A 123,915-nucleotide genomic window follows, 5' to 3' on the forward strand; every position below is an offset into this window, starting at 1 on the left:
AAATTTTCACTCAAATTTTATAAAACTAGAATCTAATTAAAGTGTGTTGATGATTGTAGCTATTGTAGAAGGAGGACACATCTATCACCATCTCCATCTCTTTTGTGTATGAGTAAGTTTTCTTTATGTGTTCTTGAATTCATACTTGTATATTAATTTAATGGCTAATAGGGCCTTAAATTGATATTTGAATGTTTTAAAGTAGTTTAGTATTTGTGGATTCAATTTGGGTCTTTGATTCAAATTTAAGCAACTTAAATTTAAGATGAGTATATGAATTCAATTAGTTATTGGGTTGTCTCTGGTGTTGATTAATATTGGTTGTTTGGGGTATTTGGGTTATAGTATAAATTTAGTATTTTGGATATTGACAAAAATTAAGCGTTCTGTTTTGGCCATTTTCGAGTTAGTTGTGATTGTTTTCATTTGTCTCCTATATTATTTTAGGTTTTCTATTAAATTTTCCATATTACTATATTTGGATATGACTATATGACTATTGATTTCACTTATATTACCCTATTAAAACCTAAGAGTATAATTTATTTCTTATTTCTACATTAAAACCTATAACTATATTCTATTAGAGGGCATGACTCTACCTACAAGGCTACAATACACCACTAAAATAGTAAAATACCATTTTTTGTATTTTTCTTAAACTTTGTGTCATGTTTAAGAAGAGCAATCCAAGGGGATATAGAAGTAGTTTATAAGGATTAACAACTTTTCTAACGCAAACAAGTATATGCATAGTACACATAAGTTTTGGAAAAATTGATGAAAATAATATCTTATTGTTTGCGTGCTCAAAATTAATCTATTTATTAGTTAACTCAAAATAAACCCGTTAATTTGTTATGGGAGTATTCTCAAAGTAGAACTAACCTACCATTAACCGGTATAACCGGTTAACTTTTTATTTCCACCCATTTATTCCCTCACCCACTTAAATTTTTCTCAAACAAAATACTCTCTCCTATTAAGCTTATGTGTCTTATTTTTTTTTATAGTCAAGTCATCTTAATTATCTCATTTCTATTTTTGGTATGGGTTTTTGACCTTTATGCTCTTAGTAGCTTTATCCTATTTTCAATTATACCCTCTATTACCCATACTAATTTTTCTATCTTTACATTAAAAACTCATAATCACTTTCTTTCCTACCCTTAGGGTCTCATTTTAACTCGTCTTAAAATACGTAAAAAGTCAAATGAGACTCCTAATCTGCATTGGAGGGAGTATTAAAAAACATTAAAAAAAAAAAATATATATTAAAGAGCAAACATTCAGAAAGTTGCAGACTTTATCATAATTGCCAATTTTTCAAAGTAGTTGGAAGAGAAGACGAAGCCCGAACCGTCGTAAATGCAAGCTACAGTCTCCATCTTGAAGATTTAACATGGTATGTGCTTAATTGATTTGTAATTATAATTTTCCATAGTTAATTTAATGAAATTTATTCATTTGAAATTTATTGAGTTGGTATTTATTCAAACCCAAAAATTGATGTGGGTTCATTGTCGTGAATGCAAGCAGTTGGTATTTGTAAATATAATTGTCCATGTTAAAGCAAGTGTCAATAATCTTAATGACGACGTTAACTTTAAACATATAATCGAACATGCTTTGTCTTGTACTTTAGAGAGGTCGATAAAGATGTGTCGAATATGGGTGGTTTAAGGTTTGGAACGGTTGATTAAAGTTGTTAGATCAAAGCAACAAGAAAAAAAACAGACTGTGAGTGGCTCGACCAGGCGCTCGATCGAGCCGTGCCTGGCTCGACCGGTCGAGCAATGTTGGCTCGGTCGTGCAAGATGTCCAGAACAAGTCAGTAGCTTCACTGGAAGCTTGCTCGACCGAGCGAGGTAGTGGCTCGGTCGAGCAGAAGTCTAGCAGACTACATTGGATCCTGTTTTTGGTCAGAATTTGTAGTGACTATGCAATAATGTGGTGCATTACTCTATTGTTTATTGTCATAGTTAATTAGGGTGTTAATTAGGATGTTACATGTGAGCTTATGGTGATTTATGAGGGAATACTAAGAGTGATGAATACTTTGCCTATAAATAGGATTCATCACTCATAGTAACATTCACCACAAGACACACATATTGTTGAGAGGGCTATTGCATTGTTAGAAACTTGAGAGTGTTCTTACTTTACTTTAGTATTTGTGATCTTGAGATATTGTTCTCATGATAAGGGAGGTTTATTATACTTGTAATTGTTGAATTCATTATAAAAAACTATATTTGAGGGGGAGGTATTCAAGATACCTCATAAACACTTGTGTTCATCTTTTGCATTATATTGTTCATTTGTTTTTCATTGTTAAATTTCTTTGAGGCTTTCGTTTTCAGTCCATACTTAATTTATTTGTAATTATTCAATTGTATCATTTTATTAGTTAAATGAATTTGATGAATTTGAAGGTCCCAAATAATTAATTTATAAATATTGTAATCTCTTAGGTTAATTTTTAACCATATTGGGGTCAGTCATTAGATCACGATTGGTATGATATGATTATAGGAGCTATCCGGATTGTGAAATGTATTCACTCACAATATTTTGGATCGTAACTATCTTTTGGATGTTATATCTCTTACGGTCTGTTTGGTAGGTAGTATTAAACGGTGGTTATGGGAATAAAAATTAGTGTAATTTTGATTGAAAAATATATTGCTACCTTGATGCCCATGCTTGTCCAACTTTAATCATCTCATTTTTCTTCATAAATTTTATTCCAATGCATTACTATTAGGAGAAGTGGTATTAGGTGGTAATGAAAATTTATGAACAAAAATGTGATTAAAGTTTCATTACTATGGGAATGACTTGAAACTTTTGATAAAATTTTTACACTATAAATCATTTCCATTACCACCATTTACTACCATAACCAAACGGGCCGTTAATGTATTAGGTTATGTTATTTTGCCAAATGTATTCGGATTGTGAAATGTATTCACTCATAATAGTTTAAGACAATTAAATATTATGTTATTATGAAGTATTATGTAGTGTAGCAGATAACTAAGTTTTACGAATCTTTTATTTTAACCAAATTATAATCTATCTAAAAACTATAGTTTATTGTACACTTTTGAGTTTTGACGTAGATGCGTATAATAAAAGTAATGGGAGTATGAGTAAAGCTTGCAAATGAGATATTCAAATTAAGATATAATTAGATTCAACTTAACATCCAAGGTTGAATAACAATGAAGATGAATGATAGAGGAAGAAGGTTACTAGTTTTATAAGGTTGACAAAGCTTCACCTACTAATACCGGGTAGTATTAATATAATGCTAGGTCTACTTTGAGAATACTCCCATAATAAATTGGTTTTTTTTTGAGTTAGCTTATAAGATGGTTTATTTTGAGCAGACAAGCAATAAAATGAATTATTTTCATCAATTTTTCCTTAAGTTTTTGATTGACTTAGTCCACACTACAAAAAGTCCACACTACAAAAAGTGTGTATCTTTCTATTTAATTAATGTAACTAAACACTTTATATATTGTAATTAGTTACAAAAATTATATATGGTACAATGCATTTAATATTAATTATATACATATTTATCGTTTAATTATGTTTAATCAGTATTCAAATGCATTAGTCAATTATGTTGTCATTGTATTTTTATTTCACTATTGATAATTGAAAAAAAATTAAATAAATATTTAACATACTTAAAAATATTAGTTATAGAAATTATTGAGCTAACTCGTGCATTAATAGAAACTTATAAAGTTATACTAGTTTATGTAAGTCATGATTTTGAATTACGGGAGCCAAATTGTCGACATACTAGTAGATTATTTACTAAATAAAAACTAGTTAAACTACGAAAATTTTTGAATCATGTAGACTGAAATGAACTTGAATCATAGCAAAAATTATATCTAGCAAATGAAGTTAAAGGTTTCCCTATAAATATCCTTTTTGAAAAAAAAAAAAAAAAACTAAGTGTTTTGGACTCTATATATTTGCCTAATAAGTCTCCAGAAAAAACATTATTAAAATTAAGATAACAAATATATAAATACACACTGAAAACTATAGATGTGAAATTATGAAAGATAAAGAGTAATGACATTATATATAAATTTATTAGTCGATAAAAAATAATATTGTTTAAATCATGGTTTGATCCTAAACTTTAGATTACAAATGTTATTTCAACTATTGAGTTGTAGTAAATTTTGTTATATTTTTGCACTCTTTAATCTATATATCATATTAATAAGGGTGTCAATGTCAAAAATACAAAAGATTACATTTTCGACAAGAGAAGCTTCGACTATGGTACTAGTTATGGACTTGTGGTCACCATATTTTTTTCATGTTTATGATCCTCACTTTTCTTCATTTAAATTTATTATTTAGTAAAATAATATATCTTTTATTTAAAGAAAAATTATTTTTCTTAATTTTCATAAGCATTTCTTGTAGAAATTTCTTTAAAAAATAAATCGAATAGTTTACGTTATGACGTTATCTGCTCTAGAATTTAACCACGTATTTAAAATGTTGGATAAGGCCTTTACGTTATTGATTCAGTCTTTAGTGTTCACTTTTCAATTTTTGTCATTCTCAATCTTGATTTTTTACTCTATATATATTGTTTGAGATATTAAATTAACTCGTCCTAAGTGATTGATTTAGTCTTCAGTCTTAAAAACTTTAGTTTGATTCAGTCTTCAGTCTTAAAAACTTTAGTTTGATTCAGTCTTCAGTCTTAAAAATACTATATGTCGGTTTATTAGTATGTGCAGAATAGTATATAATACATGTCCTATTATCATAAGGGTCTTAAAAATTTATTTTTATACTTATATATTATATTTTAATAAAGAAAAAAATTACCGTGAATAATATAATTTTTTGTTAATTTCTCTATAATAATACCAATTATTGATTAATCAAACTATAGGTGATTATAAGACATAAAAAATTGGTAAATTAGTTACTACACTAAAGTTGTTATTATTCTAGGAAAATACTCCTTAAGTTGGTATTATTCATGGTTAATCAATAGTTGATATTATTGTAGGAAAATTAACAAAAAATTGTATTATTCACGGTAATTTTTCCTTTAATAAATAAAGAAATTTATACTATTTTACGTGAGAATATATATACTATTTTATACGAGAGTAATCAAGTAATAAAGACTCGAATATAAATATTTTAATAAATGAAGAAATTTTATCATATACTAGTATTTTGTTTTGTCTTATTTTAGATTCTAAGGGTTTTTTTTAGAAAAAAATAACACAAGGATCCCAAAATTTATAAAACGGCTCTGATGAAAACTATATTTCTATTTAGTGCCAATTAAAATGGACCAAAAAATATCTTGTATCAACGACAAGCAGAGACACGGACACCATAACATATACTCCTTTGACACACCCATTTAGCCCCATTAATTTTTAATACGTAAATTAGAAATTGAATATATTAGATTAAAACAGTAGAGTATTTAGAAATGAGAGTTAGATTATAGAGAGTAAACTAATTTTCTTGACTTCAGGCTCTTGCCATGATACACTAACATCTTCGTCACTTAAAATCAAGCTAAGCATAAATCCAATAACTTAGGTTCAATCGTTAATTTTTTTAGTTTTCAGTCTTTTTTTTTTTTTTTAATTTAAAACTAACAATAGTAAATTTAATAAGTGAATTTTACTTTTTACTTCTCACTTTTCAAAATGATCAAATTTGATGTTCCAATAATCTTGAAAATTTTAGAAAAGTTATTTATATTTGTGAAATAAGTTACATACATACCTCTTTTTTTTTTAAGTTGCTCTCAGATAACTATTTGTGCAGTTCAATGCTTTTATTGGATGGTTTATATCTGAAAGTTATAAAACAAAAAATTATAAAGTTTAATAGTATCAAAATATGTGGTGAGACGAGTAAAACAAGATCATACATGACTATGTTTTTTCCCTGTGTGTATTAATCGTAATAATGTATTAATCGTAATAATGTGTAAAATATCATAAAATGATGAATAAGCATAGCTATGTTGACATCATCAATGGATTTGTTGAGTTATGACTCAATAATATACCTTTTGTATGTTGTAATAGATGCAATGGTGGTGATAGAGCTGTCTTGTTTATTTTTGGGCTTCAAAGCAAAAAATAAAAAAGACTCCTAAAACTTAAGGCATAATAAATTGATATTCGTACTACTCTATTAAGAAAAACACTAATAAGTCATATTACAAAATTAGAAATAAGTTGAAACAGCCCGACCCAACTTAAATAGTATAATATTACTATCTATAAAGCACAGCGGAAGACTTATAGAAGTCTGGGCTGAATCCTACTTGTGGCTCGATAGCCACAACAACCAATATCAGAGTATTTAAAAACTTTACATATCTGTAATACAATTAATTACAAACCAGTTATAAGCTAGGTTAATACATTATAAAATATCTAAACTCTTTTAAATTTTTACAACACATGATTTGTCAAAACATCATTATAAGTTAACTTTCAAAAACGATGTCCTCGCTATCGCAACACATGACACATAAAGGAGCAGCACATCCATCCGCACTAAAGTTGGCAACCTGAAAGTGGATCTATCCCCCGTAAGGAATAGGCCCCATCAAAAACTTTTAACAATTGAATTGTTAAGTAATCCAACAAACTATTACATTTATATACAAGCCATTAACAAACATCTCCAATCAAATTCCTTGTTCACTTGGTAACCATTTATAAACATTATTTTATCCAAATCCAAACTCTTTTAAAAGACCGTTTAGTATAGACATAAATAGGGCTATGAACCTTTAGTTCATAACGAATCAAAATACGACTATGAACCTTTAGTTCATAACGAATCAAAATACGGCTATAACTTTACAAGTTAATAGCGAAATAATACGGCAAATGAAACATATGCTTTCATTGCGAAACTAACAAAACTTTATATACCAAACATATTTATTCAAAACTCATTAAAAACAATAATGTAATAAAGATTTAAAACATGGGAATATATGGACCGTCAGGAAGTAGGCTTGATCTAAATCCTGAGAACACGGGTGATCGTCATCACCAAAAATACGGTTCTTGCAAGAATGAAACGGGATCGGGGGCTCGAGACCGATCCGAATAACCATTACCTATTATCAAGCTATAGGATTTCACAATAATCCAGATATAAATATCCGTTGCCGATTCCCAAAAAAGGATATTTTTCAATGTCGAATATTTTATTATAAAACAAAACAATTCAATTGTTTTTCTTTGAAATCAACAATCATCATTTAAAATACCAATCAATTCATATGTTCCCAAATTTATACTTGAACCAAACACCCATATTACTCAAATAATAACCGTAACCCAACAATACCAATCAATAAAGGGAGAATAATAACCCTAAATTAATCTCAAATACCCAATAAATAACCCTAACATCCAATTTATTTTATAGTTTCTAATCCCACTTAATAAATTCCATTTTAATACCATATCAGGACACCTGTTAGTAATTTGGTCATAACTTCCTCATCGTATAGAGGCGATTCAAGTGGCTACGCGACCATGACTCAGAGCTCTACTATTCTTATGGGACACTAAAACCCAGAAATAATCAGAACGACCCCGAAAATGGCAAAACAGAAAACTTATTATTGATTTTCATGACAGCCTGTTGGTATTTCACTATTTTGAACATAACTCTCTCATACGAACTCATTTTGGAGCGATTCAAGTGCCCACGCGACCGCGACTCGAAGCTCTACAAATCTCATGAAGATACTAGAACCTTGAATGTAACACCCCTGAATTTCAGACCCTTCAAGGGTGTCACTTGTAGAAATAAATAACTAATTAAATAGGAAAAAGAAAGAGATGACGTTTGATTAAAGTGACGTTTGAAAACTTCCAAACAATCCTACGGAAATTTCGGCAGCATCTGCCTTGAAATTTGACGCACCGAAGATTTAGACAAACGATAAAACATCATAATGAAGAGGCATCAATGGCCTCATAACAGAATCACGGCGGAAAGGTCATCGCCAAAACCTCTGTCGACATGCTAAGCATGGATCGTGGTTCCCATGTAAACACTTGGGTTTTCCAAACAAAAAGATAATCAACTGTACAAGCCATTCAAGATACTATGACAAAATATAAAACGATATAAAACTTTGCAGCGGAACGAATTACATCAAAAGGAGGACTCGTGCCTCAACCAAAACATACACACTTTCAATTCGAAATCACATGTAGCGTCAAAAATAGTTCGAACAGGGCACGCGTCAAGGTTCTCACTCGATGCCCCCCCCCATATGCAATGCAAGGAAACTCCAAAACCTGCAAGACCTATCTACGATACCCCTGCTGCTCAACGTAAAGTCATAGACCAACGTGTCATAGCAGGGCCATCAGAGACAAGCCGTCAACAAGGACACAAGCAGTACACGTCAGTATCTAGCGACAAGTTACATATGCAACCAACAATCAATTCAATAAAACGAGGGAGGAAAGACACTCCAATGTATAAGAATCTACTCCAACCATTCCCACTTCTGTGCACTTCTCAATGCCTTCAACATTTTCTATCTCTTCCTTAATTCCATGTATCTTCTTATGTGACTAGAGGCCACCATATTGGGGTTTGCAAGACCCACATGGCAACACCTCAGCCAAGGGCGGTGACGGCCATGCCGGCGCCCAATGGCAAAGTATGATCATACCCCCGTACAGCGACCATATATATATGATCCATGCCTCCGGGAACTAAACCAACTGGGGTACCAATCCAGTGGAGTCACAGTAACATCCAACTTAATATCTCATCAATAAGGGACTCATTCCCATTCCATCTCAAATAATCCAACATTCTACTCTCGCGATATCAGAACCCAATCTCTACCATCTCTACAACTGATTTTCACTTGTAACACTAATTTAACAGTATTTAAATAGCAAATTATATTCAACATAGCTCGTATAATATTATCTCACAAGGAAAATATATTGAAGATGCATGCAAGAATCAGTTACTGCGTGTACTTACCTGCACTGCAAGATAACAAGCCACAAAAATCGCTTCGAAGGGGTTCTTACGCCCCTCTTATGAACCGGGCACCTATACACATTTAAAGTAAGACTAATAAGCCTACTTCACATCATTTACGAAGCACCGACTCCATACAAGCTACGTTATTAGCCAATTAAGTTTCGATTCAAGCTAATACGCATTCTACGCATACTCATGCAATAAATTCAACCCATGTTCACACATGAACTACGCCATCAATTCCAATCAAACCATAACATTAGATTCTAGTCAAGTTTATATCAAGATATGTTCAAGTGAAAGGGCACAACCATACGCTTGTGCGTGATAGTCAAACTATTCACTGGAAAGTTCAAGAACACGTAATACGTGATGCTACACTTAATAACAATCATATCGCCTATGGTAGTAGTGGTTTATTATTTTTCCAAGGTTTTTAGAGTGAAACGATTAAGAATGAATTAGATTTGTAGCTTGGCGAATCAATAACGATTCGTATAACTTGGGTCAAAGTCACACAACTTAGCAACACAATTGCACATATCAGTATAGCAACCGAGCTCAAAACCAACCACCTCATCAACCGACTATGACCACGATAATACTTTCATTAATGACAATCGCTACTTTAATCCGTCTTAGTAATTATTATTATCGTTTACTCTACAACAATGGATATTAACAATACTAGCCACCATTCATCCAAAGTGTCACATACACAAGCTTATACAAGATTTTCAATAACAAAACATCATCCAAGCCTCAAAAATAGTATATACTACTTTTAATTCATCTACCCCTAACTTATTCAAGTTCAATTCACACTTTCAAATGCTTGCCCACTTTAAATTCTATTAGGATATAACTTAATCTAAGCTAAGATTCATGAATTTACCCAAATTACTACCTTTACATTCATCATAATATAAACCCTAACTTATCTAATTTCAAATCACCATAATAATCAAACCCATAACAAAATTAAGATATTCATACTCAAATTTAACAAATATGAACCCTAAATAATAAGAAATCAAATATCAACACATACAAACTTAATTTGGGTAAGAGATTGCTCACAAGGGGAACTAGAAATGGGTGAGGGTATAAGTGGTTGTTGTAGTGGTGTGGAGCACGAAAATGGTGGAGGAACCACCTCTTGCGGCTGCTGTACCGGCTGGTGGCTCACGAAACAGCCGCTGCTGTGGTCGTTCGTGGTGAGGCTGCTGCTTGTAGTGCGTGGGGGAGGGAAAACGCGGCTGTGCTGCTGCGGGTTGCTCACGGTGGTCTGCTGGTGGTCTGGTGTGCCGGCAGCTGCTGTGGGCCGTGAGGGAGAGGGAAGAGAGAAGAGAAGGAGGGGAGGGAGGGAGTGAGTGACGGCTCAAGCAAGAAAAAAAATAAGGGTTTCATGCCTTTTATCCTTGTTATTATTATTATCATGTTTATTTATTTATTTATTTAGATTCATTTTTCTTGCGAGGCCTAACTAAGAGACTCACCTTCGAGGGCTTAGACATTTTAATAAAATAATCATTTTGATTCGAACCTCTTTATTTTTGAATCGTAATTATATTTTTAATATATATATATATATATATATATATATATATATATATATATATATATATATATATATATATATATATATATATATATATATATATATATATATATATATATATATATATATAAGTTAACATTTAAATTCGTATACGAAAGAAATTTATTAAAACAAACTCATAAATAATTGTAAAGTCTTTAAAAACTATTAAAATATTAAATAATTACGTCATTAAAATCTCGGGGTGTTACATTGAAACGACTCTAACTATCTCAAAAATAGAAACACAGGTTCGGATAGAACTTGCTCACTTGAGCTGAAATTTACTCTCAACTTTGTACATGAATCAACAACCATTTAACTTAAAACTACTTCAAAACATTCAATTTATGCTTAAATAGATTAATTTGTGAGTTACCTTTGAGCAAGTTAAATTTCCGCACAATTACATAAAACTTCAAAACCAAAGATTCACTTCAATTGCTAGTTCTTCAATGGCTACCTCAAAAGGGCACCTTCTTGATACTACAATTATTCCAAAAAAAGACCTTCTAAAAACCTAGCATATAACAATTTAAAAGTCGATTTAAGGTCCTATTGACCATTAAATAAACTTGCAAGTAAAATCAAGAACACATAAAAAAAAACTTACTTCTAATCCAAAAAGAGATGGAGATGGTGATAATTAGATGTGTCCTCCTTCTTCTACAATAGCTACAATCATCAAAACACTTTAATTAAAATCTAGCTTTATAAAATTTGAGTGAAAATTTTCTGAAATTGAGATTAGGGTTTTTCAATTAAAAACCTTTTATTTAGATTTACCCACACCAATACTTTGAGAAGATGAAGGTAGGTAAAATTTCAGATTTTTGTTCTACTTTCTGAAGAGATAAAGGTAGAAATTGATCTCAGATTTGTGTTTCTTTAAGATGTTATGAAGAAGATGATAATGATATAAAGGAAGAGTAGTAAAAAAAATAATCTTACAGATATAACTTAGGGGAAGGGGTTTATTATGATGAGTAATGGATTGAGAGGGGAGTCATAGCCCATAGTGGCCATACGTGGGTATTAATTTCCTACCCATACGTGGGTATTAATTTCCTACTCATACTTATCATAGTATGAGGTGGATAATATATCTATATTTTTCGTCGTATAATTTATTTTGTCTCCAAAAATAATAAAACTGTTATCTAAAATTCGTAGTAAAATTTTATTTTTAAAATGACAAACTCATTTTACTTATTAAAAATAGTAATTTTTAACAAAGATGTTTTTAATAACTGTTTCATAAGTACTAATAACTCATATTAATTATTAGCAAAAAATACAAATTATATCTAAATTTAATTCATATTAATATCAATATTTTATATTAATATCAATATTGTGCATGAAAATATCTCTCTTCGCACTGTCTTATACTTGGTCGAGTGTACTACTCTGTAGTCTCTACACACATGTTTGAATTAAACGTCTTTTTAATTCACTTGCTTTATTTAGCATCAAGAGAGAGGTTCACATGAAGTTTGGAGAGCATTTGTATTTGAGGTTGTGAAAGTCACAAAGGGTGACTTTGAGTGTAAGATCTACTGAACTATGAAAGTTGTGTCGTGTTGGGCTACTCATATGTCATACTTATTGTGCCTCGTAATAAGTTATGTTGTGAATAGTATCGTGCCTTGCTTGTACACCTCAAACGAGGTCTAACATGAAAAATGCGTCATGTAAGGCCACCCATATGACGTGCCTATCGTACCTCGTGTCAAATCGTGTAGAGTCAAGTCGTGCTCTGAACAATATTGTGTTGTGTTGTATCATGTCAATTTTGGGAGGCCCGGGTGTCAACCTGATCCACTTCCATTTTCAATTTAATTGGTTTCCCCTTATTTATCACCTCTCATGCTTCTCTTTATTCTTCAATACCTTGCTTTCTTGTTCATGTAACTTATCAATTGTTCATGCTTGTGTGGGCAACCAAAATCTTTTTACTAGCCACTTAGGCCAAACAGGAATACAGGTTTGATTATTAAAATATTAAAAGTAACCACCTAATTTTTTTTTGTAATTTTTAAATAATTTAGACTAAAACCCTTCCATCAATGCAAAATGTTATAGTTTAGAATAGAGTTAGATTCCTTATCTTTTAAATTTGTTATAAAACCACAACTTTATAACGGTGAGCAGTGATTTAATTTTTCAAATGAGTCTTGTTTAATTTTTTTTTTATAAATCTATCTAAATATGCCATTAATGATTTTCTTTGAAAATCCTTTTTATGAGTAGTGATGTAAGTACGTAAACAATATTGTATGAGATGATCTTATCTTGAGAAGCATTTTAATTTTGAATATAATAATCTAATTTTAATATTTTTAAAAAAAGAACACAAATTGTTAAATGACATTGTATTATGGTTAAACCATCTCTATTAGATTGACCAATGAATACTTAGAGAAATAATCTAATTATATATATATATATGAGTCTATCTTATAGTGACACGATCTCTTACATGAAGAACCCAAAAAAATATACTTCTCTTTTTGTAGCTATCAAAATTTCAAAGAAAAAAGTAGAATACAATAAAACAATTCCCTCCTCAAAGCATACATGCATGTACTTTTTTTTTTTTTTTTTTTCTATTCGTAGTTTAGAAAATTTATAAAAACAAAAAGAGACATAATTAAAATTGATGTCATTATGTTGCGCGAAAAAGCTCTTTGTTCCGGAAAATTTCATTATTGTGATAAAATAATGGATTTTTGGGTTTGATTACCGACTACCGACCTTTTAAAGGCATCCTTATTTCTTTATACTTTGCTTCACAGCATAGGAAATCCAGAGTTACTGACACGACACAAGATGGTAGCTCGGAAGTTCATCGTCCGCCATGAAAACTCTACTTTCGACCTTGACTATGACACCGATGATGGCCATGAAGTATTTTCATTCATCTTTCTTTTTTATTGCTTTTACTTCATTTTTAAAATAATCATTTTTTTTTTAACTTTTTCACTTTACAGGTTTTCAAATTCCAGTTGTTTTCTCTTACTTCAATTCCACCTGATGAACAGAAGGTATCCTTCACTCACTCTTGCTTGAATCACTTTGAATTTGGCTATTTCATGACCGAATTTTCTACCACTTATTGATCTTATGTTACAGATTGTCAGCGGTGATGATAGCAGAATCATTTCTGATGATTCTGACTTAATTTCGGTTTCGAATAAACTGTGTTTGCTTTCCATCAACGATGATACTGTTGCAGAGTCTTCTACTGGTAACTCGCAGTTTGATGAAGAGTTACTTAAGGCTGATGAAGAATTCGCTCGATTGCTTCAGGTGATCGATGTTAGATTTGGTTCCAAGTTGGTGCAAAATTGCAATTTTGAAATATTGCGTCACAATTATAGCATTTAGCTGGTGAAAGGTTCATGTCATGACTATTGTGATGGCTATCGTCAATCAAACATTTGAAGAAATTATGGTGACTAATTGTGATATAAAATCTGTTATTGTCTTTGATTAGTCTGCGTTTGAGAATACGTTGTTAATTTTTCAAGATTCTCAATCTCCTCTCACATAAGTTGCTGCTGGGCATAATTTAGGGGTTTTGTTTAGCCATTTACTGTTCTTGTTAGAGGAGAATGATGGTCTTACATATTGATAGAGTAGCTCATGCTAGTGATGTTAATATTAATGACAATTAGTTTCAGATGTGTATCTTAGTTGCTAAATACAGAGATATATAGAGGCTTTTTGGTGAACTTTTATTTTAGCTGATAAAGTTGCCATTTAGGCTGAGGAGGAAGCATTGCTTCTTCAACAGTATGCTGCTGCTGAGGATAATGGACAGATGGAGGAACGACTAAGGGGGTATATTGATCAAGTTTTGATGGTAATTAAGTGCTAGATTTTGTTTCTCTTCTCCTTGTTTCAGGGTTGTTTAGTAATCATACCGTTTGTGCTCTGTTGTTCAATGTTACAGTATGAGGACCCAACACGCCAAGAGGCTGCTCGTAAGACGGTACCTGTTGATGAGCTGGAGGAGAAAGCTTTGGTGGCTATCGCAAAACAGGTGGGGATGTTCGTCATTTTCATTTTGCTTCTATTGCTTGATTTTGTATTACAAGCACTTATATTTGTTCCGTTGTCACTTCACATTTGGGGTACTCTGATGGTAAAATATATTTAGTTGTTGCCTTTAGGAAAGTGGTGTTTTTATGGTTGGATGAGTTCAGGTTTTGTTTTTATAGAAAAGCTAAGAATTGACAATTCTTTCTACTTCATAAGCGAAAATGTTGGATGATAAGTTAATATAACTATTCTCATTTTATCTTGATTAGATATTTAAATACATAATGGATAAACAAGGCTGCATCACAGTATCGTGACCATATCTTAAAAGAATTTTAGCTTACTACGCGACCGTTACCACGTCCGTGACCGAAATCCTATTTTTGCACTATGATTAAACATCAAATGCTGACCTAATCAGATACTTGACGTGAAATGTATTGATAATACCTGTTACTCGGTGGCCGTCGTACCTATGTCGACATGACATGGACACAAATACATGACACGTGTAGGACCCATGCTTTTCCCATGGCTTACAAGTTTACATGTTAGGCCGTAACAATTCGTCACATAATCACCCCGTGAGCCCAGTCATGTGGACACACCCACGGGGCACCCATGGGTGCAAGCCCACAAACCCACGGGTCATGAACATTGACTTGCATACAACACATGATGTATTTCACTCTTCTTCACATGTGAAGTATTTCCACTGAGTTTTATATCTAAGAACCACCATCGGCTCTAATACCATGATAAATTTGTTATCAAGCTCGTACACAACACGACCCGCATAAGGGGAGAGATGACTGCATATAAACCCGATGAGTTTCCATTCTAAAACCAATTGGTATTAGGAGGATTACACACCAAGCATTATATACAAGTCTACAACCCACTATTTTAGTGATGTGAGATCTTCCTTACATGTGAAGTATTTCCAACATTACAACATTACAACAACATTACAACAACCTCAGATTTTGATATGAAATTTTTAAGCTTCATTTTTTCAAAGTAGCAACTATAAAATAAAATATCAAAATTAAAATTTCATTTCTTTAGTTTTCTGTAAAAAATAGTTCATATTATCGATAAATTTGACTCTTGGACACGTTTGGGACTCATACTTGGACGTGTCTTGTTAACAGACAATATTGTGTTTCCAACAAAGTTTTCATACTCAATACCCGTTATTATATGAACCTGAATGACCCATGAATAGAGGGTGAAAGCCCACTAAATGATCCAATAATCGTTACATTTATTGCAAAAAGCACAAGATTATGAGAATTTGTCTGCCTAAAGTACCTTTAGCTATTAGTATCATTACATTTAATACTACATTTTTGTTGGACTTTAATGTCATTTATATAGTTAAATGTAGTCATAAATCAACAAGTTTGTATAACTTGGTATTTGAACAAGATATTTTCTATAATTCTATCATTACATTTGATACAACTTTTTCCTGACGCAAATGTCACTTATATGGTTTAATTTGATCATAATTTGTTATAACTTGGTGTTAGGGAAGAATATTTGTGCATCTGAAGAGATGTTCTACGTACTGCACTAAACAACGAAAATAAGATACAAAAAACAATTTTCATAACCCATTGGGATGACCTAAACTCTAGATTCCAGTTCTTGAACAATCATTATTTAACCTGAAAGTATCTGATACTGAAATTAATTTACTATAACCGGACACTGACCCGCTTTTCTAATCTTGATAGTGTTGCACCTCCCATTCATTGAATTAAGGAACATAGGCCTATAAAATTTGAACTCTTGAGAAAGTTCTCATCTTCTGTGGGTGCCAGGTATCTGTTTCACATGCATTTTAGTGTTTATCCGTTTACAGTATGCTGCTGACCATATTTGTGGCTGGTTGAGACATTAGAACTTAAGGCCTGTAAGTAGGCACGTGCGTGGCTTTTGTTAAGCTACAAATCTATAAGTGATATTCATGAATTCTGGCCTCCTAGGATCTAGTTAATTTTTTTTCGCACCTCACATAATGTTAAGTTCATTTGATTTAGACAAGCGAGAAAATTTGTGTTTGCAAATTGGACCTTTTGGTTTTACCCCCAGGCATAATTGCATTTCCTTTTTCAGTTTCTAAAATATAAGATGTTAACGTTTTTCTTTTTGGTCTTCTTCCAAATGATGTTTACACTTTACTTTATTCCTCTTTTAGCAATGCCTTTCTTTCACATTCTTTCTACCGTTTATGTGGTTATAACGTTCTTGCTCCACCCACTTTCCTCGTCCTCGCACTTCCGTGATACTGTAAACATTATTTTGGAAATGTAAGCAGCATTTGGGAACAGTGGGCTTACATCTTAAGCTTTTTTTATATATGAGCCTCAAGAATCATGACATTATCTTTTGTTTTCCAGGAGGGCAACTTTGAACCAACTAAACCTGAAAAAGATCTTGCTTTTTTGCTGGAGTTGCTGATTTGGTTCAAACAATCATTCAGGTGTTGTAGTTAAATAACTATTGTGTCACCTGCTTATTTCAAAGCTTTCGCTTTTGTTTACTCTTTTCAACATGAGGATCCATAACTTGTCGTTAACCCAAATGTCAACTGCTTTCCATCAGGATTTGGAAGGTTGGATGTATGCAACCTTACCCTTGTAAATTGTAATAACAAGAATGTTGTTGGCAAACATTATCCTCAGATAAATAAGTAGCACAAATGATTTGATAAGCTTAGAGTTCATTATAATTAAACTAAAGAACTATAAACTTGACTCCATCGAGAATAGACACTGCACGGATCTCATAAATATATTAAATCTACAAGGTACTACTCCAACTTGCAATTCAACAACAGAATGATAAAGCCAAAGCCTAATCCTAACAAACGGGGCCGACTACATGAACCAAAACAATCAACTTGCAATTAGAAATGAATTATCTACATAGTAATCTTGAGTTCTATGTTTGAGTTTGAGCAACATTCTTTTCAAGAGGTATTAATGTGAATATGGAAGTGTATTTCTAAAAAGTATAAATGTGAATATGAAAGTGTATTCTAGAGAAGTATATACGTGAAATGAAAGTTCATTACAAGAGGAACCAAACTATTGGAAGGAAAAAGCGAACCAAAAGTAAATATAGTCATGGATAAGAAGAAATAATATACAAAAGGAAGTCGGAATATCATAAAGGAGCTTGAAATAAGGAATATGTGGTTTAGTTTTTTCCCATCAAAATTATGTCAGTTAGTGATAATGGAAGGAGTGAAATACGAAGGCATGTTTTTCTTATTAGAATATATTACCCAACTGAATTCATTCTGCATAGCTCACAGAATGAATATCTTTCTTGATCTGAGCATGTGTGAAATTGGTGATTCTTGATTTACCTAAAGAATTAAGGTAGCCAAGGGAGGATTCACAAGTGATAATTGATTTCTGTACCATCTAATGTATGCTCACTCATTCTAATGTCATATCCATATTTCAAACTGGTGTTTCTTTTATGCATGTTTTGAATGGATTATTACTCTCTGCAGTTGGGTCAATGCACCTGCTTGTGATAACTGCGGAACTGCAATATGGAGCCTCACGCTTGGAGCTATATCGGTATGAAATGCATAATTTTGGTTGTGTTCAGTTTGGTGCTTTCACATGTTGTGGGTGAAGCCTTTCTCCTCTTTGCACATGTTATGGGGAGTAGGAATATGCACCTCTAATGAATTTCCAATTTGTATTTAATTAACAGTTAATACTCTTGCTATCTACTGAAATCTGTAAGTATCCTAATATAATGCCCACTTATGTTGAAGTGCTTGCATGGGAGCTCTGGACAGCTGTCTGTTTTCTTTTGTATATGCAACAATCAGATTTTGATATATTGTAAAAGTGCTGTGCTTTGCACTTGTTAATCACTAAATATTAATTTCATAGTGGGTAATTAATTTGCAAATTGTTATGGTTTTGTAATAAGGAATGTAATAGGGGAAATATGGTTTGGAACTTGATTCAGTGTACCATGTGGTTGGTTTAACCTTGGATGGAATTTGACCGTCATTCTAAGTTTACTTTTTTCTTTCAAGAAAATATTGGTTCATGAAGACTAAATATTTTGACCTATGAAATATACACGAAGTCGCGAATCTCCTTTTTAATTGCATCGGTCATCTTATTACTGTTTCCAAATGAAAGATTAGACTTAAAAGATTGCAATGATCCACCACCCCCTAAAAGTGATTTATTAGTTTTTTCTTGACAAGAGTATAAGTATTGAAAGTTTTGATATGCTATGTGCCTATGTATCATGAACATTAGAGGATTTGAATATAATGAATAGATAAAGGTTATCTGCAGAGCTGTTTACTTCCCATGAGTATTTGTTTAATATGTCAAAATACCTGCAAGCATTTATACAAGATTCCAAATTTCATCGATTCAAATAAGGAATATACAAAAGAACATATAAAAATTAATGAGAGAGAACTGATGTCAGAAGAAACAGAGATGTCTGCTTGTCCACACAAACTAGTTGGCAACCAGAGTTGCTGCTACTACATAACTCTCTTCTCTCTACCAATGTTTCTAAACCTAATACCTTAGGGTTTTGAGGCATGGGTTTAAAAGTTGATATTGTATAAAACAAATACTAGGTCTACGGTTTAGTCATTCCAAACCCATACCTAGTACTTGGATTTAGAAATTGATATTATATATAACAAACATTAGGTCTAGTTATGTCATTTGGACTTGTATACCCAAGTTGGACAATGTTATGTGTCCGAGTGGCCTATTTTATTAAATAATTTTATTTTTTGTACCAAACTGAAGTGTCCAAGTGCCCTATCCATGTTTGAGTGTCAAGGGTCTAATAGAGTGCTTGAGGTAAAGTGAAGAGTAGAAGCAGAGGTCTAATATGTGCAGAAGCTATAAAAGTTTATTTCGCAAAAGATTTTGTTATTTGATTAATTTATGTTGAGAATATACAGAACCTCTAAATATGTACATTCATATCATTATTTGTCAATAGCAAATTCTCCTTTCATAATTCACCCACCTTTAGATGTAGATGATTCATTTATGAAGATAGATAGAAATAGATGGTAGTTATTAGGATTGTAATATTTTTCCTTGCTCAATATCAAATTGTAGATGCAAATTCATATATGTTCTGATTCTTTTAAGCTCATATATGTTTTAATTAGTACCAAAAGAAAGTAGGCGAGGGATCAGAATAGCAAAAGCTATATAGTTCCGACTTAGAAGCCCTCGATTCCTTTTTTGTTTTATTATGCATAAAAGTGCTCCTAATACATGTTGTATTGCGTTCTATATTACTCAGAATTTTTTCTATCAACCTGCAGCTGTAGGGTTTGCTCAAGGATTACTCGTTTCCCACGCTATAATGACCCGATCAAAGTACTTTTTCTGCTGGCTTTGTTTTTTCGTCACATTTTCTTTTGCTGGAAGTATCTGTATGAACAATGTGAATCCTTTGTCCATCCAGCTCTTGGAAACTAGAAAAGGGCGGTGTGGGGAGTGGGCCAACTGCTTTACTCTGTATTGCCGGGCATTTGGCTATGAAGCACATCTTGTAAGTATCTTATCATCTGTCTGTTATTTAACTTACTGATTATCAAATTTCTGCCAATTATTACTTTCCCAGAGCTTGATTTCTAATGTTGTTACAATTGAAGTCACTACTTGTGAACGTATGCTTCAAGTTTCCCGTAGCTTCATATTCCTGCAGTGAACTTTTTTTAATACTATATTTGGATAAAAATTCAGGAGATGGAAGGTGAGGGAAGAGGAAGAAAGGGGAAGGAATTATAAGGAGAGTCTCCTTGTTTGTTTAGGTTGGAGAGAAGGTCAAGGGAAAGGAAACCTGGGAATGAAATGATGGTCAACATAACATTTTCCTTCCAAATCTTCCTCTTGTGTATTGATTGGATTCAATCAGTGCATCCCTTTTCTTGCATCCTAAGATGTTTCTTGGTTGAGAGGGTAGGGGCTGTTTTACTCAAAGAAATTCTTACAGGTTTGATCCTTACCCCATGCAACTTTACTGTAGTCAAACCATTTGATGCTATGGATAAAATTGAAATTTATCTTTCATTGAAACTTATATATCAAAGCTAAATTGGAAATTTGGAAATACATTAAAGTCGAAATATTACGATGAGGAATGTCCAAAGCTACTTTTCTCGGTTCAAATAGTGTTTCAATCAATCCAAATTTACAACTAAACGAAAATTATCTGATCATCAACAGCAGCAATGCCAAAATCTTATTCCCAATAGATTATGTCACAGCATGAACAAATTAATTCGTTGTAGTGGTCGTCCACATGAATTTTCCTTCTTCAATCATCTCAATTTTCTATGAATCTATCACTCAACCTTTAAATCTAAATTCTTCATATTCTTTTCCACTCTTGTGTCATCGTCGGTTTTTCTCGCCCTCTTTTTAAATCCTCAAGTTCCAACTTTCTATCTTCGTTATCAATTTATCAATACCCTGTTATTGCATTTTCTCATTCATCTTCTCCTTAATATTGAAACTCTTAAACCCTTTTTTATATCTCCATTTCGTATTCTATTCCTCAAAGTTATCCCCTCCAACATTTAAGCATCCTCGTTTCTGGTACTCGCATATTACGATTCTTTTCTAAAGGCCCAAGATACTAATCCATAGTGTTGGTCTAATGGTCATTCGATAGAACTTTCCCTTTAGCTTAGGGGCACACTTCGATCCTAGTGCCGCTCCATTTTTTGCATCCACCCTTAATTTTGTGTGGGTCACATCACTTTTGTTAATCTACATAAAGGCTTCCATGATTCTGAGTACCTGACAGTAAACCCCTTAGTTTCTAAGCGCCATTATGTAGTAGCTGTCAAATTGAGCTTAACAACCGGAAGATGCACGTTCCCAATATACTAGGGTGTAGGAATACAATGAGATCCTGTGTGCATGTTATTGGTATTGACAATCACCTTTATCTAGGTCACATCCAAGGAGTGAACCCAATGCCATTGCTTAAAAGAAATATTGATGACACAGAAGTCTCCATGCTTCTACAGAACTTTGCTTCCTAAATTTCCTAATGTTTCTACAGAAACAGTGGCAATGCCAAAGCCTTTATTACATCAAATAAGGTTTGTTGCGTGAACGAAGAGTTGAACTCTTGTTTTTGTCCACATAAACTTCCTTTATTCACCATCTCTATACAGTGAGTCAGTGATAAATGGTCATGTAAACCCATTTACTTCGGATCACCTATAATTTCTACATCATCATAGTCATTTTGGCCTTCCTCAAATTCTTTCACAACCCACATATTCCGAAGTCCAACCTATTCACTTTTCTAGCAGTGCATATAGGGGTCTACCTCCTTTAAACAAACAAAATAAGTTCTCTCTTTTCGTATCTTCAATACATATTTCGCTTTTCACCAAGTATCTTCAGTCCAAGTTTTCTCTTAAAAATATTTCACACATCCATATGCATCTTCGCTTCCCCCATCTTATTGATATGGTCCTTCTTAAATATGTAACATATGGACCATATAATATGTAGAAATGTTGCTCTAGAAGCCATTCTATATAGAACTTTTAACAATTCCCTTTCCTGAATTTAATTTGAAGACACTCCAATTGTATGATGATTCCCCATCTTCCCCTAAAAATCCTCAATCTCTCAACTTTAGAACTGCACTATGCACTCCTCAACACAACAAACCAACCCTAGTATTTTCCACTATCTTAGGTCAGCTTTAACCTCTTATCCTCGAAAGCCAACCCTCAACACCATTTCTGCCTTTCGTTTCACCATCTCTGGCCGTTGGCATCTTGAAAAATCAGCTGCATTACTGTTTTAGTTACGTCCATCCCCAACAGAGCAATAACATAAAAAACAAAGGTAAAGAGTGAACTTCAATTCAAATGACATTTATCAAGATGCATGAAGGTTGAGCATAGTGCATCACTCCATCTAAAGAAACTGGCTTAGTTGTTTGAATTGGAACACCAAGACTTTCAATCTAGAGTTTCCATGGTCAACTTGACCTCCCAAAGGTGTTGTGCTTTCTTCCAATGGTTGTTGATTGAGTTCTGGAGATGGTTCGCAGCAATGGTAGATGAAAGAGCAAGAAGATAATGAAGGTGTATCTTTTTACAATGACGTTTATTTCCATTTTAGTGGCTAGCACTATCAAGTTCAGAACATTATTTCTGCTAGATTTTGTGCTCTCTGATTACAGCAAAATTCATGTTTATTGCAATACTCTGTACTATATATCCTTTGAAGAGCTGCAATCAAAGATATGATCACACTACTATACCAATTTCTGGCTTTTCTTTGCAACGGATGGATTTTTTTAGTAGCTCAGAATTCCAATATATGCTTACCCAAGTGGCCAATTAATTTTGATTATGCCAGCTTTGTTATAATTTATAATGATTGCATGATTACATACAATACATTTCACGTCATCAAGTTTAACTTATTCAGCTCTGATCTATTACCGTTTCCTGTTGTTGCCATTGAGCTCTTAGTATAGCTGGAATTTTGCTGCAAAGTCAGAGCATATTTGCTTTAGAAATTGCATTGAATCAGAAATGGAAATGACATCGTTTTACTTTCTCTTAGTCCTTTTCTCAGACTGTTGCTGGAGAGTCTTACATTCACTTAATGTTTTACTCTTGCTTTTGTGGTATGTTGAGAGCAATACCAATAAGCCTTATTCCCAACAATATGGGGTCGGCTACTTTAACCAAAACAAATCATGATGTCGTTAACAAAGGTTCTTCTTCATTGGCCTATATAATGCTAGCCTACAACAATGAAAATCAGCTCTAATGATTAACAGTTTGTCAACCGGAAGAAACCATTTTCCCAAAAGCGTTTACTTTCACATTTTTCACTTATTGGAACTAAAACTGAAAGCTCTATACTTGGACTCTTCACTTTAACTTAAGGTTTCGTTTGGACCCTTGACACTCGTGCATTAGTAGGACACTTGGATACTTCAATATGGTTTAAAATATTGAGATTTTAAATAAAATAGTGATACTTGGAATGTATCCGAGTTGGACATGGGTATACGAGTCTAAGTAACGGGTTGAAAAAGGAGATAAGTCAACTATTTTTTCACAGTTGATAAGTCATTTCAGTGCTAGAAAAAGTAGTGAACTATTTATTTTGTTGTATAGTAAAACTTCCATTTTTCATTTTTCATTGCTCTATAAGCTCTAATCAGTTCACTTTAATTCTAATAAACTCCAACAAAATTAGTTTAGACTTCAGTACCTATGAGGGAGAATACACTTTTGACTCCGAAGTTTGAATTCTTCCATTTCCGCAAGCACTAGGGGGGGGGGGGGGGGGGGGGGGAGAGAGAAGTGTTGACACCTTAATTGACTTCTGAATTAGCCTGGGGTGAGGCGTTAGAAAGTAGACTGAGGAAGATCTTTCTAAATTTGATGTTACATGATCAGATCCGATGATAATGATCTCTAATATGGCACATCAATGATTTAAAAACTGAGGACAACATTGAATGGTAGCAATGTCCTTTTCTTCTGGTTTACTGAAATGTCAAACTCATTGGATTTCTTGTATTTACTTTCTGGCAAAGTCAAAGGAATAATGGTCCTCTTTAGATTGGAGAAGTGAAGGATGGAGTGGATTTAGAGTTTGATGAAGTTTAAATTCCTGTTGTTTTATTTAATAGCACCTGATTTTAGTCCTTTTCATCTCCATGAAGTAAAGACAAGGAAGGAGAAGGAGGAGTGGTGGGAATACGACCACATGCCTTGAATGTCATTGCTGCCTCGATAGTGAACCAACTTCATGTTTAAGAGGAGAAATTAGCGTTTTGAGAATGTTGAACCAAACACGTTAACATAGTATGAAATACAAGTTAAATTTTTTACATTCCCTTGCCTAACCCTTTCATTTCATTTATTTTTTGGGTTTTGGATCATGCACACTTCTTATTTACGTGAAGTTGAAAATGATGCTTACTATCTAATGTCAAATGGAAACAACTTTTTTATTATCAATGACGAGTGTATAACAAGGGTAAGGTTGGTACATCCGATCCCCAACCCCACCCTAGGGAGCCACTTAATGGCATTGGAGCAATTGTATGTTGAAATCTTGTTGCATCAAACATGCTCCAAGTTGATTTAATGTAGCTATTAAGTTCAGTTTTCTGCTTGTTCTTGCATGACAGTATTGCCTAATTGAGTGTATCATGTCAATTGCTTTGTATTTAAGATGTTCTTTTGCTGTGTCAGTGACTGCTCAAAAATAAAAAGCAAAAAAAACTGAAGCAATATGATGATATAAACTATTGTTGAGCATGAATTTATTTTAAAGTTTTTGTTTCTTGGACCCTTCTCTTTCACTTATACCACACCTGATGCTTCACATTTTGATGATTACCTCCCTGATTTTCATTTTAATTTAGCTAATCCTTAGCAACATTTACCAGTTATATGACTAAAGACTTGCACTTTGCTTGCAAAAGCCGTCATGGTGATGCCGTTTTTCTTTGGTAAGTTTTAAAAAGAACATTCAGCTTACATGTGTACTATTCCAGATTTTGGATTTTACGGACCATGTCTGGACAGAATGCTTTTCACGTTATTTAGGGAGGTAAGCTTATTCATCCAACTTCGAGAATATGTATGCGTTTTGATAGTGGTCCTTATCATGTGGAAAATTTGAGCCACTGTGATTTGATTTGAGTAATAAACTTCATGCTAATTGTATCTGGCTGTTTGATTATTCTGTTTACTGGCTCTGCTTCTTTTTCAATTCAAACAAGACCTAAAGGTCCATATTGAATTATTGATATCCCCTCGAGTTAGCAGTATGTCTTTTCAAAAATCAACTAATGCTTAACTCTTACGCATTTTGGTAAAGATTGCTCAATATGCAATGCCTGTGGCACTCCCTCTGTCCACTTTATTTTGCACACTCTCTTCAAATAGTGTCTCTATTTGGTTTTCGCCTATCTCTTTTAACCTATAAACAAAACACGGTCTGCCATGCAAACCTTCTCTATCCATCCCTCTTCTGTCACTATTTTTCCTCTCTACTCAATTCAATCTAAAATTTACATTTATTATTGTTTTTAATCGTTGTTCGAGATACAAAATGCAAATATTGTGAAACATAGGGGAAACATCGAGTAATAAATTCTTGCTTTAATAGCTTAAGCTTAGTTTTTTTTTTATATATATATAAAAATCGAGTTCAGAGAATATGGTCTGAATTTCAGAACTGTGTATGATGATCTAAAAAGCATTGGTAAAACTTTAATGGATAGCTGCTTGAAATTGCTCTTCTTTTATTCTATTATTTTTCTTTTTTCCATGGTCTTACCAATGCATTTGGAGGTCTGATTTGGGATGGATTTGTATTTTTTATTTTTCAGGTGGATGCATCTTGATCCTTGTGAAGGAATTTATGACAATCCATTGTTGTATGAGAAAGGGTACACCCAGTTCTATTGTTTGCATATTTTCTTTATTATTTTTATGTTAAAGTGGATTTTTGAATGACTAGTACTTCCTCTTTGCATATTTATTGTTGTTTCATCATAATGTAGGTGGGATAAAAAACTGAACTATGTGATTGCTATTGCCAAAGATGGGGTATATGATGTCACAAAACGTTACACAAGAAAGTGGCATGAGGTAATGCAATGTAGATGTCATCTACTGGCTGCCAAATTTTGTTTTTGTTCTTGATCTTTCATTGTTCCGTCGTCGATTACGCTTTCATATCCTTAAAAATTTATTGCAGGTGCTAACCCGCCGAAATATGATTACAGAGACAGTTTTATGCACAGTTCTAGAAAGACTAACCAAACAATGCCGAAAAGATTTAAAACCAGAAGTCATTTCCATGCTTGAAGCACATCATAAACTTGAGAACGAAACTTTAGAAAGAGATCTTCACTCCAAGGCTAATACTGCTGTTTCACTTCCTGGGAGACTTAGTGGGGACAAGCAATGGCGCATCTCAAGGTCAGAATATGCTGGGAGGGATGGTTTGAGTTGCTTCTCTTGTCCGGTTCGTTTGTGTGTGGATGAGCATGTGTCTAACATTTATGATGCATTGGGCCTAACCTTGTCCAAATTTGTTGAAAGCTGTTTCTCAATCTCCAGTGTGATTGATGCCCTTAAGACCTTAAGAAGAATCTTAATAGTTTTTCAAAAGTGTCCGTTTAAGTCTAGAAAGACGATCAAATCTTCACTTGTTTTACGACCTTCTTTGCATAATCTTCTGCCTATTTCTGGTGAGCTACTAGACATCCTACAATTGAAGTGTGAGCTGGACACAAAAAATGAGGTGTTTTTACATTTGGTTGGCCATTCTGTAAAGGCTTCATTGGCTTTGCCTGTTGCATTAGATGCTCTAAATGATGTGATCCAGAGCCTTGCTAAATCAACCAGCATTGGAAAAGATTCTCTCTCTTTGCCGCTTTTGAGATTGAATAGAATACATTCAGGCTCGGTCCTTGCCAGTGGAGAAGAACTTCCTTTTGGAATTGTGAGTTGACTAATTGTTTGTTTCTTATTTGTTGTTTTATGTCTGGCATGAGGTTTATTCTCCAAGTTCTTTTATGCTGGTGTGAACATAAACTGTTTTTGCAGTCTACGTCAGCTTTTGATGGGTTACAGTTGTCAAAGTGGGAAGAACCGAATGGAGCAAAAGGTGTGCTTTACTCATTTATTAAGACATTGGTAATGATCTGATCTTTTGATCTGTTAATCTTCTGAATTGTGGCATTTCAGGTGGTTGGATTGCATATAAACTGAAAGAGGGTCAAATGTGCAAGCTTGTGGCATATGAGCTGATGTCTGCCAACGACGCTCCAGAAAGAGATCCCATGGACTGGTATGATCATTTAACAATAAGTTTTATGTAATCATTCCTCCCTCCAACCCTGTGATAAGGATTAAGTAGACTAGATCATCAATTATTAGAAAACACAAGAGAGAGCACATTCTGATTCTTTAGAACGAACGAACAGCACAGAGCTCAACTTGCACATTTAAAAGGGACTGGTATGTTTTTGAAACTCGACGGCATGGGGCCACTTAAAGTCCACTTTTTTGTGTGATGAACCAATCCCTTTTTGCACAAGTTCTTGTAAAGATGGCTAATGCAGGTCTCTTCTCAACCAATGGTACAATATTATAATATTTGTTCTTTGTTTCTGATTGATACACAAGTATGACTACCAGCTTTTGTTTTTTAGCTCCAGTACCTAGTCTATCCCAGGATTGGAGGTGCATCATGGATTCACTTTAACCTGACTTCATAACATACTGCCATATGACTAATGTCTGAGAGCTCTGAACTTAAAGAACACCTATAGAGCTACCTGCAATTTCCAATGTTCTCATATCTATTCTAGCTCTGATGATTGATCAAACATTCTGTTGTGAATAGACAAATCTTCTAAGCGGTTGAATTTCTTCTAAAGTGTTTTTTCTTATCTGCCATTCCAAGGGTTGTCCACTTACATCATTGACCAAATCTTAGTTTGCTGCTCTGTATTGTACAGGGTTAATACTCTCTTTGTGCTTTTGGTTTTGCTACATTTTTCATTTTGGATCATTCCTTTGAATTTTCACTAGATATGTATTTTCGCTTGTGGTTCCAGATTCTCTTTTAATATTGACGACATAATCATTCTCTCTCTACGTCTTGTTCACAAACACATCCACTTTAGACTGGAACATACTGGTGGGCCGGTGGCTACTATGATATTTTGTTTTTGTTTTTTTTTTTGTTTTGCTAGGGAAGTTGTCAATCTTCTGTAGGATGACCTCCTACAGTCCTAGGTTTCTTCCATTTATTAGGGCTTGATTAACAAGTTCTGTTCCTGAATTTGGATGGTGCTATCTTTTCTGAACCTTTATCAGGATTCTTGAAGGAAGCAAGGATGGAGGGTCCAGGTGGTATGTTTTGGATAGACAAACTTCTCAGAATTTTGAAAATCGTTTTCAGCGCAAACTATACAAGATAGAATTAAGCAACACCCAATCAAACGCCTTCAGGTATCTCACATCCACTTCTAATTTCCCCACTTGCTTTCGCAGAAAAGTACTATCGATAGCCTTTAAGATTGTGAACTTTGCAGGTTCACCTTTTTATCGGTCAAAGATGTTGACTCGACTTCCAGGTTACAAATTGGAAGTATCGACTTGTATGCCGAAAGAAATAAGTGTCTATGTGGGGAGAAATTACGGCATGACTAAAAAAGAGCAGGTGAATAATATAGAGGAATCAAATAAATTGAATAATCTTAGTTATTACTGATTGCAGGTACCAGTTTGATATGTGACATTTAAAACCAATCCTAGATTTTAGGATGATCTAATGTGAGGGTTGTATTTGTTTCAATTTATATTAGGTTGTGGAAGGACCCAGCAAATGTTGTGTACATCGTATTGTGAAAATTTACAATAATGTTATGTTAAATGACCGTATTGTTTAAGTGTTATAAAAATGTATATTACTACAATTCAAGACATTTTTATTAATAAAAGAACAATTGTTATGTTTTATTAAATTCATATTGATGTTATAGACAGGTATACCTGTCAAACAGATCAGGTTGGGTCGAGTTTGAGTTTGGGTTATATATGAACAAATAATAATATCCTCAACCCAAATCCAACCCGTTTAGTTAATTGGTTTGGGTCGAAAAGTACAACCTTGACCCGACCTTTAACAGATCAAATCGACCTGATTTTAACCTACTTTACCCGTTTATAATTTTTTGTTTTCATTTTAAGGTTTTTAATATTAATTAAATTTAAATTTTAGCTTTAATTTTAAACTTTGTTTTTTTTGTTTATTTGTGTCTACTATGAAATATAAGAAAATATTAAATATATTAAGTTTAGGGTATACTTATTGATTCAATCGAAATTAACATGTTTAATTGAATAAGTTTGTTTCAGGGTTAAAATTTTAACCTAAATCTAACCCATTTAATAAACTGATCAGATCAGATCGACCCATTTAATTAATTGAGTCAAAAGTTTCAACTTAAAACCCACTTATTTCAAGTTAGGTTCAAATCGAGTTAGCAGGTCGAATCAGCTTTTGACAGAGCAAATATAGAGTTCAAAATCTCCGACATGTACATGCACATGCACAATAATCTCAACTCTCAAGCCAAGGCCAAAATAATACAGGTCATTCATTAATCATACTCACCTCAAAAAATAGTGGCAACCTAAAAGATTAATTGAAATTGAAAAACTTAAAACAGAACAAAGTCTAACAGGATTAACAATAGGATTGCTACATTATTTGTGATAGAGGCACACAGCCCATATAGGGTCTTTAGGAGTAGCAAAAGTTTAGCAGAACCAAAAAAATTGCACTAATTGAACAGAAATTGGTAGGAATTTAAATTCATAAAGATCACTTGTGATTGTATGCACTCCTGTCTATCTCAAGTTGAGCAGCCCAAAAATCCAGTTGACTCGACACGCATTCTGAACCTGTTGAACCATATGAACAAAACTTCTTGATGGAATTCTCTACGCCAAGATAATCGTACACATCCTCGCTAAAAACTGGACTAATACCCCTGAGTTCATCAAGCGTTAGATCTTGAAGCTGACAACCCTTGGCGACACACAGCGCAACCGATCTTCCTACAATGTCATGACTAGTTCTGAATGGTACCCCCTAGTGAAATTGTAAAGTGAGAGATCAGGAGGGGCAAGGACATACAAAAAGAAGATAAATACTAGGTACTAACATGAGTGTATGTATTCAAGCAAATTGCAATGGAAAAGGAAATTGGAAAGATTACACAACTATGGTGCTACATGAACCCCAAACAAATTAGTGTAAAAAACGCTGCTAACAAAGATTATTTGATCCTATCGAATAATAATTATATCCAATATAATTATTATTGGTCCATAGATAACCTTACAGAAGGGAAGAATACATAGAATTCTACGAAAATGCAGTTAGTCATCCATGAAACAATATCACGATGAAGATATACTAATGAAACTGATGAATGATATGTGATGAAGATATGCTTAGAGCCTCAATGATGAAAATACCACAAGGCTAATGAAATGAAAAAACGAAAACATAAAATCAATGAGGTTGTTTATGAATATTGAATATCCTGTAAAAACTTCCGGAAAATTCTCACCTTCTTTACAAGATAATCTGCAACTGTTGTAGCGTCAAGATGACCGGCTGGCAGAGAGTTCTGGATTCTATCTTTGTTGAAGGTAACGTTTTGTGCAAACTCAGAACATACCTCTAGCATCCCTACGATAGTCTTCACGCTGTCAAATACAGGCTCCTTGTCTTCCTGTTTAGAAGAAAGATGATAGCATCAAGTCAGCCAACTACCAAAAAGAGAGAGAAAGCGAGTGCAAGTAGCCTCGAGATGTAGTTTTTCATAATGAAAAAATAATTATCAACGTGAACGGTGTACCTGAAGATCACGGTTATAAGCTTGGGGAAGACCTTTGCATAGTACAAGAAGAGTGACTAAGTCGCCTACAACTCGTGCACATTTTCCACGGACAAGTTCCATGGGATCTGGGTTTTTCTTTTGCGGCATTATACTACTTCCAGTTGAAACCGAATCATTCGGGGTCAAGAATCCAAATTCTTCAGAAGCCCATAACACCCACTCTTCACCAAGCCGAGAAAGATGAATGGCTGTGATAGAGTTTGCTGAAAGGAACTCCAGCAAGAAGTCTCTATCGGAGACAGCATCTATGCTGTAACGTAAAAAAAAAATTAAGGGCCTATCACTACATCAAAGTAGTTTACAAGTTTTACAAATTATGGATCGGAGACCTAATCGATAGTCTAGAAAAAAATATATCCTACATCATATTATACATATGCAAGGATAATATAGCCCAGCACACAATAGTTTAAACTTTAATCGTAATTCTTAGAAACCTCAAAACTCAAATAACAAAGCATGTAATGACAAACAAGCAAACAAAAGCAAGCAATAGAAAACCGTGAAACTTCTATCTAATTCTAGTACTTGTTTGTTTTATGGTCTCATCGTGAAAAAGTGATTATGCAACTAATGTTTCTCTCAACTAAACGTGAAAAAAATTTTCTCACTCAAAAAAACTATTGGCCTTTCTGAAAAAATAGCACCCATTTCACGTAGTCGAGTTCTTTAATATCATATTTTTAATAAAGACATTGTCAGCTCGTGTGATACATCTGCTAGTAAAATTTTTACATGTACCTGTTTCTCAAGGGAGCAGTGAATCCTAAGGCATCAGAAGTCATAATTCTATCAATTGGTAGGCCGGTGCCTGCCAACGCACACGCACCCAACGGACAGTAATTCAACCTAACTCTGCAATCAGTGAGACGACCAGCATCTCGATCAAGCTACAGAAGAAAGAGAAAGACCAAGGCAAGATCAGATTTGCACAAATCATGAAACAACAAACAAGACATGGATAATCATTCTATTATCACACTCCCCATATGAATTGAGGTAACGTAAAAATTAAAAACCATAACGGCCCATTTGGTTAGTGGTACTAAATGGTGGTAATGGGAATGATATAGTGTAAAATTTCATCAAAAGTTCCATGACATTCCCATGGTGATGAAACTTTGATCACAAAAAATTTTTTTTGTTTATAAATTTCCATTACCACCTAATATCACCTCCCAATAGTAATGCATTTGGAATGAATTATATGAAGAAAATGAGATGATTAAAGTTGGACAAGCATGGCCATCAAGGTAGCCAAGAGATTTTTCTACCAAGATTACTCTAGTTTTCATTTCCACTACCACTGTTTAATACCAACTACCAAATAGGCTGTAAAAGTTGTTTAAAAAGGAAAGAAACATGTGTCTATCAATTGATTCTTAGTGGAATCTTTCAAAATAATAGTTTTTAGTTAACAGTATCAAGAAACATCTAAGAGAACTAATGAGATCATTGACCATTCTAGGACCTATGTTCTCTAAAAATTAATGAACTTTACAACAATGCCAAAGTCTTAATCCCAAAAATAATGAACTTTGAGTCAAAATGAACCTGCTCAACATAAGCTAGAAGTAGATGTTCCAGCAAAATAGGTTGCGCCCTTTGCAAATGTGTGTAGCCGGGAACAATAGTACCTTCATTCTTTAAAGCCAAGGTAACCAGTGCAACCTGCATTATACATAATATAATATGTAAGTTTGATTATTTAACAACCATATGGAACAGTATAAGGTGTTATGTGCATCAGATATCAGTAAGATAAGACTTTTTACACTCTTTACAGATTGGCAAGCCATAACTAGAAGACGGGGAAGTCAATTTACATAATACTTTGACTCAAAAACAAATTTATCGGTCTAATGTACCAAGTACGACATGATTAGCAAGCTAATTTTCTTTTGAAATTTGCGATTCATTCAAATGGTCCAAATATAGCACAAAGCCAATCATAATTCGAATTTTTTCGATTTGCGATTCACGAGGATATAAGCAAATCATGATACACTAATTGTACCAACGGAGCATTGTTAATAATCGGGAAGGAAAAATCTAATTTTTTTATTAAACTATGCTTGCTCAGCTTTGCTAACATGAAACAGTATCATTTGTCTAATGTATGCCCATCCGTTAGAAAATCCACATTTGATTAAGCCATGCATGCTCAGCTTTGCATAAAACATACAAAAAACCAAAAGCCGGCAAGCTGCAATCAGAACAAAAATATGAAGTTAAATGCATTTCCTTGGCCAAATAAATTAAATGACAAGGCAAAAACCTGAAGCTTTTTGATCTTCTTGAGGATATCTTCAATGGCATCTCGACACCACAAACGAAAATCAGTAACAACTTGATCATTTCGGCTTCGTGCAGTGTGAAGCTTCTTAGCAGGCTCACCAACAAGATCAGTAAGTGTTGCTTCAATGTTCATATGAACATCCTCCCGATCACTCCTCCATACAAATTCACCTGCCTCTATACGCCTCTCTATCTCATCAAGACCTTGGAGAATACTATCTCTATCTTGTACACTGATTAATCCCTATAATCCATCAGTAGATTTAAATTCTCAATTACTCGATTTTATCAACACAAACCAAGTATAATAAGCAAGTGTATATGATCTTGTTTTGCCCGAGAACAAAGCTCAAAACGACAAAACAAAGAACCCTAATTGGAGTATTATTTACCACCCAGAAAAGATCTAAACGTTTCCAATGCATAAAAACAAAAATTAACAAGAACGAATCCAGAATCAGTCATTAAGCATTAACAAATTGTGAAACAAAAAAGAATACGCAAAATCTGAATTGAATAAAAAACAAAAAATTAATGATACCACATTGAAAAGTCCTAATCCGTTTCATTTCATATAAGTTAATAATTCAACAATTACATTAAATAAGAGATTGTAATCTCTTTCATTAACCTTAACACATAACCCACAACAGCAAAACAAACTAACCCTAATATAACCCAAAAATGAAATTGAAAATGCAGATAAATAAAAATACCCAACTCAAATTAAACTCAAATAATCAAAGCATGTATAGTGTTTTATTTCAGAATACTAAGCATGCAAAAATCCCAAATTTGGGTAATTAGGTCTTTGTATGTCACTTCTGCGATCATAAATTAAACAACTTTTATATCTACCGAAAAATGAGATTGAAAATACCCACCACAAAATAAACTAAAATAATTTCAATTAATTAAGAAAACCTAAAATGAAAACAAAAGCTACAACCTGGTCAGCAAGCATGGTAGCATGAACACGGCTACCCATAATGTCCTGTTTGTAAAGGGCTTTATCAAACGAGATCGACTCAGTAAACTTTTCAACAATCTCAGTAACACTTTCTTTAAATCTTCCTCCCCGTAATTTTGCCTCTTTATCTTTGTTCTTTTGAGAATTCGTTGTAATACCAGATGAAGAAGAGGTAGACGAACATTGAAGCATTTTTGGGGTATTGAAATTTTTAAGTATGTGTATTATTGGATTGAAATGGATAGTTTTATGAGACTGAAAGGTGTTGGTGTTTCTGAGTACTGAAGAAGAGAGTAAAAATTGATGAATAAATGAAGTGGCAGCCATGAAAAAGCAAAATAATGTCGCCGAGCAAATTCGAGTACACTGCAAATGTAAACTTTCTTTAGAAAAAACAATAAAAGGAGAATATGCAGCCAATTTTAATGTGGAAATATATAAATCAAGCTTCCCTTCACATTGAATATTTATGTTAGGGTTTTGAAGAAAAACATTAGTATACTATCTCTAATTGCGGAAAACTGGAAATAAACCTTAATTATCGACTTGTTAGTTATTAGTATTATGATATGATGAGAATAAATTCTATTTTTGGTTATTATGAAATAATTTGATATGCACGTGTTAGAGGATTCTTAATGGCGACCTATTAAAAAGGTCATTCTACTATTTCATAATATTACTCTCTTAAAAGTTTATTTTTCAACCTAATTTTATTAACAATAACCTCTTTTAAAGGGTCATTATTTTTTCTGTCATACTTTTTCTTTACTCATCATATTTTGTCTCCCATAATTTATCTAATATTTATTTTTATATTTCATAATAATATTTTCATGTACAAATTTAATATAATTTTTTATTTAATTAAAATAATTTTGATTTTTTTGATTAAAAATTTTAATCTTTTAATAAAGCTCATATTCTAGGGATGATTTTTTGTTGATTTTTAACAAAACAAGGTAGCAAAATATGAAAGAAAATAGGTAAATTTGAAATTATGTCAAAAAATCAAAATTGGTCTCATTTTTATAGATCTCGAAAAAATATAATCATTGATATAATTTTTTTTTCGTTAAAAAAATTAATTATTTAATTAAGAATATAGCTGTTAAAATAAATAAAAGGCTATTTTTTCCATCCAATGAAGATGTGCCACGTGGAAAGGAAAAGATGGGCTTCTGTCAGCGGCAGGTTTTGCTGAAATTTTTAGCCAATTAATGTGTGACACGTAGCAGAGAAGTTGAAAAAAAATAGAGTGACCGTTCTAGTGAACGGGTCACATGATAACTATTTTTCCAACATTTTCCCAACCCCCTCAAATTAGATTACCAATAAGAGTGTGTTTTCTCTAGTTTGGTCATATGACCCTTAAATAGGTCACCAAAACAGATGCTCTTAGTTGAAGTTTTCTTCGACCTAGATAATAATAATAATACATATTATATTTAACCTTATCTCGATCATTGAAGCACCTTAAATCTTTAGCAGCATTGCCTATCTAAAATACGACTCTGGTAATTTCAAACCAACAAGATTATAAAGACCTTCCACTATGGTCTTCCCCATCAAGAGCACTGAAAATGGTGTAATTGATGTTTTTCAGACTTTTACTATTTGGAATTTAGAGGTTGTGGGTAGTTATAATTGGGGTAGTGTTATATTAGCACCTATATAGGCAGTTATGTCGTGCATCACAAAAAGGAGCAAAGGAGTTAGGAGGATGCGTAGTACTGCTTGTGATATGGATAGGAGCACATTCATATTGGTTAACCAGTCTAATTAGGGGTGAGTGACGCTCTTTATCTATTTGTTTTTACTCTTTCACTTGTTTGATATTTTAGCCTAGATTAAATGAGTGCATTTGTTCACAGTTTGTCGATCATCTTCCGAGGCAGCATGATGCGGTATCCATTACTACTTATCAAAATGTACTTGATTGACAAATGGGAGAACATGTAATAAATTTTTCTACTAATTTGTATGAGAATTATTATATTTGGTTTTAATGTTAGCCATACACAGAGAGTAGCATGATTCTTTTTCCTTCCATATGCTTGGATTATCCACATAGATGGTGCCACAATGAGTTTGTTGATAATTGATATGCTACAATATCGCGGTGTTCCATCTGTCGTGCTGTGCATCAATTTGGGTTCAAGCAGTTGATTCTAGGCCCAACTGTCATCAACGTTGAGCTGCATGAGATTGATCCTCGCTGTAGAAACATAAATTATGATATGCCACATTGAATACATATGGAGGGTTGAAATGAATGGGAGCAATGTGTCGTTTAAGGTATCCCATACACATACAAACATTAGTCGAGTACTTATGTTGTACTGATGCATTACGAGGTTGCGCGTCACTGACCACCTACATCTCATTACCAGCCAACATATACAGACTTCATTCTAAATATTATTATATTTGTCTTTTGTATTTTATTAAATAAATGCAGTCGTCTAATGTTTGTTTGTTTTTCTATGTAGGTGCATTATATGGATGACGTTGTGACACATAGATGCAATTTTTTTTGTATGAGCTTCTCCATCACTAGAGATTAGGAGTTCGATGTATTCTTAGGCGATATAAAGCATGAACGCTCTAATGATAGATGCACTTCAACAAGTTGGACATGGTTATCTTATCCCACCATACACTACAGGCCCATGCATTTACTTCGTCGAAAAGTCCCATTTCTCCTTGATTACAAACTTCATATCCAAACACACATTCCCCATATACGCTATCTTCATTTATTTTGATGATGCATGTATCTCCACCACTTCATCCATTACCTATAGCACCATATTTACCCCCATATTGACGCCAAGCACCATCATGTGTTATTTGGATATTAATTTGGTTTTAATAAGGTATTTTGGCTAATTTGGAGAGTCAAAAGTATAAATTTCGTCCCTAAACCTTACTATATAAACCACAAGCTAATACATCGTTAACTTTAAATGAACTATTATGCCAGATAAAATTTACATGTAATTTTTTTAATTGTTTTAACAGTCATAAATGTCATACAATATTTTCAGTTCCAGTTGCAGATCAAACAAAGAAACGTCATCCTACGTGGACAGTGAAACATAATTATTTTCAGTCTTGTATGAGACCGTCCCACCATGAGAAGGCTCACCATTAGACAGTCTCACCATGAGGCATACCCACTTCTTTAATTGATCACGTAAAAATTGTAAGTGATCAATTTGTTAGTGTTAAAAATGATCAATTTAAGACTATAAAAAGTGATCATTTAGTCACTTTTTATCATTCTAAAAATTATAAGAATCACCTTATACTATAAGAAGTAATTATTTCAAGATTATCTATGATTATATTAAGAGGTAAGAGGTTATAGCTGTTAAATTGAAAGTTGTAACTAATCACTTTAAGAATTTGTAAATTATTTTTGGCTTGAAGGTAAAATGAGAATTAAGTTAATAAAAAAAAACTTTTATTTTGTCAAAAGGTTCATTTTTATGAAAGTAAAAAAAAAATTTTATTTTGTCAAAAGAGATTCTTTTCCCATAATATTGCCATTTTTAAAAATATTTCCCACATTGCATTAGAAGGAAAATTAATTCCCACAATACCGTCCACGTGGCAATTTTCTTTTTTTTTTTTTAATATTTCAGACAAAACCGCCACATGAGATGGCGGTTTGCCTTGAATAGTAAACTACCACATGAAGTAGCAGTTTGGTCAAGGTAAACCGCCATCTCATGTGGCGGTTTGCTCCTGGTAAACCGCCATCTCTTGTGGCGGTTTGTTCTGTGGCCCTGCAACGTTTTATTTTTTTCCTTTCAATTCCCATAAATAGTTAGCGCAACCTGCATTAAACTAGTTCATTACCATCTATTCCATAATAATCAACTACGAACCAGCTTGATACAAGATAATGCGAAGATATATTACAATGCGAATATATGTTACAAGATAATGAACTTAGAAAACATTAATTATGAAAATAATGCGAAGATATATTACAATCATGGAAAATGTTAAAAGAAGTTCAAAGTATACAAATTGATACAAAGTGTTTTAAACTATAATTCCTGTCCCCTTTTGTTGTGCGCACCAGTGGATGAGAACCTCTGCAATGACATTAAGAGCAGGAGGTCGTCATTGACTAGCACGCTGATATGTGATGATCCTTTGCGGAGGCGATGGATGTGGAGGAGTGGTCATGGAAGCTGGAGGAACGAACGACGACATAGCACCGGATGTCGATAGGGATCTGGAAGACTGACCTCGACTAGATGAACGCTCGCGACCTCTTGTGGACCGAGTGCTTGATCCTCCGGAAGAGCTACCTCGGTGGGCTGAATTCCGTGGAGAAGGAGTATGGAATGTATCATCTACCTCACCAGAGTCGGAATGAGGTACTCATACCCCGCCTGACTCAATGCATCAGACAATGATGCGTTAATGGAGCCAAGGGTCTGAGAACATAGCCGATACCCCACATCAACTGGCGATGTAGCGGCCCCGTGAATCGTGTCATTGCATTGTATGAGCACTGATCGGATGCGCTCAGCCTGTATGTTATCATTAAATTGTTAAAAGATTCACATAAAAGTATTACTATATGTTATGAGTGTTAAAAGAAGACGTACCAGTAACGTAGATGTCGGATGGTAATGTGATCCTGGCTGTGCAAATGTGGTGTTCGTGAGGCGTAGTATAGAGATACGCCTGTACCAATTCATGTACACAGCAGAGTTTTGATCGGTGTAGTTATCTCCTCGAACAATCGAGATGCTCGGTCATTCCACGCATCTACCTGGGCCCTATGTCGTACTACGTAGTTTTTGTCCCCAGTCCTCCAATCAATAGCATGTAGCTGGGGTTGGGTGTCACAGGCATGCGGGATAAGCTGCTCCAAACCGAATTGGCGCATGACACGATCCGGGACATGTAGCTCGACGATGTCAAAGCATATAAGTGGACACCCCGATCTACAAATGTGTGGCAAAGCGTCCATCTTAGCCTTTGTGTAAGGCTGCCATGTCATCTGTAATAGAAATCAATATACTCAGTAATATATACAATTTATTCATAACTAATACAAATAATAAATGGTAATAACCTGCTCGTCCCGTTGTCAATCAAGTGCGTCTCTGTAGTAGACAAGAGTATGTGGGGAATGGGACCTCGTAAGATATACGCGAAGCCAGCTGCGACCAAACGAACATTGTTTAATATTTTCATGTATCATAAAATAGTGAAATTTTGAAATTGAATAGTGAATTGAATGTTGCTACCTTACTGCTAAAGGATCCCTCCCACGACGATGTTGTGAACCTAACACCGGTTCAAAATCCTCTGCATCATCATCCTGATCCTGTTGCCCAGCACGTCGAATCGTCCGAATTATAGGCCTCCCTATATGAACATGCTCCCAGGACCATATCTGTAACAATAATAAGCAACCTCCAATGTCCTTGGCACCCTTACGAGATGCTCGACATAAGTTACGATACAGATATGCCAGGGTAGCACTTCCCTAACTATACTCATCTACGCGCTCCAAGTCCCCTAGCAGAGGGAGATAGATCAACTGCACCGAGTCCCCGCTCTTGTCTGGAAACAAGATGCATCCAAATGGGTACAGAATGTACGCTCGCGCATGTCTATCCACTGTAATATCATCCGCGTCATCCTCCAGTACGCTGAAATGCTCTCTAAGCCAAGTCAACTTCCACGAGGATCCGGTGATGATCTTCGCCTGTGTGTGGTCTTGAGGGTTTTGTGACCAAACCCCTAGTAGCTCATGAACTAATGCTGGCCAATTTCCCTCTCCATGACCTATCACTGCCCGTCCTTCGATGGGCAGTCCCATTATAACTGCCACATCTTGCAACGTGATCGTTGCCTCGCCAACCGTGAGGTGGAAGGTATGAGTCTCCAACCTCCACCCCTCCACTAATGCAGTGATAAGAGCTCGATCGAGCTCTAAACCCACGCCCAATAACCTATGAATGTAACTAAAACCAGCTAATTCAACTACCTCTAATACTTTGTCAACCAGCTCCCAATGTAACGTACTCGCCTGGTAGTGCTGACGAGTAACCAACTGAGTAGTGGAGCCCTCCCAGGCAGATAAGCTCCTGTGTGTCGCCTGAAGCGTAAGCACTGATGGATCAACTGGGCCCGGCATCGCCATTATCGCTGTTACATACATAAGTGTTATGAAATTTACAAAAATATTATCAAACTCAACAAGATATTACAAAATGTTAATAAAAAGGCATACTTTGTTAACCTTCGAGGACATGTTTTCTTATTATGGCCAGTAAATCCACAAATGCTACATGTGTTACGAGGACGTGTCAACGGTGCATCCATTTCGTTCCGTATACGAGTTGATCGCGGACGACCCTTTCCACGCTTAGTTGAGAGATCTGGAACAACTGTAGGACCATTCCAAGGATCACAGGTGAACATGTCTAGAACAGGCATAAAGGTCTTCTTATACGTGGATACGCATTATGTAGTGCGAAACGAAGAGTCCAAAAAAGCATCATACGAAATGTTACGAGCTCGACATACTGCAAGAACATGTGAGCACAGTAACTTGAACATGGTTGGTTTCTGACAAGAGCATGATGTTGCTGTGAGGTCAACCATGTAGCATTTTCCACCTTTTCTTGTTATCTTGTTCCCACGACCAGTGGTGACCTCAAATATCCCACGAACTGTGTCATTTATACTAACATCATGAAATCGTGCTTTTTCAGCATTCTTATCAATCGTATCAGTTGGCTTCTTGGCATACATGTAACACCCCGAGATTTTAATGACGTAATTATTTAATATTTTAATAGTTTTTAAAGATTTTAGAATTATATTTAATTATCTTTTTTTTGAATTAGTTTAATAAATTTCTTTCACACATGAATTTAAATGTTAACTTATATATATATATATATATATATATATATATATATATATATATATATATATATATATATATATATATTAAAAATATAATTACGATTTCTTAAATAAAGAGGTTCGAATCAAAATGATTATTTTATTAAAATGTGTGAGCCCACGAAGGTGAGTCTCTTGGTTGAGTCTCACAAGAAAACGAATCGAGATAAAAATAAATAAATAAATACACGTAATAATAATAATAATCATAATAATAATAATAATAATAATAATAATAGTAATAACAAGTATAAAACCCATGAAACCCTAAATGCTTCAAACTAGCCGTCATTCACCTTCCCTTATTCCCCTTCTCTCTTTCTCTCACTCCCTCCTCCCTCACTGAGCAGCCGACAACCTCCACGAGCACCAGCAAGCAGCTGCCGCCTACGTGACCACCACCTGCAGCTCCACGCCTTTCCCTCCTCCACAAGCAGCCACCGCAGCAGCAGCCCTGTTCCCAACGTGTTGCTGCCGCCAGCTTGCTCCTCCCCTACTGCCGTCAAGGCTGCCGCCACCAGCAGCCACGGTCCAGCCGCGTGGTATCCTCCACAACCACCTAGTCTTCTTCACCCTTCTCTTGTTTCATCTTAGTAAGCCATCTCTTTTATTCTCTAATTAATTTTCTAGTTTTAATTGGAGTTTTATTAAGTGTATTGAGTTTGATGTTGGTTCTGTGTTAATGTCATTGAATCTTTTTGTGGGTAAGAATTTGATTGATGAATTAAATATGTTTATGATTTAGGGTTTGAAGTGTGATTTGAAATTATGGATTGTGTGTTGATTTTGTATTAGTTTCTTTGAGTCTTAGTATGGGTAGTAATTAAATATGTTATCTTTGAACACGAAACGATTAGGACTTGGATTTAGAGATGAAATTACTAATGATGTGTGTTTTATACTATATTTTGGTGATGATTGATTAAATAACTTTAAAAGTTGTTTTAAGATTTGGTCGATTGGTTATTGTTGTGAATAATTAGTAATGGTGATGATGTTAGTTGATTATGAAAGTGATTTTTGATTGATTAAATTGGAAATAATAGGGGTTGATTGTTGTAAATTACAAATACCCTTATTAGGTTGTTATTGAAGTTATAGATACATGATATTAGTAAGCCAAGAGCATAATGTCAACTTATCATCGATGGTTGCTAAAGTTAATTGTCGTGTTGTTTTGACTATAGTTCTTAATAGCTTTGGAGAATGTAACAAATAATATCCCGATACGATAACTCTAAGATTTGTCTTATCGTTATATTAATGTTATATTGAAATTGTAAGATTTAGTTGTGATTAGTTATTTTTTTTTGGTAACGCGAGCCGATATGCTCAAAATTAGTTAATCTAAAGAAACGATTCGCACATACTTCTACTTTAAATTGATGGATAGACTTATGTTGTGTTGAGTTAATGATTTTGACTTGTATTGAATGAGTTGTGTGCGTGCTAGAGTAATCGGAAACTCATGTTGAATGGGTGATAGCGGTTACTTTGGTATTTAGTTTGGTATGACAAAGTAGTTAAGGGAACTTATTAGTTCTACTCATAACTTATATGGGTGCCCATTTCGTAAGAGGAAAGTAGAGCCTTAGTTGGGGGATTTTTGTAACTTTTGGTCGTGCTGTGCGCTTGCAGGTACGTACACGCAGTAATTAATTATCATATTCATTGTTTCAAAGTATTATCAATATTTCATGATTATATGTATCGTATTAGAATTATAGAGCGCTAGAAAGTAAACTATACTAGCGTAGAGTCATAATAGTGATATAGGCAAGTAGAATGAAAGCATTAGGAGACTATGAGAACAGATTTATATATAGTAGAGAACGCACCATGGTTGTGTGCAGTATTGAAGTGATTTCCTACTTATGGAGCTTTGATTTATGATTGGTTGGCGTAACTCAACTGGATTATGTCCGGTTGATTTAATAGTCCCCTAGGTGAGGTTCGACGGGACCACTGTAAGGGGGGTATGAGCATGCTTTGGTCATTGGGCGTCGGGAGGCCGATAACGCCCCTTGACCGAGATGTTACCATGCGGGCCTTGCAAACCCCAATATGGTGGCCTCTTCACTGGTTTAGTACCCCAGTGTGTTAGTTTTTCCCGAAGGTAGGATCCGAGAGGGTCAGCTGGAGGGGGAATGAGCTCATACTTTGCCACTGGACACCGGGAGGCCGATAACGTCCTTGGCCGTGTCACTATGCCATGAATAGAGAAAGGATCCACTACCTTTGAATACCCTTAGAGAGATTAGTAGTTTGAAAGAGAAATTATGAGTAAATAGAGGTGTTAGACAGATGAGTAGACTTGTTGTCGCCATACTATATCGCTGTCTATAGTTTTGTTCAATGACTCTAATTATTATAAGTTCATTATTACTGACGTGTACGTGTTTGTGTTTATGTTTGATTGTTGATGAATTTCTATAATTGTCCTGCTATGACGCATTGGCCTTGGTCTAATGTCGAGCAACAGGAGGATCATAGACAGGCGTAGCAGGTATTGGAGCTTCTTTTGCTTTGCATTGCATTGGGGGAGAGTGATGAGGGCGAAGCATAACCTGTGTCATACTGCTATCTTTCGATTTTGTAGCTCTTGTTATCCTTTGTAAACTTGGGTTGTATATGTTTTGCTATGAGGCCTTGTGTCCTCCCTTGTATGTTTGTATTTCCGCTGCGTAGTTTATAACTTTGTACGGTTTTAAGGAGTCAAGTCATTTTAAAACGCAAGCGTTGACACGGGAACCACGATCCATGCTTGGCATGTTGATTTGAGAAGTCGGCGACGAATCATTTCGCCGTGACCTAGTGTTGATAGGCCGTTGATGCCTTTACTTTATTAGATTCTAAATAATTTTTGTTTTTCTACAAAGGCGCACAGTTTTAGGGCAGATGCTGCCGAAATTTTCACTCATCTTTTTAAAGTTAATATTTAAACATTTATTAAATTCTTTTCCTTTTTCTTTTATGTAACACCCGAATTTCCTCCCGTCCTTTACGGTTTTGGTTTTGTTAAGGGGTCGGAAATTCAGGGGTGTTACAATACACATGTCCATTCTCTAATCTGTTTCTCCCTAAATCCCTCCTTGTAGCGAAGTATTCGTTAACCCGGAAGAATGTCATCCTAACCAATGAAGTGATTGGGAGACATCTTGCCCCCTTCATTACGCCGTTGAACGCTTCAAACATGTTTGTAGTTTTTACTCCATATCGATGCCCACCATCGTGAATCAAAGTCCATTTGCGCTCAGGAATAGAACACCCACTAAGTACTTGTACGCGTCCTCGTTAAGCTCTTTAAGCCGATTCATATAGAAATTATACTTCCGAATCTTTGTCTGTTCAGAAGATTTTCCAAACAAGTTTTTAACTGCTATGTTTTTGAACTTCTTATGCACGTTCGAAGCTAGATGACGTTTACAAAACCGATGGAATGCATATGGCTCTTCCCAACCTTTTCCAACTCTATTCATTGCATGCAAAATTCCCTTGTGACGATCAGATATAACACATAAGCCGTCCCTTTTAGTCACGTAATTCCTTATACAATCCAAGAACCAACTCCATGTGTCATTGCTCTCCCCCTCCACAACGGCAAAGGCAAGTGGGAACAACTGGGAATTTGCATCTATCGCCATAGCAATCATATGTGTCCCTTTGTACTTCCCGTACAAATGTGTACCATCTATAGAAATAAGGGGGTGACAGTGGGGAAAACCCTTAATGGATGGTCCAAAAGCCCAAAAAATTCTCTGAAAGATAACTTTGTTAGGATCCATTGTCGGTTGGACTTCCCATTGTACCATTGTTCCTGGATTAGATTGCATTAATGCCTGTAGGTACCTTGGAAGCTCCTTAAAGGACTTATCCCAATCCCCAAATACTTTTGTTATAGCCTTATTTTTGGCCAACCAAGCTCTCTTATAAGTTACAACAAATCCGTATTTATTTTTTACAAAATTAACGATTGACTTCACCTTGAACGCTGGATCAACTCTGATCATATCCACGATAAGATCAGCAACAAATTCAGAACTAAGGAGGGGATGGTCGTCACTGTAATGTGCTGAGCAATCTTGATTCTGATCCTTATATCGCACAATCTTAAATGATCCCGTGGCGGTCATAATAGCTCTCATCCTCCATTCACAACCTATATCCTCCGCATTAGTGCATTGGATAACGTACTTTGAAGGCTCCGACTCAATCACACGGAAGTTTCTATTGTTAGAAATCGCCCAAGCTTTAACATTCTTCTTAAGGTGGTCTAAGGAGCTAAACTCCTGCCCTATCCTAAAGTCTCCATTTTCATTCATGGAGTTGTCATCGTTCCAGGTCATCCATGCATCAATCAATCTTTGATCAACCTCATCAATTCTAAGTCAATCTTGAGATGGAGCACCATCCCTAATCGCTGCATCTAGAGCTTCTCTTCTGTCATCATCCTCCTCTGAATCAGAATCAATATGCTCATCCTCCTCATCTAAAGAGTCAACCTCGTTGGCATTATGCCTACCCAAGTGACTCGTGGAAAAGGTGTTCATTACACCACCACCAATGCCACGTGAATGAGTTGGAGAAGTAAACTCATCCAAGTGCTCATTAACGTAATTTGGGTTACTTAACATTTCTGTGAATGTATCATGGTGTACACTAGGACCTGATTCTGGAAGTTGCATGCTAGTTATAACTTTCGTCGCATTACCCAAATTTGCAACCAATTCAACATAAACCCCCATTGCCGTTCTAGGGGCTTGTGATGCCGCATAAGCAAGAGCACTTCTGCTTTCATCATTCTTAATTGGGACTAACACATTTTTTCCAGTCACCGGATATTTCATGTGTATTTTAAACATAAAAGAGTTGCGATCACAACCAATTACATTATAGATTTTGCCATGAAACACCTCAAAATTTGTATTCTCACGATGGATAAACATCACTTCATTTAATCCTCCATTATACACAACATCGGATCCAGTATAACTTACATCCCCACCCCAATACACTATAACGGGATAATGATCCATATTTTGCAAACACAAGCATGTTTTTCATGTGATTTCACATACACTTTATTGTTGATTATGAGTAAAGGAAGTGTAAATGTGAATACAAAAATTTGTGATATTAAGGTATTAGAACACTTATTAAAAGGTTTAATTAAAATATAAAGCTAAAAATACCATGAATATATACTAAAACCATTAAACTAACCATACAAAGTAATAAAATTTCATTGAAGCATTTCATCAAACACTTTATATGCATACAAACCAAATCATAAAATTCAACTACAAATGTGTAAAATGTATACTTAAATGATGAAATCAAGAGAATGTAACAAACAATCAATGTATTCATAACTTCAAATTACAACAATAATGAACAAAAAAACAATTTGCAAGTTGAAAAAAATTAGGGTTATATTCATACCTTAAATGAGGATAAAATTAAACAAGTAGAAAAGGAGAAGATGGGAATGTAGTTGATTAGTTTAGTTGAATGAGAGGAATTGTAAATAAGAAGTGAATGAGAGTGAATGTTTTTTTTTTTTAAGGTAGCAGCCGCAAGAAGAAGGAAGGAAGGAATGAAATGATAAAACAGGAAGCTGGGTGTGTTTTGTACAGGTACAAAACCACCACTTGAGATGGTGGTTTACTAAGGGCTTTTATTTTTTTTTTTAAAATAAAAATTAACTACTACAAAACCGCCACTTGAGATGGCGGTTTACTACAAAACCCAAAACAAAACCGCCACTTCAAGTAGCGATTATATTAAAAAAAAAAAAAGGAAAAAATAATTTTCTCCTGCCTATCCTACGTGGACGGTATTGTGGGAATTACTTTCCCATTTCATGCAAAGTGGGAAATAAATTTCCCTTTTGCCATATTAAGGGAAAAGATTCGTCAAAAGATTCATTTTTATGAAAGTCCTTTTGTGTTGTGCATAAGAAAGTGGCGTTAAGCTGTAACACCCCTGAATTTCCAACCACTTAACGAAACCAAAACCGTAAAGGACGGGAGGAAATTCGGGTGTTACATAAAAGAAAAGGAAAAGAATTTAGATAAACGTTAAATATTAACTTTAAAAAGGTGATGGAGATTTCGGCAGCATCTCTTCTAAAAATCGAACATGTGGTAGAACAATTAGCACAATAAAACATTAAACTAATCTAAGACATCATTGCCTTTAAAATCTCACACCAAAGCGGGATGATTCGTCGCCGGCTTCTCAAATCAACATGCCAAGCATGGATCGTGGTTCCAGTGTCGACGTTTGCGTTTTAGAAAGACCTAACTCCTTAAAACCATACAGAGTTATAAGCTACGCAGCGGAAATACAAATATACAAGGGAGGACACAAGGCCTCATAACAAAACATATACAACCAAAGTTTACAAAAGATAACCAGAGCTACAAAATCAAAAGATAGCAGTATGACAGGTTATGCTTCGCCCTCATCACTCTCCCCCAATGCAATGCAATGCAAAAGAAGCTCTAATACCTACTACGCCTGCCTATGATCCTCCTGCTGCTCGGCATTAGACCAAAGACCAATGTGTCATAACAGGACAATCATAGAAAGTCATCCACAATCAAACATAAACACAAACACGTACACGTCACTAACTAGCATCAAATATAATAAGGCCAACTACTAGATAACATTATATTATAAAACAACATAAGATGATTTCATAAGACGCAAGCACAGATAATAACCATTTATCGGCCACTTATACTTCTTAATTTCATTACGTGCTTTCCAACCCGAACCACGTGTTCTTGGGTAGAATGCAGGTCTTCACGCTCCTCTTTTCAACATAAACTCTTGCAAAACACGTGTAGTATCAACTCGACCAAGGCATCAACAGAATACCTAACACATGACCTTATAGAGCTTGTCTATCTTAAGGTAAGTGTGATCATAGTTTGTAATACCCTTGAGGTAACTTAACTTAGGCACACTTCTCACTAGCATAACTATTCTATCAATAAGTATATGTTCTATCAATGAGTAAACGTTCTATCAATGTGTAAGCTTTCTATCGAAGAATGAACCTTCTATCATTAAATAACTTTCGATCAATGAATAAACTTTCTATCACGGAATAATTTTCTATCAGTGGATCTTTCTCTACTTCCTGGCATAGTGACACGGCCAAGGGCGTTATCAGCCATCCGGCGCCCATGGCGAAGTATGAGCTCATGCCCCCTCCAGCTGACCCTCTCGGGTCCTACCTTCAGGAAAAACTAACACACTAGGGTACTAAACCAGTGAAGAGGCCACCATATTGGGGTTTGCAAGGCCCGCATGGTAACACCTCGGTCAAGGGGCGGTATCGGCCATCCGGCGCCCAATGACCCAAGCATGCTCATACCCCCCTTACGGTGGTCCCGTCGAACCTCACCTAGGGGAATACTAAATCAACCGAATATAATCCAGTTGAGTCACGCCAGCTAATCATAATCTAATACTTTATCAGATGGGAATAACTTCCACTTTCGACTATTAATGAGCGCCAAAACCCACTGAGCCACTCAATAGAATATGAAATTCACCTATAAAGGAGTCTTCTAACTCCAATTAAGGCATAATCTAATTCTTAAATAAATAAGGGGGTGGTCCCCGCCTCCGACTAACACTCTCATTCTCTATAACTATTTTAAGCGCAGGGATTTCATAGTCGATAGCTCTTCGTATAAAGTGTATTCACTAGTACCTCATAGTTTTCATACAATGTATATTATCACAATAAACAATAATATCTTAAAGCAAATTGCATATAAGGGTTAATTACTGCGTGTACGTACCTGTAAGCGTCACTGCACGATCAAAAGTCACAAAATCACCCAACTAAGGCTCTACTTTCCTCTTACAAAATGGGCACCTATATAAGTTATGAGTAGAACTAATAAGTTCCCTTAACTACTTTGCCTTACCAAACTAAATACCAAAGTAACCGCTATCACCCATTCAACATGAGTTTCCGATTACTCTAGCACGCACGCAACTCATTCAATACAAGTCAAAATCATTAACTCAACACAACATAAGTCTTTCCATCAATTTAAAGTAGAAGTATGTGTGAATCGTTTCTTTACATTAACTAACTTTGAGCATATCGGCTCGCGTTACCCAAAAATAACTAATCCCAACTAAATCTTACAATTTTAATATAACATTAAAATAACGATAAGGCAAATCTTAGAGTTATCGTATCGAGATATCATTTGTTACATTCTCCAAAGCTATTAGGAACTATAGTCAAAACAACACGACAAATAACTTTAGCAACCATCGACGATAAGTTGACATTATGCTCTTGGCTTACTAATATCATTTATCTATAACTTCAATAACAACCTAATAAGGGTATTTGTAATTTACAACAATCAAACCACAACAATTAGTAGCTATTATTCTCAATTTAATCAATCGAAATCACTTTCATAGTCAACTAACATCATCACCATTACTAATTATTCACAATAATAACCAATCGACCAAATCTTAAGACAACTTTTAAAGTTATTAATCAATCATCACCAAAATATAGTATAAAACACACATCATTAGTAATTTCATCTCTAAATCCAAGCCCTAATCGTTTCGTGTTCAAAGATAACATATTTAATTACTATCTATACTTAGATTCAAAGAAACTAATACAAAAATCAACACACAACCCATAATTTCAAATCACACTTCAAACCCTAAGTCATAGTCATAAACATGTTTAATTCATCAATCAAATTCTTACCCACAAAAGATTCAATGAAATTAACACAACACCAACATCAAATCAATACACTTAATAAAACTCCAATTAAAACTAGAAAATTAATTAGAGAATAAAAGAGATGGCTTACAATGGAGGAACTAGAAAAGGGTAAGATTGTAGGTGGTCGTTGTGGTGGTGGAGGACCAAGGTGGGGAGTTGGTGGCACTAGGGGCCGCCGGCTGCTGTGAGAGCAACACGCAGCCCTGCTCGCTGCTGGGAATAGGCGACACAGCCCACTGCTGCTCGAGATTGTTCGTGGGGAGGAAGAGCGCCTGCCTTGGTTGGTGGCTGCTCGCGGTGGAGGGAAAAAGGCAGGCGGCCTAATGGTGGTGAACTGAGGCTGGTCGTGAGCGGCTGATTGAGGCCAACTACTGGCGACACAGCAAGGGGAAAGGGAGAAGAGAAAGAGAGAAGAGAAGAGAGGGGGGAGTGACGGCGTGAATTGGGTGAGGGAGGGAGTAATATCCCCTTAAAACCCTAACTCATCCTATTTATTTAATTTATACACTTATTTATTTATTTGTTTACCTAGGTTCATCTTCTTGCGAGGCCCAACTAAGAAACTCACCTTCGTGTGCTCACACATTTCAATAAAATAAATATTTTGATTCGAACCTCTTTATTTAAAAATCGTAATTGTATTTTTAATATAAATATATGTTAATATTTAAATTCGTATATGAAAGGAATTTATTAAAACCACTTCAAAATTAATTTAATATAATTATAAAATACCCAAAAGTTATTAAAATATTAATTAATGACGTCGGAAAATCTCAGGGTGTTACAGACTACCCCCCTTAAAAGGAGTTTCGTCCCCGAAACTAGAGTAACAAGAGTACAATTTATGAAAATTTGTATTTCTAATAACTCAAGAAGATGTTTTAACTATTTTAAGCTCCAGAATTGACTCAAGGATCATGACTTTATTGACACTATTAACAAAAGGATACTCAATCTATCAGAATATTCATACATATCTCATTTCGAGTATTTATAATCACCTAAATTGGCTCAAACAACTAATCAAAAGCATGTAAATATCAGACCAATTGATTCAAACAATCAATCAAAAGCATGTAGATATCACACAAATTGGTTCAAACAATCAATCAAAAGCATGTAAGTTTGTAATAGGTTGTTGTCAGACGCGAAAATGCGTGAAAACTCAGGAGAAAGTGCGTGTAAACGGGCGAAATTCTATCGCATTCTACCCCCCCTCTAATTATTTAATATCTCTTATCTCAGTACTATACACCTTAGTATCTAGGTCTCAATATGTTCTCTTAGTAAGACAACTCTCCTCAATGTTTACAAAAGTAAGGGATCTAGCACATGTGGCTTATAAAAAGTGTATCACTTGAGCTCGTAACAACACGAATGTCTAGTTATCTAATGTAATTCTTCAAACAACTTTTCCACTTCTACGTGACCACCTAAGGTCGTACTTTATGATAATCTTGTAATGTACGAAAGGTTTAAATATTATAATTTAAACCATAAATGGGGGTAAAATATCAAAACAACAAAGTCCTAAAAAGTAAAGAGCACGAATTAGCTCAACACTTAACTCATATTACAATTAGACACCCTAGGCCTAAGGATACTTGAATCTTACAAAACTAGTTGGTTATCAACTCCCAAATCGATTCACCGCTAACTTTACTTATCATAACATAATTCTAACCTTTTACTTACATGAAATCCTCTTTTCATTAATCATATATGATCAAATCATTTTATAACATTTTAAATCATTCATCATGACTTGATTAATAAATTAACAACTCAAATTAATAACTCATAACATAATACATGTTCAAGTGTATAGTCCAATTATATATACCACATTTTAACAAGTTACTGTAGTTAATAATTATACGTTCATAGCCATGACACTAATACACATATCGTAATTGTTCAATAATAACATCCCTTATCCATCATTATATCAAATTCTAATTATGACAATATGAGGATGATTAGAACATGAAGAGCAATGTCAAAGGTTACCAACATTTTTCAGCTATTCACTTCTCATACGACTAGATATGTTGAAAGTATAGAATTTATATCAATTAACATCACGAACTCATATATTACTAAAGCAATGCATCATGTACATATGTAACGACGGTACTAATGGTACTAATAGAGTAATAATAAAAGTGATGATCAACAAAGATGACGTTTTATGTATACAAAAAAATGCAAGATGAAAAATAACCGATGAACACACCTACATCATCGCAATTTCCAATATCAATAGCAAAGCAGTTATGTATCATCCAGTTTGATAAAGTTGTGATACCAATACTAATTCACAATATCCAATCTACATCATAACATTTCCATCACAACACTACCTCTAACTATAACACCATTATCGAAACCCTATGACTGTTACATTAACGATCCTAACACTATACTAAAGTACAACAACACAAAGCTAACAAAATAAAGCAACACTTGAGATTATGCATGTAACACGGTAATCTCGATACGTAATTAACATTAATGAAATTTTTTACAAAAATAATGCGGAAGTCTCAAAATGTCGATCTGCTAAAAACTTTTAAAAATTAAAAACTATTTATAAGAAATGATAAATATTACATAAAATTAGGAAAATAAAATATATATCGTTTGTTTCAAAAATACACAATAATTAAAATTAAATACGTCAAGATCATCAAACATGAAGTATATAAATAATTTGCAGCTAAGTCCTCGATAACATAATAAATTATAGCTGTGGCCTGGATCGAAACCTGAAACTAAATCCTGCAACATGCTGCCATCCATAATACGGATGACAGCCGATTGAATCGGTCAGCGCTTAACGCCGAGCATAACTCCCTATCCAGCTCAAAATACGAAAATAATACACTACATATACAAAATAATAATTAAAGTATGAACTTATAATTAGCTGACACTACTGTATAGTTTCACGAAATTCTTTTACTGTTCCATACTTTTAAGTCATTAAGATATCATTCTCAGCCTTGGCAGAAGTACGTTACTGTCACTTATACAATTCAGTAATCTTAATACTTAAGCAAGTTCAGTTGGTTAATACTCATAACCGTACCATGCCTCATAGCATCAACAGTAGTCAAGTTTATCACTGATCAACAAGCACAACAATATGACACTTGATATATGTAAGGGTCTGGCTAGATTAGGGTCGAAACCCTACATCTAATTGTGGTGGGAGTCATCACCCCTCCAATACAATTATGCTCGAGCTTCTACAGGATAGGTAGCTAACCCCCTGTCTTACACCGCATTTTACGTGCCGGCTAACACGGGCGCCGGGATTTTACATGTCGGTCCATGGTTCGACATTACCTTACTATCAGGGTCATTCAATCAATACACAGATAATTTCACACAAGCACATCACATTTTTACTACTACAAGTTGACTTTGTCTTTGACCAACTTAGATGGTAGCTTCCTTATTTAATAAGATTCTACCTTTATGCCCTTCTAAGTTCACTACTAAAGTTTTACACATTAAACTTTATTTAAAACTTTATTTTTAATAGTTCATTTGTTAAATAAATTTACACTAATAACTTAATATTCTATTAATAGTCTTTAGATTAATATTTTTCACAAGTAGCTACTAAATATTATTTCTCTTGAAATAAGTTTTAATAATCAACATTTCTAACTTTAAAACAAATAAATATTTTAATTCTTTTCACAAAAACAAATATTCTAATTATAAATCAAGTAAAACTATATTCTATGGATAAATTTTCAAAATTCAACAAATTCACCAAAAATGAATATTCCAAGTTGAAAAACAAGTAGAACTTATCAAGTTCACAAAAATCAATATTCTAATTATAAAACAAATACAACTTATTATTTTACGAAATCAATATTTCTAGTTATAAAACAAGTAACACTTTATAAGCTCACAAGAATCAATACTTCTAGTTATAAAACAAATAAAACTTATATATTCACACAAATCCATAATTCTTGTTATAAAACATGTAAAAACTTTATTCTTTTAATATTTTCATAAAATCGAAATTTCACTCAAAATTTTAAAAGGGCAAATTTTAAAAAAATCTTCTTTACATCATTTTAAATAAATTTTGGTCAAATAGTCAACTAAAGAATATTTTGTACTAACTAGTTACTTCATATCATAAAAGTTACTTTTATAAAAAAAATCTCATATACACAAGAAAACACTTTAATATTTTATAACTTATAAAAAAAAAATTCTCAAAACTCATCTTTTCAACTTGTTATTTTATTATAAAAAAATGCTTGTAATAAATTAAAATAGTAAATAAAACCTTTTCTTTTATGATAGTTTCCAAATGACCTATAATTATTTTTAGACCTTTTTCACTAAAAAAAAAACTTAATTAGTTTATCATAATAAATTGTAAATTTAAATAATTCACATAATCACTAAAATAAAAACTTTTACACAATAAATAGAAACTTAATATAACTTTAAGGATAAAATAAATTAAAGGATAATGACAAAAAGTTTAACATAACCATACTCAGTAAAAGTATGTTCGTAAAATAGCACACAACTTTATAAACTAGTTTATGGGCTAACATAAACATATTAACAAAATTTCTAACATAAAAAAAAATCTTAAATATAATAACATTTCTAATGTAACACATAAAAAATAATACTTAATATCACTAGAATATGATATTTTTCACCAACTTTCTAAACATGTTAAAAAATTACTAATTAAAATACTAAAAATACTTTTAGCATAAACATACTTAAATAATCTTAATTATGATTTCATTAAACTAACTTCTCACTTAAAGATACTCAACATATTTAATACTTTGCATATTATAAAGTAAATATAATGTAAAAATTCCACATGGGAGTAGTAGTACTAAGTACTAATAAGTAAATATGATCCTCCATGCTAATTAAATACTCCAAGCTCCAATGCTCCTAAAGTGATGGCATTCTAAATTCCCAAAATAATTACCCAATTCCAAAAAGATGATGTTATAAGTACCCAAAATAATTATCCAACCCCAAAATACTTGGAAAATAATTATTTATGCTCCATCTTCTAGAATTAATCAACTATAAAAAATAAATAGAAATTTAGTTCTTGATTTTATAAAGTGAATTTAGGAGGAAAATAGAAGAAAAAATATGGGGCATGAACTTGTAGATGTATACATGGAAGGGTAGGAAATAAATGAGTTTTGCTTCAAATTTCCTATGTAGAATCCTTAGGTAAAAATTAGTATATAAGGGAGATATTTAAGGGACAAAATCTTAAAGAATTTGGATATAAAAATAAAAAGCATGCTCCAAATCTAAGGATATTAAATGTTGTTTTAGTTGAGATAAGCACCATTTTCTTTGGGTCTCAATGTATAAAAAATATATATAAAAAAAAATCATTTAAATTTATAATTATTAGAAAATAGTAGTATTTTGTACTCTTTATGCACTATGTATTTAATTCGTTATGTTGAGATGAGAAACACAAACATCCTTAGTGAGGTTTCATTATTCATGTAAGCAAAATGATACGTTTGTGGATGATAAACCAAAGCAAAATTAAATTAATTAGTAAATTTTTTAAAAGTAACATTTGCCAAACCATATGCATAGGGAGGGTGTTACGTAAAATACTCTTTTTTTGAGTTAGCTACTACTCCCTCCTATTTTCTTTACTTGTTCTATTTATTTTTAACACATTTGTCGATACACATTTTTAAATTTAAATATCTTTAATTGTGCTTGAGTAAAACTTATAAAAATTTAATATTAATAAAATTTACGATAAAACGAATCATATAAGATCCCACATGACTATGTTGTAACTTATAGATTAAGAACAAATCACATAATAAGAGTGATTGATAAATAGTGTTGAAAAACCAAATAGAACAAGTAAAGCAAATGGATGAGAGTATTAATTTTGAGGCATTTCTATTTGTAGTAGCTAATGATCTCGCATTTTATTTTCTAATTTCATCAGAAAATTATTTCCTCTTTATATCATTAATGTTGGGCTATGGGCTCCTTCCTATGGAAAAATCTATTTCAGAAGCCACATGTCTTTGTGTTTGATTTATGGGGAAGCCCAATGGTGGGTTTTGGAAGCTTCTTTTAAACATAAAAACTTGTATGCGGCCGTCTCATGCGTGTGACCAAAAAAATTTTATACTTGTTGAATTCAAACCTTAAAATACACTTTTTTTGACTGAAAAAGCAAAATTTAACACTGAAAATCCCTACTCCAGGTCTAAATTTTTCCTTTCTAAAGGCTTAATGTAATTTTTTAGCTATGGACTTCAATCCTTAAAACGCCCATTCCACCATTTAAAATGTCAATTCTAACATTTAAACCCCCTACTCCAACCCTTAATTTTATATTTTACTTACCTGCTCTGTGTAAAATATTCATTTCAAGACTTTAGAATGTTTATCCCAATGGTTTAAAGTTTGTCAAATTCAAGACTTAAATAGCCTATTTCAAGGTACAAAGTGTCAATTCAAGCTTTAAAATGGCAACTTCAAAATTATGGGTTGGATCTAAAAGCGATTGCACATATGCAGCCGTCTCACAAGAGATTTGTTGTCTTTTAAAACCAATTTTCAAATGAGACTGTGGTATCCATCCGAAGGTCCAACCCATAAGAAAAAATAATTATAATCAATTTTAAGCCTTAAAACACCTATTTTAAGACTTAAAATGTCAATTTTAATACTTACTACTTTGACTCTAAGCCTTAACATTTCTTTTCCAAAGGCTTAAATTTTATTTTTCAACTGATTACTCAAACTACTAAAATATCTATTTTAATACTTAAAATCCCTACTACAAGCCTTAATTTTCTTTCAACAAGGCTTAAAAAGACTATTTCAACTCTTAAAAATGCATACTTTAATGGTTTAAAGTTGTCACTTTCAAAACTTAAAATGTCCATTACAAGATTATAAATGCTTGTTACAAACTTTAATTGGCAACTATGAAAAATTATTTTAAAAATATTTTTATTTATTTGTAATTTTTTTTAGGAAAAATTACAAAAAACTACCTAATTTATAGCACATTTTGCAAAAAACTACCTAATCTTATTTTTTTTGCAAAAAAATACCTTATGTAACATAAATGTTTGTGGATAGGGATGGTCATGGGTCCAGGACCCTGTTGGACCCGCTCCGGACCCGCCCCTTTTTTAAGGGTCTGGGTCTTAATTTTTGAGACCCATCGGATCCGGGTCGGATCTGGATCCAAAAAATATCTGACGGGTCCGGGTCCGGGTCCCAAGGTGCAGACCCGGACCCGGACTCGGACCCTAGACCCGCCTTCAGACAAGTGTTTTTACTTACGCATTTAGACAAGTGTTTGGTTTTTAATTATGCATTTAGACAAGTGTTTTTACTTTTTAGTAATTATTTTGTATTTGGGACTCGAACAAGTGTTTGTAATACGATAATAACTTGCTTACAAAAATACAAAAAGACTCGCAAAAGGTTCAATTTTGACAAATCAAAGAGACTTTGCTTAAGACCGATTAAGGACCCATTAAGGACCCTAGACCCGTCAGATCCGGAGGGTCTGGGTCTGGGTCTGAAAATTTTGGACCCTTAGGGTCCGGATCCAGGTCTGGATCTATAAAAAATAAAAGGGTCCGGGTCCGGGTCTAGCCAGACCCGCCCCATGACCATCCCTATCCATATCCATCCAACATGATGGTAAGGAGGAGTTTGATTTCTTTTCAAACTTACTTTACTTATGTAAGTATACTAGCTTAAAATATTATGATAGGTTTTGACCAAATATCTTTAGGTGTTTAAAATTTAGTTTAGGTATTAACCTAGCTTAAAAACTTAGTTAAATTTATTAATAAAAAATATTATAGTTTAAAATAGTTTAATAAAAGCGTTAAAGTTTTAATAAACCGTAAACTAATTAACGATTTTGAACTTTTCGTAATATAAAGAACAAAAAATCAAAAATTTTGGGCTCATAAAAAGAATCATATTCAGAAATCATAAAAAAATAATTTTAAGTTTCATATTCATATTAGTTTAAGAAATTAGACAAGTATCAGGAATTTAAAGGAATTAAATAAGTTTAAAACTTAAAAATCGAATTGGGAATTAAACATGAAATTTAATCAAGAATAAAAAAAATATAAATAGTTGAAATATAAGATTTTAGGGATTAGATAATGTTGGAGTTTAATAATCAAGAATTAGAAATTAAATTAAATGAATTAAGAATCAATCGGAAATTATTGAGATTTGGAATTTCGTGTCTGTTACAATGCATTACAAATATTCCTTCGCAAACAAGCGGGATTCAATCACCCTTCGACCTAAGATGCGAAACTTAGAACTAACAACTATAACATAATCGTTTGTATTAAAACACGTCAAAATTTCAAAACTCTTTCCATCAAATGCTTATTATGATCCAATGATTTAGTAACATCAAATTAAAACTCTTCTTAACACAAGTGCTAATATTATTTAACACTATTTATCGCATAATAATGATTTTGTATAATAATCGTTTAAGACATAATCCATTATCTCGATTCATCTCTCAAATTATAACTATTCGCATACTCATTGTCGTTTCATTTAGGTTTAAAACACCTCTTGACTTTTATTAGGACCACATTATCTTTAGTAACTCTCCAACTTAATTTACCACGTATCACATCAATCATTATTAAAACAGTAACCTATGTAAAGTCAGCTTCATTCCGAATCTCATCTAAGCCTTATCATTTCAATACACTGGCAGGACTATTAAATTGGCGACCAAGGAGATACTCCAAAATAGTTATGCCCAAAAGATTAAACATATATCAAATTTTAACACAAGCAAATTTTAAACGAACCTCATTTCTCGCTCTATTATCGGAATCGGGCATGTAATATATCATTGGAAAGATCTTAAAGTCTAGGTATCATGTTATAAATATTAAAGTAATGTGATTTTCCTATCAAAAGTTTTGGCCAAAGGAGTGATTATGTATCAAATTTCAACACAAAACGTGTGATTAGGTTTATTTTCCGATTTTAAGTTTTTTTTTCTTTTTTAAAATTAATATTTTTTATTTTAATTTAGTGATTATTAATAAATCTAGTTTAGTAATAATAATGGTTGATTTTATAATTAAAATTAGATTTAAGGGCATTTTAGTAATTTTATTAAAAAAAGGGGGTGACGATATAATGAAAAGGGTTGCGAAATTTAAGGATTGGAATTATTTTTTGTCGAACTGCCATGGCTGCCGAATCCGCTTCTGCAATTCACAGAAACCATGTATATCTCCTTCTTTTTTCTCTCTTACAGTCGTTTTTCTTTTCCAACAAATTTTGCTTGTAATTTATTCGTTATAATTATAATTATTGCTTTTGATGTTGAAAGGTGGATTTGTTGGAGCATATATAGATTGGAGTGAAGTCGATGTTGAGTATGCTGACCTATGTCAATGAACCATCTCAAATAAAAGCTTCATGTCAGTTCCTATAGAATAGATCAGTTTCTATTTATTTGCTATTATCTTGTTATTAGTGGAATTAGTTGAGTTAGTGGAGTAGTGTTCCTATTTTCTAGCATTTTAGTTTTTTATTTCTTTTACTGTACTTCTATAAAAAGGCATTAGAACCCATGAATAAAATCAGTTTTTCGGTGCATTGCAATCTCTGAACCTTACAGTTTATGGTTGAATGTCTCAATCAGAAGACTAGTAAGTAATAACTATTGCCAATGCCCTCAAGCAGGTTCTTCTCTCAATATAATTTTTTTTTGAATTATTGCGTTGAATGAATTATTTGAGGGCTTATGTGCAAGAAATTCATACCCAATTGATAATTAGGGTTTTCAAAATTGATAATTTATCTAGGTTATCAACATTCAACAGTATATTGTCTTTGCAAAAACATCTTCTGAGTGAATGCAGGAATTTCTTGAATTGTTTTGAAGTTGTTATAGGGCAGTTGAGAATAGCATTAGCCACTTCATGCCATTTTTTTTTATAACACTACAAATTAAGAAGGTTATTTACATAACAAAAAATAAATAGTATTTTGTAAACCTTTTATGTGGCCAACAAAATGTATTGCATATTTAAAATAAGTAATTATTTGAAAATGAGTATTTCAATTTTCATATTTAGTTAAGTTTGCAATATTATATGACTATTATAGAAACCTGTACAATGCAAGGATTTCTAAAAAAAACGTTGCAACAAATAAGGCAATTACATACTATTTGTTTAATTTTTCAGATATTTTCATTAAAATTTTAAAATTTACTATAATGTTGATATAAAATTTTTAAATACACAAATAGACGTGAATAATTAAGCAAGTATACAAATTTAATATAAAAATAAAAATATTAAGCAACTTTGAATATTAAATATGTTTAAATTAAATATATAATGCCAAACAACATTTAGAGGTTTTGAAACACCTCTTTTTATACAACATTTTCAGTGCGATGACATATTTCACCATCATTATCACATATAAGAATTTTCAAACCTTTTTTGCTAGTAAATCTAGAAACTGCGACATTAAATTGTCCGTGACTAAAAAAAGGCTTAGGTAAGAACAATCCAACGTAGGATAATGACTGTCCTTGACTCTTATTAATCGTCATCACAAAACACAAAGATACAGGAAATTGTCTTTTCTTAAGAGCAACTGGGATTTTAGAGCTATCTGAAGGGGTGAGTGTAATCCTTGGAATGAAAACCTTATATTCAATGTTAGATCCGGATATAACAATTGCTTGTATAACACGATCGCCCGGGCGATCAACTAATAAGCATGTACCATTGTATAAGATGACAGACTGATCCATGTTTCTGAGCAACATTATTGGAGCACCAACCTTTAACACTAACTTATTGTTTGGAACTCTAGATGCACGTATTGTATTAAGAAACTCAATTGAAAATGGATTGTCATTACTACTATAGTTACTGAAAGATTTGTCGATAGAATCTGAACTCAAGTAGAACCTCTCTTCTCCAGGAAAAAGTGACAATACATGTTCATTAACCTTATCCACAATTTCATTTGTTGGTGCTAATACTGCCCTCTCGCTAAAATACGAACTATTAATTGAGCCCTCATGAATTCCAGAATAAGTGGAATTAACAATTGCAGGTTTTGGATCAGATGCATGCTTTATTAATAGATCTTCAGGTATATCAATAGTAGGCTCTCAATCGTTAGGTCCTCCAAGATTTTCATCCCCAACCTTTAGAATCCAATCGGCAAAATCTCGAAGTTCAGCAACATTGTTTAACCCTGGGCGTAACCTCATGTTTTTCTTAAGACGTAACACCTTGCAATCATTCCAAATCTTTGAAAAATTGAGTGACGCTAGGACATCTCCTGTCTAGTAGCCTTTGGAATTACTGGCAAAACTTGACTAAAATCTCCACCGAATACTATAACCTTGCCGCCAAAGCTTAACTCAGATGGTTTGCCGTCAGGACAACGAATGGAATCACGTACACTCCTATCCAGACTTTAAAGCAATGTTTGTGAGTCATTAAAGCTTCATACCATATGATAAGGCTAGTTCTTTTAAGGAGACCAGTCAATTGGTTGTTAGGTTCTATGCCTCTACACATCGAATCTTCAGTTGCGTTAATTGGTAACCCAAATCTTGAATGTGAAGTTCTCCCCTTAGGAAGCAACAAAGATGCTATGCCGCTTGAAGCAACATGAAGGACAAGTTCACCATTTGACCTTAGATATGCACATAAAATCTTCCACATAAATGTCTTTCCAGTGCCACCCTGTCCATACAGGAAAAATACACCTCCTTTACCTCTTTCAATTACTTGGGTAGTTTCATTGTATAACAATGTTTGCTCTTCTGTCATCAATGGAAGTAACTCATCTAGTTCAACTTTCAAACAATCCTTGTCATAATTAAGCTCCTCCAAGATTAGCTTATTATGACCATCTTTGATGAAAATATCGTTTGGGCACATCTCGGGACAAACATTCATTAGAGAACTTCCATTGTTTTTTAGCATCTCCCCAATATCAAGCAGAGCATAACACTTTTATTGATTATCCGAGAGGGTTAAATCTGTCATATAAGTGTTTGAATTTTATAAATATCTAAAATATATTTATCACATGGTAAGTTAAAATGAGCATTACAGATTGTGAAATTTTATTACCTGACATTTGTAATAAGTCTCTTTGTCTAGTTAGCAAATCTTTGAACAACAACTTCCATGTGATATCCCAAACATATTCCGGCCTTGATACACTACTGGACATCAACAACATTGCAAATAGTTTCCTCAAATAGAACGTTGATCCCCAAAAGCTTGTGTAGGTAAATCCATCAATGTATTCTTTATCATCATCTAGTAGGCCCATGAAATAGCAAGCATCTTTAAAAGTAGGATGTATGACTCCATCAACAGTTCTGATTTCTTTATATGATGTAGGACCCTTGACAAGGTTGAGTAGGGTTCTTAGGTAATAACGTTCACCACATCCCCAGAGCAACGTGATACAATCTTCCTATTGAGAATCCTCGCTTATCATACGTAACTACCAGGGAATTCGGTGTACAAAAGATTCCTAGCATCATCATAGCGTTTGTTACAATCCATCCAAGCCATGAACTGTAACATTCTGAAATTTTGAAAATAAATTATAAATATTATTTATTAGAGTTAAAGACAATTTTATAATGAGGTTGAGTAGTATTTTTGTACCATGGGAAAATAATCAAGTATTTGGGTTGAAGTAGTACTACATTTTATATTTGGGCTTAAATAACATTGTAGTTATAGGCCTCACTATAATTACCCAAATAAAAAAAATTAAACCTTAACCCTAATTACTTGGTGTATAAATAAATCATAATCATTCAATTTGTTTATTTCGTCTCTTCTACCATGAACACAAAACCTATTAAGTTTTTTTTTCCTTTTCTCCTCCTTCGTTCCTTGTTTTGTTGACTGATAGTTTACTTCAAAGATTCATTCTTTTTTTCGTCTCTATAATGTTACCGAGAACCGAATTAAGGCAACAGCCAAAGTTGTTAAAATTGGGATTCTACTTAAAATTGTTTAGAGAGGTATAATCGAATCGGTAGAATCGAATCGTAGAATCGTACGATTCTACAAATAAACTTAAATATATTAAAAATATCTAGTTTCATATCATTATTATCCATTTTAAAAGTTTAAATTTATGAATTAAAGTTTCTTTGACTTTATTTTTAAGAATATAACAAAAACTTTTTAATAATTAGTTTAATCTTCATACCGATTAAGAAATTTATTTTTTAAAAGTTTTCATGATCGAACATTTAAAATTTATGTGTATGTGTGAAAGAGATTAGTAAAAGATGGTACATAAGAAAAATTAGCAATAATTGATACTAAATTTGTAGAATCGGATCGTTAAATCGTAGGATCGTAGAATCGTGTTATGATTCTACCTCTGAAAATTTTATTCCAAACTAGAATCGTAAGATTCTACAACTTTAAGATTCTACCTACGATTCAAATCGTTCGCTTGTTTTTAGATCGTAAAATTGTAGAATCGTAGATTAGAATCACGATTTTAACAAAATGGCAGCAGCTTTCATTGTTTATTGCTATGGCTCTGGGCCCAACACAAGATCTCATTATTTTCTTCCTAATTACTCCTTATTCACTTGGTAGGGTAAGTTTTTTATTGCTTTACTTTTTGCTACTCTGTTCTTAATCAATTTGGTCATATTATTCATTTAATTATTTGACCCACCTTAGGAGTACTCACATTCCAACTCCAATTCTTTCTTCCTTACACTAATTTGGTTATTAGTATTGTACCAAGTAAAAGATTTCATATATATAATGTCATTTGTAAGTAGGCATATGGACATCAGATTAAAATATATATGTATATATACAAAGTTAGTTATGTAACCAGTAGTATGATAAATAATTGGATTGCTTAGTGTATTAGTTTATGGTACTAATTGCTTATCATGCAAATATCGTATTAGCTATTAGAATATCATTTAGTATAGTCGACCATTTTAGAGGAGATGCAATAGGATAAAATTTAATTGAGTCTAGATCTTATATGATACAATGTATATCGACCCACTTATGGTTAGTAATTGATATTATTATCTGGTCCGAGAGACGACTTCGTAGAGAAATTCTTTTGTTAATCTTAGTAGTTGTTGGTGACTGGCACCCAACAGCTACCTACAGGTGAGTGGATAGTGCCTCTCTTTTAAAAAGAGATTTGCCAGTCTGATTTTCTATTATGTGTATTAATGTTAATATTTGAAATTTTGACATCAAAATTATATCTTGACGTGGAGTGATACTTAAAAGACCATGTGTCTATCCTCCTTGATATTATATTGAGAGCATGAGGCAATTGGGCCTCTACTATATTTTGAGGCGAGTTGCCATAAGACATTGGCTAACTTCATATGAGAGAAACATAGCCCTAGAGCTATGGAGCATCCTCTCAACTAGATACTTAGTGTGCACGAAGGTCTAGGATCTTGTTTTTAATGTTATGTGCTATTCTTTTCTCCCTATTTTCGAAAGCATGTTTTATTTAAAGTTGAAAAATAGTTTGCGTGAGGTGTGTCTACTCGCTCAACCTTCCGTGGTTGACACTTTTCTGTTTTGATTTTAGATTGTACGTGACGTGCGAGAGCAGTCGATTGGCAAGTGGGGTATCGCAACAATCGTAGCGAACCCTTGACACTCGTAGATGATTAGGACACTTGGATACTTCAACATGGTTTAAAATATTGAGATTTTAAATAAAATAGTGATACTTGGAACGTATCCGAGTTGGACATAGGTATGAGTCTAAGTAAAGGTTGAAAAAGGAGATAAGTTGACTATTTTTTTACAGCTGATAAGTCATTTCAGTGCAAGAAAAAGTAGTGAACTATTTATTTTGTTGTATAGTAAAACTTCCATTTTTATTTTCACATTTTCATTTTTCGTTGCTCAATAAGCTGTAATCTGTTCACTTTAATTCTAATAAACTCCAACAAGTTTAGTTTAGACTTCACTTCCTATAAGGGAGAAAACACTTTTGACTCCAAAATTTGAATTCTTTCGTTTCCGCAAGCACTAGCATCGAGAGAGAATAAGACTCTCCAATTAGCATCATTTTCTTCATTCACAAGCACTCGGGGGAGGGGGGCAGAGAGAGAGAAGTAGACTGAGGAAGAGCTTTCTAAATTTGATGTTATATGATTAGGACACTTGGATACTTCAATATGGTTTAAAATATTGAGATTTTAAATAAAATAGTGATACTTGGAACGTATCCGAGTTGGACATAGGTATGAGTCTAAGTAAAGGTTGAAAAAGGAGATAAGTTGACTATTTTTTTACAGCTGATAAGTCATTTCAGTGCAAGAAAAAGTAGTGAACTATTTATTTTGTTGTATAGTAAAACTTCCATTTTTATTTTCACATTTTCATTTTTCGTTGCTCAATAAGCTGTAATCTGTTCACTTTAATTCTAATAAACTCCAACAAGTTTAGTTTAGACTTCACTTCCTATAAGGGAGAAAACACTTTTGACTCCAAAATTTGAATTCTTTCGTTTCCGCAAGCACTAGCATCGAGAGAGAATAAGACTCTCCAATTAGCATCATTTTCTTCATTCACAAGCACTCGGGGGAGGGGGGCAGAGAGAGAGAAGTAGACTGAGGAAGAGCTTTCTAAATTTGATGTTATATGATTAGGACACTTGGATACTTCAATATGGTTTAAAATATTGAGATTTTAAATAAAATAGTGATACTTGGAACGTATTCGAGTTGGACATGGGTGTAACAGCCACTATATTAATACAACTTATCTATAGTACTAATTAAGTTAAATTGGGATTCGAGTTAAGTTAATCCAAGTAATATTATTTTATATATGATAATTTGTCTTATTATATAATTTGACTCGTATTTAAAGTTTTTTTTAATATTAATTAAAGTGACGATTGAATAAAGTAAATTTTGAGACTATTTTGTTTTATCTACGATATTTATTTTAGTCAAACGTATTTCGTAAACTAAGACAAAAGGGTAAAGTATGGTATAAATTTTGAGTGTCTCACGTTGAGGTGTCATGAAACGAGTAACACATCTTTTGACTAGTTTGATGTTAACATGTGTCATCACCAAATCCTTTGAATTGAGTATCACATAATGATACCACTTAGTACCCATTCTAATACTTGCAAATGAAAACCATAAATAGACCTTTTCCTTCATCTTACTTTCGATCATTTTAATTCCTTCACCATTTTTTTTTCTCTGTTTGAAAAATCTCTACTAATTAAAGAGCTTTATCATACTCAAATCACTCATGTAAATCCCTTTTATGTCTCATCTCAACAGCATCTTCCTCCGCACGTTATAGAAAAATAAAAGTTCATCTTATTTAATAAGTGTTATTCTGATCTTTCTGTTTTTAATAAATTTTGAATATCTTCTGATAAGTTTTGGGTTTTAGTTTCTTCATATGATTTGTAGTGCTTCGAGTTGCGGTCGCCTGGGAACTTGAATCGCCTCAAAATGAGTTCGTATGAGAAAGTTATGCCTATTTTAGTAACGATGTGTCCTGAAATGGTACTAATACGGAATTTATAAAATGAGATTAGAGGCTATGAAATAAATTAGGTATTCTTTTAATCAATTGTTTAAGGTTATTTATTGGGTATTTAAGATCAATTTAGGGTTATTATTTTTTTTTCAATTGGGTTTTATTGATTGATATTGTTGAGTTATGAGTTCTTATTTGATTAATCTGGGTATTTGGTTCAAATATCAAATATGGGAATGTAAGTATTAATTGGGTATTTGATTAGTTGATATTATTTGAATATGATATAAGATGGGTATTGGGATTTAGATTGGTATCAAATTGGTTAAACTCCATTAATGGTAACTCAAGCTCTTATGTGATTGTTGATGATGATTTGATGGATATGTTAATTATTGATTGTTATTCATGGCATAGAGAGGTAATCTTACAAATACTACTATCTTTTAAATTTAATTTAAGTATTTCAAAGTTCAAGTTACCTTATATAAGGTGTGGTATTACTGCTATTGATATTTGAGCAAAATCGTATAATTTTTGGTGTTCGAAACTTTGGATTTTGACTTTGTTTGACTTTGCTTCTAGTTATTGATCAAAATTATATTTTGTATGTTCACAATTTTATAAATATGAGCTTTTGAATATTGTACTATGAAAATGAGTTATGATCATTCATTTTAAAGAAAATCAAGTGACTTATTGATTCATTTTATATTAAAATGTTCGACATTGAAAAACGTCCGTTTTTGGGAATTGGCAACGAATATTTATATCCAGATTATTGTGAAATCCTATAGCTTGATAATAGGTAATGGTTATTCGGATCGGTCTCGAGCCCCCAATCCCATTTCGTTCTTGCAAGAACCGTATTTTCGGTGATGACGATCACCCGTGTTCTCAGGATTTAGATCAAGCCTACTTCCTGACGGTCCATATATTCCTACGTTTTAAAGTGTTGTTATATTATTGTTTTAATATAAGTTTTGAATAAATACGTTTGGTATATAAAGTTTTTTTTTGTTTCGCAATGAAATCATATATTTTATTTGCCGTATTGTTTTGCTATTGACTTGTAAAATAATAGCCGTATTTTGATTTCGCTATTAATTCTTAAATTTAAGGTCGTATCTTTGATTCACTATGAACTAAAGGTTCTTAGTCGTATTTATGTCGATACCAAACGATCTTTTAAAAGAGTTTGGGTTTTGTTAAATTAATGTTTTACAAGGAGTTACCAAATGAGGAAAAGATTAAATTGGAGATGTTTATTAATGATTTGTTTATAAATATAATAGTTTGTTGGATTACTCAACAATTCAATTGTTGACAGTTTTTGATGGGGCCTATCCCTTACAGGGGATAGATGCACTCTCAGGTTAACTCTAATATGGATGGACTTTTGCTGCTCTTATGTGTTATGTGCTGCGATAGCGAGGACGTCATTTTAGGAAAGTTAATTTGTAATGATATTTTAAAGAATCATGTGTTGTAAAATTGATAGAATTAGATTAAGTACCAAATGTTTTGTAATCATCAGTTAGGATTATAAATGGTTTGTAACTATTTAAGTTTAAATTGTGCAAAGTTTTTAGTTACTCTTATATTGGTTTGATGTGGCTAGCGAGCTTTATAGAAAGTATTATTATACTGTTTACGCTGGTTTCGGCTGTTTCAATGGGTGTACGAGTCTAAGTAACGGGTTGAAAAAGGAGATAAACTGACTAATTTTTGTAGGTTGATAAGTCATTTCAGTGCAAGAAAAAGTAGTAAAATATTTATTTTGTTGTATAGTAAAACTTCCATTTTTATTTTCATATTTTCATTTTTCATTGCGCAATAAGCTCTAATTAGTTCGCTTTAATTCTAATAAACTCTAACAAGTTTAGTTTAGACTTCAGTTTCTATGTGGGAGAAAACACTTTTGACTCCGAAGTTTGGATTTCTTTCGTTTCTGCAAGCACTAGCCTCTAGAGAGAATAGGACTCTCCAATTAGCATTAATTTTTTCATCACAAGCACTTGGGGGAGGGGGGGGAGAGAAAGAAGTGTTGACACCATAACTGACTTCTGAATTAGCCTGGGGTGAGGCGTTAGAAAGTAGACTGACGAAGACCTTTCTAAATTTGATGTTACATGATCAGATCCGATGATAATGGTCTCTAATATGGCAAATCAATGACTTAACAACTAAGGACAACATTGAATGGTAGCAATGTTATCTTCTTCAGGTTTACTGAAATGTCAAACTCATTGGATTCTTGTATTTACTTTTTGGCGAAGTCAAAGGAACAATGGTCCTCTTCTGATTGGAGAAGTGAAGGATGGAGTGGATTTAGAGTTTGATGAAGTTTAAATTCCTGTTGTTTTATCTGATAGCACCTGATTTTAGTCCTTTTCATCTCCATGAAGTAAAGACAAGGAAGGAGAAGGAGGAGTGGTGGGAATACGACCATATCCCTTGAATGTCATTGTTGCCTCGATAGTGAACCAACTTCATGTTTAAGGGGAGAAATTAGCGTTTTGAGAATGTTGAACCAAACACGTTAACATAGTATGAAATAGAAGTTAAATTTATTACATTCCCTTGCCTAACCCTTTCATTTCATTTATTTTTTGGGTTTTGGATCATGCATACTTCTTATTTACGTGAAGTTGAAAATGGTGCTTACTATCTAGTGTCAAACGGAAACAACCTTTTTATTATCAATGAGGAGTGTATAACAAGGGTAAGGTTGGTACATCCGACCCCCAACCCCACCCTAGGGAGCCACTTAATGGCATTGGAGCAATTGTATGTTGAAATCTTGTTGCATCAAACATGCTCCAAGTTGATTTAATATAGCTATTAAGTTCAGTTTTCTGCTTGTTCTTGCATGACAGTATTGCCTAATTGAGTGTATCATGTCAATTGCTTCAAAGAAGATTTTGTATTTAAGATGTTCTTTTGTTGTGTCAGTGACTGCTCAAAAATAAAAAGCAAAAAAAACAAAAGTAATATGATGATATAAACTATTGTTGAGCATTAATTTACCCGATTCTTATTTGTCGCCACCCTTTTCATTTTATCGCCACCCCCCTCCTAATGAAATTACGAATTTGCCCCTGATCTTTAAAAATTTACAAATTTGCCATTGAGTTAATAACTTTTCAATTTCATTTTTTTTTATTTTTTTTAATTATTTTTATTTATATTATTATTGTTATTATTATTATCATAGTTATTATTATTATTATTATTATTACGGTTATTATTATTATTATTATTATTATTATAACGGTTATTATTATTACGGTTATTAATAATAATAATAATAATAATAATAATAATAATAATAAAAATAATAAAAAAATAATAAAAAAAAAATACCAGTCGCACAAAAACGTGCGACTGACAGTCGCACAAACTAGTCGCACGTTTTTGTGCGACTGGTTTGTGCGACTGTCAGTCGCACTTTTTTGTGTGACTGGTATTTTTTTTTTTTTTTTTTTTATTATTTTTATTATTATTATTATTAATATTGTGGTTGTTATTATTATTATTATTAAATTATTATTTTTGTTTCAATTATTATTGTTATAATTGATGTAAGAAAGAAAGCATAAAATTTTATTATTAGAGGAAACCCAAAATACAAATATTGGCTAGATTATAGAAATTAGGAGTTTATAAAATACTCCAATATAGAAAATCTTAGCCAAAACAAATTTTTTTGGGATGATGCAAAACTAATGCCCAAGACTCCTTTTATAAGGAGAAGAATAACAAGCCTTTGTTATTCTTCCGATGTGGGATAATGATAAACATTAATCTTCCAATGTGGGACAATGAAAAACATTAATCTTCCAATGTGGGATAATGAAAAACATTAATCTTTCAATGTGGGATAATGACAAACATCAATCTTCCAATGTGGGATTCAAGACATAACCTTACATTGGAAGATTGATGTTTGTCATTATCCCACATTGGAAGATTAATGTTTATCATTATCCCACATCGGAAGAATAACAAAGGCTTGTTATTCTTCTCCTTATAAAAGGAGTCTTGGGCATTAGTTTTGCATCATCCCAAAAAAATTTGTTTTGGCTAAGATTTTCTATATTGGAGTAATTTATAAACTCCTAATATCTATAATCTAGCCAATATTTGTATTTTGGGTTTCCTCTAATAATAAAATTTTATGCTTTCTTTCTTACATCAATTATAACAATAATAATTGAAACAAAAATAATAATTTAATAATAATAATAATAACAACCACAATATTAATAATAAAAATAATAAAAAAAAAAAAAAAAAATACCAGTCGCACAAAAACGTGCGACTGACAGTCGCACAAAAACGTGCGACTGACAGTCGCACAAAAACGTGCGACTGACAGTCGCACAAAAACGTGCGACTGGTTTGTGCGACTTTCAGTCGCACGTTTTTGTGCGACTGGTATTTTTTTTTTAATTTTTAATTTTTAATTTTTATTATTATTTTTGTTATTATTATTATTATTATTATTATTAATAACTGTAATAATAATAATCGTTATAATAATAATAATAATAACCGTAATAATAATAATAATAATAATAACTATGATAATAATAATAACAATAATAATATAAATAAGAATAATTAATAAAAATTTAAAAAAAATGAAAATGAAAAGTTATTAACTCAATGGCAAATTTGTAAATTTTTAAAAATCAAGGGCAAATTCGTAATTTCATTAGGAGGGGGGGTGGCGATAAAATGAAAAGGGTGGCGACAAATAATAATGCCCTTAATTTATTTTAAAGTTTTTGTTTCTTGGACCGTTCTCTTTCACTTATACCACACCTAATGCTTCACATTTTGATGATTACCTCCCTGATTTTCATTTTACTATATCTAATCCTTAGCAACATTTACCAGTTATATGACAAAAGACTTGCACTTTGCTTGCAAAAGTCGTCACGGTGATGCCGTTTTTCTTTGGTAAGTTTGAAAAAGAACATTTAGCTTACATGTGTACTATTTCAGATTTTTGATTTTACGGACCATGTCTGCACATAATGTTTTTCACATTGTTTAGGGAGGTAAGCTTATTCATACAGCTTCGAGAATATGTATGTGTTTTGATAGTGGTCCTTATCACGTGGAAAATTTGAACCACTGTGATTTGATTTGAGCAATAAACTTCATGCTAATTGTATCTGGCTGTTTGATTATATTGTTTACTAGCTCTGCTTCTTTTTCAATTCAAACAAGACCTAAAGGCCTATGTTAAATTATTGATATCCCCTCGAGTTAGCAGTATGTCTTTTCAAAAATCAACTAGTGCTTAACTCTTACGCATTTTGGTAAAGATTGCTCAATATGCAATGTATGTGGCACTCCGTCCACTTTGTTTTGCACTCTCTTCAAATAGTGCCTCTATTTGTTTTTTGCCTATCTCTTTTAACATATAAACAAAACACGGTCTGCCATGCAAACCTTTTCTCTATCCATCCCTCTTCTGTCACTTTTTTTTCTCTCTAGTCAATTCAATCTAAAATTTACATTTATTATAATTTTTAATCGTCATTCCAGAAACATAGGAGAAATATCGAGTAGTAAATTCTTGCTTTAATAGCTTAAGTTTAGTTTTTCTTCATAAAAATCGAGTTCAGATAATATGATCTGAATTTCAAAAAGATGATATAATAGAACTGTGTATTATAATCTCAAAAGCATTGGTGAAACTTTAATGGATAGCTGCTTGAAGTTGCTCTTCTTTCATTGTATTATTTTTCTTTTTTTCATGGTCTTATCATTGCATTTGGAGGTCTGATTTGGGATGAATTTGTATTTTTTATTTTTCAGGTGGATGCATCTTGATCCTTGTGAAGGAATTTAAACAATCCATTGTTGTATGAGAAAGGGTACATCTAGTTTTATTGTTGTCTGCATATTTTCTTCTCTATTATTTTTCGTGTTAAAGTGGATTTTTGAATGACTAGTACTTCTTGTTTGCATATTTATTGTTGTTTCATCATAATGTAGGTGGGATAAAAAAATTGAACTATGTGATTGCTATTGCCAAAGATGGGTTATATGATGTTACAAAACGTTACACAAGAAAGTGGCATGAGGTAATCTAATGTAGATGTCATCTACTGGCTTCCAAATTTTGTTTTTGTTTTTGTTCTTGATCTTTTATTGTTCTGTCGTCGATTATGCTATCATATCTTTATCGCAGGAGCTAACCCGCCAAAATATGATTACAGAGACACTTTTATGCACAGTTCTAGAAAAACTAACAAAAAAATGCCGAAAAGGTTTTAAACCCGAAGTCATTTCCATGCTTGAAGAACATCATAAACTTGAGAATGAAACTTTAGAAAGAGATCTTCACTCCAAGGCTGATGTCGCAGTTTCACTTCCTCGTAGACTTAGTGGGGATAAGCAATGGCGCATCTCAAGGTCAAAATATCCTGGGAGGGATGGTTTGAGTTGCTCCTCTTGTCCAGTTCGTTTGTGTGTGGATGAAAATGTGTCTAACATTTATGATGCATTGGGCCTAACCTTGTCCCAATTTGTTGAAAGCTCTTTCTCAATCTCTAGTGTGATTGATGCCCTAAAGACCTTAAGAAGAATCTTAATAGTTTTTCAAAAGTGTTCGTTTAAGTCTAGAAAGACGATCAATTCTTCACTTGTTTTACAACCTTCTTTGCATAATCTGCTGCCTATTTTTGGCGAGCTACTAGACATACTACAATTGAAGTGTCAGCTGGACACAAAAAATGAGGTGTTTGTACATTTGGTTGGTCATCCTGTAAAGGCTTCATTGGCTTTGCCTGTTGCATTAGATGCTCTAAATGATGTGATCTAAAGCCTTGCTAAATCAACCAGCATTGAAAAAGATTCTCTCTCTTTGCCGCTTTTGACACTGAATATAATACATTCAGGCTCGGTCCTTGCTAGTGGAAAAGAGCTTCCTTTTGGAATTGTGAGCTGACTAATTGTTTGTTTCTTATTTGTTGTTATATGTCTGGCATGAGGGTTATTCTCCAAGTTCTTTTATGCTGGTGTGAACATAAATTGTTTTTGCAGTCTACGTCAGCTTTTGATGAGTTACAGTTGTCAAAGTGGGAAGAACCGAATGGAGCAAAAGGTGTGCTTTACTCATTTATTAAGACATTGGTAATGATTTGATCTTTTGATCTGTTAATCTTCTGAGTTGTGCCGTTTAGGTGGTTGGATTGCATATAAACTGAAAGAGGGTCAAATTTGCAAGCTTGTGGCATATGAGCTGATGTCTGCCAACGATGCTCCAGAAAGAGATCCCATGGACTGGTATGATCATTTAACAATAATTTTATGTAATCATTCCTCCTTCCAACCCTGTGATAAGGATTAATTAGAATAGATCATCAATTATTAGAAAACACAAGAGATAGCACATTCTGGTTCTTTAGAATGAACAAACAGCACAGAGCTCAACTTGCACATTTATGGTGCTTTTATAATGAGTTAGTTTGTTTTCGAAACTCGACTGCATGGGGCCATTTAAAGTCCACTTTTTTGTGTGATGAACCGGTCCCTTTTTGCACAATTCTTGTAAAGATGGCCATGCGGGTCTCTTCTCAAGGAATGGTGCAGTATGATAATATTTGTTTTTTTTTTCGGAATGATACACAAGTATGACTACCAGCTTTTGGTTTTTGGCTCTAGTGACTAGTCTATCCCAAGATTGGAGGTGCATTCATGGATTCACATTAACCTGACTTCATAACATATTGCCATATGATTGATGTCTGAGAGCTCTGAACTAAAAGAACACTTATAGAGCTACCTGCAATTTCCAATGTTCTCATCTCTATTCTAGCTCTGATGAATGATCAAACATTCTGTTGTGAATAGACAAATCTTCTAAGTGGTTGAATTTCGTCTAAAGTAAGCAAATACTACACTTACAACTTTATTTCCAAGTCTATTATGAACCGATACTGTTGAGGAAAGAACAATATCACTATTATTGATAGTTGATTAAAGAGTACAAGTACTCTTTTGTTCCATTAGAACCATCATGTTGCATTGAATAATAGTATTTGTATTGTGCAATGTTTTAGCACTATTATTAATAATGTTATTGACCGTTTATTTGTTGTTTGAAAATTCATCTACGGAATGATAAAATAATATCATTTTATTAACTCTATTTTGAAATTGTGAAAACATAACCATATTTAGATAGAAATTGATCAATTTAATATCAAAATTGATTACTAATAAGTCAAAATTAAAATTTTTTATTTTAATTGATCTGACTAAGATATATTTTAAATTAAATGAAACCATCTGGATCAAATTTTTGTCTTGAGCGAAATTGAAATTTGGAGAAAAGTAGCTACGCTCATATTCTTTTTTCTCTCCGTGTTCCCTTCTTCTCTCGCTATTGTTTTTTGTCTGCCTGCCATGGCTGCCGAATCCGCTTCTGCAATTCACAGAAACCAAGTATATCTCCTTTTTTCTGTCTTACAGTCGTTTTTCTTTTCCAACAAATTTTTCTAGTAATTTATTGTTATAATTATAATTATTGCTTTTGATGTTGAAAGGTGGATTTGTTGGAGCATATAGACTGGCGTGAAGTCGAATGTCTCAATCAGAAGAGCAGTAACTCTATTGCCAATGCTCTCAAGTAGGTTCTTCTCTCAATGTGTTCACTTTTTTTGAATTATTGCGTTGAATGAATCATTTGAGAGCTTATGCGCACGAAATTCATACCCAATTGATAATTCGGGTTTTTAAAAATGATAATTTGTTCTAGGTTATCAACATTCAACAGTATATTGTGTTTGCAAATAAATCTTTTTCTGAGAGAATGCAGGAATGTCTTGAATTATTTTGAAGTTGTGGTAGAGCAGTTGAGAACAGCAGTAGCCACAGCACGCCATTATGCGGGATTTGGGGGGTCAGATGTACCAACCTTACCTTTGTAATAGCAACAAGTTTGTGACTTGTGACCTAGGGTGATTGAGAACATAGTAAAATAGTAATGGAGGGCAATTAAAATCAAATTCGACTTTTGGTTATAGCTGGGGGTTGAGACTTCATTAGTTGAACTTTGATTAATCAATTGTTGTACTACTTTGGCTATGTGGAATTCGAAACAAGCCTTGACTATAATAAAGCAAGTATAGTTGTACTAGCGTTCAAAAGATTGATGGCTATGGTTCTTCTGGTGCTATGGACAGATGTTCATAGAATTGTTGGCTATCACAACCTTAAAAGAGAAGAAGCAAGAAGCTGTTTTAAGTTTTTCAATATAGTACACAAGAAATAAGATTGTTTTGGGAATTATGATCGACCATAAACGATTTCTTGCCTAGGCACAGAGTCATAAGTGCCTTTGAGCAGATGTCATATTTTTCCTAGTTCCTAGCACTTGAGTACTTGTGTCTTGTCCACGTGGCCGACGTTGCTACATTCCAAAAAATTTCCTTGATTTTGGCCCAAAATAATATGTTTTGTACCCTAATGAGTGTCGAAGATTCAGCCTAGGTATGGCATATGTGAGTTGGAATGAAGATATCTAGTAATGTATACATTTGTCTAGACTCTAGATAATCGTTACCTCTGCCTTCGTTGTCCTTCACCTCTATTTCTTTTTTTTTTCTATGGCTTTTATGTTAAGGTGCCTATCATAGGAATTGAAGTTTGTACCCTCATTTTCATTGATTTATAATTTCTGTTGAAATTAATGTTTTGTGCAACTTTTTTTTTTGTTGATGAAATTTAGCTCAAAATGGTTTATAACAAATTAGTGGAAATTAGCTCAAGCAAAAGGCTTGTCGAAGAGGCCAAGACTTGAGTTAGAGATAGTTTGTACAAGGTTCCGAGATAGTGTAATTAATATAGGAAATTAGGGAGAAAGGATTGCCGTAATGAATTTAAAAGTTTGTTCTACTTTGTTTAGTTTTTTGGGAGTTTCAAACTTCCAGAAAATCTTGAAAATATCTTCACTATCTGCTATATTTTTTGTAATACAATTCCACACTATCTTCTTCAATTGTCTATCAACATGTTTAAGATTCTAGTTCATAGCAGATACCCAATTACATAATTGACCAACATAGGTAAGAATGGCTACCTCAACCTAATAATAAAGTAAATTACTAAGAAGCACAACTTGTTCTTAGCAAAATTTGGAAATTTTCTGTGCCCCTTCCAATTACCTTAGTCTAAGCTCTGAAGTTATTAATCACAATGACTCAAACATGTGAAATCATATTTCACACCTTTTACGATGGGGTGGATCTACCTTTAATTATGAGGTTGTAATATTTAAAATTATAACTACATGTTGTAAACAATGATACTTTAATTATGAATCAGGGATTAGCCCATCTTGAAACCTATGGGGCAACGTTGAATATGGAGGAGTAGGAAATCTTTGATTTTGACTATTAATAAGCACCATCTCATTGAATTGTTAAGAGAAGGAGGATGAATGATATCAGGAAGGATATTTGTTGCCTAGTTTAAAGAGAACTGAGTAGTATTAGGGACTACAAGGAGAATTACAGTGAGACATGAGCAATTTTTGGGCCATACAACGTGTTTCAAGGAAACAAAATCCGTGGAGTATTGGTGGTTACTGGAGTACTATGAATATTAAAGATAGCTAATTTTTTATTTTTATGTCTAACAAAGGTATTTTGTCAAAGTCGAAAATGTTGTATAAAAGTTACTTCCCCACACTTGATCAATTTTGTTATCAACAAGGACAAGTGACATTGACAATTGTTGACCTTTGCTTGCTTTTTAATTTGGCTTTTGAGTTTTTGACTATTATTATTTATTATAATGTGCCTTACAAGCTGTGTTGTTTGTGAATTAGGGTTACCTTGAAGATGAGGGTTTGAATCTACAATTGTTGACCTTTGCTTGCTTTTTAATTTGGCTTTTGAGTTTTTGACTATTATTATTTATCATAATGTGCCTTACAAGCTGTGTTGTTTGTGAATTAGGGTTACCTTGAAGATGAGGGTTTGAATCTAGAGAGTGATGCTGATGAGCAACTTTTGATCTATATACCATTTACGCAAGTCATAAAGTTGCATTGTATTGTTATCAAAGGACCAGAAGAGGAAGGTGACTATAAACTTATCAGAATTGTTTCCTCCCCCGCCCAATTTCAACTCCAACCCCAGACCCAAACTTCTGACAAAAGTAATGAAAGAAAGGGATTGAGAAGGAAAAGTTGCATGTTTTAGACCTATTAATCGTGCTCTTATCTTGTTTCCTTGAAACATATCAGTTAAGCAGGCTATTACTGGTGTGTTATCTTGTGGAAATTTTCTTCTGGTTTCACTTGTTTATAATCAGTTAATCATCATGGAACATATTTTCATTATGTATTTTGATTCTTTATCATGCCTTACGATCAATTGATGCTATTGCTACATGCTTACGTTGTTGACTTTAGGAGGTTGCATTTGTCTTGCTTATACTTGTCTAAAACACAACGTGTGCATTTTTTTCGACCTGGCAATTGAAAATTGATTATTCTAGTTTATACTATGCTTATTGAATTATACATGTATTTTTTTCCCGTGCAAGGAAAGGGCTATATTTTGAATTATCCATTGGTTATTGGTAATGGTTTTTAAAGGTTAGAAAAGCTCTAAAAATTGTAATTTAAATTCAAAGTGTAAGCTAAAAAGAAATTTAACAAAAGTGGATTTTGCTTTTGATGAATGACTTCAAGGTGAGGTGTATAGAAAGGGAGAGTATAACACTTGAATTTCTATTCGTGTAGCATTTGTTATATATAATTTCATAGATGAACATTTTTTTCTCGAATTGAATTTATTGATATGATGGTCGAAGAGAGACAATGTAGAAGAAGAAAGGCTGATTTGTAATCTATAAAAAGAAAAAAAAATGATGCAATATACTAACAAGGAGGGACAATAAAAGGAATAAGGTAAAGAGGAGTGACACGAGAAATCATAAGGGAAGATGAGGTGGGACAAAGAATATACGTTTGAATCAGTCATAGGGATTTATTCTAATTTTGTAGAGTTAAAAGTAGTAAAAGAAAAGTATGTGGTAGTAGCATCTGAGATTTGCTTTATTAATTCTTTTTTAAAAACACTTATATAGATTCCTTCGTCCATCTCTTTTCTCATGTGTTTGTTTGTGTATAATGTGAAGATTGCTTCTTCATGTCTCGTGTTGGTCACGGGCAGCATTGGTGGGAAAGAGGGAGAAAGAGTAGGTTAAGATAGCAAGAGATGTACTAAAGTTAGGATGAATCTTTGGTTTGGAATAGATTAAAGTGGATATATGCGCAAAATACAGTTTTGGATGTGTTCATAAATACTAAAGACGTATATGTAGGGGAAATTTGAAGGTTTGCACATCCATTGTGGTAGATAAAATATGTCCCGTGGCAGAATGCCTAGATTTGATGAACAATTTTTTTATATTACCATTGGCCTCATGAAAAGTTTTCTCGCTAAAGCAATTGATGTAAATTAGGCTATCATATGGTTTGATAAGTAGAAATATTTAAAGGTATAGACAAAAGATCAATGCTATTAGCTATGCATGGTTGTGTTCTGCACCTTCTACATCTGGCCTTTGATTGAAGTCTGTGAATCAATTCAGAACTGAAATGCTTGAAGCTCAACATTATTTAAGCACTTTCCGTATTATGATGGAGAAGCGTATGGCCTTTTATTGTTTTTGACTATACATTTGCTTGGGTGCAGTTAATGTGACCTCTTAACTGTGCCTTCCCCTAGAACTTTAGTATGTTGTCAGAATTCTGAAGTCTTCATTTTCAGGTCCTAAAACTGTCAAACTTTACTCAAATAGAGAGCATATGGGATTCAGGTATGTTCTTATGTTTATGTGTATCTCTCTACTGAAGAAGCTTTGATTACTTTCTCTATCTTACATCTGGCAAATGTTATGACAATAATGTTAATGACTTCCCTACAAGTGATACAGCTGTTTTATCAACTGAGAATCTTAAGGTAACAGCTCCCTGTTTCTAATTATCGAAACTTTTTAACACTTAAACCACCTTAATAGAAGTCATCATTTTCTTACCGTGGGTACTATTATCCATTGCAGGGAAAACCTGTAGTTTTGAAGTATGTCAAATTCCAAAAAATGTTCGCTGGTATGATGAATTGCCAAATTGACTTTTGTGTTTTTACTCTGTATAATAATATTATGCTGACTTTTGTTTCATTGGTTATATCAGCTTAACGATTTTTATTGAAGATAATCAGTCTGAGGCAGAGATGACCAAGATTCAAAAAAGAGCTCTCTATGGAACAACGTAAGTTATCCTCTTTCTTTGTCATTATTACATCTTGATAATTTGTTCTAGGCATGCTAGTAGTTTTGCTGCTCCAGGATTTTGTATTGTTCATTATTTGCTCCTGTAGTATTGTTTATGCAAATCTCTGATTTTATGTTCTTCCATAAGTATGATAGAGGACCGATTCTTGAGGTTCTATAGGCGATTCTTCATTTTGAGATCTAAAGGCAGGTTTAGCTTCGTGAGAGTTTTATTTTTCTTTTTCTTAAAACCTGCACATAGCAGTTCACATATTTCCAAATTGTAGCTCGTGGGTGCATATCATAGTTCACAATTGCAGTTTCGATCAAGATTGTGAATGGTCACAATGACACGGCAACGAAGATGATGTAGTTTGTAGTTTCTATACCACCAAATATTGGCAGAAACCACATGATACGATGTGGTTTTCTTTACGCTGTACCGTTGCAGTTAGTATTGATTTTAAAGTTTTACACGTGTGAGAAACAGTCAAGTTACCGTGTTATGTGGCTGCTTATGTTGAGTGATTTGAGATGTGTAGCCATAAGTCAGTTGAAGCCTTAATCATAATGCGCAAATCAGGATCTTTGATATGCATGGAGCATTCTTCAGAGTGATGGTGTTGCTGATTTCAGCTCTCAGCGCATTTAGACGTGATGATACTTCTACAGTTTTACTGCATGGGCTCTGCAGTATAAGAGCTCGTAGTGGTACAAAATGCTTATCTATAGGATTTGTAACTGATTGCAAACTTGAATCGGCCACTTGAAGAGAGAGATTGATTGGTTTTGTTGAAACTATCTATGCTTCACTTTCCTGTTGGAGCATACATCGTTAGGGTGTAACTAAAGACCAGGATTGAAATTGCTCGGGAACCCTCACTGTCTGCTCGTGACTGAGCTGGACTCTGCTTTATTTACAGTTTACACTCAAGAAAGATGTTTGGCTATTTTTTGCGGGCCGCCAGTCAGAGCGTCCCTTATCTGCTCTGTATTTCTGTTTATAGGTGACCAGTTCTGTACTGGCTAGCAGACCTAGATGATCCCCCAAGTTTTTTTATTTTTTTATTTTTTATAACTGATTCCAACCACTCCTTTCTATTCTGATTGTACAGCTACACTGTAAACAGACTTTGCTTATGAAATGTTGCGCCTCTTCTTGCTCCATGCAATCTTCCATTACTCTCTTAAAAAACTGCCCATTACTTATATGGATTAAATGAAACTTGATGGTTTGATTCAGTTTAGTGAAATAAGTTGAGCGACAGATTCCAAAAATGGTCATTGGGGTTTAATTAACAGTGTCGGTGCACTATAGGGCCGTTTATCATCATAGGTGCTTGTGTTCACATGTGATTACCGCTATGTTCTTTGTTTTTAGAGAATACTGTTGCTTCATTTGAGATTGATAAGCTGATTGTTTCTTTCCAATTCAGCGTCGAGACAACAGATATGAAGGGTCTGAAAAAGATTGAAGACCAGCATTAATCTGCTGCTATCTAGAAATTCCGAGTCTGGGATAGAAGTGAATGATTGACCTCAAGTATTTTGGCCTTCCAGTCTTATGTCTGCTTTTTTTATAATTCTTGGATTGGATTACAGTAGCCATGTATGTGGCTTATACCCCGAAGCTGTGACATATCATCTTATCTGCAATAGTACCCAGGATTTGTACCTTTTTAAACATTACAGTTCAATTTTCTGGTCCGTGGTTTAACGTTATATGGAATTTGGATCTAGGATTTGGCTACGGAAAATATTCGCTGGATCTTGAATTGCAAAATCATATGCAGTCCTTATTCTCTTCTCTTTTGTGCTACATTTTGTGTTCTTGTTGCTTTGAAAAATTATGAATGTTCGTATGTCAGAAACTGATGAAATAATTTGGCAAATAATGTAGATGTCATCTATTGGCTGCCAAATTTTGTTTTTGTTCTTGATCTTTTATTGTTCCGTCGTCGATTACGCTGTCATATCCTTAAAAATTTATTACAGGTGCTAACCCGTGGAAATATGATTACAAAGACAGTTTTATACACCATTCTAGAAAGACTAACCAAACAATGCCGAAAAGGTTTAAAACCAGAAGTCATTTCGATGCTTGAAGAACATCATAAACTTGAGAACGAAAGTTTAGAAAGAGATCTTCACTCCAAGGCTGATACTGCTATTTCACTTCCTGGGGACTGGGAGACTTAGTGGGGACAATCAATGGTGCATCTCAAGGTCAGAATATGCTGGGAGGGATGGTTTGAGTTGCTCCTCTTGTCCGGTTCGTTTGTGTGTGGATGAGCATGTGTCTAACATTTATGATGCATTGGGCCTAACCTTGTCCAAAGTTGTTGAAAGTTTTTTCTCAATCTCCAGTGTGATTGATGCCCTAAAGACCTTAAGAAGAATCTTAATAGTTTTTCAAAAGTGTTCATTTAAGTCTGGAAAGACGATCAAATCTTCACTTGTTTTACAACCTTTTTTGCATAATCTGTTGCCTATTTTGGTGAGCTACTAGACATCCTACAATTGAAGTGTGAGCTGGACACAAAAAATGAGGTGTTTTAAAATTTGGTTGGCCATCCTGTAAAGGCTTCATTGGCTTTGCCTGTTGCATTAGACGCTCTAAATGATGTGATCTAGAGCCTTGCTAAATCAACCAGCATTGGATAAGATTCTCTCTCTTTGCCGCTTTTGAGACTGAATAGAATACATTCAGGCTCGGTCCTTGCCAGTGGAGAAGAGCTTCCTTTTGGAATTGTGAGTTGACTAATTGTTTGTTTCTTGTTTGTTGTTATACGTCTGGCATGAGGATTATTCTCCAAGTTCTTTTATGCTGGTGTGAACATAAATTGTTTTTGCAGTCTACGTCAGCTTTTGATGGGTTACAGTTGTCAAAGTGGGAGAACAGAATGGAGCAAAAGGTGTGATTTACTCATTTATTAAGACATTGGCAGTGATTTGAACTTTTGATCTCTTAATCTTCTGAGTTGTGGCATTTTAGGTGGTTGGATTGCATATAAACTGAAAGAGGGTTAAATGTGCATGCTTGCGGCATATGAGCTGATGTCTGCCAACGACGCTTCAAAAAGAGATCCCATAGACTGATATGATCATTTAACAATAAGTTTATGTAATCATTCCTCCCTCTAACCCTGTGATAAGGATTAAGTAGAATAGATCATTAACTATTAGAAAACACAAGAGACAACACATTCTGGTTCTTTAGAATGAACAAACAGTACAGAGCTCAACTTGCACATTTATGGTGCTTTTACAATGAGCTGGTTTGTTTTCGAAACTCGACAGCATGGGGCCACTTAAAGTCCACTTTTTAGTGTGATGAACCAGTCCCTTTTTGCACAAGTTCTTTTAAAGATGGCCATGCAGGTCTCTTCTCAAGGAATGGTGCAGTATGATAATATTTTATTTTTTTCGGACTGATACACAAGTATGACTACCAGCTTTTGATTTTTGGCTCTAGTGACTAGTCTATCCCAAGATTGGAGGTGCATTCATGGATTCACATTAACCTGACTTCATAACATATTGCCATATGACTGATGTCTGAGAGCTCTGAACTAAAAGAACATCTATAGAGCTACCTGCAATTTCCAATGTTCTCATCTCTATTCTAGCTCTTGATGAATGATCAAACATTCTGTTGTGAATAGACAAATCTTCTAAGCGGTTGAATTTCTTCTAAAGTTTTTTTTCTTCTTATTTGTCATTCCAAGAGTCATCCTCTTACATCATTGACTAATCTTAGTTTGTTGCTATGTATTGTACATTGTTAATACTCTGTGCTTTTTGTTTTGCTATATTTTTCATTTTGGACCATTCCTTTGATTTAACTAGATATCTATTTTCGGCTGTGGACCCAAATTCTCCTTTAATATTGACCACCAAATCATTCTCTCTTGGTGTTATTCACAAATTTCCTCCATCCATTAGTAGTTTAGCCTTATTGTCGAATTATAAATTAACAGAGTAACTTTGTTAGTTTGTAGCAAAACCAAAGCCACTGAGGGAGTATTTGATAAAGTAAATTGTGTTTGACCAATGAGGTGGAGGACTTGAGTTTCTCCTCAAAATATACACTTCAGGCTCCGGGCATAAATACACACACGACACTGAATAGAAATGGAATATCAAGAAAGCTAACCCATGGTATTGCTTATAGATGTAGGTAAACTTGTGGGTGGAGAGTGGTCGCACATCCACATCAGACTGGAACATACTGGTGACTCTATGATAATTTGTTTTTTTATTTTTGTTTTGTTAGGGGAGTTGTCAATCTTCTGTGGGAGGAGTTCCTACAATCCTAGGTTCCTTACATTTATTAGGTCTTGATTAACAAGTTCTGTTCCTGAATTTTCATGGTGCTATATTTTCTGAACCTTTATCAGGATTCTTGAAGGGAGCAAGGATGGAGGGTCCAGCTGGTATGTTTTGGATAGACAAACTTCTCAGAAATTTGATAATCGTTTTCAGCGCAAACTGTACAAGATAGAATTAAGCAACACTCAATCAAACGCCTTTAGGTATCTCACAACCACTTTTAATTTCTCCTCTTGCTTTCGCAGAAAAGTAATATTGATAGCCTTTAAGATTGTGAACTTTGCAGGTTCACCTTTTTATCAGTCAAAGATGTTGACTCAACTTTCAGGTTACAAATTGGAAGTATCGACTTGTATCCCGAAAGAAATAAGTGTCCATATGGGGAGAAATTACGGCATGACTAAAAAAAGAACAGTTGAATGATATAGAGGAATCAAATAAATTTAATAATCTTAGTTATTACTGATTGCAGGTACCAGTTTGATATATGACAATTAAAACCAATTCTAGGTTTTAGGATGATCTAATGTGAGGGTTGTATTTGTTTCAAAATATATTAGGCTGCAGAAGGACCCAACAAATGTTGTGTACATCTGATAGTTTGTATTGTGGAATTTTGCAATACTGTTATGTCGAATGACCGTGTAGTTGAAGTGTTATAAAAATGGATTTCACTACAATTCAAGACATTATTACTGATAAAAGAACAATTGTTATGTTTTGTTGAATTCATATTGATGTTGTAGATAGGTAGACCTGTCAAATAGATTAGGTTGGGTCGGGTTTGAGTTCGGGTTATATTTAAAAGGTCATAATATCCTCGACCCAAACCTAACCTGTTTAGTTAATTGGTTTGGGTTGAAAATTACAACCCTGACCCCACCTGTAACAGATCAAGTCGACTTGATTTTGACCTACTTTTTCTGTTTATAATTTTTTGTTTTCATTTTAAGGTTTTTAATATTAATTAGATCTAATTTTTCAGGCTTTAATTTTAAACTTTATGTTTTTTTTTGTTGTTTATTTTGTGTTTCCTATGAATATTAAGAAAATATTAATTTCAGGTTAGGTTTAGGTTGAGTTAACAGGTCGAATCAGCTTTTACCAGGGCAAATCTAGAGTTTAAAAATGACATGTACGTGCACAATAATCTCAACTCAAGCCAAGACCAAAATATTTAGGTCATTAATCATACTCGTTAGTCGCCTCAAATAGTGGCAACCTAAAAGATTAAATTTAGTTGCTTATATTTGTGAATTTACTTTATACTTATCAACTTTCAAAATTATCATATTTGATGTTCTAGTAAACTTGAAAATTTTGGAAAAATTAATTATATTTGGGAAATTGCTACATACATATATACTTCCTCCGTTTTATTAAAGTTGCTCTCAAATAACTATTTATGCAGTCTGATGCGTTTATCGAATTATTTATATCTAAAAGTTATATATAACTAAAAATTATAAAATTTTCATATTATTAAAATATATGGCAAGACGAATAAAACAAAATTACACATGACTACAATTTTTTTTTCCTATGTATTGATCGTAATAATGTGTAAAATACCATAAAATGATAAATACGCATAGCTATGTTGACCTCATCAATTAATTTGATGAGTTATGACTCAATACTATATCACTTGTATGTTGTAATAAATGCAATGGTGATGACAAGCGACTAACGTAAATTGGGTCGTCAGAGTTTGCGATCAAATGGTTACAAATGTGGTATTTGGTCGCCATTCGCGACTAGATGGGACGACTAGATGTTGGTCCCATCTAGTCGCCAACTGGGGACCAAACACAAGTCCCCATTTAGTCGCCATGTATTCCAAAGCAAGAAAATTTAATTTTGAAACTCAAACATTTCATTTTCATCCGATTTACCCTCCAAAATTAACCTATTTCAACTTATCCTCTACCCTTCACTCTTTCTCTCTCATTCTAAACTCTAATTTTACATCTCAATCTCTTTTACTCTCATTTATTTAGATCTCATTCTCTTACTCTCTCATTTTTACTCTTTTATTTTACATCCCTTTCTCTAATTACTCTCTCATTTCAACTCTTTTTTTCCAGCTCTTTCTCTTACTTTCTCCTTTTTACCATTTTCTTCATTTTTCGGTAAGAAGGTGACAAGGAGGCGACAAGAAGAGGTGGTTGTTCGTAATTTTTGTAATTTTTATTAATTTTTTATGTAATTTTATATTATTTGATTAAATTTTGTTATGATTGTTATTTAGTTTTTTTTATGTAATTTGTTGGTTTTATGTTAAGTAATTTATGTTTTTGGTGTTAATTATGTCAGTGTTTTTTTTTTTTATTTTTATTTTTTATTTTTTATTTTTTTTATTTTTTTTTAGTGTTAGATATATTGGGTTGTTTTTTATTTTTTTTTCTTTTCATATAATTTTATATTTGTTTTGTTATTTTCGTTTATAATTTTTTTGGGATGTTTAAATAATTATTTTTGTTATTTTGTTGTCCAAGTTTTTTTATTTGATTCATAGGTTGTTTTTTTTATTTTCTTTTGATATTTTTGTTATTATATTATGTTATTTTTGGTATGTTTTTTCAAAAAGCTAGTTATATTTTTTTTATTCAAGTATTTCCAATAATTTTTTTTTGTCCAAGTTTTTTTATTGGATACAGATTTTTGTTCTTAATTTTTTTTTGACATTATTATTTTAGGTTATTTAAGTTGGATGGTTTTTATTTTTATTTTTTTAATTTTTTTTGACATTATTGTAATTTTTTTCAAATAGAAAGTTTTAAGTATTATTTTCAAAGAGCTATCTTTTTTTAATTTTTTTTTCTAATTTCTGTTTTTTTTTACTATTTTCTATTTTGTTATTTTATTTTGATTTTCTATTATCATTTTTAATTTTTTGTGTTTATATTATTACTAGCATTGTTTACTTGTGTTATTTCGTTTTTATTTTACTATTTTCTTTAATGAAATTATTATTTATGTTCTTTTTATGAAATTATATAATTATTATAATATTTATAATCTTAAAAAATAAAATCGTATATTATTTTTAATATAATAATTATACTAAAAGTAGTATACGATTTTTTTTTAATTTTTTTATTCTAGGTATTTTTCTAGAATAAACTCGGTCACCGAATGACTTGAAATAGCAAGTTTTATTTTCTCAAAAATAAAGATAAATTAAAATTAGATGTCGAATAAAATATTTAAAAATGTTAAAAAAAATTTGATTTTTTTTATTATTCAGAAATTTTTTATGTAAATTTTTTAAATTTTTCTTTAATTTTACATTAATTTTCAAATTACCTACTATAATAGGTTATTGGGATACCCAAGTTTACTCTAGGCAAATACCCTCTAAAGTTGGAATTATTCATGGTTAATCAATAGGTGGAATTATTGTAGGAAAATTATGAAAAGATTAGATTATTCAAGGTAATTTTTCCTTTTTTTTATTGAATAGTAAAAATATGTTAATTTATGTATATAGATTAATTATAGTAATGTAATTTTTGTAATATATGTAATTTAGTTAATGATTAATTTTATTTTTAAACCTCAATTTATTATTTATTATTTTATGTTTGAGTTGTGAATATTATTTAAAGAAAAAAAATGAATATTTGTTATTAATAATAACACATATTCAATTTTTTTTATAATACGAAATTCATTTAGCGACAAAGATGGCGATAATTTTTATTTAGCATTTTAGCGACAAAGGCTTTTGTGACAAAGGCTGTGTATTATTAGTATTTTATTGTTAGTTAATAAGAATTAGGAGTTTATAATTTAGATTTTAGGTTTTATTTTAATTAATATAACAATAAATATAGAAAAATATAAAACTAAATAACAAATATAATATACACGAAAAAAATAGGGATATTATCAATGGTAACCCTGTATTATAGCACTTTATCAATGGTACCCACGAGTTTTTCAATAGTACCCTCAAACTATACTGCTAATTACAATCGTGACACTTTTAAACTTTTTTCCCTTTAAGTTACCGTTAAATCTTGAATTTAACCTAATCATTATTAGTTTCTTCTTCTTCCCTTTTCCTTTTCCTCTTTCTTCCTCCTTTCCTTCTATGCCTGCTTCATCTCAAGCTCTTAGGAATACTCCCATTCAACATATTGGTATTCAAATCCAAACATAACAAGCTCTTCCAATCACCCAACTCAGGTGGGATTTCACAAAAAAAAAATAAAAAATCTTTACCATCAAACTAGCACCTAAACGATTTCAAATAATAAATTAATTCACACTCAAAACAGAAATTAAACGAAAACCCACATTAAATAACCAAATTTCATGAATATAGAATAAAAAAGATCCTAAAAATACAGGGGAAAAATAAAAAACCTCTTTGTTGACAGGCAATTCATCATCAATAACTACAGAAGCTTTATAAAGGGATACATCAGAAATGATTTCAGGAGCAGCAGAAAGAGAAAAGCTCCAATCTTTCTTCTTCAAGTGAAGAAATGAAGGAGAAGAAAAATGTTTTGGGTTTGCAAAGGTTGAAACGTTGAAGGGTTTAAAGGATAGTTTAGGAGATGGGTATGTTGAAGGTTTAGCAATGGCATTGATGTTAGGTTGAACCGCCATTGAAAGCATCTTCAAAGCTCAAAGAGGAAAAGAAGATATGAGAAACTAGTGCTCCTCACTAATATGAACTAAACTGGAAAAGGAAATTTTTTCTCTGGTTTTTTTTTTTAAATGAAATTTTTTTCTCAGCTTAGCTACAAGTTGTTTTTTTTTTATTTTATAGGTTAGTAATCAAGAGTAATTCACAAATTTCGGCCATCGTTTTCGTTTGTTGGGAAGAAGTTTGTTCGCTCTTTTATGCATATTCGGGTTGATCATTGTCGGGCTTGAGATGAAGCAGTCATGGAAGGAGAGCAGGAAGAGGAAAGGGAAAAGAGAAGAAGAAGAAACTAACCATGGTTAGGTCAAATTCGAGATTTAACGACAACTTAATGGAAAAAAGTTCAAAGATGTTACGGCTGTAATTAGCAGTATAGTACAGGGGTACCATTGGAATTAAAAAAAAAACTCGTGGGTACCATTGATAAAGTGCTATAATATAGGGGAACCATTAATAATATCCCAAAAAAATATAAAAACAATAAACTAATTATATAAATATAGAAAATAGTAACAAATATATTACAAAAGTTTTAAAATATACATAGAAATTATTTTTTAATAAAATATACAACAACCTAAATCATCTATGACCACTACCATTTCAACCACCCTGTCGCATACGAGGCCCGCTCGAGCCACCTAGAGCACATGTGTTACGAGATCCACTATGAACCTCTAAGCCACCCGCTTCACTCGCACGACTAGATTTTCCAGCAAGCTAAAATTAAAATATATGAGTTTTTCGTCGAAAACCCCCGAGAATTAGCTCTGATTTTGAAGGTCATTGAATCGTTGGAGGCTAAGTTGCCATGGTCCGAGTCAGAAGTTTAGGCGTGAAAGGCAGAAAATAAAGTAGTATCGGTATTGTTGGAGTCATTGACAAGAGAGAAGAAAGAATTAGAGATAAAGATGCAAGAAATGAAGAAAGAGAGAGATTAGATATAAGCAAATTTTGAAAAATTGGGTTATTATGAAATTAGGGTAGTTAAAGAATCAAAAATGATATTAATAGGGAAAAATATTTTCTAGATGTGGTGATTGGTGAAAGAAATGAGTTGATTAAAGAATTAGGTGTTATACTTAATGAGATTAATGAATTTAATACAAAAATTAGGGGATTAGAAATAAAAGAGAAGTATTCAAATAAGAAATTGGTTGAGTTGCAAATAGAGTATGATATGAAAGTGAGAGAGAATGGAAAAATAAGCAAGGAGAAAGGACTCAAATTAGAGGGGGAAGTATCAAAAATGTGCAACAAAATAAAGGACTTAAGTGATGATGAAAAGACTGAAGATGGAGAATCAAACAATGATGAAATGAAGAATAAGCAATGGTGTTTAGTAGACGGTGTAAAAAAGTGTTAAGGGATTATTCTAGGTCTTGCGACATTAATTCTTATAGCTGTGGCTTTTGTTTATGCCTTAAACACCGTCCATCGGATGAATGCTTGAATGTTTTTGTGCTTAATATTTTTGTAGTTTTTGTGAAGTTAAATTCATTGTGGTGCCTCTTTGGATGTTCTATTCTTAGCTTCTTTGTCCTTTTCTATTGCTGCCTAATGTGTTGTCCTGCTTCATGTGATGGTGCTTGTTATGGCTGTTGATAGGATACCGTACCCGTTTAGGGGTCGTGATGGTTGTAACAATGGCGGTGGCAAGGGGCTTACTAAGAAGTACTTTATTGATCACCTAGGGTCACGCCATTTCAGCTCTGATGAGTCCAAACGCTATCTTAAGGATCATATCGCTAGTGACCCTTGCTTGTTTTCTTCCCTTCACATAGCTCTTAAAAAAGCAGGTATTTGGTTTTGTGGTGGGTGCTTACGCACACACTCCTCCAGCAAGAGCTGTAGGCATGCCAACGGCTCTATGCTTCTTGCCCCTACCTCAGATGCTGATGCGATCCATGGTATCCCTCGTCCTTTGGCCTCGATTGGTGCTGATAGTTTGTCAGACGAGCCGACCCCCTTGGGCTCTTCTATCGGCCTCTTTTCCCCTAGTTTTGATGTTGACCTTCTTGGGCGTGTTTTTACGAAACCTTTTCGAACTAGTAAAAAGCAGCCCTCCCAAACTACGTCTGGGCTTTGCTAGGGTTTTCCTCCATGCTCTTGATACGGTTTCAGCTTGTCCGAGTGACATATCAAATTGGGTACAACTTCTTATTCTGCCTTGTTGTGTTTTACGCACTTTTCTACCTAAGACTAGAGTTGAACGAAGGCCTGATATGAGGGAGCGCTGTTAGTTGGAAAGTATTTCGAGTGCCATTTCTAGATGGGGGGATCTTGGGGAAAGGCTTTGCCTGGTCTTGGACCGTTTAGCGGAGGTACCTCCCCCTTATGCTAGTGATAAGTCTTGTAAGCTTGAAGATTTCAATCTTTATCAATGCAAACATAAGCTTGGAGATGGGCATTTTACCGTTGCTATTAAGGTGTTGTCTTCGTCTAGCGTGGCACCTTAATGGTGATATATATAAGTATATATATGTATTTGTAATAGAAAGTTGTAAGTATTATTTTCAAAGAGCTATCTTTTCTTTCTTTTTTTTTGTTTTTTTTTACTATTTTCTATTTTGTTATTTTATTTTGATTTTCTATTATCGTTTTTAATTTTTTTATGTATTATTTTGTGTTTATATTATTATTAGCTATATTTACTTGTGTTATTTCGTTTTTATGTTACTATTTTCTTTAATGAAATTATTATTTATGCTTAATTTTATTTATTTATTTATTATTTTCGTTAATTGGTTTGGGTCGAAAATCACAACCCTGATCCAGCCTGTAACAGATCAAGTCGACAAGATTTTGACCTACTAAATCCATTTATTATTTTTTGTTTTCATTTTAACGTTTTTAATATTAATTAGATTTAATCTTTTGGCTTTAATTTTAAACTTTATGTTTTTTTGTTGTTTATTTTGTGTCTACTATGAAAAATAAGAAATATTAAATGAATTAAGTTTAGGTTATATTTATTGATTTTAATCGAAATTAAGATGTTTAATTGAATGAGTTTGTTTTAGGTTTAAATTTTGAGCTGAACTTAACCCTTTTAATAATCAAATTAAGTTAGGTCGACCCATTTAATTAATTGGGTCAAAAGTCTCAACTCAAACCCACTTATTTTAAGTTAGGTTCAAGTCGAGTCAACAGGTCGGATTAGCTTTTTGCCAGCGCAAAGAGTTGAAACTCTCCAGTGACACCAAAATGACATGTACATGCACAATAATCTCAACTCTTAAGGCCATGAGTAATGGTGATCTAATTTTAGATCATATGACCAAACTAGAGTAAATTTACTCTTAATGGTGATCTAAAATTAGATTGGTCATGAAATAGGTTGGTAAATTGGGTTATTTGATGACCCGTGGCTTCAAACGGTCATCTTTTTTTTTTTTAAACATTTTTGCCACGTGTCGCAACATCATTGGCCAGCAAAAAGTAGCCAGCTCTGTCATGCATGCAGCGGCTGCCAAATGGCAGCATTTGATTGGCTCCAAAAATATACCCGTTTTTTGCCTTTAACGGCTATTTTCGTATTAAAATAATTTTTTTAAAAAAAAAAATTATACCAACGGTCATATTTTTTCGAGATCTATATAATGAGACCCATATTGATATTTTTTGACATAATTTTATATTTACATATTTTGTTCTTATTTTTTACTTTTTTTGTTAAAAAATACCAAATTAATCATTTCAAAAATCCCAAAAAAAAATATGGATTCAAATAACCCAAATTATGGAAGAAATCCATGTAAAAAAAAAACCAAGAAAAAAATCTTCTAACAATCAAAGTGCTCAAATTCAGTATCAAAATCCTCCGTTCAATCCTCCATTTTCTCAAAATACTCCAAATTCTTCTTACTATATTCCTCAAAATATCCCAAATTCATCTTATTATGTTCCTCAAAATACCCAAAATTCTCAAACTATGTTTCACCACCATCATCAATCTCACAATGTCAACTCTAATATTGATAACTATTCAACTCCGATAAGGGGTGAAAGTTTAGACGAAAATGAGATGGAGTATGATGATGATGATGATGAAGGAAATGATCAAGAGGATCAATATGGTGAAGATGGAGGAAATTCTATTCACCATGTTGATGCTAGTCTCTACACCCAACCATCATTTCAAGATCTAGTTTCACAATTTGGTTCACCACCGAGCTTCACTCAATTGGTTCAACCATCTCAACAGCATTCTAATAATAATGATGAAGCCCCTATACCTTCAAAGAAAAGTTGGGATTTGATTGAAGATATTGCTCTCATATGTTCAGTCATGAACACAAGTACAGATCCAATTGTGAGCACCAACCAAAAGATAAGAGTGAGGTGGCAGAAAGTTAAGGAAGCTTATGAAGCAGCGAGGATGGAACGACCCCATCTGATCCCACGAAGAACCGCCGACATGCTTAAATGTCGTTGGGGTAGAGTTGCTCCAGCGTGTTTGAAGTGGTCTGGAAGTTATGACGAGGCTCTTAGGAGGAAGAAGAGTGGCACGACAGACGAAGATGTGCTTAAAGAAGCGCATTTAATCCATCAAAGAAAACACGGTAACTTTAACTTGATTGAGCAATGGAAAATTTTAAGAAAGTATAACAAGTGGAAGCAAGTGGTAAAAAGTAATCAAAAAAAACAATTGGATCAACAACCAACTGGTGTTGTTAGTAGTGAAAGTAGTGGGAAAAGATCAAGGACGGAAGAAGATTCTGAAACACCAACAAGTGAACCTCAAGGAGGATCATCCACTCGCCCCGAGGGTGTGAAGAAGGCTAAGGCTCGCATGACTGGGAAAATGGTTGCAGATCAATCAATTCAAGCGTTGAGTGCATTTGGAGAGAGTCTTCGACTTAATTCAGAAATAATGAAGGAGAAAACAGAACTTCAAAAACAAAAAGAAGCCCGAAAACAAAAACAACTTCAACTGGAAGAATATCGAATGAATTGGCAGATCTATGAATCATTAAGCAAAAAGGAAACTCTTCAGTCATGGGAAGCTGATATGATGGTTCAACTTGGACAATACTTTCAGAATTACAATCGTCAGTAGATAGTTTAAATATGTAATGTCTTAATTATGTTTTAATTATGTATTCTTTTTAATGATGGTTTAATTATGTAATGTTTTAAAAAGATGTTTTAATTATGTAAGGTTTTCATGCATTAGTCTTCTCATTTCCATCACCTTTTGGCATGCATTAGTCTTTTCCTTTCCATCACCTTTTGGCATGCATTAGTCTTCTCATTTCCATCACCTTTTGGCATGCATTAGTCTTCTCATTTCCATCACCTTTTGGCATGCATAATATTATATATATGCACATCCAAATTAAATTGGATGTATAACTTCAAAATGAGTTTTGGGATGCCAGGTTCATATAATGATCTCAACGTGCTATATCGATCACCTCTTTTAGTTGACTTGTTTGAAGGAAGGGCACCATCTGTCAATTTCACGGTGAATGGAAATCAATACGGCATGGCTTACTATCTCACTGATGGCATTTATCCTAAATGGGCTACTTTTATTCAGTCTATTACCGAACCGCAAACAGCAAAAGCAAGGTTATTTGCCCAACATCAAGAAGCAGCAAGAAAGGATGTGGAGCGAGCATTTGGGGTGTTGCAAGCTCGATTTGCAATAATTAGAAAGCCCTCACTTGCTTGGGATGAAGGACGACTCTCTGATATAATTAATTCTTGTATAATTATGCATAATATGATAGTGGAAGATGAAAGAGATACATATACACACTATGCTGATGGTAGAGAGTTCATGGGAGATCGCCCAAAAGGTCAATCGAAAGGTACAAGTGGATTAAATGATGACTTTGAGTATTACACAGATAGAATTGTTGATATCAACCGATACTTGACAAATAAGGATGATGTTGAAGATCGACAAACACATTTATCCTTAAAAGATGACTTAGTTGAAAATATCTGACAAAAGTTTGGAGGGAACCGCAATTAATGTATCATTTAAAATTTTAGTTTTTTAATTTTTGTATTTATTTTATGTATGCGCATTGTAATCTTTATTTGAAGTTAACGAATTTTCCTTAATTATTATTTATTAAAAAAATATTAGTTTTATTAAAAGAATTATTTTTTTTAATTATAGAATAGTATATCTATTTTAATCAAATAAAAAATGATGTTAACTTTGTACATGAAAATATTATTATAAAAAAATAAAGATAAATGTTAGATAAATTAAGGGAGAGAAATTATAGTGGGGTAGAAAAAAAGTAAGAAAGAGAGGATAATGACCTTTTAAAAGAGGTCATTGTTAATAAAATTAGGTTGAAAGATGAACTTTTAGGAGAGAGAAAAATTGTTAAATAGTAAGATGACCTTTTTTTTAGGTCATGAGTAAGGATGGCCTAAGCCAAGGCCAAAATAGTATAGGTCATTAATCATACTCACCTCAAAATAGTGGCAAACTAAAAGATTAATTAAAATTGAAAAACATAAAACAAAACAAAGTCTAACAGGATTAACAGAACCAAAAAAAATTGGTAGGAATTTGTGATACAGGCACACAGCCCATATAGAGTCTTTAGGAGTAGCAAAAGTTTAGCAGAACCAAAAAAATTGCATAATTGAACAGAAATTGGTAGGAATTTAAATTCATAAAGATCACTTGTGATTGTATGCATTCCTGTCTATCTCAAGTTGAGCAGCCCAAAAATCCAGTTGATTCGACACGCATTCTGAACCTGTCGAACCATATGAACAGAACTTCTTGATGGAATTCTCTACCCCAAGATAATCGTACACATCCTCGCTAAAAAATGGACTAATGCCCCTGAGTTCATCAAGTGTTAGATCATGAAGCTCACAACCCTTAGCTACACACAGCGCTACCGATCTTTCTACAATGTCATGACTAGTTCTGAATGGTACCCCCTAGTGAAATTGTAAAAGTGAGAGATCAATATTATACATGAAATAGAATTTTAGGGCCCTTAAAAATTCTCACCTTCTTTACAAGATAATCTGCAACTGTTGTAGCGTCAAGATGAGCGACTCGCAGAGATTTCCGGATTCTATCTTTGTTGAAGGTAACGTTTTGTGCAAACTCAGAAAATTCCTCTAGCATCCCTACGATAGTCTTCACGCTGTCAAATACGGGCTCCTTGTCTTCCTGTTTAGAAGAAGTTAGATGATAGCATCAAGTCAGCCAACTAATACGAAGAAGGGAGAGAAAGCGAGTGCAGGTAGCTAGCTAGCCTCGAGATGTAATTTTTCATAATGAAAAAAAGAACTATCAACGTGTACGGTGTACCTGAAGATCACTGTGATTATAAGCTTGGGGAAGTCCTTCGCATCGTAAAAGAAGAGTAACTAAGCCGCCAACAACTCGTGAAAAAGTATCAGTTGAAACCGAATGATTTGGGGTCAAGAATCCAAATACTTCAGAAGCCCGTAACACCCACTCTTCACCAAGCCGAGAAAGATGAATGGCTGTGATAGAGATTGCTGAAAGGAACTCCAGCAAGAAGTCTCTATCGGAGACAGCATCTATGCTGTAACGTAAAAAAATAATTAAGGGCCTATCACTACATCAAAGTAGTTTACAAGTTTTACAAATTATGGATCGGAGACCTAATTGATAGTCTAGAAAAAAATATATCCTACATCATACTATACATATGCAAGCTAAGGATATAATATAAGTCTATAGCCCAGCACACAATAATTTAATCGCAATTCTTAGAGCACAAATGAAACTTCTCTGGTACTTGTTTGTTTTGTGACCGACGAATCATTGTGAAAAAGTGATTATGCAACTAATGTTTCTCTCAACTAAACAACATGGAGAATTTTCTAGCTCACTCAAAAATAAAATTATTGGTTTTTATCAAAAAAATAGCACCCATTTCATGCATGTACCTGTTTCTCAAGGGAGCAGTGAATCCTAAGGCATTAGAATAAGTCGTAAATCTATCAATTGGTTGGTCGATGCCCGCACCCAAAGGACAGTAATTCAACCTAGCTTTGCAATCAGTGAAACGACCAGCATCTCGATCAAGCTACAGAAGAAAGAGAAACATCAATGGATCATGAAACAACACACAAGACATGAATAATCGCATTCTATTGCATTGTATGTCACATTCCCCATATGAATTGAGGTAGCATAAAAATTGTTTAAAAGGAAGGAAACATATATATATATATATATATATATATATATATATATATATATATATATATATATATATATATATATATATATATATATATATATATATATATATATATATATATATATATATATATATATATATATATATATATATATATATATATATATATATATATATGAACTTTAAAACAATGCCAAAATATTAATATCAAAAATGAACCTGCTCAACATAAGCTAAAAGTAGGTGTTCCAGCAAAACAGGTTGCACCCTTTGCAAATCATGTGGATAGCCGATAACAATTTTAGTACCTTCATTCTTTAGAGCCAAGGTAACCAGTGCAACCTGCATTATACATAACATAATATGTAATTTTGGTTATATTTAACAATAACCATATGCATTTCCCTGGTCATTTAATTAAAAGGACAAGGCAATGCAAAAACCTGAAGCTTTTTGATCTTCTTGAGGATATCATCAAGGGCATCTCGACACCACAAACGAAAATCAGTAGCAACTTGATCATTTCCGCTTCGTGCAGTGTGAAGCATCTTAGCAGGCTCACCAATAAGATCAGTAAGTGTTTCTTCAATTTTCGTACGAACATCCTCCCTATCACTCCTCCATACAAATTCACCTGCCTCTATACGCCTCTCTATCTCATCAAGACCTTGTAGAATACTATTTCTATCTTGTACACTGATTAGTCCCTATAACCCATCAGTAGATTTAGATTCTCAATTACTCCATTTTATCAACACAAACCAAGTATAATAAGCAAGTGTATATGATCTTGTTTTGCCCGAAAATGAAAATGAAAATGCATGTAAATCAAAATACCCAACTCAAGAAAACCCAAAATGGAAACAAAAACTCTTACCTCATAAGCAAGCACGTCAGCATAAGCACGGCTATTCATAATGATAGCCTCAGTTGAAGGGGATGAAGACGAACAACGTTGAAGCGGTTTTGGGGAAATGGAATTTGTATGTATTTGTAATATTGGTGGATTACACTGGAAAGCTTTTTGATATTGATGAGAGTTTTTGTTTCTTAGTGAAGAAGAAAAGGAAAAACAAAGTTGATTCAGGATGAGATAGGCAGCCATGAATTCTGGGTAATTGAAGATAGGAAAAGAACGAAGTTGGTAAAGGAATAAAAAATAGCTTGCAGGAATCTTGACAGCCAATGTAGTACTGTTTAAATATTGCACAGGGAAGGCTATTACGTAACAGAATGTTGTTACAGATAGCCACGTCAATATTCTAGAACGTACAGTTAAAACGTACACGATGGAGCCGGAATGGACTATTGAATGAAGAATGCTTCAAACCTATCTGTTAGTTTTTGAATTAGTCTTTGAATAAGTCAGCTCTATTTTTAGTAAACTATTAGGTTTTCCTATTTTTTAGTTTAAGTCGTTTTGTGTAAACCCTATAAAAGGCATGAAGTTTTGTGATTTATTTGCGATTGAATTAAGCTTAATATGATTATTATTTTCTTTCTGTTCTGTTTTACCAACAAATTCTGGTATCAGAGCCTCTTCGATTCACGCCATTGAACTCCACAAAAAATATATAAAAAAATAGCCCTAAATCCCTTCTCTTCTTCCACGCAACAACACCATCAACTCAAACAAACTTCCACCATGTCAAACAATAGTCTAAACCCGTCTGCTCAGCCTCTCATTCCAATCTTCAAAGGCGAAAAATATCACCTTTGGAGTATTAAGATGCAAACCATGTTCAAATCTCAAGAATTATGGGATATTGTTGAAGGAGGATACACCGAAGCATCAGGAGAACCAGATCAACGATTGCGTGACAATCGTAAAAGGGATGCCAAAGCCCTATTCCCCATCCAATCTGCAGTGGATGATGACATATTCCCTCGCATATCGTCTGCAAAGACAGCCAAAGAAGCGTGGGAAATCATAAAGCACGAGTACTTTGGCGACAAGAGGGTAATCTCTGTTAAATTGCAATCGCTTCGTTCCGAATTTGATCGTTTGCAGAAGACTAAGAAGGAGTCTATGCAACAATATCTCTCGAAAGTCTCGAGTATTGTCAATCAAATGAAGTCCTATGGTGAGACCTTGAACAACGAAAGAATAGTAAGCAAGGTGTTACGCAGCCTAGATCCCGATTTCAATGGAGTTGTTGTTGCAATCGAAGAGTCTAAGGATCTCTCAACCTACACATTTGACGAATTAATGTGTTCATTGTTAGCCCATGAATCCAGGTTTAAGAGAGACGAGGAGAAAGGTGAAGAAAAGGCACTTCAAGTGAGAGGTGAATCCTTTATTAAGAGAAAAGCTGAAACGTCAAATAACAGAGGAGGTAGAGGCGGTTTTCGAGGAGCCTATCGTGGACGCGGTCGCGGTAGAGGTCATAGTTATGGCGGAGGATATAATGGAGGATACAATCAAAATCCCAGAAGCAATATCCAGTGTACTTATTGCAAGAAACTAGGCCATACCGAGACCAACTGTTGGAGCAAGCAACGAGGAGAGTCGAAGGCAAACTTCTCCGAAGCACCATAAGAAGAAAGCAATTTGTTCTTGGCTCATTCAAAACTTGAACCAATGGAGCATGGAATCTGGTTCGTGGACAGTGGATGCTCAAACCATATGACAGGTGAAAGAAAATACTTCAAGTCAATCGATAACACAAAGCAATCACTTGTTCGACTTGGCAATGACAAGCAAGTCAAAGTGGAAGGCTGGGGCACGGTTGCAATTCCAACGGGTAATGGCGAAACAAAACTCATTCATAATGTTCAGTATGTACCCTCTCTAACTCACAACTTATTGAGTGTTGGTCAATTAATAAAGGGTGGATATTCTGTGATTTTTGAAGATGGCCACTGTAATATTCACGACCAAAATCGCAAAGTTATGAGCATTAAAATGACCCCAAACAAGATGTTTCCTCTAAATATTTCACATGGTAAAACTAGTAATGCACTAGTTGCAAAGGCAGACAATGAACCGAGCTTGTGGCACTTGAGATATGGTCACTTGAATGTTAATGGCCTACGGTTATTAGGCAAGAAAAATATGGTTTTTGGTTTACCCAAAATAGAGTCTCTTGAGTTTTGTGAAGGGTGCGTGTATGGTAAACAAAGCAGGCCGGCATTTCCTAGTGGTGATTCTTGGCGAGCTTCTGCTTGTCTAGAGCTCATTCACGCTGATTTATGTGGACCAATGTCAATTGAATCAATAGGCAAAAATCGCTACTTCTTATTGTTCGTCGATGATTTCAGCCGTATGAATTGGGTCTATTTTTTGAAGCAAAAATCTGAAGCATTTGAGCATTTCAAGAAGTTCAAGGCACTTGTGGAGAAACAAAGTGGATGTCAAATTAAAACTCTTCGCACCGATCGTGGAGGAGAGTTTGTCTCAGAGGAATTCAATCACTTTTGTGAGGAATATGGCATTCACAGGGAGCTTACTGCTTCTTACACGCCTCAACAAAATGGCGTTGCGGAAAGGAAGAACCGCATTATTGTTGAGATGGGGCGAAGCATGCTCAATGCAAGGTGTGTTTCAAAGAAATTTTGGGCCGAGGCCGTAGCTACTGCAGTATACATTCTCAACATTTCTCCCACAAAAGCTGTCTATGATCAAACACCATATGAAGCATGGAAGGGTCACAAACCCAAGGTGAGTCACTTACGCATTTTTGGTTGTATAGCTTATGCTTTAGTAAATTCTCGTTCAAAACTTGACGAGAAAGCACAAAAATGTATCTTTGTTGGTTATAGCACTCAATCTAAAGCATATAAGCTATATAACCCTGTAAGTGGCAAAGTAATTATAAGCAGGAATGTGAAATTCAATGAAGAAGCTTGTTGGAAATATGAGAAAGTTAGTACTCCATCAACTAATTCTCCCTTGATTAATGAAGAAGAACAGAATGCACTAGAGTTACCTCAAGGGAATGTCAATGATGTTCATACTCCACCTACTTCACCAGTCAGAAGCACAACTTCAACACCAAATAGTGAAAGAAGCAACTCGCCGGCTAATTCCAGCTCATCGTCAGACACACCACCACGAAAATTCAAATCTCTAAGCGAAGTGTATGAATCATGCTCGTTTGCTTTGTATGTGTCAGAACCAACTTGCTATGAAGAGGCGATTGAGAATGAGGAATGGGAAGAAGCAATGCTAGAGGAAATGACCGCAATTGAGCGCAATCACACATGGGAATTGGTCGATTTACCTCAAGGCAAAATTCCTATTGGACTCAAATGGGTCTATAAAGTGAAGCATAATGCAGATGGTAGTGTTCAAAAGTACAAGGCAAGATTAGTAGTCAAAGGGTATGCACAACATCAAGGCATCGACTTTGATGAAACCTTCTCACCCGTAGCACGCTTCGAAACAGTGAGGATGCTCTTGTCTTTGGGTGCCAAATTGAAGCTACCTATTTATCAATTTGATGTAAAATCTGCATTCTTGAATGGCGACTTGGAGGAAGAAGTATTTGTGTCTCAACCTGAAGGTTTCGTGGCAAATGGGCAGGAGCATAAGGTGTACAAGCTAAGGAAAGCACTCTACGGCCTAAAACAAGCTCCAAGAGCTTGGTACAAGCGAATTGACTCATATTTTCTTCAAAATGGCTTTGTGCGCAGTGATAATGAGCCAACCTTGTACATAAAAGGGAGTAAGCATTCTGGTTTTATGATTGTGTGTGTGTATGTGGATGACATGATTTATTTGGGATCATCACAAAGGTTAATTGAAGAGTTCAAGTCTTCCATGACTAAGGAATTCGAGATGACTGATTTGGGCAAGCTGAAGTATTTCCTTGGACTCGAGGTGACCCAGGTTGAAGACGGAGTGTTTGTTTCTCAGAAGAAGTATGCTAAAGACCTATTGCATAGGTTCCATATGCACAATGCAAAGCCAGCTGCAACTCCTATGAATACAAGCGAGAAACTAAGTCATGATGATGGCACTGAAGCTGCAAATTCGAGCTATTATAGAAGCCTGGTTGGTGGATTGAACTACTTAACTCACACTCGACCTGACATCATGTATTCAGTAAGTGTTCTTTCTCGCTATATGCATGCTCCCACTATGCAACATCTTGGAGCCGCTAAGAGGGTGCTACGCTATATTAGAGGTACGCTTGAGTATGGTATTTGGTATGCGCAAAATGTAGAGTACAAGTTGTTTGGGTTCAGTGACAGTGATTAGGCAGGCTGTCTCGATGATAGAAGAAGCACCTCAGGTCATACCTTCATCTTAGGGTCAGGAGCAATATCATGGAGCTCGAAGAAGCAAGATATAGTGGCGCTTTCGTCGTCGGAAGCAGAGTATGTGGCGGTTACATCAGCGGCTTGTCAAGTGGTTTGGCTGCGAAGATTGCTGAGTGAAGTAGGCTGTGAACAAAAGCAAGCTACGGAGATTTTCTGTGACAACAAAACAACAATAGCTATGACTAAGAATCCAGCTTATCACAGTAGAACCAAGCATATTGACATACGCTACCATTACATCCGAAGTCTAGCTGCAAGGAATGAAGTTGAGTTGAAGTTTTGTGCAACTAATGATCAGACTGCAGACATACTCACCAAAGCTCTTTCCTTTGACAAACATACTTACTTTAGACAGAAGTTAGGTGTGTGTAGTTTTGAAGCAAGGGGGTGTATTGAATGAAGAATGCTTCAAACCTATCTGTTAGTTTTTGAATTAGTCTTTGAATAAGTCAGCTCTATTTTTAGTAAACTATTAGGTTTTCCTATTTTTTAGTTTAAGTCGTTTTGTGTAAACCCTATAAAAGGCATGAAGTTTTGTGATTTATTTGCGATTGAATTAAGCTTAATATGATTATTATTTTCTTTCTGTTCTGTTTTACCAACATGGACCCGTAGCCGTATTTTGCATTGTCAAATGCAAATTCCGTAGCTATCCTGCGTCAGATTTTAATTCCGTCGCCATAGACCTTCCTTTTACATTCCAATATTATTACTTATTACTCCCTCCGGAATTTGCATTATTTTTCATTTTCGTCCGTCCCACTTAATTTGCATCATTTCTATTTTTCGACAAGGGCCCATCACTTTCTTTTAATCTCATTTTCAGAATATGGTTAGATTTTCAAAAGTTTAAATTCGTTTACGAGTATAAGTTAGTTTTGCAACTTACTTATAATTGAGAATTGTACATATTAGTAAATTCAACAATGCACCAAAACAAATTTTTTTGATAAACAATATATATATTTAAAAAATAAAAATAACGAATAATAAAAATATTAAATTTAGATATCCGATTTTGTCAATATTCTGATCTGAATCAGATATTTTTGCACCCTGACCTTTGACAAAAAAAGTCTTGTATATTATTATTATTAATTTTTTTGGAATTATTATTATTATTATTATTATTATTATTGGTGAAGTGTCTAACTATAATTTGCAATTGGAAAAAAAGATTTATTATTAATTTCAGTCAATAATAAAAATCAGATGATAAAAACGAATTACAAACATTAGAAAAAAATACTACTATTTAGTAGGAGTAAAAGCTAATTTCAATCAATAAAAATCAGTTTCAATCAACAGTATACTAAAAATAGAATAATTGTTCGTTTATTTATTGTAAAAGGATAGGTAAAGTGATATTTTGATGAAAAGAATAAATTATTTTTAATCCAAAAACAAATTACATTTTGCAAACCAAAAACATTCCTACACTTCGTCTTGCCATTAAAGTATTAATTATAGAAATACTTATATATATCCTTATCAATTAGAAACTTTCCACCTTTTTATTCTATTTTCTAACAGAATTTATCTCTTTATGATTAGAAATTAATCAAATAAATCTTGATTCAAATAATTTTGAACTTGAATTCAAAGTTGTTATGACATTATTGATTTTTCATACCTCTATCCCTAATCAACAATAAGTGGGATCCAATTTGCATCTTCTTCAGACCCAAGAAAATTTCCTTCCTCACTTCCCTTGAATTCAAACTTCGTGACATCATCTTGTTTGTGAAAATTTTCAAAAATTTTTAATAACGTATACTTATATTTTTAAGTATAAATAAATAATGTAAAGTAAAACTTTATCTCACACACTACATTCTTTCCCTAAACACCGATCTACAAATTACCTTATGATAAAAGATAAAATTCCATAATATCAAAACAGTAGAACTTCGAATATTTTAAAAAGTGTATTCTATTTATACTAGGAGTTAGAGATTGCAAATAATGTATTCTATTGATCAAGTCTCAATGCGAGTAGTATTGTATGTCTAGGATTGAGGAAAGTAGTGGTGGTCTCTTATCTGATCAGACTACATCTCTTAAAAATAGTTATATTAAAGCTTCTTTAAATTGAAATTATCGACATTGTTATGGTAACACTTAATTGTTTATTTATTTAATAATTATCATTGTAAAACTACTTAACTACCCTTTGACTTACCTATTATTATTATTATTATTATTATTATTATTATTATTATTATTGTTACTGCTGGAGAAAGAACAATCTTACCGGGGATGCATTAGTTCAGCTGGCAGCTGCGCTAGCTAATGCTATCAGAACAGAAAGGGAAGATGCTACTCCATCTCAAGGAGAGCAGATTTCCACGGAAAGAAGACAGGAAGAGGAGGATGAGTCATACATCCCTCTTTCTAGTCAAAGACAATTTTGGATTTTACGGACCATGTCTGGACATAATGCTTTTCACATTGTTTAGGGAGGTAAGCTTATTCATACAGCTTCGAGAATATGGTTGTGTTTTGATAGTGGTCCTTATCACGTGGAAAATTTGAACCACTGTGATTTAATTTGAGTAATAAACTTCATGCTAATTGTGTCTGGCTGTTTGATTATATTGTTTACTGGCTCTGCTTCTTTTTCAAATCAAACAAGACCTGAAGGCCTATATTGAATTACTGATATCCCCTCGAGTTAGCTGTATGTCTTTTCAAAAATCAACTAGTGCTTAACTCTTACGCATTTTGGTAAAGATTGCTCAATATGCAATGCATGTGGCACTCCCTCTGTCCACTTTGTTTTGCACTCTCTTCAAATAGTGCCTCTATTTGTTTTTTGCCTATCTCTTTTAACATATAAACAAAACACGGTCTGCCATGCAAACCTTTTCTCTATCCATCCCTCTTCTGTCACTTTTTTTCTCTCTAGTCAATTCAATCTAAAATTTACATTTATTATAATTTTTAATCGTCATTCCAGATACAAAAGTTCAAATGTTGTGAAACATAGGAGAAATATCGAGTAATAAATTCTTGCTTCAATAGCTTAAGTTTAGTTTTTCTTCATAAAAATCGAGTTCAGATAATATGATCTGAATTTCAAGAAGATGATACAATAGAACTGTGTATTATAATCTAAAAAGCATTGGTGAAACTTTAATGGATAGTTGCTTGAAGTTGCTCTTCTTTCATTGTATTATTTTTCTTTTTTTCATGGTCTTATCATTGCATTTGGAGGTCTGATTGGGGATGGATTTGTATTTTTTATTTTTCAGGTGGATGCATCTTGATCCTTGTGAAGGAATTTAAACAATCCATTGTTGTATGAGAAAGGGTACATCCAGTTCTATTGTTGTCTGCATATTTTCTTCTCTATTATTTTTTGTGTTAAAGTGGATTTTTGAATGACTAGTACTTCCTGTTTGCATATTTATTGTTGTTTCATCATAATGTAGGTGGGATAAAAAACTGAACTATATGATTGCTATTGCCAAGATGGGTTATAGGATGTCACAAAACGTTACACAAGAAAGTGGTATGAGGTAATGCAATGTAGATGCCATCTACTGGTTTCCAAATTTTGTTTTCGTTCTTGATCTTTTATTGTTCCGTCGTCGATTACGCTGTCATATCCTTAAAAATTTATTGCAAGTGCTAACCTGCCGAAATATGATTACAGAGACAATTTTATGCACAGTTCTAGAAAGTCTAACCAAACAATGCCGAAAAGATTTAAAACTAGAAGTCATTTCCAAGCTTGAAGCACATCATAAAATTGAGAACGAAACTTTAGAAAGTGATCTTCACTCCAAGGCTGATACTGCTATTTCACTTCCTGGGGGCTGGGAGACTTAGTGGGGACAATCAATGGCGCATCTCAAGGTCAGAATATGCTGGGATGGATGGTTTGAGTTGCTCCTCTTGTCCGGTTCGTTTGTGTGTGGATAAGCATGTGTCTAACATTTATGATGCATTGGGCCTAACCTTGTCCAAATTTGTTGAAAGTTGTTTCTCAATCTCCAGTGTGATTGATGCCCTAAAGACCTTAAGAAGAATCGTAATAGTTTTTCAAAAGTGTTCATTTAAGTCTGGAAAGACGATCAAATCTTCACTTGTTTTACAACCTTTTTTGCATAATCTGCTGCCTATTTTGGTGAGCTACTAGACATCCTACAATTGAAGTGTGAGCTGGACACAAAAAATGAGGTATTTTAAAATTTTGGTTGGCCATCCTGTAAAGGCTTTATTGGCTTTTCCTGTTGCATTAGATGCTCTAAATGATGTGATCCAGAGCCTTGCTAAATCAACCAGCATTGGAAAAGATTCTCTCTCTTTGCCGCTTTTGAGACTGAATAGAATATATTCAGGCTCGGTCCTTGCCAGTAGAGAAGAGCTTCCTTTTGGAATTGTGAGTTGACTAATTGTTTGTTTCTTGTTTGTTGTTATATGTCTGGCATGAGGATTATTCTCCAAGTTCTTTTATGCTGGTGTGAACATAAATTGTTTTTGCAGTCTACGTCAGCTTTTGATGGGTTACAGTTGTCAAAGTGGGAAGAACAGAATGGAGCAAAAGGTGTGCTTTACTCATTTATTACGACACTAGCAATGATTTGAACTTTTGATCTCTTAATCTTCTGAGTTGTGGCTTTCAGGTGGTTGGATTGCATCTAAACTGAAAGAGGGTTAAATGTGCAAGCTTGTGGCATATGCGCTGATGTCTGCCAACGATGCTCCAGAAAGAGATCCCATGGACTGGTATGATCATTTAACAATAAGTTTATGTAATCATTCCTCGCTCCAACCCTGTGATAAGGATTAAGTAGAATAAATCATCAATTATTAGAAAACACAAGAGATAGCATATTCCGATTCTTTAGAATGAACAAACAGCACATAGCTCAACTTGCACATTTATGGTGCTTTTATAATGAGTTGGTTTGTTTTCGAAACTCGACAGCATGGGGCCACTTAAAGTCCACTTTTTAGTGTGATGAACCAGTCCCTTTTTGCACAAGTTATTTTAAAGATGGCCATGCAGGTCTCTTCTCAAGGAATGGTGCAGTATGATAATATTTATTTATTTTTTCGGACTGATACACAAGTATGACTACCAGCTTTTGATTTTTGGCTCTAGTGACTAGTCTATCCCAAGATTGGAGGTGCATTCATGGATTCACATTAACCTGACTTCATAACATATTGCCATATGACTGATGTCTGAGAGCTCTGAACTAAAAGAACATCTATAGAGCTACCTGCAATTTCTAATGTTCTCATCTCTGTTCTAGCTCTTGATGAATGATCAAACATTCTGTTGTGAATAGAAAAATCTTCTAAGCGGTTGAATTTCTTCTAAAGTTTTTTTTTTCTTATTTGTCATTCCAAGAGTCATCCTCTTACATCATTGACTAATCTTAGTTTGTTGCTCTGTATTGTACATTGTTAATACTCTGTGCTTTTTGTTTTGCTATATTTTTCATTTTGGACCATTCCTTTGATTTAACTAGATATCTATTTTCGACTGTGGACCCAAATTCTCCTTTAATATTGACCACCAAATCATTCTCTCTTGGTGTAATTCACAAATTTCCTCCATCCATTAGTAGTTTAGCCTTATTGTCGAATTATAAATTAACAGAGTAACTTTGTTAGTTTGTAGCAAAACCAAAGCCACTGAGGGAGTATTTGATAAAGTAAATTGTGTTTGACCAATGAGGTGGAGGACTTGAGTTTCTCCTCAAAATATATACACTTCAGGCCCCGGGCATAAATACACACACGACACCGTTATCAAAGAAGTGAATAGAAATGAAATATCAAGAAAGTTAACCCATGGTATTGCTTATAGATGTAGGTAAACTTGTGGGTGGAGAGTGGTCGCACATCCACATCAGACTGGAACATACTGGTGACTATATGATAATTTGTTTTTTTATTTTTGTTTTGTTAGGGAAGTTGTCAATCTGCTGTAGGAGGAGTTCCTACAGTCTTAGGTTCCTTACATTTATTAGGTCTTGATTAACAAGTTTTGTTCCTGAATTTTCATGGTGCTATATTTTCTGAACCTTTATCAGGATTCTTGAAGGGAGCAAGGATGGAGGGTCCAGCTGGTATGTTTTGGATAGACAAACTTCTCAGAAATTTGAAAATCGTTTTCACCGCAAACTGTACAAGATAGAATTAAGCGACACTCAATCAAACGCCTTCAGGTGTCTTACAACCACTTTTAATTTCCCCTGTTGCTTTCGCAGAAAAGTAATATTGATAGCCTTTAAGATTGTGAACTTTGCAGGTTCACCTTTTTATCAGTCAAAGATGTTGACTCGACTTCCAGGTTACAAATTGGAAGTATCGACTTGTATCCCGAAAGAAATAAGTGTCCATGTGGGGAGAAATTACGGCATGACTAAAAAAAGAGCAGCTGAATAACATAGAGGAATCAAATAAATTGAATAATCTTAGTTATTACTGATTGCAGGTACCAGTTTGATATGACAATTAAAACCAATCCTAGGTTGTAGGATGATCTGATGTGAGGGTTGTATTTGTTTCAAAATATATTAGGCTGCAGAAGGACCCAACAAATGTTGTGTACATCTGACAGTTTGTATTGTGGAAATTTTCAATAATGTTATGTCGAATGACCGTGTAATTGAAGTGTTATAAAAATGGATATTACTACAATTCAAGACATTATTACTTTTTGTTATGTTTTTTTGAATTCATATTGATGTTGTAGACAGGTAGATTTGTCAAACAGATTAGGTTGGGTCGGGTTTGAGTTCGGGTTATATTTAAAAGGTCAAAATATTCTCGACCCAAACCTAACCTGTTTAGTTAATTGGTTTGGGTTGAAAATTACAACCCTGACGCCACCTGTAACAGATCAAATCGACCTGATTTTGACCTACTTTATCTGTTTATAATTTTTTGTTTTCATTTTAAGGTTTTTAATATTGATTAGATCTAATTTTTCAGGCTTTAATTTTAAACTTTATGTTTTTTTTTGTTGTTTATTTTGTGTTTCCTATGAATATTAAGAAAATATTAATTTCAGGTTAGGTTTAGGTCGAGTTAACAGGTCGGATCAGCTTTTACCAGAGCAAATCTAGAGTTTAAAAATGACATGTAGGTGCACAATAATCTCAACTCAAGCCAAGGCCAAAATATTTAGGTCATTAATCATACTCGCCTCAAATAGTGGCAACCTAAAAGATCAAATTTAGTTCCTTATATTTGTGAATTTACTTTATACTTATCACTTTTCAAAATTATCATATTTGATGTTCCAGTAAACTTGAAAATTTTGGAAAAGTTACTTATATTTGTGAAATTGCTACATACATATATACTTCCTCCGTTTTATTAAAGTTGCTCTCAAATAACTATTTATGCAGTCTGATGCGTTTATCGGATTATTTATATCTAAAAGTTATATATAACTAAAAATTATAAAGTTTTCATATTATTAAAATATATGGCGAGACGAATAAAACAAAATTACACATGACTATATTTTTTTTTTCCTATGTATTGATCGTAATAATGTGTAAAATACCATAAAATGATAAATACGCATAGCTATGTTGACCTCATCAATTAATTTGATGAGTTATGACTCAATACTATATCGCTTGTATGTTGTAATAAATGCAATGGTGATGACAAGCGACTAACGTAAATTGGGTCGTCAGAGTTCGCGATCAAATGGTTACAAATGTGGTATTTGGTCGCTATTCGCGACTAGATGTTGGGTTGTTTTTTATTCTTTTTTTTCTTTTTATATAAATTTATATTTATTTTTTTATTTTCGTTTATAATTTTTTTGGATGTTTAAATAATTATTTTTGTTATTTTGTTGTCCAAATTTTTTTATTTGATTCATAGGTTGTTTTTTATTTTCTTTTGATATTTTTATTATTATATTATGTTATTTTTGGTATGTTTTTTCAAAAGCTAGTTATATTTTTTTTTATTCAAGTATTTCCAATAATTTTTTTTTGTCCAAGTTTTTTTATTGGATACAGATTTTTGTTCTTAATTTATTATTTTTTTTGACATTATTATGTTAGGTTATTTAAGTAGGATGGTTTTTATTTTTTATTTTTTAATTTTTTTTGACATTATTGTAATTTTTTTCAAATAGAAAGTTTTAAGTATTATTTTCAAAGAGCTATCTTTTTTTTAATTTTTTTTTTTCTAATTTCTGTTTTTTTTTTACTATTTTCTATTTTGTTATTTTATTTTAATTTTCTATTATGATTTTTAATTTTTTGTGTTTATATTATTACTAGCATTGTTTACTTGTGTTATTTCGTTTTTATTTTACTATTTTCTTTAATGAAATTATTATTTATGTTCTTTTTATGAAATTATATAATTATTATAATATTTATAATCTTAAAAAATAAAATCGTATATTATTTTTAATATAATAATTATACTAAAAGTAGTATACGATTTTATTTATTTTTTTATTATTCTAGGTATTTTTCTAGAATAAACTCGGTCACCGAATGACTTGAAATAGCAAGTTTTATTTTCTCAAAAATAAAGATAAATTAAAATTAGATGTCGAAAAAAATATTTAAAAATGTTAAAAAAAAAAATTGATTTTTTTTATTATTCTGAAATTTTGTATGTAAATTTTTAAAATTTTTCTCTAATTTTACATTAATTTTTAAATTACCTACTATAGCAGGTCATTGGGATACCCAAATTTACTCTAAATAAATACCCTCTAAAGTTGGGATTATTCATGGTTAATCAATAGGTGGGATTATTGTAGGAAAATTATGAAAAGATTAGATTATTCTAGGTAATTTTTCCTTTTTTTTATTGAATAGTAAAAATATGTTAATTGATTGAATAGTAAGAATATTTTTTCCTTTAGTTTTAATGAAAAGCGTTTTATCAATTTTACCTCGTTGAAAATCATTTTCAAGTAAATGTGAGCTAAATCTGTCATACCAAGCTCTTGGAGCTTGTTTCAAGTCATATAATGCTTTGTTTAGTTTAAACACATGATTAGGTAGATCGGGATTCTCAAAGCCAGGTGGTTGTTTAACATATACTTCCTCTTGTAAGTAGTCATTTAAGAAAGCACATTTTACATCCATTTGATATAGTTTTATTCATGTATGAAGCAAAAGCAAGCATAATACGGATAGACTCTAACCTTGCAACTGGAGCGAAAGTTTCATCATAATCTATACCTTCTTCTTGATTATAACCTTGAGCTACCAGCCTTGCTTTATTCCTTACAATGTCTCCATCCTCATTGAGTTTATTGCGAAAGACCCATCTAGTTCCAATGATAGTACGATCTAGAGGTCTTTCAACTAGATCCCAAACTTTGTTCCTTTCGAATTCATTTAATTCATTTTGCATAGCAATGATCCACTCTGGTTCTTGTAGTGCTTCTTTAACATCCTTTGGTTCTACAAGAGAAACAAAAGCAGAAAATGCACATAAATTCTTAAGAGAGGATCGAGTTTGCGTACCATTGTTTGGATCACTTATAATATTTTCTAGAGGATGTTGAGATGACATTCTAATTCTTCTTTGTAATATGGATGGTGTGTTATCATTCAAAGAACTTGTACCTACTTCATTTGAGGAGTTTCTAATTGGTGTATCTAAAGCAGCGTTTTCAGGAACTGTTTCAAGTTCTTGAGGTTGGGTCTCAAGATCAGACTGTGAGTCTTCAATGTCTATAACCTGTTTTCCTTCATCATCAAGACTTTGTATGGTATCCTGCATGTTATTCTCTTTAACTGCACTAATATCATTAACATCCAATTCGTCCTCACTTATATCATCAAAATGTTTATTAAGGTTTAACTCTTTAAATCCTTCACTTAATATTCCATTATCAGATTCATCAAATACTACATGTATACTTTCTTCAACTATACTTGTACGCTTGTTTAGCACTCTATAAGCTTTACTATTCAGTGAGTATCCATGAAAAATACCTTTATCACTTCTAGCATCGAATTTTCCTAGATTGTCTTTACCATTATTATAAATAAAACATTTGCAACCAAATGGTCTAAGGTATGCTATATTCGGTTTTCTTCCTTTGAATAACTCATAGGGGGTTTTCTTAAGTATTGGTCTAATGAAGCATCTATTTAAGACATAATTTGTTGTGTTAACAGCCTCGGCCCAATAGTGTTTAGCTAATCCATTTTCAATAAGCATCGTCCTAGCCATTTCTTCTAAGGTTCGATTTTTTCTTTCAACCACACCATTTTGTTGGGGTGTCCTAGGAGCTGAGAAGTTATGGGTTATACCGTATTTTTCACAAGAAATCAAAGTCTAGTTGATCAAACTCTCTCCCATGGTCACTTCTAATCGAGACTATTGGAAGGTTCAGTTGAGTTTGCATCTCTTTACAACGTCTTGAGAACGGTTTCAAGGCTTCACTTTTATCCTTCAAAAAATCAACTTATGTAAATCTAGAGTAATCATCAACTGTAACTAGAATGTAAGATTTACCTCTTATGCTCCGTACACGCATTGGTCCACATAGATCAATATGTAAAAGTTCACATGGTCTTGTAGTACTTACCATTTTCTTCGGTTTGAATGAACTTCTTACTTGTTTACCTCTAATGCATGTGTCACATGTAGGACTTTGTTTATAGTCAAGAACTGGAAGTCCCTTAACTAGATCTTTACTTACCAACTCATGCATGGTATGAATATTAATGTGACCAAGACGTCTATGCCATAGTTTTGGATTATCTGTAATAGCTTTCAAGCACTTGAAATTCTGAGCTGCAATTTCGTTAGTATTTAAGGCATAAACATTATCATGTCTAAGGGCAGTAATGAATGTATCTCCGGTGTTAGGGTTTTTAACAACACATTTTTCTTTATCAAATATTACTTCATTACCTTTATCACATAGTTGAGACACACTTAGCAAATTAAATTTTAGACCTTCAACTAAATAAACATTATCAATAGTTTTAGACGGATTCTTACCAATTTTGCCAACACCTAAAATTTTACATTTACCTTTATCTCCTAGGGTGATCGAGTCATTGCATTTTTCTTTAATTTTTAAAAAAAAGAAACTTTACCACTCATATGTCTCGAGCATCCACTATCTAATATCCACTTTTGCTTTTCCTACAAAACAAAAAAAATAACCTTTCTCAACTTTACTTGGCTATCCAAGTGACAAATTTGGAACCATATTCGGGATAAACCATGTTGGGTGGTCTTGTCCCTTTAGGAACCCATATTTGCTTTGTCTGTCCACGTAATTCAAGAGGAAAGGAATTCTTAATGATATAGTTGTCCTTACGTGTGTACGGACATGCAAACTTAATATGACCTTCTTTGCAACAATATGAGCAAGTAGGTGTACGTCTATGTTTGTATGCACTCTTAACAAATGTGGTTTTACTCTTATAGTTATGTGTAACATTGTTATAACCTATACCACGTTTATCACTAGATCCTTTTTGACGTATAATCAATTTTGTGAATTTAGATTCGGATTCATTTAACTTGGTTAATGCTTGTAGATTTTTCTCAGACTCATATCTCAGAGTCTTGAGCTTGGCTTCATGATCATTGTTCTCATTCTTAAGATCAATAAGCTGTTTGGTCTGACTAGGCATGGCCACGGTCCGGGTTGGGCCGGTTCCGTTCCGGTTCCATCCGGTTCCGGTTCCATTTGGAACCTGATTCGAACGTTCCGGTTCCGGTTCCGGACGGTTCCAAACGGTTCCTTGGCGGTTCATGAGGCGGTTCCGGCGGTTCCAACTCGCGGGTTGGACCATCGGTTCCATTGTTATTTTTTCTTTAAATATAATATAAAAATACTATAATAATGCGGACGTACCTTTGATGATTACTTGATTATTAGCGAATTTCTTTGCTTGTCATCGTTATTAAAATATTTACTAAAAAGAATGAAAAAATAAATTAATAAGAAACGATAAAGATGATTAATAAAAAAAGAGGGAGAAAATGGACTTGAACCTAGTACCCGAAGGAATACTAAGGTGCCTACGTATCCCGAAGGAATCAAAGCCCACGTAGTTCTTTGTCATACCTTTTATTTGTGGTTTTTGAATGTTGATTGATCGTTGTCTGATTGATCCTATTCATCTTCGTCATCATCATCTGGTTGGTTAGATGCTTCCGCTGACTCTCCTCCTGACGATGATGCAGATGTATCCATCATCATCCATGGATCATCATCGACTTGATCATCATCGTTCTTTAGTCCTTGTGTTCGAAGCTCCGCTTGATCCCAATCTTTCTTGCAAACACATATTTGAAAACTATATGGAGCAAGACGAGATCTCTTTTCGTCTAAAACTCTTCTACCTGCACTAAAAGCAGACTCCGACGCAATCGTAGAAGCAGGAATTGCAAGGATATCCTTTGCAATTCTCGATAATATGGGAAATTTTATGGATTTTTCTTTCCACCATTCTAAAATATTATAGCTACCTTGGTCGATATCAAAGTGATGTTTAAGATAATTATCTAATTCTAAATATGAAGTGGAGGATGAAGAAGAAGATGATCCTACAAAACTATCATCTTGGCTCATTATGTTAGCTATTACGGAATTATAATAAGTGGGACGTGACGAGACGCTAGCACGCCTAGACGTATCGCGACTTGGGTTATATACACTAGCATAGTAATCATAAAGTTCTGCTAAAATTTTTTTACATGTTCCAACATAATTATGTACATCACTGGGTGGGCGATCTAATGATTGATAGTAAAATCCAATTACTTTAGTAAGGACTTCTGTCTTAAAACATGGATCTAAAATTGTCGCAATTCCATAAATAAAAGGAAAATCGGTGAAATATGTCTTCCACTTGTCCATCATATCTGCAAGAATCGGCTTTAAATATATGTTAGTATCATCATGCGAATGTTTAAGAAGATGATAAAAAATAGTAATACATTCACTTATTACTAAGTGGACGTTTGGTTCGTAAACATATGAAAAAATCTTAGTTGCGTGGTCATACGCTTCTAATATTTTCTGTACACCTATAGCTAGTTCCCATGTGTCATCACTTAAATAGCTATCTGTACACTCACTATAAAGTTGTGTTATAACTGGACGATAAACAATCGCTTTTTTTAATAAATCGTGGGTTGAGCCCCAACGTGTAGGAGTATCTAATTACCAATACACTTTTTTTAGTTGATAATGGTCACATAATTGCTTATATCTTCTCTTTATCTGTGCAATTCTAAGCCACTTAACTATGTCTCTAATGGGATCTAATAAATCACTTAATTGTTTAATACTGGCTTGGCAAGATAAGTTTACTATATGAGCACAACAACGTACGTGTAATAATCTACCACCAAGGATAAAACTAAAAGCAGGTTCGTTATACAAAAGTTCAATGCATTTAATGTTGGCGGTTGCATTATCGGTAGAACAACAAAATATCTTATCTAACAAGTTCCATTCTTTACATATTTCTACTAATCTGTATTTTATGTTTTCACCCGTATGTCTTTCGAGCATTGCCTCAAAAGCAATTATTCTTTTTTGAATAAACCAATTTTGATCTATCCAATGTGCTGTTACACACATATAAGCTTCTAAATGTGGGGGAGCAGACCAAATATCAGTTGTTATACTAACCCTACCATTAAAAGATTTAAACATTTCTACTAATTCATAGCGCATTGATTCATATAATTTAATTGTGCGTCGTTTAAGAGTGTTCCTAGAGATTGCTCTATATTGTGGTTGCAAGGTTTTTCTAGTGTAATGCTCGTATGCCCTACTTTCACCATGGTTAAATGGCAATTCATCACAAATTACATATTTCGAAAATTCATCAATCATATCATTACGATTATATTTAAAAGGCATACCTCCGCTGGGAATGTCCCACTGTCGGCTTCCACTTGTGGTCCCACTGTCGCTTGCTGCATGAGTTTCTTTTGTGATTCCATGCTTATTTACCAAATGTTTGTTGAAAGATCCCGTACCACCACCTAACACGTATTCACAAAACACAATAAATGAATTTTTAATACATTTTTGATTTATAAAATATAAATATTATGTATGTATAAAAACTTAAAAGTATTTACCTCTGGTGAAATTGTATGAAACTAATGGATTTACTCCTTGACTTTCACAAATTTGACAAGTGCATAAGAAAACATCCGGATTGTCGGTTGGTTCTTTTGTAAAATACGACCACACATGTGAAACAGCTCTACCACTAGGAGGTGGCATTGCCGGAAAAGGTTGTCTTACTGGTTCATCCTCATCTAAATTTAAATATAAATACATACTCAAATATAAATAAATAATAATTTAAAATTTAATCAATTTGAAGAATAAAATTATAAAACTAACCGATACTTTGGAAATTGACTCGTTTACCACGAGCTTGTCTTTGTTGTTGTTGTTGTCGTTGTACTTGTTCTTCATGTGATCTCGTTGATGACTGTCGAGATCTATGTATCCCAATAGGGGTCGTTGGTTCCTCTTCTTGTTCAATTTGTATTTCTCTTTCCACGTCTTCTGCATAATCGTGTAATTCTTGGTCGTACCCTTTTGGATAATTTGGTTCATAATTATAATTACTAATCGAAGGTGTTGTTGATATCGACGGAGTTGAAGTGGCCTTTCTTTTGGAGCTAGCACCTCCCAATGATTTTGCCACTTTAGTAACTTTTTTAGAGGCTTTTTTTAAAAATGAAGACATGATAATACTGAAATAATAATGGAATTAAGAAATAAATAAATACTTAAAAGACTAATTATGTAATTAACTAATTAAGAAATAATTAAAAGACTAATTATGTAATTAAGAGAATAATTGCGTAATTAAGTAATTAAGTAGAGAGGGTAAGTAGAGAGAGTAGGAGAAGAGATGAGTTGTGAATGAAAATGATTGAAAATGATGTGTATTTATAATAAAAAAACCCAACGGCTAGTTAACGGCTATTTTCTGGCGGTTCCATGGAACCGGTGGACCGGTTCACCCGGACCGGTTCCGGTGGGCCGGTTCACCCGGACCGGTTCCGGTTCCGGTTCCATGGAACCGGTGGGCCGGTTCACCCGGACCGGTCCCGGTTCCGGTTCCGGTTCCATGGAACCCGTGGTCCGGGTGAACCGGTTCAGACCGGGTGAACCTGCCCGCGGTTCTTAGTTCCGGTTCAAGCGGTTTTTTCCGGCGGTTTCACGGTTCCGGCAACTTTTTTTCCGGCGGTTTCACGGTTCCGCGGTTCGGGCCGGTTCGGAACCTGTCGCGAACGGTTCCGGTTCCGGGACGGTTTCGAGCGGTTCGGGACCGGTTCGGTTCCGGGTAACCCGCTCCGTGGCCATGCCTAGGTCTGACTGAGATTCCGTTCTTTCAAGACTTTGAAAGTCTTTTCAAGTTTTACTGTTTTAGCCTTTAGCGATTCATTTTTATTTATAAGTTCTTCACAACCTTCAACATAATGACGTATTCTATTTTCTAAAATATCTTTCTCATTTTTTAAGAACTTTTCAATTTGAAACATATCAAGGAGAGCTTTAACTAATTCATCTTTAGACGATGTGTTAAGAAAGTCTCATACCTCTTTATGGTTTTGTTCTAGATCATCATCTTTGTCATCATTAGCTATAAGACATAAGTGAGCTTGACCATCTTCACTTTCAGATTCGATTGATCCTTTGGAATCACTCCATGTAGCAATCATTGCTTGTTTCTTCTTTTTTTTCTTGTAGGATTCCGTTTTCTTCTTAAGGCACTCCTTCACAAGATGTTCTGTAGATCCACACTCAAAGCAAGCAAGTTTGTTAATTTTAAAATTTGAATTAGAGTTAGAAGACTTACCTTTATTTCTAGATTTAAATCTCTTAAATCTTTTATGCATCTTCATGATTCCTTCTAGACCTTTTATGATCAAAGCAAATGGATCTTCCTCATCATCGCTTTCTTCATCATCGCTTGAGGATTCATGATGTTTCTTAGCCTTTAAAGCAAGATTTTTCATGGAAGATATTACATCTTTTTCTCCATCATCATGTAAGGTAATTTCATGAGTTGTGAGTTTTCCAAGGAGATTGTCAAGTGATAGAACTCTCAAGTCTTGAGCTTCTTCAGTGGCGGTGACTTTTGGACCCCATTTGGATCTTGGAAGACACTTCAAGACCTTCTGGACTTTTTCTGCATTAGTAAAAGTTTTGCCAAGAGAATTCAAACTGTTAGAAATCAAAGTAAAACGTGTAAACATTTTATTAATATTCTCATCCTTTTTCATCTTGAACATTTCGTATTGATGCATGAGGATGTTGATCTTTGTCTCCTTCACTTGACTTGTTCCTTCGTATGTCGCAACCAACTTGTCCCATATTTCCCTAGCGCTTGTACATGAAGAAACCCTATTGAACTCGGTACCATTCAAAGCACAACACAATTGATTCATTGCCCTATAGTTTTTGGAAACGGCTTCCAAATCGCTTTGTGAGTATTCGGACTTGGACTTTAACACATCATTTCCTTGAGCGTCCTTTTTCATGGGTACCTTAGGTCCTTTAGTTATGATGTCCCAAAGCTCCATGTCTTGATCAATCACGAACATCTTCATCAATGTTTTCCAATGTGAGAAATTCATTCCGCAAAACAAAGGTGGTCTAGAGCACGAACATCCTTGAGCAAACAACCCTTCTCTTATCGGATCCATCACAAGATATTACTCTTTTTATGTGAAACTCGGCTCTGATACCAATTGAAAGTTGATAGGAGGTCGAATACTCTCTAGAGGGGGGTGAATAGAGAGTATGGGCGTTTAAAATTTTTGTTTGGAAACTTATCTCAAGAGATTGAGGAGTCTTTCAAAACTGTTTTCTGGGACAGTTTTGAGTCAATTCGTAAAACAATAACGTATGTGCGAAAAATAAACTTTAAAGTATAACACACGATATGTTAACGAGGTTCGGTTCTAAACAACCTACTCCCCGCCTATGGGTTCTCTTTCAACCCGTAGGATATCAACGCCTTTTATAAATCAGACTTTAATACAAACAAGAAGATCTCACTATCTCCTCACACCACGTTCTTCCCCTTGAAGAACCGTATTACAAGTCCCTTTAATAAAAGCAAATCCCAAATCACACAATAGAGATTTACAAGTTGAACACTTTGAAAAGTATTCTAAGTTAGGCGTATTAAACTTAATCTAACTCTTTTTAAACACTTAAGCCTATTACAAATGTAAGAGCTAGATGAACTAAGAATTACAACTCTTTGAATACTTAGAGAATATTAGATCTTATCACAAGAGAGAAAGTTATTAGAAGAGGTGTATATATGTATGTAGAGTTGCATCTTAATTCTGAAATGAAGCCTTGTATTTATAGTGTTACGCCTTAACACATCTTTGAAAAACAAGAAGGCTCCTTCCATTAAAATTGTGTTGACCTGGTCATTCTGTGCCAGTCTTCAAGATCTTGAGCTTAACTTCAAACTGACGTGTACTGACAGCTTTTATAATTTCGTCATTGTGTGCTGTAATTTACTTTTAATCACCAATGCTAAGCTGCCACGTTAGTACTCATACAAGATATTGAAAACTAAGCAAAATACAGATATATCAACGTGCAAATAATTATTTAAATCAATTCCTATTTTAAGCATTAATTCAAATTTCAATTTCCTATTTTTAGAATAGATTTAAATCATCACCTAATGTATTGGAGACTCTTTAACTAGTCTTAACAATATATTCAAAATTCAAATATAACCGTGTACTAATAATAAACGTTGTGTACCTTGTACTTAACAATTTAATCATTCAAATATTTCAAGTATATATTTTAAATTCAAATTTAAAATATAAAACATAATCCAAACGTTAATAATGTAACGTATAAAATATTCAAACTTAAATTCAAATAACATCAAAGTTAATTTTAAAGAACCTTGACCTATTGAAATATTTCAAATATAGTTTTAAGGAACCTTGACCTATATAAATATTTCAAATATAATTACGAAACTAAACTTATTATTAATGTAATTATCTTCAAGACTTTGAAAAGAACTTCAAGACTTATGAATTTAACCTTTTGATAAGTTTAAGTTATTTAAGCATATTTCAACACTTTGTACTTGAACATGTAATACTTAAACACTTTATATTTAATATGATTTTAGATTGACTTAAACAACTAAATGCAATTACTTAATTTATTTGTTTAATCAATATGTGTTTTGAATTATCATTATTCAAGAGAGTTGAGTCTTCAAAATTATAATGCTCTAATTCAAAATACTAAGTATACAAAAAAATCCCAAATTTCGGTGATTAGATGTTTGTAAGTGGTTTATCGAATCATAAATTAAACAAATTTTATACCTATCAAAAATGAAATTGAAAATACAGATAAAATATATCGAATCATTTTTGAATATAGGAATTTCTTGATATATGTAATATTGGATTGAAATAGGGCTATCTTATATTTGTAAAGCGCTTTATCAAATGAGATAGACTCAGTAAAATTCACAAACAATCTTACTAACATTTTCTTCAAATTTTTCTCCCCTAATTATTATTGTAATTATTGTGGATCCTAGATAAATAAAAAAAAGAACGAATAAAATGGAATCAATTTTGGATATAGGAATTTCTAGATATATTTAATATTGGATTGAAATAAGGCTACCCATAATGTTATGTTTGTAAAGCGCTTTATTAAATGAGATAGACTCAGTAAATTTCACAAACAATCTTAGTAACATTTTCTTCGAATATTTCTCCCCTAATTATTATTGTAATTATTGGGATCCTAGATAAATAAAAAAAAAGAACAAATAATATGGAATCATGTTTGGATATAGGAATTTCTAAATATATGTAATATTGGATTGAAATAGGAATACCGATAATGTTATGTCTTAAAGCGGGAATTTCTAGATATATGTAATATTGGATTGAAATAGGGCTACCCATAATGTTATATTTGTAAAGCACTTTATCAAATGAGATAGACTCAGTAAATTTCACAAACAATCACATTAACATTTTTTTTCAAATCTTTCTCCCCAGCCATAATTTGGCCTCTTTATCTTCGTTTATTTTTTGAAAACTCGTTTTAATCCCAGTTGAAAAAGAGGAAGACGAACCACATATAATTATTATTGGGGATCCTATATTAATAAAAGGAGAACGAATAATATAGAATCATTTTTGGATATAGAAATTTCTAAATATATGTAATATTGAATTGAAATAGGTCAACCTATAATATTATGTTTGTAAAGCGCTTTATCAAATGAGATAGACTTAGTAAATTTCACAAACAATCACCATAATATTTTTTTTCAAATCTTTCTTTCCATAATTGGCCCTCTTTATCTTCATTTATTTTTTGAAAACAAGGATGAACCACATATAATTATTATTATGTAATATTGGATTGAAATAAATAATTTTTTAAGATTGGAAAGTGTTGTTTCGGGTCATGAAGAAAAAGGGTAAAGATTGATGAATAAGAGAAGAGACAACCATGAATTTGACGGGCAAGCTTCATATTACAAAACAAAAAAATGTCGTCGTCAACTATTGTATAAATTTGAGTACACTGTCACAATGTAGCCCTTATTTTAGAAAAACAATAAAATGACAATCATTTGAAGAATTTTAATTAAAGAATTCTCGAATAAACATCTACAAAAGATTGAAAATCAAGCTCAATAAACTAAAAATTCATTAATCTTAATAAAATTCTTATTCTCACCCTCCATTTCGAACTACTAATAGATAATCAAGTTTCCATTACTTTCAAAATTTATAAAAGAATTAGGGTTTTGAAAAAAAATTAATATACTATATTAATGTTATGTATCAGTATCACCATATAGTGAAAATAAAATCAATTTTTGATTGATTTAAAATAATTTAATATGCACATTAGCACATGTGAGCTGAAAATGTATCCAACCTAGATAATACAAAGTATCATTTAACCTATCTCGATCATAAAAACATCTTAAATTTTTAGCAGTGCCACCTATCTGAAACACCACTCCCATAAACTCAAACCAACAAGATTAAAAAAAATCTTCTATTATGGTCTTCTTCAACAAGAGCGCGAATATGGTGCAATTGATGTATATTTCACTATTTGGGATTTTTAGGTTGTGAATAGTTGTAGTTGGGGTAATGCTATATTAGCCCACCTATATAGTCAGTTGTGCCCTGCATTTCGTAAAGGACTAAAGGGGTTAGGAGGATGTGTTGTACTCTTTGGATGGCATAGGAGCACATTCATATTAGCCAAATAGTCATATCTAGGTGATGGACCTTCTTTATGTTTTTTACTTTTTCACTTGTTTACTATTCTAATTCAGATTAAATGAGTGTATTTATTCATAGTATGTCATCTTCCGAGGCAATGTGTTGTTGTATCCATTACTTGTATCGAAATGCACTTGATTAACAACCAAAAAAACATGTAATAATATTTACCTCTAATTTGAATAACCATAATTATACTTCGTTTTAACAGTTTATAGTTCCTTTTCTTATAGATGACATGGTAGTCTTGCATAGAGACCATGATGGCCCCATTTCCAGCCATATGCATTAATGATCTGCTATAGATGGTGTACAAGGAGTTCGTTGATATGTTATAACATTGTGGAGTTCCATTGGTCAAGTTATGCGTCAATTCGAGTTTAAGCATTTGATTCCAGGCCCAACTGACATTAGCGTCGACTTGCATGGAATCGATTCTCACCATAGAAACATATATTATCCTATGCGACACTAAATGCATGCAAACGTGCTTTGAGACACCCGAATCCATGTACCATGAATCATCTTGCATACAACAAATATTATTATTTGTTCCATTTAAATCCAAATTGGAATTAAATTTAATTAATTATAAGGAAATACCTTCATTCATGGGATCTTGGCTAGAAGCCTCACCCTCGTTAACATTCTTTTTCTGAAAAAGAAAACAATCTTTCTTTCGATGTCCCGATTTTCCGCAAATCCAACACCCACCAATCGTAGGTTTCTTGGAAAAATTAGTAGATTTCCCTTTGAAAGAACTCGAGCCCCTTTTCTCAAGCTTAGACTTGTTAGAATTTTCTCCTACCATGATAATAGTAGAGACTGAGGATGGATCCTTCCCTTTCTCTTGCTCACGGATCCCAACTTCTATGAGAAGATGGGTGACAAGTTGGGTAAGATCGATTTCCTCCTTTTTGTACTTTAGGGTACTCCTTACATCTTTTCATGATGGTGGTAATTTATCAATAATACTAGAGACAAC

General features: G+C 33.4%; 5 protein-coding genes, 2 long non-coding RNA genes and 3 pseudogenes across 8 annotated transcripts; 6 read left to right on the forward strand and 4 right to left on the reverse strand.

Moving 5' to 3' along the window:
• The window catches only part of LOC130828929 (peptide-N(4)-(N-acetyl-beta-glucosaminyl)asparagine amidase-like), a 29,578-nt pseudogene extending 270 nt beyond the window's left edge, over positions 1-29,308 (forward strand).
• On the reverse strand, positions 8,169-10,494 carry LOC130828931 (uncharacterized). Its single transcript, XR_009047431.1, has 3 exons — positions 10,156-10,494; positions 9,073-9,144; positions 8,169-8,393 (listed from the first exon to the last, which is right to left on the reverse strand). It is a non-coding gene; the product is annotated as an uncharacterized LOC130828931 (long non-coding RNA).
• Positions 29,309-29,970: 662 nt separating the features above from the next.
• Positions 29,971-35,050, reverse strand: LOC130828930 (argininosuccinate lyase, chloroplastic-like). Its single transcript, XM_057694979.1, has 7 exons — positions 34,506-35,050; positions 33,537-33,800; positions 32,813-32,929; positions 32,000-32,148; positions 31,217-31,508; positions 30,926-31,090; positions 29,971-30,441 (listed from the first exon to the last, which is right to left on the reverse strand). Exons 1-7 carry the CDS (start codon positions 34,851-34,853, stop codon positions 30,172-30,174), a joined length of 1,605 nt encoding a protein of 534 aa, XP_057550962.1. The 5' UTR covers positions 34,854-35,050; the 3' UTR covers positions 29,971-30,171.
• Positions 35,051-59,916: 24,866 nt separating this feature from the next.
• On the reverse strand, positions 59,917-66,577 carry LOC130828461 (uncharacterized). The gene is made up of 10 exons (XM_057694449.1): positions 66,406-66,577; positions 65,375-65,556; positions 64,655-64,747; positions 62,461-62,832; positions 61,852-62,357; positions 61,702-61,804; positions 61,541-61,627; positions 60,758-61,465; positions 60,132-60,311; positions 59,917-59,979 (listed from the first exon to the last, which is right to left on the reverse strand). The coding sequence occupies exons 1-10, from the start codon at positions 66,575-66,577 to the stop codon at positions 59,917-59,919; spliced, it is 2,466 nt and encodes an 821-aa protein (XP_057550432.1).
• A 546-nt stretch (positions 66,578-67,123) lies between these two features.
• Positions 67,124-85,183, forward strand: LOC130828462 (peptide-N(4)-(N-acetyl-beta-glucosaminyl)asparagine amidase-like; annotated as a pseudogene).
• On the forward strand, positions 75,237-84,584 carry LOC130828932 (uncharacterized). 2 transcript variants are annotated; one of them, XR_009047433.1, is made up of 9 exons: positions 75,237-75,362; positions 75,464-75,546; positions 77,879-78,002; positions 79,703-79,894; positions 79,995-80,043; positions 80,128-80,205; positions 82,203-82,958; positions 83,063-83,122; positions 83,203-84,584. It is a non-coding gene; the product is annotated as an uncharacterized LOC130828932 (long non-coding RNA). The 2 variants fall into 2 exon arrangements; XR_009047432.1 differs by lacking the exons at positions 82,203-82,958; positions 83,063-83,122; positions 83,203-84,584 and adding an exon at positions 81,644-82,184.
• A 7,950-nt stretch (positions 85,184-93,133) lies between the features above and the next one.
• LOC130828463 (uncharacterized) lies at positions 93,134-94,261 on the forward strand. The gene has a single exon (XM_057694451.1). The coding sequence runs from the start codon at positions 93,134-93,136 to the stop codon at positions 94,259-94,261; it is 1,128 nt and encodes a 375-aa protein (XP_057550434.1).
• Positions 94,262-94,564: 303 nt separating this feature from the next.
• On the forward strand, positions 94,565-95,158 carry LOC130828464 (uncharacterized). Its single transcript, XM_057694452.1, has one exon. The coding sequence runs from the start codon at positions 94,565-94,567 to the stop codon at positions 95,156-95,158; it is 594 nt and encodes a 197-aa protein (XP_057550435.1).
• A 485-nt stretch (positions 95,159-95,643) lies between these two features.
• On the reverse strand, positions 95,644-98,573 carry LOC130828933 (argininosuccinate lyase, chloroplastic-like). Its single transcript, XM_057694980.1, has 7 exons — positions 98,245-98,573; positions 97,811-98,074; positions 97,587-97,709; positions 97,111-97,250; positions 96,503-96,743; positions 96,197-96,361; positions 95,644-96,123 (listed from the first exon to the last, which is right to left on the reverse strand). The coding sequence occupies exons 1-7, from the start codon at positions 98,470-98,472 to the stop codon at positions 95,854-95,856; spliced, it is 1,431 nt and encodes a 476-aa protein (XP_057550963.1). The 5' UTR covers positions 98,473-98,573; the 3' UTR covers positions 95,644-95,853.
• A 6,048-nt stretch (positions 98,574-104,621) lies between these two features.
• Positions 104,622-109,069, forward strand: LOC130828465 (peptide-N(4)-(N-acetyl-beta-glucosaminyl)asparagine amidase-like; annotated as a pseudogene).
• The last annotated feature ends 14,846 nt before the right edge of the window (positions 109,070-123,915 follow it).

This window comes from Amaranthus tricolor, chromosome 12, assembly GCF_026212465.1.
Source record: "Amaranthus tricolor cultivar Red isolate AtriRed21 chromosome 12, ASM2621246v1, whole genome shotgun sequence".
Classification (NCBI taxonomy): domain Eukaryota; kingdom Viridiplantae; phylum Streptophyta; class Magnoliopsida; order Caryophyllales; family Amaranthaceae; genus Amaranthus; species Amaranthus tricolor.

Coding starts and splice junctions, on each gene's coding strand:
- LOC130828930 (XM_057694979.1), bottom strand. CDS start 34,853: ATGGCTGCCACTTCATTTATTCATCAATTTTTACTCTCTTCTTCAGTA. Junction 32,930..33,536: donor AGAAGATCAAAAAGCTTCAG/GTTTTTGCCTTG, acceptor TGTATAATGCAG/GTTGCACTGGTTACCTTGGC. Junction 30,442..30,925: donor CAGATTATCTTGTAAAGAAG/GTGAGAATTTTC, acceptor CAATTTCACTAG/GGGGTACCATTCAGAACTAG.
- LOC130828461 (XM_057694449.1), bottom strand. CDS start 66,577: ATGATCGAAAGTAAGATGAAGGAAAAGGTCTATTTATGGTTTTCATTT. Junction 64,748..65,374: donor TTCAAATTTTGGAGTCAAAA/GTGTTTTCTCCC, acceptor TCTCATATGAAG/TTAGCCAATGTCTTATGGCA. Junction 60,312..60,757: donor GTCATCGCACTGAAAATGTT/GTATAAAAAGAG, acceptor CTTAATTTGTAG/TGTTATAAAAAAAAATGGCA.
- LOC130828463 (XM_057694451.1), top strand. CDS start 93,134: ATGTTTCACCACCATCATCAATCTCACAATGTCAACTCTAATATTGAT.
- LOC130828464 (XM_057694452.1), top strand. CDS start 94,565: ATGAGTTTTGGGATGCCAGGTTCATATAATGATCTCAACGTGCTATAT.
- LOC130828933 (XM_057694980.1), bottom strand. CDS start 98,472: ATGGCTGCCTATCTCATCCTGAATCAACTTTGTTTTTCCTTTTCTTCT. Junction 97,251..97,586: donor TTTTAGCTTATGTTGAGCAG/GTTCATTTTTGA, acceptor TTTCTTCTGTAG/CTTGATCGAGATGCTGGTCG. Junction 96,124..96,196: donor CAGATTATCTTGTAAAGAAG/GTGAGAATTTTT, acceptor CAATTTCACTAG/GGGGTACCATTCAGAACTAG.